The 127,295-nt window shown below is 39.5% G+C and overlaps 8 protein-coding genes across 11 annotated transcripts; 4 read left to right on the top strand and 4 right to left on the bottom strand.

The window, feature by feature from the left end:
* Positions 1–3,677: 3,677 nt before the first annotated feature.
* On the top strand, positions 3,678–12,896 carry LOC122773889. Its single transcript, XM_044032870.1, has 4 exons — positions 3,678–4,016; positions 5,171–5,543; positions 8,720–8,919; positions 10,334–12,896. The coding sequence occupies exons 2-4, from the start codon at positions 5,183–5,185 to the stop codon at positions 10,427–10,429; spliced, it is 657 nt and encodes a 218-aa protein (XP_043888805.1). The 5' UTR covers positions 3,678–4,016; positions 5,171–5,182; the 3' UTR covers positions 10,430–12,896.
* Positions 12,897–15,897: 3,001 nt separating this feature from the next.
* On the bottom strand, positions 15,898–26,406 carry sae1 (SUMO1 activating enzyme subunit 1). The gene is made up of 9 exons (XM_044033036.1): positions 26,188–26,406; positions 25,789–25,900; positions 25,278–25,451; positions 21,910–22,055; positions 21,571–21,670; positions 21,116–21,221; positions 18,187–18,331; positions 17,748–17,817; positions 15,898–16,206 (listed from the first exon to the last, which is right to left on the bottom strand). The coding sequence occupies exons 1-9, from the start codon at positions 26,286–26,288 to the stop codon at positions 16,114–16,116; spliced, it is 1,047 nt and encodes a 348-aa protein (XP_043888971.1). The 5' UTR covers positions 26,289–26,406; the 3' UTR covers positions 15,898–16,113.
* Positions 26,407–27,022: 616 nt separating this feature from the next.
* Positions 27,023–40,622, top strand: zc3h4 (zinc finger CCCH-type containing 4). 2 transcript variants are annotated; one of them, XM_044033035.1, is made up of 14 exons: positions 27,023–27,329; positions 31,111–31,414; positions 31,549–31,656; positions 31,792–31,996; positions 32,412–32,557; positions 32,843–32,939; positions 33,148–33,278; positions 33,402–33,515; positions 33,903–34,014; positions 34,221–34,330; positions 34,809–35,269; positions 35,697–36,007; positions 36,161–36,409; positions 36,640–40,622. In XM_044033035.1, the coding sequence occupies exons 1-14, from the start codon at positions 27,250–27,252 to the stop codon at positions 38,319–38,321; spliced, it is 4,110 nt and encodes a 1,369-aa protein (XP_043888970.1). In that variant the 5' UTR covers positions 27,023–27,249; the 3' UTR covers positions 38,322–40,622. The 2 variants fall into 2 exon arrangements, with proteins under 2 accessions (XP_043888970.1, XP_043888969.1); XM_044033034.1 differs by having other exon boundaries at positions 35,694–36,007.
* An 11,087-nt stretch (positions 40,623–51,709) lies between these two features.
* On the top strand, positions 51,710–59,442 carry zgc:154093 (uncharacterized protein LOC777623 homolog). Of its 2 annotated transcripts, XM_044031973.1 has the most exons (3): positions 51,710–51,879; positions 54,955–55,060; positions 56,897–59,442. In XM_044031973.1, exon 3 carries the CDS (start codon positions 57,411–57,413, stop codon positions 58,335–58,337), a length of 927 nt encoding a protein of 308 aa, XP_043887908.1. In that variant the 5' UTR covers positions 51,710–51,879; positions 54,955–55,060; positions 56,897–57,410; the 3' UTR covers positions 58,338–59,442. The 2 variants fall into 2 exon arrangements, with proteins under 2 accessions (XP_043887908.1, XP_043887909.1); XM_044031974.1 differs by lacking the exon at positions 54,955–55,060.
* A 644-nt stretch (positions 59,443–60,086) lies between these two features.
* ercc2 (excision repair cross-complementation group 2) lies at positions 60,087–71,574 on the top strand. The gene is made up of 24 exons (XM_044031972.1): positions 60,087–60,346; positions 61,512–61,741; positions 62,236–62,335; positions 62,797–62,874; positions 63,025–63,087; positions 63,209–63,322; positions 63,483–63,599; positions 63,862–63,978; positions 64,513–64,636; positions 64,769–64,865; positions 65,183–65,316; positions 65,429–65,597; positions 65,839–65,957; positions 66,167–66,236; positions 66,483–66,552; positions 66,947–67,048; positions 67,240–67,303; positions 67,422–67,543; positions 67,658–67,750; positions 68,133–68,205; positions 68,354–68,424; positions 69,476–69,619; positions 69,822–69,965; positions 70,316–71,574. Exons 2-24 carry the CDS (start codon positions 61,737–61,739, stop codon positions 70,406–70,408), a joined length of 2,283 nt encoding a protein of 760 aa, XP_043887907.1. The 5' UTR covers positions 60,087–60,346; positions 61,512–61,736; the 3' UTR covers positions 70,409–71,574.
* A 1,581-nt stretch (positions 71,575–73,155) lies between these two features.
* Positions 73,156–78,951, bottom strand: LOC122773543 (kinesin light chain 1-like). Its single transcript, XM_044032304.1, has 11 exons — positions 78,937–78,951; positions 78,764–78,839; positions 78,092–78,237; positions 77,842–77,924; positions 77,531–77,618; positions 77,299–77,400; positions 76,192–76,365; positions 75,946–76,045; positions 75,192–75,372; positions 74,819–74,885; positions 73,156–74,434 (listed from the first exon to the last, which is right to left on the bottom strand). The coding sequence occupies exons 1-11, from the start codon at positions 78,949–78,951 to the stop codon at positions 74,351–74,353; spliced, it is 1,116 nt and encodes a 371-aa protein (XP_043888239.1). The 3' UTR covers positions 73,156–74,350.
* A 494-nt stretch (positions 78,952–79,445) lies between these two features.
* sik2b (salt-inducible kinase 2b) lies at positions 79,446–118,163 on the bottom strand. Of its 2 annotated transcripts, XM_044032832.1 has the most exons (11): positions 117,563–118,163; positions 112,358–112,474; positions 106,411–106,474; positions 96,029–96,190; positions 88,413–88,537; positions 87,803–87,926; positions 84,570–84,796; positions 83,414–83,566; positions 82,800–82,958; positions 80,095–80,317; positions 79,447–79,984 (listed from the first exon to the last, which is right to left on the bottom strand). In XM_044032832.1, exons 1-11 carry the CDS (start codon positions 117,698–117,700, stop codon positions 79,644–79,646), a joined length of 1,833 nt encoding a protein of 610 aa, XP_043888767.1. In that variant the 5' UTR covers positions 117,701–118,163; the 3' UTR covers positions 79,447–79,643. The 2 variants fall into 2 exon arrangements, with proteins under 2 accessions (XP_043888768.1, XP_043888767.1); XM_044032833.1 differs by lacking the exons at positions 106,411–106,474; positions 112,358–112,474; positions 117,563–118,163 and adding exons at positions 97,340–97,425; positions 103,730–103,792 and having other exon boundaries at positions 79,446–79,984.
* A 925-nt stretch (positions 118,164–119,088) lies between these two features.
* Positions 119,089–126,755, bottom strand: laynb (layilin b). The gene is made up of 7 exons (XM_044031281.1): positions 126,491–126,755; positions 124,126–124,432; positions 123,731–123,885; positions 123,322–123,366; positions 122,875–122,952; positions 122,610–122,727; positions 119,089–121,303 (listed from the first exon to the last, which is right to left on the bottom strand). The coding sequence occupies exons 1-7, from the start codon at positions 126,561–126,563 to the stop codon at positions 121,009–121,011; spliced, it is 1,071 nt and encodes a 356-aa protein (XP_043887216.1). The 5' UTR covers positions 126,564–126,755; the 3' UTR covers positions 119,089–121,008.
* Between the last annotated feature and the right edge of the window lie 540 nt (positions 126,756–127,295).

Here is a 127,295-nt window from a genome sequence, read left to right as displayed (position 1 = left end):
TTCATTTGTTTTATTTTTGATACATGCAATGAAATTTCCTATAGTGACATTACAGCTCGTATCACAAGGGTAATTGTTTAAAAATTGATTTTGTATCAACAACAAAAATTAAATAATTTCTGCCTTGGGCCATAACCTACAGTACATCCCAGAAAATATTATACAAATCCCAAATTATTACTTGTTGCTCAAAGACAGACAGACAGACAGACAACCAAGGTCAAATACCTTCTTGATGGAGGTAAAAACATTTTTTAATTAAAAATAAAAATCGATTTAAAGAACACAAGCATGAGTGTTTGGTCAAAACACTACACTATTTCTAACATATGTGACAGTCCCACATATACCCTGAATTTGACAGCTGGTCACTGGTTACTGTACATACCACCAACATGACAACTGCTGTACTGATCTACAGTGGGGTTGATGGAGAGGTTGTGAAAAGAAGAGAGAGAGCAAGAGGAGTGACCTGGTTCTGCAACAGAAGCGAGACACAAGTGGGCTGATCTCATTTACATGCTTATCACTGCTGCACAGGTATATATTACCTGTCAGAAAGAGCACTGCATGTGATTGTGTGTGTGTGTGTGCGTGCGTGCGTGGTTGCATGTGCGTGTGTAGCTTTTGGGATCTTTTCTGGCGTAAACACTGATCTTGTCAGGACCAGTAGTAACTAGGCTTCATCTGGTTATGGTTTAGGTTAGTACTGTTTTTCGAAGTCGATGCAGTGTCCTAACAAGATTCAAGTGTGTGTGTGTGGTTATGGTGGAGGTCAGAGCTCTGTGTATACCTTATCTAGTAGCGTCATGTCGTCTCTCTATTGCATGGCTGCACTCAGGTTACAGTGTGTGCAACCCTCCAACACACACAGGTTTGTGCAGCTATTCTTCTGAGATCACAGCAAAAGCAGCCTACACAAAGCACTATCCCTTACCTTAACTATAACCAGTTAATACCTACTTTAACTTAACAATTTAAATCTTCTCCACAACTCAACCAGTTCCACAACTCAACCAGAATCATTAAGACCAGGTTTTGGTCTACTGGTCCTGACAAGGTCAGTGTTCATGACTGAAAGGATCCTAGAGGGGTAACAAATACAAGTACACACACACACACACATATTGCAGGACTGAAAACAATGACGATAATGCAGTGTGGAACCAAATCTCAGGTTGACAGGTGACTTCATCACAGATGGCACTTGCTATGAACTGGCAGCAGGAAGCGTTTTTGGTGCTCAGTGAGTTTAATACCTGAGAGTCTCTTGTGTCTCTGACCCTTTAGGCTGCACATGTTCTACTGTTGCAGGAATCCTCAAAGTCAGGACAGCTTCTGTGTCAGAAAATGCTGATTAAGGGTTTTGAATCACTGTGTGACAATTTTGTGTATATCCCTGTTGATTTGAAATAATACAAAGCTTCAGCCATTAGAGTGTTGCCAATGTTAGTCTTTTCCTTCTTTATGACACTGTTGACTCTCATTATTATTCATTGTCTGCTCTCGACAAACTAATTGCTGACCACATAACGCAGTCTGTTCATTTGTCTGTTTGTCTCAAACCTGGCAAGAGGATGTTCGCCTGGGCATGTACCACAGAGAAGACTGACCCCCTCCTACCTCTTCACCACCAACATCCACTGCCTCCTTCTGCCAAAACAAGGGTGTGTGTGTACAAATCTGCTGCTAGAGAAGGAGGAGGAGCATGGGTGGGGGATCTTGATACAAGCTGCCATTTCCAGCCTCCGACCCTGCAGCTTGGCTGTGCCGCCCCTGTCTCATGTCCTGCAGCTAAAGATTGTGCCCAGAAGACAAAGATCTAAGGGTCAGGGGTCGAGAGCGGGGGAGTCTGAAGTCATTTTGCATGCTAATTTTATGCAGGGTTTTCAGGGTGTGAAAGCATGAACAGCTATGCAGCAGATGGGATTTTGAGCTTTACTGCAGGTTTCTCTAAGTAAAATCTGCAGTAATCTTCCTGACATGTTCCTCACAGACTGGAGATCACATTGATAAGTATCTAAGTGATTTTTTCAGTGAAACTTGCAAGCTATTCATTATGAGGGCCACACATATTATATCAGTTGTCTGTAACAGTCCAGATGTGTTAAATGGCTCCTTAACTGTGATTAAATGATTGGTCATTAACAGATTAAACTGTTGACAAAAACAGTCACTAATCCAGGATAACATTTTCCAATGTATAGGAATTCTGTACCAAAATGCCATCAAAATGAAATCCATTGATTTATCAGATGAGAGTCAAGACATCCAAAATGGTGTTGCATTGCCATTGAAAATAGTTTGTTTATCTACATCATTTGTAATTAATCCAATTAGGGCCAACAAACAAACAAACTCAAGGTCCGGTAGAGCTTTATCTTACCTGGAAAGAAAAAAATTATATTTCTCAGAAAATATGGTCTTGCAGCATGTGTCCCTGTAGTAGCAGTCTCCTCATTAAACAGATTTAGATTTTTTTCATCTCATAAATAATGCAAGATAATCTGCAGGATAATAACCACATAGCACCAGAACATCTGTGCAGCTGCAACAATAGAAAATACTATTATTGTGTATTTCTGTTGTGTATATCGCTGTTTCCTATAAATATTATGCATATTGTCATCATATCTTTACAGTCACAGTGCACTCATCTCAAAAATGGGCAAATCACTTCTTTACTCATCATTCATTACTAATTTAAAATTCATACAACTTCACACTGACTTTGAGGCTTCATTGTGATGTGTTTTTTTATGTTTCTTCATTCAAATGCAAAATTAAATCACACCTGTTAGCTGTGATTACACAAAGTAATGGTTTTGAAACTCACTACTTGCTACATTTACAATGAATGTTTTGTAAACACACAACTCGACTGACTCATTGTGTTCATTCACAGCTGTTGCAGGTGTGTCAGACTGAAAGGGAAATTGAAAGGAAGACCAGTTTGGTGGAGGGTGAGTAAACAGGAAATTAGACAGTTAAATTTGTAGACATCAATTGAGCATGAAAATAAGTTAATACTAAATGTGCATGTTTTTTTTGTTTTGTTAGTGCTGCATAACATCTAAGGCAGGGGTCTGCAACCTAATCTGGTGCCACAAAATCGAATTGACTTTTTTTTTTATATTTGTAGAAAATAAAGTGTCCCACTTTGAAATAAATAAAACAGTGTTCAGATGTTATGTAGTTCATGGTTCAGAAAAGCTGTATGTGTGTAGTATGTGGATGCAAAGATGGACAGGAAACGACAAAAGTTAGAAATGGTTGGTCAAATATATCACATTCCTTGATATCTAATTACGAGGTGTCGACTTTGAAAGAAAAAATAAAAAAATAAAAAAACAAAGATACAGGGAGCCACTGCAGAGGGACTGAAGAGGTTGTAGACCTCTGGTCTAAGATTAAAACAGAGGAGAGTGAAAAGAATAAAAAAAAAACCAGAGAGGCGGAGAAAGGGAAACAGCACCCAGTCAGGGAGCATGTCAGCACATGTTGTTGTGTAGGAGTGTGGTAAAAGGAAGTCATTCTCACCAAACAACACCGTCTTTCTGCCTTCAAAATAAAGGTATGAGAGTGCAGATGCTGTATGGAGACGAACACGTTCTTTCCCTTAACTGGTTTTATTTTGTAAAAGATCCCAACGGATGTCAATTCAGCGTCTTCCAATTTGACGAACGTCGTGTAAAAGCAGAGAGACCGAGCTCAGACCTGAAAAACCCAAACAAGCACAGAAAGAGAGAGAGCAGCACAGTTAACGAGCAGACTTCTTCACCGACATGTTTGTCTCGATGGATCTAAGACTATAAAAACGCGTGGCCTTTGTACAAATCCTAAACGAGAGTCCTGAAATGGAGTGACATATTTACCGCACAAATCCACGAGTGGACTTCAACGTCGTGCGATCGTTCACCTGTCGCCTCACCTACTTGTTCGACTGATGTGCAGCTGTTACCGGCGGTGTCTGACCTGCACACATCATCCTCACCACGGATCAACACGTTCATCAAGTAAGTGCTTTAAAGAGTGAGAATGAAATCATGAAAAACAATCAATTAAAACACTGCAGAAGCTGTTGTATCTAGCAACAGCTGTCAAGAAGCTGAGTCTTAAACTTCGATCGCATGAATAATCTTCTTCATATTATTTTCCTCATGTATCGTTAACTGACTGAATTAAGCGGAATTATGACACACGGGTGTTGAATAATCCACTTTTCTTTATTAATGGCCATTAAGCTGTGCTGTTTTCGTGACAGGTCCCGACATGCCAGCGAAAAAAGCACAGTCATCCGCGGAAACTTCAAATAAATAGATGTAATGTATATATAAAAGAAAATATAAAAATGTCTACATGAATGACTATGGGTGGTTGTTACTAACGTCGTCTTTAAACGGGTGATTTTGATTTTGTTTGCTTCTGTTTTATTATTAGTCAGCGTTTTTTCTCTTGGTCAAACGCAGGTTCGTGTCTCTGTCGTGTGGATTTTATGTAAATATTTGACCAGTTTTACAGTTGTTTTTCAGAGACACCAGACACAACTACCGTCAAGTCGTGAGTTTATCCATGACGAAGATGATCGTTTCGTTTGCGCTTCCCTTCGTTTTACTGCCGTACACGAGGCTCGCGTGACTCGCCGCGACGCACGCGACCTCGAGTCAGTGTTTGATGTGTGTTTGTGTGTGCGCGCGCGCTAGTTTCTCGTGCTCGGGTGGCACGGATTTGTTTACAAACACGAGTCTCGTGGTCCTGAAGCGTGCCCAGCGCTGCCCTCTACCGGCCGAGAAGTGAATGTGGGTTGGTGGGTCAAAGTGAACAGAAAACACAATGGTGTTAAAATTAGACAGGCAGTGTTATTGAATTAAAATATCAATAATTATCTGCACAGTTTCGCTCAATATTCTGATATTTTTCATTATTTTTTCTTCATTTATTTTTTTAGTTCTGTTTTTTCCAGTTCCAGTTTATTTCAACTGTTTTGTCTATGGAAAAGATAAAGCTGATCTGAAAGTAATGGCTTCACAGTTCTTTTTTTAGAGGAGCGAGAGGAGCAGCAATTTAGCTCTTTTGAAAAAGTTGCAATGATGAAAATGACTCATATAATTATTATTTCCGGCTTCACTGTCTAATACACAGTTATGGTTTTGTATTTAAAAAACTATAGGTGACTGCTGATATGGCTCGTGCAGAGACCATCGAGAGTGCCGGGGAAACAGGAGGAGGAGGAGGAAATGGCCCACTTCCACGCCACATCTGCCATATGGAGCTCCCACGCTCCCCCCACACCTGGTCTGGCCTACTCACCACCACCACCACCTCCACTGATTCTGGGGCAATACATCTCCGCCACCACCATCCTCTACATCCTTTGCAGCCACTCCATCTGTTGTATGCGCTTCCTGATGAACCGCAGACTCACCAGCAGTTTCCTGCACTATTGCCACCACTAGCATCTCCTCCAGTGCTGCTGTGCAACCAGAGCGAGGACAGGGATGGAAGAGCAGTACAACCCAGTGCCTTCTCAGGAGAAGAGTCAGGTAAGATAATGGACTTCACTCATGACAAGATAAGTCAGTACTGACTGGATTTTACACAGATTGAACTGAGGGTAGACAAGGGTATAAATCTTACAGAAATAGCAATTGCAAGTGACTTATATAATGGTGCCTTTCCAACCTCATGTACCGGTTCTCATTTTGTTTTTATTGACTGGGGAAGTAGACAACGTAATACCATTATTTCTGAGATCTGTATCGGAACATATTTACCTGCAGAAGAAGCCAGTGTTGATTTATGGACACGGCGGCAGGAACAAGCGGCACGCACTTTCAACTGTAGGTCAGCAGTTGATGCAGTTTCTGATGTGAATGAATGAATGAATGAATGTTAAATGTGACTCACCAAAGTGTCAGTAATTTTTGTGTGCTGTAGCTGATGCTGTCACCATGACAGGAGACATATCGTGCAGTGTTGATGGAGGAATGGCAGAGGGGGAGTACAACATGATTGGATGTTTTACAGCTGTCATAGGGATTTTTACACATGTGACTCCCCTATTATAACTTGCATGTCACTGTGTCAGTGAGTCATGAAGCTGCAGGACTCAGACAGTGAAACTGGTCAGTCTTGTTTTGTTCAGCAGACAGTGAATGTTTGTTTGTTCTGAGTTCATGAGGTGTAAGTTGGGGAAGTTGACAATAATGAATATTACCAAGACGTTTATTTGTGCACCGTGTGAGATTCCCTTCAGCCACAGAGGTGAATTAAGTTTCAGTCTGTGTAAACTGGGCTCTCGTGTTAAGAGTTACGATAAACCAGTGACCTTTGAATCAAGAGAAGAATTTTTTATGGGATAGTTTTTTTTTTAGAAGTCATAGAAAGTAAAATTCCAGTTGTAGCAGTTACAGGAAAGGCAGGTTTACATTTGGCACTGAGCCACTGTTTTTCTGACACATTTGTAATCATGTAAACAGATAAGTCACTCCACTCCTCCTCCTCCTCTCAACCTCCTCCTCCGCCTCCTCTCAGCTGTAGGTCAGCTGTGCATCTCAGGCATGTTCAGACTTGTCCTCTGTCATCTGGCTGCACAAAGAAACAGTGAGCAGCATTTCCTCCTACTCTGAGCAGCTCAGCAAGGCAGCACAAAGCCATGTCCAGCCAAACTTTATTTATATTGTGTTGGAAATTTTCCCCAGAGGGGTTTGTGATCTTTAATCAGGATTAAACCAAGGAAATGTGGCTGAGTAGCACTCTCTCCAGCAGAAAGACAGACATGCAATAGATGTGTGCACAGTGTAGAACATAGTAGTGGAGTATGGACAACTAGAATGAAGAAATTCTGAGTACTGGCAATAAACATTATTGGAAAATATTATCTGGGAAGATGACCAGTAAGTGCCAGGTATCGCCAACAGGTAGGACCTGAATCATATTATCTCTGCCATGAAGACCTCACCGACTGTCTCAATCATTAATCAAGTTTTTTCAGTTTTCCAGACCTATCAGTCTACCAATCACACAGACTGTGTTTTTTAACCAATAAGTTCGATATTCTTTTAGAGTCTCCTGTTAATTAATTCAGCCAGTTTAACCAGACAGAAACCAGAATTATTCATCCGTTAGTATGAATAATTGTTGTCGCCCAGTTAACAGTCACAGCACAAATCCATTAATTAATTGATCAGTTTGTAAGTTTTGTTGTTGTTAAGTCCCTTAATACTATACATCACGGCCAATCCACCCTCTGGTGTTTATCTGGTCAGGGGGTTTCTCTCTGTCAGCCTGTCACACAGACAGGTTCCTCCCCTGCCCTACCCCTGTCCTCCGATCCACCCAATCACAGCCGGGCCCTAGCCCTCTCGGCCAATCACTCTGAGACATATCCAGGAGTGCTGCCGTAGAGTTACCTTGGCAACAAGCCAGGGCTTTCCCATTTGTTTTTTTCTCTACCGCTCTCTCTTTCTGTCTCTCCCTCTTGGTCTAGTCACCTGTATGTGTGATCGGTTGTAATCCCAGCAAAGCAAGTACTGTAGTTGCCAGGAGTCCCTGTTTCTGTGGCAACTAGGGTTGTTGTTGTTGCCATAGGGGATCATCCTCATGCTGGAGTTGGGGGTCTCTACACAGAAAGCTGTAATTCTACAAAGAAAAGAAATCAAACTGGGTACCGAGGGTGTGTTGTAGAAAGATTAGAACGGGGATCTACTTATAAAATCAAGAACATCAAACCTACCCAACGGAATTTCACATGATTTAATTTTGATTCATCACTCCCTGTATGAATCAAATGGATGAAAAATTAAATATGAAAAGAAAGGTTATTAAATATTTATACTATAGGTTTCTTATGAGAGTCATATTAAACCATATATTTCTCACAATGAACTGGTTGAAGAAAAAGAAAAAAAAATAATCATAAGTTATCATAAAAAAATATAATGTAAAAGTGCTTTAGAGTGGACATTAAAGTAACCAAATAGAAGAACAGTAGAAGACAGATTATTCCATTATATATCCTTTAAAAACACATGCAGGCACAAAATCTGTAAAAATAGAACAAACATTAACACGTGCGTGCACACACTCGTGCACCCACCCACACACACACACACACACAGTGCATCTCTCCATACCAGACCTAATAAGCAGATTAAGAGATTACTCTACCAAATTCCATGAAGAGGAAAATAACTAACCGTCACCCCATCAAAAATGTGTGTTTGTGTTTATGTGAATGTTTTTTTTAACATCAAAGATGATGAAGGACATTAAATAATAGGTCTTTTTTAGGTGTTTTTTTTATTAAAAATGTATGTTCTTCTGGACCAATTGGTAAACTTAAAAGCACTATATCAGAGTATAAACATGTTTTAATCCTAATAGTTATTCAATATATTACCTTAAATCATGATGATCAGTATTGGCCTGAAAACCCATGTTAATGAGGATTTCTTTGAAGTCTTTGTATTATATTGTGTGTTTTCTAGGTGTTGATGTGTTAGTTTAATGAATAGATTTATTTTTTGTTAGTGAGTGAGAACAGAATCCACCCCAAACACTTTTGAAAATCTGCATGAGTCTAGGAAATAATGAACACTACTTTAGAATACAATGATTCATGATCAGAGTTTTGTGTCTTCATACATTAATGTTTCTTCATGCAGAGTCAGTATATGAGGAAGAAAAACTCTAAATGTATTTTCCTTTTTTGCTGCAGACTCAGACATAGAGGAGCACCAGGAAGCTTCTAGCCAGCCTCTGCCTGACCTGCTGCCCCAGAATGAGCACTTATCTTGGGTCTCCCCACACCACAGAGCTCCAAGGAGAGAGGCTGTGCAGGAGCTGGATGTCAGGAGAGTAGCCACCCAGCTGAGGACCATTGGAGATCAATTCAATGCCACAGTTCTCCACAGACCGGTAAGGAGGAGCAGGGCATTAAGTGTGTCATTTAGAGGGTGTATAGTTATTAAGCTAATTACTCTGAAGTGTGTCTTTTTCTCAGAGGTCTAATAACTCAGAGGTTAAAAAACTCAGAAAACTGTAGAGAACCTTTCTTATCATTTGACTGATCAACTGTAGTGACGTGTGTACATGTTGTACTGTATTCTGAACATAGCTCAGTCACATGGAGTGTCACGCGACACACGCACACACACACACACCACCTTATCTGACCAGTGTGTACTTGCATGGATAAACATGTGAGTTTGTTTTCATGCATGTTTGTAATTACGTGTGTGACACAGTTGTGAGTACAGATCATGTGTGAGAGTGAATCAATGTCATTTGTTTGCTGTGAGCTGGTTATTCTCTTCTCTCTTTCCTTCATTCATTCCTCACAGTTTTTATTTTCATAAAGTTTTTCCTCTTTCTCTTAAAATTATAGCCCCTTGTGTCCACTGACAGATGTTTTCTTGTTACTGTAATTTTTTTTTAATCACTCACCTTTCTTCCCTCTGAGCTCCAGATCGCGTGAGGAGTTGGCAGCATCACTACCCCCTCACCGCCTCCTACACACACACACACACACACACACCTCCCCACTAAGCTCGCTCCCTCACCATCCTGCCTTAGGCACATAAACAAAGATGACATCACCTACTCTTGCACACTTTATGAGGGTGTAACAGCCCTTTTGTAGACAAGTGTAGCAGGTTACTTTTGTTGCTGCTTCCACTGTCTTCTGTCCTGTCTGTCTGCTGTGTTTGTATGTCTGTCTCTGTGTGTGTGTGTGTGTGTGTATGAGAAAGATACTCAAGGGGAAATTTAGTACATGTGTTATTTACAACCCAGTTATGCAAAAAGCACAGCTAGGCGCTTATTCTAAACAGGCAGATTTGAAACAAAAGAAATGAGGGAGGGAAGGAAGGAGGGAGGAAATGAGAGAAGGAGGGATGGAGATTGTACAGAAAGGAAATAGGGAACAATAAGGATGTGAAGTTCAGTTTAACATCCCAGAGACCACACACTTGTTTGAGCTGTAATGGTGGATCACTTTGATTATTCTTACCCATGCAGTCTACTTCTCTCTTTTCACCTCTCATCCCCAATGACATCATTAGTTTTTGACCAGCTATGTTGCCAATCAGGTTCTCTGTTTTTATGACAAGTTGTAGCTTCAGCTTGTGTTTTTCCCCCTCTTCACTTCAGTCCCTTTGGAATGTGATTGTCATCCTTAGCTGCTGATAATAATATTAGCAGGAACAACAGGGGGAGCACTCACTCTGTCAAAATATGATTTATTCTCTTAAATTGTATGGACGGTTTCTAGGTCATTTTGTTAATAAATTAACTAATAATAAACTAATATCACTGTCTTTCTCTCTCACAGCATGTTGCCCCCTATTGGCAGGACTGGAGGGATGCCTGCCGAGGACTCCTCAACCTTATCACCCAGACACTGAGCACTCTTTACAGGCTTACGTAGAGAAAAATCCCAAGTGGTTGCTGCACTGTTGTGCTTTTGAACCTGGAGGACTGACATGGCAAGAAATCAGACTTTTCTTGGACAAATAATTTTGAGAGAATGAGCTAATGGCATTGCTGCAACCTGTGAACTGAAACAGGATGCTACCTGTGGATACTGGACCATGTCTGTCAGTCAGTCTGCTGGTACAGACTGCAGCTGATGGACAAAAGGCGGTCTCTTTTCTACGTGTATATTTTGTAAAATGAATTTGCTTTCACTGTCTTGTCAGCATCTCGGGGGTCAGCGCTTTATTTATCAGCTGTGACGTAAGTATGTGTGAGTGAGTTGGTGAGTGTGTGTGTGCACGTGTAGCAGATCTGGGTCAATGGCAGTTATACTGCAAAACCACAGCAAAACCTTTTTAGCCATTGTGGTAACCTCAGAGGGCTGAATTTGTAAATGACCTGGTTCTGAGATTCAAGTCTTTATTAGTCATTTACATTTAATATTACTGTCAGCAACCATTTGTCTGGAGGATGTGTCAAATTTGCCCAAACAGACGATTTTTCCTCAGTTCTTCCCTCTGGTAACTCTGGTAATTATCGCAACATAAACGTCTGATTTCACCCATTAAAGAACTGTCACAGATGTGATTTGACCCTCATGTGGGGTGTACTCATCCCTCATCTCTTTATTTTGCTTCTCCTGCCCCCTGTCTTATAAACTGTGAAAGTCGATTCTGTTGTTGGATAGCAGGGTAATGTTGGATGATATTCCATTGAGGAGCCAAGCAGAGTCAACTCTCCCAATCTGAAACTATTTAATTTCATCATACAATGTATGTGCCTTAGCACTCTGTTGAAGCCTAATGTAACACCAGGACAATCAACTACACACAGACAGACACACACACACACACACATACATACACACACACACACAGTTGCCACTGTACTTTCCCCCTCACCATTCATTCTGTCTGTGTTGGGAGCTGTCAGGGTTTCACTCATTCTGTTGACAGTGTTTATAGTTGCTTGACTGATGTAAATATTCTTTCAGGTGATTAATCCAAATAAAATGATTTTTTTTTATGAACTTTAAAATAGTACTTATCTAAGGGAGAGTGTGCTGTGTATGTTGAGAGAACTTGTTGTATTCTTTAATGGCCATTGGAGACAGTAGAGTGAGTCTGAATCTAAATCCAGTGGATTTGAAATAGTATTCCATGAGTTAAGAGAAATATATGATTTGAATCTTTGGATTGTTAAAAAGTATTTGATAATGTTTGTAAAATGCCCCCTTCGGTTGTACGATTATTTTCTTTGTTTGGGAGAAAATGTTAATTACTCAAAAGAGAATAATTTATTTTGGAAAGTAGCATATGTGTAGCTTGGGGGGTGTATCCTTGAAAGAGTTTGGTTTTTCATTTTTTTTATGTAATGTATTATTTATTTTTTCTTACATTCCTGATTATAACTATGAATTAAGCTGTACTTTCGTTGTAACTGTTAAAACAGAGATGGGTGTTAAAGCTAAACCTTCATTTCAAATGTTTTCAAAGTGTCTCAAAAACAACAACAACAAAATTGGCTCAGTCCTTCAAAGGTACTATCAGCATGACAGAATGACAAAAAATGGATGCTAATGTATTGTTGTTCATTGTGTGTATATGTGAAACTCTGCCTTTATACTCTGTAAAGCACAAAGATAAAAATCGGGTGTCAGACTGTTGGCAATAAAAACTGTTTGTTTAATAGCTCAAACAGAGTGAAGTGAAAACTCAACCAGGTATTTATAATTTAAATTTAAATCCACATCTGTGTAGGTGTGTGTCAATTCAGGCAGTAGTATGACTGGTGCTGCATATGCTAATAACAAAATATATACTGTGATGTACCTCGATTTAGAGTGCCCATGTTTTTTTTACCTGTCCAACTTTAAATGCCTCAAAAATTCAACAGGGAATTGATTGATCTTTGGTAAAGTTTTGTCACGTTTTATTTTGCCATATTCAAGACCACCAACCACTCTGACTTGGCCGTAGCTACAATATGTTGTATAAAGTCACACGGACGTCACAGCTTGCAGAGATCACGATCAGGACATACAAAGATCGAACAATGCCAGCACGGTAGACCATGTTTAAATATTGTGTATTCATATTTGTAAAACATTTGCTAGCTGTGATTTTAGCAATATGTGCAGTCATCACATAGTACTGCTAACAGGTTTTATAAAAATAAGTCATTTGATACTACACCTGTAAGTTCTGAACCCAATAAGCCTGCAGGTGACGTTTGCTCCTGTCCTGGTTGTTTTTCTTTGAGAGTACACTTCCTCATTCACCTCCCTCCCTCTAGCAGTACTCAGTGTCAGTCACATGCAGTGTGTATTTGCTGTTTTTCAACTTTTTTTCTATTGTTGACTTTGTACATGAATTTTGTACTTTTTTTCTTTTTTATACAATAAAGATAAGGAGACTTAAGTTTGTTTGGTGTTTCTGTCAAATGTAATGTAAGATGCAGTACAATTTAATTTATATATGTATATATATACACACATATATATATATATATATATTTATATAGACTATAAAATAGACTATAAAGCTGTTTAAAAGTTCAAACGAGGTTTAATCACACGTGTCATTTTTCATCTGGGATGAATTGGTTATTCAGCCTGTGTAGTAATCCACTTGTTAGGTACGCCACCATCTCGCTTTTGGACAAATCTGCTCCGACAAGAACAGCAGCAGTAAACTGAAATGTGTTTTCAGCAGATGTTAACAGATGTTATTGGCTCTGTAGATGGGGGGACAGCCCCCTGGCCAAGCTTGACGGTGGAATGAGACAGATCTGTGATGGTTGTGTGGTTTTTATCACATCTGTAGAGCACTAGGGATTAACAGACATAAGGTCACGACCTTTGCTGCTCACACACTCACACAGATGCACCGTAGGTGTTGACAGCGATGGTCAACATGACAATCTGGTGCAAGATACTGTATTCTCAACATACTTAGAGTAGAGCATATTTTGATGATTTTAACTACTCGTGTTGGTATTGTATTATGTATTCATGTTATTCATAACAAGGCCAAAACTACAGGGACCAGAACGTTTCAGTTTCCCCATCACAATTTCAATAATTGCCATGTTTTAAGTGCCAAATCTTAATTAGCAAAGGAACAAGTAATTAAAATTTAAATAACAAACACAGAGTAGTTAGACAAACTATATTTCCCTTTTAAATGAGTACAAAATGCTTGAGAATTTCTGCAGCTGAAAAATTATATTATCAATAATAAGTTTTGTTTAGAGCTGAATGGATTAGTACGGAGCCCATAAAGGGACATCGAAAAAAAAGAAAAACTAAACGTTTCTGGTGCGCACGTGATACTTTCTCCTAGAATTAGGAGCAGTGGGCTGCCACACTGAGTGGCGCCCGGGGAGCATTGGGGGTTGGGTACCTTGCTCAGGGGTACCCCAGCCCTTTTTGGCCAGGTGGGGATTTGAACCGGCGACCCTCCGGTTACAAGTCAAGTTCCTTTTCCCCTTGGTCACAGGCTGCCAACTCAATATATCACTATATTGTGAAATCTTGGCAACAAAATAATTGATTAATGGATCAAAACAATGAAAGGCACATACATCAGAATATTCTCAACAGAATATGTTGAGAATATGAATTGCTGCCCTACTAATCTATATATGCTCAACAAAGAACAGATTTCCTCCCAGTGAACCCAAACAGACGCAGACACACACTGAGGAGTAGATATCCTCATTTAAACTCTTCTGCAGAATGAGCCAATCAGAAAACTGAGAGCAACGTCTGTGATGTGATTGGTTGCAACAACAGGCATTTGGTGCTTGCTGCTGAGTGCAGGCCTAAACAGAGAGAGTGACCACACAGCGTGGGCACTGGGTTAAGACTGAGATTGGTGGGTGGGGGTTTAATGAGCACAAGAGAGAACATGAAAGAAAGAGAGGACACTAAAGAAAAAAAAAGAAAGGAGAAAAGGAGGACGCAGAGAAAGAGATAGTGTAGTGTACTGGAGTCAGTATGCAGACTTGAGTGTGAGTATGATGGATGTGCGCATTGCCAGATAAGAGTTAAGGTTTAATTAAATGGACAAAATGAGCTTAAAGGGACATTCCTTAATTAATCTCCTTTCCTAATCCCAGAAAAAGAGCAGTGGCATTCTGCGCTGTATAATTCACAGCTCGGCACAACACTAAATGTTTACTCTCTCTCTGTCTGAACTGACAATGAACCCAACTATATAAATGTGCCAGTCTTAGGTGTCTGTCATTTCTGTAGCAGCTCCCAAATTACTCAAGGCCAGAAGTAAAATATCAGTGATATCTCCCTGTAGAGAATTTATGAAATAGAAAACAAATTGACTAACTTTAATTATTATATTACTTAGTAATCATTATTTGATTATAGATTTTATTAATAAGGGAGCAAAGGCTTACACCAGTTGCCTTGTACTCTAGTGTTGCATATTCTTGTGGGCAGTGCTGGAAATAAAAAACCTCATTGCTAAAATTAAAAAAGAAAGTTACACATCAAGTGACTAAAGCCATTTTTAAGTGTTTCATTTAGATTTCTGGTTAACGGCAGAGTAAATCAACACCTGCTGTTGGCAGGAAAACAGTCACCACTTACAAAGGTTAAACAGCGTCAAAAAAAAAAAAATATATATACCATTTTTACTCATTTAAAACCATCTCTGTGGTACAGGTTCCACAAGTTCTACCACTCACCACATGTCACTCCCTCATTTAGGAGGATGCATGAGAAAAGCTTGGTTTTGTCTACAGGCATGTGAACTGTGCTCCTCATGCTTCACACTAACTGAAACAAAATATAGCCATATTTGGTTTGATGAATTACATGCTGGTCAATGGGAGGTTATTACCAAATACAGTCACACATCATATGACTATCTGCTGTCGTTACCCTTTAGATTAGATTCAACACACTGTTCAAAGTTATTGTACTGTACTGATTCTGTTTCATGGCTTCAAGCTTTTCTTTCAGAATTCTCTATAACCCACTATGATGTGTCTGAAACCTATAGAGCCCTTGAACACTATTAGAATGTAAAATGAAGTTCTTGGGTTCTAACTCTGCTTTGTCTGCACAACCTGAGTTTGTAGGTTAATTATTTCTAGCTCAGTGGACAAGTTTATCTTATTCACCGAGTTATTAATACTTGATGATGAGTTGTTTTTTTTTGCCTTCAAGGCTTAGTTTCTTTTTTCTTTTTTTTTCAGAAAATGCTATGCTGATGCAAAATTGTGGCTGATTTCACAATATCCTTATGAGCACACAAATGCAGCATAATAATTAGGGCTAAAGTCTATACAAAGGGACAAACAAGTCAGGCCTCATCATCATTAAATCAGTCATGCAGGCAAATAATAACATTGTTGTAATATAAAATATAAACCCAGAAACCTGAGGCAGAATCATTTTACTAAACAACATTTTATTAGGAAATGTAAAAAAAACAAAAAACAGCAACACTGTGGGCACATGAAAATGTATAATTGAGTGGTTAAATGGATCGAATGATAAAGACGAAGAGATGGATTTTGGGAATTGTCAAGTAATGATATAAATAATCTGACACTGATGGAAACAAGGACATTTGTGTGTAAAACTGTCCTGTGTAAACTTTTGAAGGCTGTTTAGTTCGGTCCAAAGAAGTCAACCATGCCGTTGCCTTTACGTCCATCGAAGAAAAAGAAGTTGCGGTGAGGAGCATCTCTTTGAGAAAGAGCCTGACGTGGAAAACAGGGAGAAAGAGAAGATCTATGAAATCTAATAATACAGTTAGGGCTGCAACGATTATTCAATTAATTGATTGTTGATCGATTACTAAATTAATTGTTGACTATTTTGATAATCAGTTAATTAGTTTCAATGATTTCTTTTCATCATTAAAACAAGCTTTCTGATTTTTCAGCTTGTTAAACTTGAAAATGTTCTGGTTTCTCTGCTCCATATAACAAATACATCATTAACTCGAGTAAATTTGGTTTGTGGACAAAACAAGACATTTGAGACTATCATAAGTTTGGGAAACAACGATCAACATTTTCTGGACCAAAAAAGTACTCAGCTAATCGAGAAATTAATCGATTATGAAAATTATTGTTAGTTCTAGCCCTGAAAAAAATACTTTTTATAATAAGTGGTTTCACCTCATTGAAAGAAAATTATTTAATACCACAAAATATTTACTCAGGTAAAAAGAAGTGAAACCCCATTTTTCTACACTGCTATCGCAAAGGAAGCTGGACCTAATCTACGCAGGCAAAGTTAGAGAGGTGGGGTACACCCTGGACAGGTGGCCAGTTCTCTGAGGATCACTGCACCACTGTGCTGCTCCAAGTGAAAATTCAAAGTGCAAAATCATATGACATAAAAATGATATGAATATTACATTACATTACATTACATGTCATTTAGCAGACACTTTTATCCAAAGCGACTTACAAGGGAATTGAGTACAACCTGCCAGGGGTGGAGTTGAACTTGCGACCATGAAGTCTTTTGCACATAGGGTACACAGGGTACCGATCTTAACCACTGAGCCATTCCCCCCCTGATGAATAGTTTTATACCAGTGCTCCATTTTAGTATATCCTGCAGGGCCAAACAACTCCTGTCATTTCATGTTCTTTAGTGGTTCAGGGATCAGTGTGCATATGTGTGTGTTTGCGCGCATGTAAAATCAGTCAGATTCACCCAGCAAGACATCAGATGGCCAGTTTCGATGGGTTTCATCATAACATAAAGATGGGAGCTCAGTCTTGTGCCAATATAATGCAGTCTGACTCTGAGCTGTTAGTCTCCTCCCTCTCCCTCCCTCCCTCCATACACAAACTCTTTGCCTGACCTGAACTCCACTGTTTACCTCAGTCTGAGGACACCAAGCACCACACTCAGAAAAATTATGCTAATGCACTTAGTATTTCAAGAGAAATCTTATATGGGTCACACACATTTTCTCTGCAGATGGGTGTTGGACTGTTTGCATTAAATAATTGTGATGTTTTGATCTGTGAGAGGAATCTTGTTGATGCTAATATAAGCTATGCTGCTGTTACCATCCTCATACAGTATTAAAGTTTCACACATTCCAAATAACTAGAGCTTTTTGTTGAATTTTAGCATATCAAACTTTTATGGTTTTCATGGTAAAAAAAAAAGATTCAAAGATCAATGCATTCCTCAAGATCTTGTTCAAAAAAACAAGATGACAGGTTAACCAGTAACTGGATTTTCACAAAACTTAAAAAGGATTATTACACCTTACCTTGACTACTTCCTGTCCCAGAACTCCGCCCATGACAGCACACACTGGAGACATCTCAGAGAAGCAGTAGCTGAGGACAGAGAGGAAATGTCCCATTTTGACTTATGTGTTGGTTAGTGTTGAACCAAGGCAGTCTAGTGGCCTACAGCCAACTACTGAAGACAGTGGTTAATATGTTGCGATATTTAGAGACACAATTGGTATTGTGGAAGCAGCTTTGAATTCAGTCAATGTCTTTTCACTGACAAAAGAAACACCAATGTTTGGATTTATCTATGATACACTGATGTGAATATATCATAGAAAATTATACAGAGATAAGGAATAAGTAATATTAACATACAACTTCTGCTTGACTGCCACAGTGTGGATGCCAAAGTGTCTAACTGAGTATCTAACATGTACATTTAACATCACAAAGGATAAGGACATCCTGTACCTGATGAAGTCATCATTCAGGAGGTCACTGCTGACCGCTAAGGCCTCTAGGACATCATCACGGATCTGTCTCAGGAGCGGACTGTCTCCTGCAAAGGATTGTGGGTCTGGGTCACGACCCTTGTCTGTTCGAAACTTCAGCATGACTGTGGGGAAGGAGGGAAGGCAGAAAAGGAGAGCAGCAAAAGACACAAAAATAGAGAGAAAGACAGTTAAGGTGATGAAAACAAATTCCAACTATTTTACGAAAGCAGTATTTTCCATTTAATGTATTGCACTGTTGTGATTTATAATTTCATCACACTTGAAATTACTTCCATCCACGGTGAATTATCACCACGTGGAAATAAATCTCAACTACTGCTCAATCTGAAACAGGATAAGATCAGTATGTGGTTGCACCATCACCAACCATTTCATCCGATTATACTCACATTTCCCCACACACACACGCACGCACACACACACACACACACACGACTGAGAAATTAAACATCAAAATTGTGCACTTTATGTTCTCATGAGCAATATTTCAAACAATAACTGACTTCTCCAACTGCACCACCAAGGCATAAACATCAACACCTCACCCCCATATTTCCTGTTCGCCCATTAACTAAAACCACATGAGGAAGTGAAGTCCTCCCACAACCATTTCCACCAACATCAAGTAGTGGCAGCAAATCATTGTCACATCTCAGCTCTGCCCTTTATCAGAGAAACTTTGCTAGTAGAAAATTCCTCTCAGGTCTGCGGACACGGAATCAAGCAGAATTTCATCACTAGAATAATGTGTTCATGGACTGAGCAGCAAGCGTGGTGTCATAAGTCAAGTCGGCCCTTTATGATGAAAGTGGCCCTTGAAGGTCATAAACAACAAACAAAATTATTGTTCCACATGTTAAATCAACATGAGAAAAATGTCATGTTCATTTAGGAGAGCTGGTTTCTTTCACTTGGTTTCCTATGTGATTTTATTGTATTATTCATTATTACATATTATGATAAACCTCAGTTTCTGTCCAAATGTTGAATTTAGTTATATTACCTTTACTTAAACAAGTTGTCCTTAAGAAAATATCTATGAATAAGAGTTAACTTTTCATTCATTGACCACCGTGTCTAGACAGATTGCCCCAATATTAAAAAAAAAGAACAATATATTTCTGAGTCTCTAATGCAAAGTCTCAAACACATGCGCACGCACACACATGCGGTTCAGATCACCCGACTGTTCCTAGTGAGACAGGAAGCAGTTGTAACAGAGGAAGAGCCACTTCCTCCCGGGTGGCCCAAAACAACAACCGCTAGCTCCAATTTTAGAAACAGTGAAGGAATGAATATAATCCTGCCTACTGTCTCTCAATCACTTAGGAAAAAAAAACAACAACACAAAATCACTGACTTGCAACAGACTGGCTAATACGTAAACAAATGTGCCAGACACCATCCCACAGTCACATATTTTCATGTGGCTGGTGATTAAGAACATCTGTGTAATTATGCACTGTTAAAAATAAATATCATCCATCAGCCAGTCAGTGTATGTCAAATCTGATTTGCATGTTTCAGCAATAAAACCTGCCTGACTTGATGTTAGACTATCCGAGGAGAGTTTATAGAACTTAAGTTGCAAAGAACAAGAAAAACAAACTAAAATAAATGTGTACATCCCATGAAGAATTTAAGTCTGAGGAAAGAATACATTTTATGAAACATCATAAAAATATTTTCTAGGCTTTTGCTATTCTATCTCCTTCAATACTACTACTACTACTTCTACTACTACTACTAATAATAATAATACTATTATTATATTATAATATTAATATTAAATAACTGATGCAGGGTGTTTTTACATTAATTAACTGACCGTTTTAAGTACAGTACATACATAATTTTTTTGTTGGATATACAGTTCTATGCACTACTTTGTGATTCAAGCAAAGTATTACAACTTATATACTATCTTTAAATATCCTGGTAATATTTAGGTTAGGGACTGTTCTGTTCTTAATTTGCAACAATTTAAATCGATCAGATTATTAGAAATTCTACATAATCATCAAATATATAATAAGCAGATAAAGCACTGTTCTGTTTCTCATATTCATCTTTTGTACCCTGCCAAATTTGAATTCAATTTTAATACAACCTTTCAGACGTGTGCACCCAATAACCATTTTTGGTTACTTCCTGTTGTTATGAACTTGGTGTGTGTAGGTGTAGGTGTCGGACTGTAGTCTATGCTCATTGCACATGACTGGCCATGGACAGCCTGTGATGGAAACTAGTGTGCAGCATTTGGGAATGGTGCACGACCAGGTGACAAGAGCCACAATAACAAGTCTTAAGAGAAGGTCGTCAGACACCATAAATAACCTAAAAAACAGGAAGACACTATTAGATACAGTATATATAAAGGGTCAAAAAGAGTCTTTGGGTTGATGTTTCCAGGTCATAAATAATTATTCATGTGCAACTCAGCATATCAAAAATCTTTTTTCCCACCATAGAGTTGACTGAATTTAGTGTTAATAAAACTTAACTTGTTATTTTCAAACAGTGCTAACATCTCTTAGCTAAGACTGACATTTAACTTTTCAGTCTTAGTTTAAGGATGACAACTTCATGGACAATAATTGCCTCACATATGACTTGACACCTCAGTAAATAAATTGAATGCACTAATTGTGCATTTTTATGGTGATTAGGTGTCTCAGTGTGGTGTTCCTAAGTATTTTCATGCTTAAAATACTTCAGTTCTTGAGAAAATATTATGCCTTCTAAGGCAAAAACAAATATTCAAGAACTAAGCAATATCCACCATTGGATTTGTTTTAAAAAAAACAGAAATTCTAATTTCCAGAGTTGCAAATACTGATTATCTTCATTATCAGCCAGCCCATACTTTCTTTAACTTAAATTACCATGAAGTAGGAAGTAGTCCACCGGTGTTCTCTTCAGGCCAGCTTTGGCCTTCTCACTTGTCCAGTCAACCTCCAGAGCCTCCTTCAAGGTGCAGAAGCTAGATGTCTGATTGATTTGAGATTGAACAAAAATGTGAGGACATTTGAAATAGGGGAAACACATATGTATTTGAATCTGAGATTATAAATACCACCTAAACACACAGATGATACTAATTATTATATAGGTGAGTTGAATTAAATTATTTTATTTCTTTCCCAATTAGGAAAAAAACTGTCAGCCTTTCCATAATAAAATTTCCAGTGACGGTTCTCACACCTTGATTTAGTGGATATCATTTAAATCATCACCCATTAAGTCATGGAACATATCTTAATATGCAACAGGTATTTGGATAGTAGGATAAAATAGACATTATTTAAGAGTGAAATATGGTCTTCATCTACTGTACTACCTTTTTCACCATGGTGGTCTCGTTCGGGTCGACTTTGGCTTTCTTTGCCTGTGGTCCATCATTAGAGTCTCCACTCGGTTTCACTATTTTAGGTTTCTCCCTAAAGATTGAGAGTGAGAAGCAAAGACATCGAACATTGTGAGCCAAACACAAATTGATAGAGTTGAAAAACAAAACAAGACTCCCGATCAAGTTTCATGATACAATTTACTGAACTTATTAGATTTAATAATTTTGCAATAATTTCCAAAAATACAGACATCACTGCTTTTGAATGAGTGATAATAAGAACTATACAACTGTTACATGGGCAATTTCATTTTTGCTGTTCACACTCACTCCACATAGTTGTGCTCCTGTCCAAGGTTGCAGAACATGTAACCGTAGTAACCGTAGACATCCCCACAGAAGACCTTGATGTTGTGCTGAGAACAAAGCTGGTCGACCCGCACCATCAGGTCCCTGGAGCAGCCTGTCAGACACACCTAAGCAACAAAAAAAAGTAGTAAGCTGGACGACATTTTTTTTCCTTCATAATAATTGTTATGTGGAGTTTTAAACGCTTTGTGGGGCTAAAAGTTGAAGGTCATGAAACAAAGCTGAATATGGCTGATTATTACAAAAATCTATAATCCTTATTTAAGTGTACATCTGGTTAGGGCTATCAATATATACCGCATCACTATATAAATGAAATAATGAATTCTGTAAGGCTTAAATATGGCTTAAAATAATATCTCGATATATCTTGTATATTAGGATATAGCATAAAAAACAGATTGTTTCACTGGGATAATGACATTTTTTTATTAAGATGTTTGTGCTTCTCAAAGGAGAGTGATAATACACTGTTAAAAGTCTAAAATAAAATATCTTATATATGTTAGTTGAAGGACATTTACATGTGTTAGAAACATTGAAATTTCCTATAAATATGGTCAAATTCTGCTATTACACAAACAATTAGGCTTAAAAAGAATGTAAGTGACTTTTACTAAAAAACAAGTTTGTCAATAACATGTAATATATAATATTATTTGATTTATAATATTTTGTGTATTTCACCAACTATTGCACAGCCATACATCTGTTTTTTATAACTGGGGTACCAATTTTCTTTGCAATATCTGAGTCCTGCCTTGAGTCCTGACCTGACAATTGTCTGTTTCTATAAATAATTTAAATTATTCAGAATATTGCAGAAATGGATGCTCATAAATCTTTTGTTGTCAATAATACGAGTTTGCATTTTTATACCCATCTGCAACTGAAATCTCTAAAAGCTAAATGAATGAAAATGAAATGCCACTGTGCCGTTTAATTTTTGTGATGTTATTCACTAATGTATGTTAATTAAACAATAAAACCACTTACAATAAGAACATATATCAAATCATACTGTTGTACCATCTTCCATTTAATACCTGAGTGAATCACAGACATATTTTACATCTGAAAACTGACTACAATATTTTATTTAAGACAAACTCTTCAGTAACTGTGTGTGTGCTGAATCTCCGCAACATTAAAACAACTGAGCGCTGGCTGGTCAGCTGCCAGAAAGATTGAGACATACCTACAGCAGCAGCTGAATGACCAACTGATGCTTAAGCCAACACAGTAACAGTTTACCATTGCAAAATCAGGGTGGATAGATGTTAACAACAGACCATCTTATGGTCTGACCCAGTCCAGCATACCCAGAAACACCCTCAGCCCACTGATAAGAGTGATGTTGCATCTTCAAGCTTTCAGAGCACAATGGACAGACCAGTGGAAAAGTGTTTCCACATACTTTGAATGGTTTTAACGGTCTCCATAAAATTTGCTTATCTATGACCATCTATTAAGTAGGATCCAACCTTTTTCTGTCCAAGAGATGATAAACAACCGTTATTGACCCAGGAGCAGCATGTGGCTGAAGCAGCCTCAGAAAAACATGAAAGTATTGGAAGGATCACTGGATAATTAGGGGGTCCTTTTTAAAATGCAAATCTTTGGGGTGAAACAGAACCTGCATTTTTATATTTGTTTGGCGTTAAAAGGAAGAATAAACCAACAAGCATTTTTACATTGGTAAAGTTAACAGGCAGAAGGTGACAGTGTCAGCTGTGAGTCCACTCCACTCAGGGTTAGGGTTAACTGAGCAGTGTGTTTTTATATTGTATTTATCATCCAGTAATTGGGCCATTCATATGAAAACTGTAACCACATACTTTATTCTTCCCGCTGAGTCTCACACAAAAGATTAGTGTGATGTGGTCTATACCCAAAAGTGATGTGGTCTATACCCTTCATTAATACTACCCACCATCTTCACCTGTCCTCACTTTACTTTATCATGTACTTCCCCCATCCCTCTCTTCCTCTTCCCTCCTGCCGACCAACACTTCACACCCCCAGAGGGAGGAAGACTGTCGACAATTCAGACAAAACAGGAGTGAAAAAAAATCTGCTATTGCTCTGATGGTGGTGTTGAAGCACATTCTTCCCCTCAGTAGTGATAACAGAGAGATTCAGATTGTGAGCATATTTACCAGTGGAAATAAATGCTGTCAGCTGAAATAGGTTGTTATCTAAAAATAACACAATCAGTCCTTTATTTTTACACTCTTATTTTAATAACAATAATGATAACAATAATAATAATAATGATAATAATAATGATGATAATATTCATTACGATTGAGGACATTCAGACAATATTCAGACCCATTCACGCAATTTACTCTTTGAATTGATACAGCTTTATACTAAAAAATAGTATAAGTATACTAAACAATTAATTTACACTGAACTACATGAAAACTTACTGACAGGGAAAATTTACTCCTGCCAGGGGATTATGCCCAAACTCTGCACAACTGGATTTGGGGATTTAATTGTCAGTCAAGTTTGGATTAGGTTGGATGGAAACATCAATGCAGATTTTTTTTTTTTTAAGATTTTCCAAAGTAATTATATCACAAGACACCAGTATGAAACTTGTCAAAGCCTGAATGGAGCCATTACTATTCCTTGATGTGTGCAGCTATGTGAAAGGCTTCATCAAAACTTCATCAAATTCAGCCTAATGCAGGCGTTCTGGTCCTGTGGCTTGAAAGAGCAAAACAATGACAGCTCTTTTCGTGTATGATGTGTGATACAAGTGACATCTAGTGGCCACATTGAGTAATACAAGACAGGTCCACTTTTATTTGATGCATTTGAAGAATGATTACAAGAAAGTGTGGTTCTGTAACATTTACAGCTGCAACTATCGATTATTTCCATAATCAATTAATCAGTGGATTGTGTTCTGAATTAATGGAGTATTTGTTTGGTCCATAAAATCACAGAAAATTTTGAAAAATGTTGACCGGTGTTTCCCAAACCTCAAAATGAGGATGTTCTTGAAATGTCTTGTTTAGTCCACAAAACAAAATGTTTCAGATTTCATAACTTTAATGATGATGAAACCAGAAAATATTCACATTTAAGAAGCTGCAAAATGTGAAAACTGGTTTAAATTAAAAAACCTGAATAACCAACTATCAAAATAGTTAGATGATTAATCTAGTCCAAATAGCTACATGTTTAAACATCTGATTTTCACAAACAGACATACTATAAAAAACAAAAAACATTTAATTAGAGACATTTTGGTACATTGAACGATTTCAGTACAGTGGGTTTGATGTCTTGATGAAACTTTAATACACACTCACCGCATCAAATTGTAGAAAGAAGTCATCTGATTTATCCTCGATTCTGTCTGTGTCGGCGTGGACTTCCACCATTGGGTTGAGGTTCTGTGCTCGCTCCAGAGAGGCCTGGGCACGATTCTTACCCTGAGCTGATACTGGGACCAGAAATTGAGCTCGACATGACTCCTCTGACACCTAGAGGACACAAATACATCGAACAATTCTCCTCAAAAGCTCCATCTAGATTAAGCTGAAATCAGTGACACTGTGTATGGATATATACGGTATATGTTTCCACTACAGTATGCGTACGTCTATCTGCTTTTAAAAATTATTTTATTATATAATATTTTATTATTTTATTTTATTAGTATTGATTTGCCACATGCATCATTTAATAAACTTATGTAAATCTACAAAGACTTCAGCAGCCTAATCACACCACCCTACCAGTCTATTTTCCTAGAATACAACTGATAAGCTCTGACAGTGACAGGAAAAGGGGCACCAATGTGTCATGTATAGTGTTTACCTGTTCATGATCCAACAAAGTCAGCGCTTTGACTCCAGCCAGGATCAGGTTTTTGGCCACTTCAGCCCCCAGGCCACCCAACCCTGCCAGAAGCACACGAGACCCTCGCAACCTGTAGAAACAACACACACACAATTTTCAAAAAGAAATTCAGATGCCTCCTCCTTGTCACCGGTTTGTCATCGTTAAATAAACGTGGCCCTAAACGAAGTAATTCGACTGTTGCATTCCATCTGAAAGAAGAAATGAAATCGAGATTGTTCAATACGCCAGTACAAGAGCCGATATCGATCTGAATCCACACTGCACAATTTCAATACAAACGGGTAATTTCAAAACGGGTACAGCAGAGTGCGACGAACCTCCCGCTGCACCGATTAGCATGGTAAGCTAACTGACCTCTTCTGTGCATCCAGCCCCCACAATCGGATCTGGCGGTCGTATTGTGCCGCCTCCTCCTCGCTGATGACCGGGTCCTCTTTCTCGATCATATCGATCATTTCAGTTCACTCCAAATTCGGTGATTTCGATGTAAAGTAACTGTATTATGCAGCCACAGACGTAGACGTTTCAAATACCGCGACTGTCCCGCTGAATGGACGCTGAATTATGACGTAGACTGAAAGAAACAAAAGACATATCGCACTCCTAAATTATACTGATTCTTTTTGGCTATTTTATTTCAGATGTATTTTCGGTTTGTTGATCGAAATATTGCGATTTTACACACGGAATTTAATTATTACCAAAATACAGTTTACAGCTGTCCATTATTCCAGTTTGGGTATTTGTGGCTGTGTGCATTGCGATCCATTTTTGAGACTCAACCAAAATATGTGTGCTCATGGGGCCGGGTGCAAACCCAGTAATGTGTGGAGTGAATAATACAATGTAATGTAATTAAAATGTGGAAAAACTCGGTAATCTCATTGAATTTGCCCATTCTACATTTGATGAGCCCATGGACAGACTAACGGAATTGTATTCGGAAAAACTAGCCAATCTGGAACTGATATTACACAAGTATGTTTTGAAATTGTCCAATGCTTAATTTAGCCGTCACTATTCAAACATTTTGCAATAACGTGCAAAAGCACCTGCGAGTCAAACTCAGGGGCTGTTGTTACCCCACATTTTTCACATTCGGCAATTTCCGTCGGACGCGTGTAAACGTCGTTCGTACCGATGGCGCTTTCGGAGAAGCCCTCCCCCTTTCTCAGTGGAGAAGACAGGCGGCCATTTTATGTTCATCAGTCGTCATTTCACAGCGCTACAGTAGGACGGACAACAACAGGATTCAATTTCATCATATTTCCATTACAACTGTTGTGGAGAATTGCCTACTATGAACTGAACCTTTTCCTAAAATCCAAAACAAGTAGATCCTAGTGAAGTGACGCATAAGCCAGTAGATTTCAGCGTCGAGTTGTAATTTTTTGCACCTCAATGTAGCTAGAGGAAATGGCTGTGGAAAGCATGACTGTCCATCCAAACTCCCCAACTACCAACCACGAACACACCAGTCTCCTGACTGACGAAAGGTCGAGTAATTCTACAATCATATTTAAATGAAATTATTTATTTGTCCTGTGCTTTTACACAAAAGCCAGAGGTTTCTTTTTCTTTTTTTTCTGTCAGAGGGATTTTAATTCGCCTTTTCTGGAAAACGAGTGCAGAGGTAAAGAACGCCATGTTGACACGACAACGCCAACTGGGAGGCCAAATAGCACCTGGAATAATGTTATTCCCCGTGTTTTAGCACAACATCACCATCGACTCGAGTCATCTTGTCTGAAGAAAAAAAATGACGACCGACATATTTGATCAGTTATACTTTCCGCCATATTCGCCAACTCGATGGTCACAAAGTATTGCCTAAATACTTGCCCATTCCTTTAACAATTGTTCGGTTAAATGATGCTAACTCAGTTTTATGTGGTGACAATTACAATAAAACCACAGTTTCAACAAATCCAAGCGATCGCATTTTGCTAATTTGCTAACGGTGGGCCTATTTCAGGCTAACGTATCAACTTTAGCCTGTTAGCTAAGATGTCGAACACATTTGGCAAGAGATAAGGATGCTAAGCTAATGGCAATGGCTTTCGTAATGTCATTCTTTTGATACCCGTCGCATTGTCGAATGTACAGTATTACGCATCACAGCAGTAACAGTAACTATAGTGTTTTAACTAAACATTAAAGCCGATTTGATTCGTCGATTTTGACGTAAACTGTGTTCTTGCACAGCGTGTCGCTCCACTAATCTACGCACTTGATATTTTTACAGGAGTCGCGTATGTAATCGTAAACTTTCTGACGCGTTTAGACTCCTGGATTTTTTTTCAGTTATGAAATGTTCTGATGCAATTTCAAAATAATTTGTATGATTTATCGAACCAGACAGATCGCTGGTAAAATAACAAAATATAGCATTTAAAACGTGTTTGGATTGTTTGTTGGTGAAACTGTATAATATATCACTTTTATTTTCAGACGTGCCCATACTGATTCGTCCCAAACATCCACAAAAGTCCCCCAAAATGTGTGAAACGTCTGCAAAGCATTCAAGAAGTGTTTCAAGCCAAACACAAAGTTCCCCTCTTCCAGTCCCCAGTTGGCAAATTTGCTATGTGTAATCCAGTTGACCCCTCTTCCAAGTCCCACAAACGCAGCAGTGTCCCTTAAAAGCTAGGCAAAAAACTTTTCAATGGTTTTGAGTGCAAAATGTGGAGAAAACCTGTCACAGTAAGTATTCCCCATTTTAATAATGGCCCTTTGCATTTAGAGTTTAGTTAGGGAGCATCCGCTTGGTTATTAATGCATGGTAAATCCTCTGATGCAGTCATCTTCAGAGATTATCTTGTGCTCTGTTGAAATTCTCAGTTGCTTGTTAGTGAGATGTGCTTAGATATTTCAGTGTGGTGTAGTTATTGATCTGAAACTTTCCATGGATTATCAATAGAGTGCAGGCCAGTAGTACATTCAATTGTCTAGCATGTTACTTGTCTGGAGTCTAATCAATGACTTGTTAAGGTAATAGTGACTGTTTTTCCTCTGCTGGTCTATTAATTCTACTTTTGTGTTGTTAGATTTCAGTAGTAACTCTTACATGCACAGTTGGCCTCACTTGTTATTTTTGTAGCGTTTTCTCCATGGTTGACTCCAATTGATGTGTGCCAAATGTCATGTCAGGACTGAAGCCATTAGATCCTTCTCATAGTGAACCCCAGCAACTTTATCTTCTCATTACACTATCAGGAGCGAGAAAAAGATATGTTTAGATGGTTCTCTGAGTTGATGTGCTTTGGATTTAAAGCTGATGACTGTTGCTGGGCAAATAACCTGAGAAACCTTATGGTTGTTGGTATGAGTACAGTGTTTTGTATAGAACTTTTTTAAAAAAAAGTGTACATATATATAAAAATACTGATTGTAACTTGCTTACTGTTTTAGGAACAATGGAGCAAACCTTGAATTTGGATTTTTTACAAGGAGCAACTTAAGGCTTTTTATCCCTGTTTTAGGGCTTCAAAAATAAGTTGAATACATTTGTTTAACTAAAAGCTAATTTAGATCTTAACTGTGCAAAGGTGTTTTTGAAACAGATACTTTATAGATTTGGCCTTATTGTCAGAAAAATAATTGAACAGTTTTATTGAACACGTTTTGGCTACTATATAATGATTTTGCAAAGTCTGTATTTTATGAGAAAACGATGTTTACTTTTGTGTATTTCATTTATGACAATAGCATTTACTGATGGCTCTTTTCTGAATTGATCACAGTAGTGTTTACTGCTTCTCTGACAAACATTTAGCTTGTGTCACACTGACAACCCACAGGTCATTAAGACTGATTATTACAAGTTAAGTGCAGCTGAGCTCACATTTCGTCTTAAAAGAGGTCGACTTTGCCAGTCATTTGAGATATATCAGTTCACTGTGTGCACTGTGGGAGACAATTTAACAAAATGTCAGTGAATCATGGTAACAACACTCGAGCTTCACTCCTGGGCTGTTGCAGGTTTGTCAGACATGTTTCATGGGTCTGCTGTAGGCCACTCAAGTAGGGAGCGATAAGTACTTCCTCCGTGTGACCTGTGTTCAAACCTGTAGCATTTATCACATTTTGACCCATGAAAATTAATTCCAAAATAATGGGCAATACAAGAATGTGTAGACACCGAGTGTTTTTTGTGTATATGCCTAGTTAAGCTCTAGCTGGATAGTACTGACATTACAGACCATGCTACTTGGAATGTCATAGAAATTATTAGTTTTAATTTAAACTCTGCAGGAAGAGGTCAGCTTGTGATCCATATCAATTTGGATCTCATGGTTTGGTCTGCATGTGAAGGCTTTGCTCTGTTCAGTGAACAGAATAGACCTATTGAAGGTAGCATAATCAGCTGATATTAGTCTAATGTTTAGGCTAGGCTGAGGCTTTAAAATATGACCACAGTACCATGAAGTCAATGTGTAAGTGCTCTTCAGTTATGCATGACATTTGGTGCAGGCTTTACCTTGCTTACATGAGTGGCTAGTTCTAGGAAACTTTGAGGGATTTTTTGTGCAGTTTTTGAGGCAATGTAAAGATTAAGTGGTGATTTGGGAGTTCATTGTAAAACCACCTGGCAGAATTACAGGCATGGACAAAACTACAGTTGTAAATTTCATGCCTTTTTGGTATGGATCATGGCTCTCAGTTTTTAAATTTACAGAAACATTTGTCCTTTCAAAATTGTGTCAGATGTTTTTAATACACTATCCTGTGGTCTGTTCAGTGTCAGAAATAGCCATGACAGAAAGCAATAAATGTTATTAGGATGTCACTTAAAAAATGTTAAGTAGTCTAAGGCCAATTTTATAAATTTTATCTACAGCACATGATCGAGTCAACCTTTTTGTTACTATTGACCTCACAAGCTATTATTTCACAACATCTTTAAGATAGAATTTTCTACCTGGATTAGTTAATTAATTATGTGTGTGTGTATGTATATATGTTGGACACATAAACTGCTCAACTCATAAAATGTTGGTGAACATTTTTGGGGAAATTATTCTACAGTAAAAAGAAAAGACTGATTTGTGGTTGCTACCAATCCTCTGTACTTGATTTCTGACAAATGAATATGTTGCCACTGGAAACACGCAGTGATTTTATTTTGTAATTGTTTTTATTTTTATTATACATCTACTGCTACTTAAACATTTATATCTTACAAATGTGCTGGCAAATGGCTGGTTAGAAACCGCAACAGCCCACAAGAAGCCAAAATACATAACATTCTTGCATATGTATTTTCTCCACTTCTAGGCCAGAGGATGGAGAACTGGAGGAAGGCGAGTTGGAAGATGATGGAGGAGAAATGGAGGAGGAGGATATCGGTGGGGATGCATCTGCAGCAGGAGGTGCCAAAGAGGGGGGTGATGAAGCATGTGGAGGTGATGAGGCAGGAGGGGAAGGGGCTGGGGAGAGGCCTCCGCGAAGTAAGGAGCGCCATGTCAGCAGCGGTTCTGATGAAGAAAGATCCCACCGTCGGAAGAGGAAGAGGAAGAAAGAAAAGGAGCGAGAAAGGGAGAAGAGGAGAGCCAAGAAAAAACGCAAATCCAAACACAAAGTGAGAATTGTAACAACTGCAGAACTCAAAAGACCCTTTCAGTTATGCACAGTCCCATCTTTATTTAAAAAAAAATTAACAGCTGTCTTTATCTTAAATTTCTCTGTAAATCTGTTTCACTGTATTTCTTCCAGCGTCATGCATCCTCTGATGATGACCACTCTGACTTCAGTGAGGACTCTGACTACAGTCCCAGTGAGAAGAGAAAATACAGAGAGTACAGTCCTCAGTACCCCCCTCCTGTAAGTTAAAACAAGCATTTTTATTCTTGTTTAACTAGATTGGATTTTTCAATAAAGGTATTGTAACATACTTGATTTGTTGATATTAAAATATTCTCAAGTGAAAACCAAAATAATATTTTTAACCATCTCTAGTCACATGGAGGCTACAGTGGGTCAAAGAAAGGCAGCTATATGAAGATGGATAAGCAGAGCTATGGAGGCTATGAAGATTATGAAGAGGAGAATTTCGAGGGAGAGGAAGAAGAGGAAATGGTGGATGAAGACTATGATGACTTCACAAAGGAGCTCAATCAGTATCGCAAGGCGAAGGAGGGAGGAGGTGGCCGGGGCGGACGAGGTGTGTCCTTGACTGTCTGGTTAAAACTGTTAGCTGACTGTTATTAAATTAAAGGTAGTGAATATGACACCTAAACTAGGATATCGCTGGTGGCAGACTGACATTTAAGGCCTGATAAAGTGAAAATCTCTAATTTCTAAAGTTTCTAAAAACATAAGGGTTTTACTTGTACTACTAGTTAACCTTTTAAAAAGTTATTTAGTAGTCTTCATTGACCTTTAGGCTTTTGAAAGTGTGACAAGATGTGTCACTGTGTGCTTTTTCACTTGCAACACAGTTTTATCTGCTCTGTTCTCAGATAATGGAGCTTATTTGTCTAAATTTATCAATCCAAAATTCCATAGATATGCCGCCAATATCCCTTAAATGCCTCTTTACTCTTGTTTCATTTCTCTCTTTGTCTGCATTTCTTTAGGGAGCAGAGGTCGTATGAAATGCCTGAGAGGCCGAGGAGGAATGAGGGGAGGAAGGAGGGGTAGAGGAGGAAGCAGAGGAAGAGGACGAGGTGGAAAGATGGGAGGAGACAATGAAGACGGAGATGGCTATGTAGATGACTTTGAGGTTAGGTTTAGAAATCAGTTTATAGCCAGTGTGTGTTTGCTTTGGCCACACTCCTGGGAATAAGTTGTGCCTCTGTTTTGTTTTGTGCAATTACACAGTTGTAAATAAATGATTTATAAGGAAGCAGAAGTGGACAAACACAGACAATCACTGTTTGCCACTAACAAATCAATACCTTTGATGGTATATTTTCTCATTAATGGAATTATATGTCAAATAGTTAAGGTTATCACCAAACTACTGAAGGAGTCAATTAAGTGACAGCTGTTAAATTTGTCCTTACAGTATGGAGATGAGGACTATGAAAACATGGGAGATGAGGATTACGATGACTACTCAAAAGAACTCACTCATTATAAGAGGTCTAAAGACAGAGGCAGAGGTGAGTTTGAATCTTGTGGTTGTCCAGGTTTGTGTGCCTAGTTTATTTATCTCTCTTGGTGAAATTACTATTGCTCTTTTTGAGGACACATTGGCTGTAATGGTTAGGCACATATTGAATAGCTGGCAACTCTATTGTGTGACAGTCCTGACCTGACCTCTTTGCCTACAAATTCAGTATCGCACTCTGTCTTTACCTTTTGCTCCAGGAATTAAAGGAGGCCGCGGTCGAGGCAGAGGTAAAGGTGGGCGTGGTATGATCAGAGGAGGAAAGGGTCGAAACAGAGGGAGAGGAAGAGGTGATATGGGGAATGACGATGACAATGACATGGACAATGGGGTAAGGCTGGTATGGTTGTTGTTCTGCTTAAATTGTCCGGACTCCGATTTTAAAACACACTACATTCTCCAAGGTATGTTAAATTTGGACGTGTCTGTCTGTCTGTTTTTTTTTGTATTTTAGGATGGTGTTGGAGGTGACGGTCCAGGAATCGGAAGGAGGAATCACAATGAAAAACACCAGGATAAGAAAGGAAAGGCCATCTGCAAGTACTACATTGAAGGGAGATGTACCTGGGTAAGATCACATTATGTTTGGGGTTGATGACTGAGAACCTTTTGTGGTTTTAGTTTGCTGCCTACTTATTTCTTAATTATAATGTTATTATTAATTTTAATATTTTTTTATATATATATATAATATATATTAGTTTTTTGCATCTAATATTTAAAGTATATACAATCTTCTCACAGACGCTGAGCTTTTGCTGAAATGATCAATTATTCAACACGTTTTCAGTTCACCACAAAATATTTGGTTGAAATATTTTGGTAAATAAACAATTTGGTTAGATATGTACTGTACTTACTATATTAAAATAAAAACAGTGTCCACAGGTAATCCAAACTGATCTCTCAAAGTCCTTTGAAATTCCGATTTCATCATGACCTTTTTTACCACCAGGGTGACCACTGCAACTTCAGCCACGATGTAGAGCTGCCAAAGAAGAAAGAGCTTTGCAAGTTCTACATCACTGGATTCTGTGCACGGGCTGACCACTGTCCTTACATGCATGATATCCTTCACTATTAACCACAGAGTGAATATTAAAAGAAGGCAATTCTGAGTAAATTGCTTTTTTATGCAGTTTAATTCAAAGTGTCCCTCTGAATAGAGGTGGTTAAACAAAGGTGACAAAGTATTATTTTTCTTTTTAACTGTAATAATACTGTTTGCATGAGTCCTTTTGCTGTTTTTGTTTCTCCTTGACTCCCATGTTACGTGAATTCCCCTGTAAGCTATTCCATACCACAGGTAACTGTGTCAATGGGGATGAATGTATGTTTTCACATGAACCCCTTAATGATGACACTCAGGAGCTGCTTAACAAGGTAAGGTCCCGGGAAAGTGACCCAATCTTAAAGCCATATTTATACCATGCATATAGTAGTCATCACATACATTGAATTGTCTTTTTAAATCATTGTTACTCAATTTATTTACACAAGTATTACATAAGCTAAATTATAAGGTAATCACAAGATTCCAGAAGTATGTGCTTGGCCAGTTTTCTCTTAGACACTGCAGGTACATAGTTGCACAAATATGTGCAACATACCATGAAAACCTTTGGGAGAACTCGCACCCAACGTGCAGGGGATGATGACTTGATGAATTTTTGGTACACATACCCATGTCAAATATGCTTATGACATGATTTTGTATATCAACTGTCAAATTTAAGAAATTTACCAAAAAACTATTACCATGAACTCTGTAGGTATTTAATATATAATATATAATATAATATATTTATATACTTGATTTAATTTGAATTAATCAAATAAAAAATATTGTTGAAATGTCTAGATGCTGGCTGAGGATGCAGAGGCTGGAGCTGAGGATGAGAAGGAGGTAGAGGAACTGAAAAAGCAGGGAATCAATCCTCTTCCTAAACCACCTCCTGGAGTTGGCCTCCTCCCCACCCCTCCACGGCCCGTTCCTGTTGATGCCAACACAGGGACTGGGGATTTTGGTGGGCCTCCACCAGGTGAATTTGGGGGTCCTCCTGACCAGATTTCCATTGCCAGCAAAGGACCCCCTGGACCAGGTCTGGTTCCTGTGCCTAATCCCTGTGCTGGTCCTCCTGTAATTGGCCCTGATGGAAGTCCCTTCCAAAGCGGGCCACCAAATCCCAATATCCCTCCTCCCCACATGGGCCCCCCACCTCCTTGTTCTGCAGGGGGGGGGGGTGCAGGGAAGAAAATCCCCTCATTGTTTGAGATTAAAGTTCAGCCAACAGGACAGCTGGCTCAGAAACTTGCTGTCAGGTAAGAGATACAAAAATGATCATGACGATTTAATATTTATATTCACATTTATATAAAGCTTACTTGTTTGATAAAATTGGATCAGAGTTGTTTGTAGATTACTAAAGGAATCATTTACCCTTTGCCTTAAAAAGAAGGCTCTGAACATTTTTAGGTTGCTCTGTCACTAAGAATGACAGCTGCTTTGATCATGTCTTCACATCAGTTAAATGATTGCTCTGAAGTCTATAGTTCATTGTTTATTCATTTTAGAGTTTCAGGCATGTATTCCTTTGAATGTAAATTACACATATTTATAGCACTGCTCATTTTTAAATGACAATTCATGGAACACAAAGTCCAATTTGTTTGTTGTTTGTTGATTGTGATTGTTTATTCTGTGATTATGTCACTACCCCATCTCCTATTGTTCCTCTTGTATCAGAAGCCAGACTCCCAATGGTAACCAGGGTCAGACTGCACCTGGACCCCAAGGAGCCTCTGGCACCACCTCAACCCACTTCCCTTCCCCTCCAGGCATGATGTCTCCAGACATGGGCCCCAACCATGGGATGAATCAGGGCCCCCCAAACATGGGCCCTGGTGGACCTCCCATGATGGGAGGATATCCATCTGGTGATGCCCCTCCACATGGAGGCCCTATGCCACCATGTCCACCTCAGGGTGGGGGAAATTTCTACAATAATAACTTCTTCAATCAGCAGGGGGGTATGAATATGGAAGGTGTGGTTCAAGAAGGTGAGTAATTCAAATTGAACACAGTTAATTTTGAATAATTATTTTGATTTTTGTTTTATTTTGATATTTATTGGAATTATTTTGAATAATATTCTTCAGGTGATGGCAGTCACTGTTTTTCTTCTAATAAGTGCAACCACTGTTCTGTCTTAGGTGACAACTATCAAGGTTTTGCTGGCATGGATGAAAGAGGAGGAGCAGGGAAATTTGCTAATCAATCAGGTGGTCAAGAAGGCTCTTCCAATGGAGCCTTAGCCAATCAGGGAGGGATTTCTGTACCTGACTTCCTGCCTCCGGCGCAACGTGTCCTGTTCATGAGAATACAACAGAAGCAGCAGGAAGAAGAGGAAAGAGCTCGCAGAATGGCTGAGGGAGGAGCAGAGAAGAGTAGAGAGGCTGAAGGTAAAAGAAAAGCATGCCTTTGTGTTTAATGTTGATGTCTTAAAATACATTGTTTTAGTTATATTGCTCAGATCCCATCGTCTTCAGGAGAAATTGAAAAATACTGCTCAGTGTGGAATCAATCATGTGTACACTATTAATATACATATAGCCCCAAACCCCAAGTTATTTGAATTATCTGCTGTTGATTTTGTGAATGCAGTTGACCCAAACATGTCGTCCTTTTCTAGGTGATTCAGGGAATTGGTATTCTAGTGAGGATGAAGATGGTGGTGGTAGTGTGACCTCAATCTTAAAGACACTCCGTCAGCAGACCCAGGCTCCTCAAAAACCTGATGGCCCTCCGAGCGACCCACGGCTACAGAAGGCTTCTGCTGCCAATCCTACACCTCGCCCAGCTGACCCCCGCTTGATAAGGGACCCACGCCTGGCACGTACCACTGAGTCAGCCCAAGTCTCGGACTTGTCCACTCCGTCCTCCTCTGGACCACCTGCAGATCCCAGGTTAGCTCGACTAGCTGCTGCTGCCTCAGCTGGATCCACATCCCATTCACCTCCTGCCACGAAGACAGAAACTCCTCTGGTCTACAAACCCCCGCCACTTACAGCCCCAGCAGCAGATGAAGAGGAGACAGAGCGAGTTCTACGGGATAAGCCAGTACCAATTCCTTTGGATCCACTCATGGGCATGGCACTGAGAGACCCACGGTCTCAGCTTCAGCAGTTTAGCCACATTAAGAAGGATATTGTTCTCCACATGCCGGCTTTTGCTAAAACTATCACCTGGTCCCCCGAAGATCTCCTCCCACTCCCTATCCCTAAGCAAGACCTCCTTCCTCTCCCTCCAGGCATCCCTCCTGTTTCTTCTCTAGACCCACGTCTCTCCCGTGCTCAGCAGCAGCACCACACATCACTCCCTCTTTCACCTCCTGTACAGTCTCCTCCCTCCCTGGACCCACCTGCTCCCTCCTCCTCCACTTCCTCTCTCCCAGACTTTGAGCTGCTGTCTCGCATTTTGAAAACTGTTAACTCCAGCCCATCCCAGACCCCCTCCCCTCCTCATTTACCAACATCTACTCCCCCCATGACAATGCTGGGTCCAACTCCCGTCGTGCCTCCTGCCCCTGCAGAAAAGCCAGCTGACCCCCGTGTGGCTCGTAAAGTCCCAACTGACCCCCGTCTCCAGCCACAGAAGTCGGCGCTGAAGCAACCATCAGAGCCTGCACCACCTCCCGTCTCATCTTCAACTCCAGCAACAACATCTAGCTCACCCCCTCATACTACTGCCCCCTATGACCCAAGACTACTTTCTGCAGGTGGGGCAGGACGTGGTGTGGGAGCTGGCACACAAGGGGGAGCCAGTGTGCTGAGCAGCATCAGTCTGTATGACCCTAGGACTAACAAACCAGGCAGTCCTGGTACTAGTGGTGGCTCTAACAATTCCCCCAACTCAACCAGCACAGAGTCTAAAGTCAGTGAACCCACAACAAGTAAACCCAAGTCCAAGGAGCCTCTGTTTGTTCGGAAGTCTGCCCTGGATCAACCAGAGCCAGAGAAAAGTGGAGAACAAGGGACAGATCGATACAACAGTTATAATAGGCCCCGACCCAAACCTGCCCCCTCTCCTAACACAACAGTCCAGGGAGGGCCCAATCCAGCCGGTGTAACTGCAGCTGGAGGTCAGGGTGCTCCTGGAGCAGCTTCAGACCAGGGCCCTGCAGGCGTCCACAACCTACCGGTGTCCTCCTTGTTTGGCGTGGTGAAGCAGGCGACCATACCTGGTGGGACCAGTAGCCCTTTTGGAGGAAACAGCCCAGCACAGCCTGACCAGGTGGCCACAGAGCAGGACAATGCCTCATTGAAGGACGTTTTTAAAGGCTTTGACCCCACAGCCTCACCTTTCTGTCAGTAACCCCCTGACCTTAGAACCCTAACAGCCCATGATGTGGTTGACCATTGGCTTTTTTTTAACATTTTTGAACACTGAACAGATCAGTTTAAAAAAAAAAGAGAGAGAGAAAGGTACACAGAGGCAATGGCCTGCAAAACTGGTTAACAAAGTCTTTGTGAACAAACTGATGATATGCAACATGTTTAATGCTCACACAAACATACTTTACCAGTGTTGCAGATTCAGATTCTATGAAAGACTTGGGGTATGGGAAGAGTTAAAAGAATAATCTCTTAATCTCTATTTTAAACAAAATTATTGATGTACAAATAAAATATATTCTCTTCATCTCAGTGCTTAATGAAAAGATATTCAGACAGCAGCAAAAAACACATTTATATTCATATCTCTTTTCATTATTCCTTTTTTGCTTCAGGTCTTGAGCTTCATTTTCTGTAAATCTTTTAATCTATAAACAGTTTGATGTGCTTGTCTGCATTGTTGGATAATTGAAGTTGGTAGTGCACTTCACAGATAAACAGATGGGTTACTGTTTTTGTCAGATTTTCTCAAAAAAGATGCTCATTTGTGTTTCGTTATTAAAAATGGCACGGAACAGAACTTCTTAAGTCCTGTTGCAGAAACATATTCCTGCTATTTCACGGCCTTTTCACTGTTCTTAATTACTTTAAGAAGCTCAGAAGTTTTGTTTAACAAAGCCTATATTTTGTCCATATGACCCGCTATGTCACATTGTTTGCTGAAACTCTTGCAAATACCTAAACTTAAATCTATTTTCTGCTCAGTTTGTTTTCTAAGTATTTATTTTTCTACTTGCACTGTCAGTTTGTGTCCTGAGGGTTGTATCAATATTTTAATGTCTATAGCTCCTTCAACTGATAATTTACGGTTTCATTTCAGATATTTAGGTCTTTCCTAAAACAGTCACTTTCTCTGTTGTAGAAGGTGACGGTGACCTTTCAGTACTGCTTCTCTACACCACTGTCATGTCCCCCCATCATATACTTGTGTGACTTATACTTTTGTTTTATCAATCTGTGAAATTTGAGAAGGTTCAATTCATAAATAATATCTTCTGTTGCTTGGGGTAGTAAACATGTCAAAGAGACTTTGCTGCTCAAACTCAAGATACAAATCATCAGGTCCTGCTCCAGTGGCACATTTTAGCTGGTAGGTGGTTAGCCATAGCTTCAGCAATATCAGGGACATTTCAAACATTTCTGGAGTTTTTGTCCTCTGCTAAAAAGGTGATGTTGCACGAAGGCTCAGCCTCAAATTGAACAGCTTTGGTCACTCAACATTTAAGTTATTTCACCTTGTTTAAAAGAGGAAACTTTGATTCACCAATTCAAACATCTTGATTTTATTTAAGAATTGAGAGAAATCCTACGAGACATAGGATGGAGAAAAATGAAGACTTGGCATCAATTACGATTTTCAGCTTTCGTCTCTAGTGGTTGGTGACAATCATAGAATAGAATTGGACCTAAAAATTTAATAATGCATAAATCTTGCATTGACCTGTACAGGTGATCCCTCTATCATCGGCCTGAGCACTGAACACAAACAGAATGTTTTTCTCTCTGACATACAGTTGAAGATGTGCACACTTAATAGTGGTAATGTTCATAGTTAAAGATGAGTGTTTATATCTCCAGAACTTCCCAAGTAGTTTATGCCTTATACCAGAAAGAGTTGAATCTGATTTGGGATGAGGATGTTTATTCCCATTTTGCCTGATGGGCCAGATATTTCATTGCCAGGCTTGTTGTTCACTGTAGTGGAGCTTTAAGAAGTTTGATTGTACAACAGCTGTCAGGATCATCGTCAACTGTCTTGTGAATAAATGTTGATTGTTTTAATTTATTTTTTTTATATACTTGGGTAAATATACTTCCTCATTCATCATTTTTGAACTGAATAATTTTATATGTCAGGACTATGAAAGTACCATTCACCTCAGTGGGATGCAGGCAGCCTGCAACAGTGTAATGAGTGGAGAATATTTTTTTAAAATTTGGTTTTGTGTATAAAGACTCAAACTAACAAAAGATTCACTATTTGTTCTTTCTTGCCAGGACATCAGAAATCCTCTTAGATGGCTGTGTGTCAGCTATAGCAAGTGTGAACATGATTGTTGATATGTCCCTTAATGACTTTGTTTTATAAATTTCTCTATGTTCCTTTTTCTTGCCATGTACATTTGACCAGTATCCTGTCTTTGGGGAGTGGAGTTTTCTAACTGTACACTGTAGGTAAGGTTGTCAAAATATTTAAATAAAGTTGATTCGTGATCAACCAGTTATAACTATTTACACACATTTTTTTGTTTGTCTGGAATGGGTAAGGAACCACATGTGGCCTTTCGACTGGCATAAACCTAACCATAAACAAACCAACATTTGTTTTTGATCAAGAAAAATTAGTGAAGGTGTCACCATTGTTTATTCTTGTAAGCACTGTGAGTTGTGAGAGTTACAACTTTTAATTGTGGATATGACTCATTAAGTGTTGATTTTTCCTGTTTCCTAACAGCATGTTGCTAAGAAAACTTGGAAGCTTATTTTAAGCTACTTAGAGATCTATACGGGTGGGGTTTAGTAAATCAGGAGCATTCACTAGGGTTGAGACTGTGGTCACTGAAATTACCTTTCTTGTCTGTAACTACATTTTTCCCCTTTGTTACTGTTTTGCTTCTTCACTTAATCATAAATTATTTTAAAATTCCCTCTGACCCTGAATTCTAAATTCTATAATTCTTCTACTGCTGGTGTGTTGCTGTCAGTTTTTCTGACATCGTTTCTTACTATATTTAGTAACCCAGTGAGTGTAGTTTTGTAGCTCATGGCTTGGCCTCTCTGGATTTGGATCAACATCCCAGCAGCATGCAGCCTGTTTCCTTGTTCGCTACGATCCTGCAGTGAGTCACTACCTGCTCCCCTCCCATCCTGCATCACTGGCTCCAGGAAGCCAAACTATTCATCCAGTACCTCAAAGGTTTCCTATCTCACTCTGTCTCACAGAGATCACACACTTGCACACGCCTTAACGTCTGTATTTTTTTTTGATTGGGGTGCAGGGAAAACTTGTTTAATGCTTTATTTAGTCAAGAATCGAAATATGCCTGCTGGAGTTAAGGTCAGGAGACACTGTAGATAAGGTAACTTAAACTCACAGAGCGCTCAGTTTTGGTGCATCATTCGGTGTATTATTACATATTCAATCTAAATGCGAATGAAGAATTATCACAAGGAGGTTTAGGTAATCAACTAAATAGCTAGAGACAGTCGCCTTAATGGATGTTTCTGGCACTTGAGATACACATGCCAATATATCAAAAACGCACCTTTACCACTTTCAAACCACAGCTAAATTTTGATTTGTGGATACAAAATGTGTTTGATGTGCTCTTTCTATAGGGATAATTTAAAAAAACTGACTCTTGTCAAATGTCTTATCATTTTGGGGTCATATAGACCTAAAAGTAATCCAGAAAGGATTAGAAATTTATTTATTTTTCAGGTCTACTCAACTGTCAGAACTGCTACCAACCACCATGATGGTACATGTTAAAACGTGTTTGATGTGAAGATGCTGATGTGCAGAAACTCTTGTGTGATCTGCAAGTCGTGTCTAAAGATTGATGCAAGCTGAGGCCAGCAGAGCAGTGAGCTGGGAAGCAAGGTTTTCTGAATCATTTCTTTATTCTCATGAACACACATTGTGGTGCCACCTATAATTGAGCTAGGCGGATTCCTGTACTGTTCAACCATGGAAGTGTGTCACATGAGCAATAGTTTCACTGTGATTGTATAGCAGATGGGAGAGTTGTTGGTGGACAACGGTACACTTAATGTTTTGAATATGACTCTCACTTTACAAAACAAACCGCAAGTGGGACCTTGTTGCATCTTATCTACTGTCTTCCCTCACCTCCTGCCCTCCCCTAATGTCAAATAAAGAAATACAGTAGTCTGAAAAAAGGCAAAATGAACATGTGAGAAATGTTACTGTGCTTTTGCACTGCCTCACCTCTATTGTTTTCCTGGAGTTCTGTGAAGTTGTGTGTTCACCCTTTCTTTTATCAGTAATCTGCTTAGCTCCCTGTTCAGCGAAACTAACTGCAGTAAGTGTATATATAGAAGATCTGATCCTCTTAGAGGGCTTTGGATGGGATTTGGATATTGACGGCCTGATAGCTGCAGTGCTGTGTCTGTGCTCGGGAGGGCGCTGTCTGTGAATACCAATGTTGATGGCTGGGCTGAAACTTTTTCATTCATTAGATGTGTTTTGTCTCTCTCTGCTTGTTTGTGTCTGTCTGTCTCATTATTCTGACTCAGTGCTTTATAAATGTCATAATACTGAGATAATTCCCACATGCTGCTCCAAACAGCACATGACAACAGTGGTAAAGAAAGTTAGGGAGAATTATTCCATCTGGTTATTAATATTAAAGCTCAAAATCTCTAAAACAAAGCACTAAAACCATGAAAATGCACTTAACATTTAGCTTATGTCATGATCAGCACCACAGTGAAGCAGACATAATTTATTGTGACAGTTTTCATTTCCTGGTGCCCTCCTGGTCTGTCTCTGTGAGCTGCTTATTGTAACATTTCAGATAACAGCATCTGTTAGATATAAAGTCTTCCTTCTGATTCAATGTGTTGTATAATGTTGGGAGATAGTTGAGCTCAAAAACAGTGAATTTACCTCCAGATAACTGTCAGGCCAAACTTTGGAAACCTTGTGAACACTTGAACTTGTATTTAGGTTGAAATGAATCATTGCTCTATATTTTGACTGTCTTTGCTGTTTTATCATCGTGTTAGGGAGACTAGTAGTTACTGTGTGTGCTGAATGCGACCTTCCAGCAGATAAAACCCTGCCATCACTGTTTTATGACTTGATTGTTGTATCAGAAGGCCTTGTGTGTCACAGAATGTCAACAGCAACATTTCCAAATTGTTCAATAATAAATCAAGGTTTCTTTGTACTTTGAATTATGCCTAAATTAACATAGTTCAGTCAAACAAGAGGCTTCCCTCTATAACCAGAATTACCACCTCAGACAGGGGTTGTTATCTTGAGGTAAAGACGAGCCTTTTGACATGAGCCAGAGACCATGACAATTTTAATTATTGTGTATCTTGAGTGTAAAAGGAAATGCAAACATTTTCAATGTTACATTTACTCATCAGTAAAGTGAGACAGTTTTAGAAGCATCTAGAAAAAGCTTGTCCAAAGCGCACAAAGTAGCATCTAATTTCATCGCAGCTCTTCCTCTTGTTTATTCTAAACTGCCCGTGAGTTTCCTCTTGTCCTGCTGTTCTGTTAGTGTTTAAATTCCTACCAGCTGAAAATTAAGTCTCTACAAATATGCGGAACATACAGTTCGACAAAGGTGTTCATCATATTATACAGTTACACAAACTATTTGTTTAGGGTTTTTTTTGCCATACAGAAGTCTTAGTTTACTGGCCATGAGATGTTCTGATAGAGAAAAGACTCATCAGTGTTCACTGTGGCCTTCAACTGTAGAGTTTCTGATAAATGGATCAGCAGTGTGAGGTTGTGAGATGTACAAACTGACATCACTGTGTTGGTATTTATGTGCGCAACATGTGACAGGGGCCTTTGTGGCAGCCACATGCCTGTATAGTGGCTCTCTTTGTGTGCGTGTATGTGTGTTGCATGTACACAATTAAGTATGTATGACTGACTGTGTGAGTGTTTCTCATTGGCATCAATCTACATCTCAGATCAGTAATTTCACGTCAAACTAGCATTTTGTGAAATTTCACAACATAATACACACATTGTAAAGAAACTCATAATCAATGCGTTAAAGCCCTGCAGTACATCTGCTCAAGTTTAGCTGCAGCAACATGTAAATTTGAGTCACTGACAGACAACACACTATAAAATCAAACATAACAACCTTGTATTTGGGCCAATGCTGTGTGATATTGTATGGCCTATGTCTATAGTGATATGAAGGCTGATGATGCTTCATTAAGTTTGTATGTTTTTATAAGAGTGTGTTATTTATTATGATACCAATATGTATTCCTGCACTGTGTCATGCTAAGAGTGTGGGATTGTAATGACTGTAGTTCCCATGAGGCCATGGCGGACGTGCACATGCACACACACACACAAGCACACACATGTTTGCACAGCATTCATAGACATAATGCATTCCCTCGCGCCTTACCCTATCCCCAACCGAAAACCAAGTCTTGATCCCCCAAAAGCCCTTTAAGCTGTGACAGAACATGAGGACCAGTCAAAATGTCCTCTCTTTCCCAAAATGTCCTCACTCCCTATGGATTATACGTTTTTTCGTCCTCACAAAAATGCCCATACTTTTACTCTGCCCATACTGCATTGACTTCCATTCATTTGGACAGCCAAAACAAAGCAGTATCCTTAACCTTGATTATAACTCGTTACATAACATGTCTAACCATAACCCTAACTTAACCACAATATAAAACCTTAGCCCTAAACTTAACATTGCCTGCCTCATTAGAACCAGGATTTGGTCTCCATTAGGACTACTGGTACTGACAAGGTCAGTGTTAATGTCAGAAAAGACATTAAAGATCTAACATCTTTTCTTTTCTTTTCTTTTCTTTTCTTTTCCTTAACTTTCCTTTTCTTTTCTTTTCTAATCTGTTTGTTTGTGCTGAGGTTACTGTAGTTTACGTTCTTGTGTTTCACTTCTGGCTTGATGGCCATTGACCTTGCATTCATCAAAACAAATTCCCTTCATATCTCCTCCTGTTTTCCTCCTTGTACTCCATATTGGCCAGAGTGGAACAAGCCCATTTCTCCTCCGTGATGGATCACTTCAAGTAAACAATGGTCTGCTTTCCTGTTCAAAGCAAAAGGAACATTATATTCTCAGTCAGGCTGCAGCCGTGCTGTCTGTCTGGTTGCTAAGAAATGTGCACCTCTATTTCCTATGCATAATGATGACAATCCTTGAATTGACAAACATTATTATTGCGGTGTGTTTGTACGTCTCTGATCTGGAAAACCTTGTACATAAAGATGTTGATGAGTGTGAATGCTCTTTTACTGTTTCTGCAACACTTGGTTTTTTGTTATGAAACATCTGGTGGGTTTAATTTCAGAGCTCTTTATTAGTTTGTGGCACTTGTCTTCATGCTGTTCATGCTGCTTAATGCGTACATGTGTATACTTTCACCACATAGTTTATTAGGAACACCTGTGCACCTCCATATTCATTCATTATACAATCAGGCATTCATGGTGACACAGAGCATTGCATACAATCGTGAAAATGCAGGTCAGGAGTATATGGAATGTTTATGGAATTGGGAGCAAATCAAAAGCATTACGTGAGTACAGTGCTGTGGACAGAAACACCACAGATCTGCACTTTGTTGCCACAGAGTGAGACTGGAGTACACACTTGTGTTAAAAGCAAGGGAAGATTTTCAAATGCTGTTGATAGAACATGTCATGTCTGTCCGTCAGGCATCGTCATCCTCTGTTCCCAGAGATGCCAGCATCAATGTCTTAACTTCCTGTTGTGAAGCAGGCTGGCAAGGGTCCAAACACACACACATGCAAACACACGCACAAACACACACTGGAGTAGACATTGGCACCATATTTTAGACTTGCCTCTTTTGTTCGTTGTTTAAGAATGGACACACTTTTTTTAATTATTATTGTCATGCACACATATGGGATCACATAATTACCACCAAATTACAACATACAACTGTTTAATTTGGTGGTCTCTCATAGATTGTATATTTTAAAAAAATATTACAGGTTTTCACACACACACTCACAGGTGCACACACATACACAAATACACTTTCCAGTATCAACAAGTCATGAGTTGAATGTTTGTTTGTCTTACTGTTTAGCCATTATGTTCCCAGGTTTATTATGTCAATCACACATGAATAAACATGTACACTACCTCTATCATCAACACAAAGCTAATTGACCTTGACCTTAAAACACACATGTCAAAAGCAAAATTAAACTTAATTTTTCCCCCCATCTTACTAAGAGTTGGATGAGAAAGGCATCCACCCTGTTGCTTCCCTTCCTCTCTTTCTCTGCTGTTGTCTATTTTGGTGTGTTTGTTCCAGGCAGGCAGAGTCCCTCCGGATGACCCTCAGCCTTGACTGAGAGAGGAGGAGGGGTAAGAGGAGGAAGAAGAAAGGGGAGGGAACACGGGGAGACCCTAGGAGTGGAGGGGAGGGCAGGATTGTGGGAACTGAAGGAGGCCAAAGGAGTATCAGCCCTGGATGAGGAGGGACTGGGTGAAACATATGTGTGTGGTGCATCATGTAGTGTGTATGCTTGAGAAAAAGAGAGACCCCAAACCTTTGTGTAATAGTTATGGTATATTCACTGTATGTTAATACATTTAGACAAAAACACTTTCTATGTGAACTGCTATCAATTGTTCTGTATTTTGATGCTGAAATTGACACATTTACAGTGTCCTGTGTTATTTTGCCCTCAGCCTCTTACATCATTTTATTGTTTTGCTTTCCACTGCCTGCTCACTCTCTGGAAAATGCTGCTGGAAAAACTTTGAGCTGTTATAGCCTGTAAGGCAGCCCTGTAGCATATGAGCCTCTTTAAAGGGACAACAGACAACTAGTGGTTCCTGTTTTATCACTGTCATAAAGATGCAGCCTTTCCTCAGAGCTGGTGTTTTGTTGTGTAACACTCTTGTGGAATGATATTATGTGAAAACTGTTCTCAGTTTGTAGTGTTTGAAAGATTAAATGTACTCGGTTTTTACACCATAATGACGAGTCTAAGCCAAAAGTTCCAGCTTTAACTTGAACTGGAATTTGAGATGTGCTCATAACCTGACAAATAATGGAAATGTTCTTATGTTGTTTCAAAAACAAATCAAAAGTGCTGTTCCTTTTATGGTACATAAATAATGTTTTGAACTTCACACAAAAGACACAAATGGTGGCCCTAGAGAAACCGCTGGGATGGTTAGAAATGTCGTCTCTGAGTCATCCCAAATGTTACTATTAGCTCTCTATCTGTGCAATTCAATCCGTTCTGTTTGAAGAATTTGACTCTTAAATCTCACAAAAGTTCAGTTGTTGAACAGTGGAATTACTGTTGGTTTAAAGTTAACAGAAATATGGTTAGTATTTCCCACATGTAGGAGCACAGATGGAAACCACTTTGCCTTCTCATTCTGAGGTCATTTCTCTCAGCCTTGTTTCTCTGTTAATTGTTTATCACTATGGTCAAACGCAAGCTGTAAACATGACCAACTGACTTGTTAAATCTATTCCTCCTCTTCTTCTTTTATGGATTTGTTCTTGTTTTGCTGTCATCCCTCCTCCTGAATTTTCTTCTTTGCTGTTCTTTTTCTTGTTTCGTTCAGCCTATCGCCCTTGAGGCTCTGCAGTTTGCTTCAATCACAGCTAACTAAATGGAAACACATGGAGGGTCATTTACTGGCAAATTCCCAGAATTCCTGGTTATGAGGTCACTTGATGCCTCTGTTGTATACCAGTCATGACTTTCACTAGTAGGAAATTGAAATATAACCTCATGGTCAACAGGAACGACTGTTGGCTGGTTGTTGGACCATATACATGTATGCCAGGGCTACTGAGATCAAACCAAGTATTTTTTTTAATAACATTTACTTTATAGTTTATCTTGGACAGCTTAGAATAATACTTCAGATAAACACACAGATATATGTTCAGATGGTGACACAACTTTTCCTAAAATAAGTTAAAATACAGTGGACTAAATCATTGTTCCATCAACATTCAGTGGTTTTAAACTTAATATGTAATATGAGGTTAATCTATTTTTGAACAATACCAACATATCTAAAATGATACACAGATCATCTGTCCCGATGTCATCACATTGTATTTTTTCATTGAAGCAAATACAGAATAGTTCATGCTCTCATTTTTTTGTGACAAATAGAAGTACAGAGAGAGAAAATCATATTCTACGTAAGGGAAAATTTAAGGAGGGGAATTAAGTCTGAAACCAGGCTTTGCTCAGTGAGTGAATAAACTTTCTGGGAAGAAGATTGGAAGTGACTCAACATCTTGACTCTTCTATTGTGAAATCGCTCAGACTGTAAGTGTCATGGGAACAGATTCATTCCACCTGGCTGAGTTGCATAATACCTGAAATAAAAGAGGGCAGATTGGGTCTGTCTGTCATCCTGTCTGCCAGCATCAGTTTACAGTAATAGTACTGTCCCCTATAGAATGAGGGTACAAAGATAATCCTTTTTGCAGTGTCCTGTAATTCTCATCCCTCTAATGTTTCTTTCATTTCACAATTTAAGGCAAGGAACTATACCAACTGTTTACTCTATTTTTTATATTCTACCTTTTCTTCTCCAGAATTCTTTTTTTTGTGCATTCAAACACCTTTTAAGAAGCCCCAAAAGACCCCACATTAGTTCAAAGTTGATGGCTGGGGTTAACAGTAACAGACATTCAAACCTCCACCCCCTACCTCATGTCTCAGAGCTGGAGAAATGCCAGTCTCTCTGGGGGTCTGGGGGAGGGGGACACCTGGGGGACTGGAACCTTGCCTGGTGGATTGTTTTTGTGTGTGTGACTGTATTTGTTATTAGTACCCCTTATTTGAGTGTTCCCATAGGGCAGTGGTTCCCAAACTTTTTCTGTTGGGCCCCCCTTTGGAGGAAGACATTTCCCGGGGGCCCCACGACATTTTTGCTTTAGCGATACAAATAACCCCAATATTGCTTTGTAAGAAAGCAATATTGAAATGTGCAATTATAACTATAATAGTGTCATTTTTTAAACAATAAATACATTTGAATAACAAAGAATACTCTACAAATATCAATCATTTGCTGTGCAATAAATTTTTTTGTTTTAACAATACAAATGCTGTCCCCTGCCAATGTTTTGAGACACAACACACAGAGAGGTCTTTGGTGGCATTTTCTGGTCTTGGGTTTTGGTCGGTTGATGTTGGCTAGTTGTTAGTTGCACAGTTTTCTTTTTGCCCCTCAGATACTACTCTATTATCCAAACCTTGTCACCAGTGTAGGTTTTGTTGTGGTACGTCACTTAAATGAGTCCAGCTTGCAGCGAGACCAAAAGTTCCGCCTGCTAAACTTTAGTTAGGACTTAAAAAAAATACCAGACGCCCGGAGAGTCTCCATGCTCCCCCGGGGGGCCCGCCCACCAGTTTGAAAAAGGCTGCCATAGGGGGGCCCAAAACCTGGTCCTAATGAGGCAGAAACTCATTTATGAGGAACTAGTTATGTTTGAGACTAAGATTTGAATTGTAGTAAGCCATTAACTGGTTAGCGGATATACTTTGTGTAGTGTTGGCTGTTGGTCCAGTGTGCTTGTGTGTGTGTGTGTGAAAAGGTGTGGACCAGCTCCACAGAGCCCTGATTCCATCTTGATTCACTTAGCTGATGTCATATCTGGGTAAGTGTGTGTGTGCTGTGTGATGTAACTGCATCTTTCAGATACTTGGTGTAATTTACTGCTTATCTAGTTTACACATTCCACTGGGCTTCAAATGCATACATAGAGTGAGAGCGATTCAGTTAGACAGTGTGACAGTTTAAGAGCTGTGTCTCTTGTCCTCTGCACACTTTGAGATTTGACTTACATATGGAGAAAACTGAACTCCAGTAAAAGCTGGAGTATAAAGAAGTCCTGATGAACCTGTTTCTAAAACTGTAACAGCATCTCCTCTTGTTTGAAAGGTCATCATTATTGTGTGTAGTTTTATTAAGTGGTGCTGCCTCAGCGAAAAAGATGCCCATCTTTCTTTGCAGGCAAGCGCAAATCACACACCAGTGGATGACTGACGAGGGAATGAGTTTAATTTACCTTGCAGCCATTCTGCAGGAGCTATAAACAAGATGTGTCTGCAGTCTGACTGACAAACAGCAAACGTCTGCACTCTCCATTTGTTAGAACCTCATTACCTCTTCTTAATTATGCTCAGTGCCAGCCCTGCTGGGGCCACTGCAATGTGCCTCCACATTTCCCTCTCACCCCTCCCTTCCAAACAAAGCAGTAAAAATCTGAAGGACCATTTAAATGTCTAATTATTCCACAGAATGCAGAGACTTTATTTCTCTGTGGAAACAAAGGCGAATACTGAATTTGACCCTGATAGTGCAACAGTAGCTGTTGGCAGATATATGACATCAGCACACTGGCATTTGTTGCAGTCTCAACACTTACAAGTTAACTTCACAGCATGCTCTTTATCAAATTATGTCATATTGTGTGAAATATTTCCTAACACTGCCGCAGGTGTTGTTCTGTTGCAGACCCACATTTCAGTTTTCTTGTAATGCAAATATAGCAAGTCTGAGCCTGTAGAATGTAAAGGTGACATTTAAATCTTACAACTGAAAACTCCTATGTTATTTTTAAAAATGTTTTAAAGTGGTTCTCAATCTGTCAAGCTGCTGATTATCTTTTAGTTTAGCACAATGAACCAGTAATTCTACTAGTGTTGTCTGTCTGCTGCTAATCAAACCAATGAACAGTGGCTTCGTCTGTCACAGCAAGATGTCCACAATAAGACTTCTCTCCTACTGGCTGCATGAAGCTGACAGGTGACCATGAATTTCTTCTTTATAATGCAGAGAACAAACAGTGACACATTTCTGCACTGAGTATGAGTTTACATTAACAATAAAATCATTTTAAGTAATAAACTTAAGTTGTTGTTAGAGCATAAATCATGGTGAATAAATGATGGACCTGCAAGGAAACATCTGCTGCTCAGGAGGCCCATGTCTTTGCTAAACCAAGATATTTTATGTCTTCCCCTTTGACCTTTTTTGACTTCACACCTGTTAATCAAAGAGACTCCACTCTGTCATTAAAAAAGAACTTGTCTTCTATAGTGAAGTTTATCGATAACTTTATCTTTCTGTTTCAGAACTACTCTGAACGCTTTGTTCAAATATTACAGACTTACATAAAAATGTTGGTTTAGTCATTTGTCTGAAGTGTAATCCGTTCCCGTTACCCCAAATAATACCGGAAGCCAGTGATGGATTCTTATATAATAAAAGCATATTTAACTATCAGAAAAAACATTAAAGATACTCTATTCTCTTTTGTTAGAATGTGTGTGTGATAAAAGAGCACTTCTCAACCTTTTTACCCCTTAATATGAACTTAAAAATGCATCATATAGAGTTGACATATATATAGTCAAAAGTAAGCTTTAAGCAAAGGCTTTGCAGAGGCTGCCATATTTCCATATATATATATACATATATATATGTGGGCCTACTTTTTATTACTTTGAAATTCCTCACCGGATGCACATTGACACCTCCCTTCAGTTGTTGGGGGCAGACGCTGATCACTCCTCACTTTCTCCGCACACAGGCTTCACAGTCAGTCAGTATTAACCCGCCGTTAAGAGGTTTACCTGCCTCGGAGCACATTTATGTGTCTGTCGTTGGACTTTAAAACCATCGTGATTTTGTTTCCCATGAGGACTAACTGATGAGACACGCTTCACGCTGAAGGTAAATGTCACTGAGTCAAATGTGTTAATTAGTTTCGTACTGTAGGTGTAACTGTGGTCTGTCAGTGGTCGGTCGGTGGCCGCTGTTTACTTGTTGAATTGAACTATTGTTTTCCATGTTCATTGTCGATAACAAAAAGAGTAGAAACTGTCCAGTGCAACATTTCATTTGTCAACAGCGTGTGAGTGACACTCCCTTTGATTTCAGTGTGTGTGTGTGTGTGTGTGTTTTCATGGAGCCTAAATATTGTGGAGTGAAAAATCTGAATATACTTTACAGCCTACATATTTTATTCACACATAGTTCACTACGCAAATGTAATCATAAAGTTTTCACAACATTTGATCATGTTTTATTGTGACACATGAGACTCCTGCTCTGATCTGAGATTATTTCACTACACAGTTTATTTTCAGCAGTAAAATCTCACCCACTATGTTTTTGTGTTGATCTTATTTCCAAACTGATTACAGAAGCAGTCAGATGTGGTATGATGATGTTTCTGTGTGTGAAATCCCCATAAAAAGTGGAGAGCTCTTACACAATATTATCACATCCAGTGACTAAGACTGGAAGTTACTGCTACCTGTAGCCACTGATCCAGGAATAAGCTCCTTTCTGTTGCCAGAGACAGAGGTCACGACCTTTTGGTGGGGAGACTGTGTCACTTGATTGTTTTTTCGAAAAGCCTTGGTTTAATGTTTCTTTAAAAAAAAGGATGAAAAAAAGGTAAACCACAAGCTTCTCCAGGTACAAGTTCAGTGATGGGTCAGTCATGACCACAGCTAAATGTATTCATATCATACAGGTTGAAACATAAGTGCTGTGCTGTATCTGTGTTTTTGGATGAGTTTATTTCTGCTGCTCCTCAGTCTTGAGCAGGACAGTGGTGACTTCAGAGGCTGCAGTTACATAACACATGGAGGAAGAGAGAGGGAGTTCACTCCTGTTGTTAAGCTTTTCTCTTCATCTCAGTTGCTTCATGCGTTGATCACTTTTTTTGTTTTCAGATAGTCGCGTATACTCTTCTGCTGCTCTCAATTCTGTTTAGTGAAAATGTTTTCACCACGTGAGAGAGGAATCACTGCTGCAGCTGCACACCACCTCACTAATATGAAAACAAACGTATTCAATACTTACTGATAGTTGATGGTTTTATTGAGAATTTTGGACAAAAGTGAACTGGAGAACCTTAACTTTAACAACTCTGTAAAGAAAAATGTTGTCATCGCTTAAACTTATTCCTAGTAGACTCAAGCTTATGTAGAAAACCCGGGAGGAAAACAGCCATATCAGTGACACAACAAAGGCAGTTTTACTTTTATAGTATAAGCACATTAATTAGCAGATCAGCAAATGGCTTTCCATCCCCTGCTGTGTGCATTTACGCACGAATCAGGAGCCTGGCAGTGACAACAACAATGGAAGGAGCAGAGTCCTCGTGAGTTCAGGCGTGTTCGCTTGTGCGTGTTTGTCCTAAATGATGGCAGGACTCACGAGTGGCTCACTAGTTTTCTGTCCTGCTTTAGTGGAAACAGGCAGCAAATGGAGCCTGAGAGCAGAAACAGATGTCAGATCAGCCTCCACTGCGGCTGATTGCATCATCACCAGTGTCCCAAATTCCTGCTTCCAGGAAAGGTGATGCACGGAGTAAAGAAACGTCAACTCTGATGACTATTTCCTCCCCTAAAGTCATTTATGTTAACTGATTAAAAAGTGTCAACGTTGTGTATATGTGTGTATCAACATATGTAGTTTCTATATTTCAATAATCAGTTGTAAATGACTTATTTCTCTAATTAACAGACTCGGCTCATACTAACAAAACCATATTATTTCAATTGGACTCAGCTCTGATCACGTGACTCTTTTCTCAGTGATGAAATTAACTCTCATTAAACCCAGATGAAGTGTGTGGCTCGTTGTCACCAATTCAGCCTTCACAGATGAATGTCTTAATGTTGTTGAAGCTTCAAAGTAAATTGAAAATGTTTGCCCTGCAGCTCAGAGGGAATGTTTACTGCTTTAGCAGAAACTGGGTTAATGGTTAAAATATGAAACCATTCTGTAGCTGTATATTCATGAAAGACTGGGATGTTTGGAGCTGCAAGTAGATGATCAAGACAGCCTCTAACTAAATAAACGGATTATAAAGACATTTATTTTAATCATTTATTAATTTTTCAGATTCAGAATGCTGTGAAGGCATTTCCAACAAGCACAACAATTATCAGCTGTTCTAATCTCTGATCATACAAAGCAGAGTATTTGTCACACAAAGTTTATACTCGTTTTTATCATACCAGTGTTTTGTGAAATAGAGAAGCGAAAAATACATATAAAGGCAGAAAATCCAAGACCTTCAAAAGCTGAAGGTAGATTATATCAACATTATTTCCATGGTAATTGCTTGAAATATACAGCACAAAAGAAAATAACTTTTGTACATTTTTTGTACACATGATTCAGGGGAAAGCACTTTTTTCATATACATTATTGACACAGAAACCTACAGTAAAGAGATGCAGATGAGATGTGTTACTCAGTTTTCCTTATTTGGACAAACTATACTCTAAAGGAGCAGCTGAGCAGGTCTTTGACCCACATCTCCACCTTTCCTCTGAGTGAAAGACAAAAACTCATCAATCTGAAATAAGTGCTTCAACTGTCACGTCAGCACATAAATATCTCCACCCGTCAGAACCAGTTCTGACTGCTTTAGTTCTACACTGTGTGTTTATGTGTGTTTGTTCTGTTGTGGTTACGCTGCTGTCACATTTCACTGTCTGTCTGTGTTATTTTTTTTGTGGGCTTTAATTGATCCAACAGTGCACGTCCTCCCTTCATTAAACATGAATGTTCGCTAAGATTCATTTAATCCACTTTGTTGCATGCTGCATAAATATAGTTGGTATTGTTTTGCTTTGTGTAAAAATGAGGGCTGACAAAGTCATGTCTTATTTTTTATGACACGGGGGCTTAAGGCTAGACTAGTCCAAATTCGACTAGACTGTGTGAGATCTCCTTTATAAATGTGTGGTTTGGATGAAGAAAATCTCGTTTCTCTCTCATCAGTTCCTGTGGCTTATTGTAAGGGTGAAAGAAAAACACAGACGAAAAGCCAGAGAGGAACATGGTGTGGACATTTTGCCTGAAAGGCATCAAAGATACCTTAAAAAAGGTAAACCTTAAAATTATTTATTACTGTGGCCCAGTGTTGACTCTTAAATTACAACCTCTCTTTGTCATCTGTTCCATTAAATGAGTCTAGAATGAACCAGTAGATTCTTATTTCAGTAAACTACCTTTTTATTGCCAAAGCGTATATCAGTCATATAGCTTGGATGAAAGAAGTCTTAATTTGTTGCATTCATAATGATTTATGTTGTGCTCCTAAATGTTGTGCTTGTGCCCCCAGTGAAAAACATTAGTATGGAGCCTTGAACATATTATTATGTGATGCTTCTATGTTTGTATGTGCAATTTAGACTTAAACACATTTAACTTCAATGTCAGCAATCAGACCGAAGATGTTTAATCTACGTTTGTGTCCTCATAGCAAAATTTAAAAGGGAAAAAGAAAACACAGGAACTAGACACTCCTGAAACTGTGAAGTTCATGCTGAAATTAAAAGTCTCCACCTAAAGTGAAATATTGCTCTGGTTCACCACAACAGCATCTGCTTTTTCCAAAATCTCACACGAACTTCAACTGGTGACGTTTGGTCACAGAACATACTCACACAGGTTTTTGGTTTTTTGATGAGTTGGAGCAGAAGAAGATTAAAATATTAATTAACAGCCATATACTGTATTTTCCCTCAGCCTCACTTGTTCATCTGTGTGAAGCTCCTGTGTGTAGTAATTGAAGTGTGAACCCTGTGTGAACCTTCACAGAATGGTTTCAGATGCCATCATGCTGATGCTGTGATGGAGCATTTTGGCTGAAAACTCTTCGATGATTTTATTATTATTATTATTATTATTTATTATTATTTTAATAGTAATGATGCTGCAAAACTCCTCAACAACCCAACTCAGTGGGAGTGATGAGAATAAATAAGGCTTTTAAATGTATAACATGCTTAGTTTCAGACAATCCACACATTCCTCAGTTCATCTCTTTAGTGACCACTAAGAGGAACCACGAGATCCATAATATACGCTCTGTTTCTCTCCATTTTTAATAGCAGTGACACTTCATCTCCGCAGCAAACATTCATCAAATCACAAGGTCTGAGAAGTAAAAGTAAAACTAATTTCCTTCCTTTTGACTTTTAAAGACAAAGTGCGGCTTTATAAAATATGATTTTTGTTTAAGATTTTTAAGTCCTCATCGTAAAGTCAGCTTTTTATTTTTTTTATCAGTTCTGTCAAAGTAAAGGTTTCCTCCTTAAAATGGTCAAAATCACATTCCGTAACAAAACCCCTTGAGCATAAAACATTGCCCATCTTTATGTTTTAAAGGGGTAAATACCAGAGGCACATTTACAATGGTGATGGGATCACAAGATCACAGAGGCTTCAGGCATAGCCCGCATCTCATCCCATAATTCACAGCATTTGTCTCAAGAAAGAGACTTTAGATATTCTTTTTCAGTGATAACAGGCTGACACATGAGATGAGGACGCAGACTCGTGAGGCCTGAAAGCTTTTAAAACCAACAATTTCTGTGCAGTAATTTGTGTCTCCACTAAATACACTGAGAGGTCTTTGGGAATGTGTGGCCAATGTTTCTGGACTGATTCACTGACTGAGTCAATGTAAAAGCAGCCTCAACACCCACTCCAGTCACATTTTCACACAGTTTGGGGCAGGCAGCCCCCTCTTAGCAAACACTCAGGATTCTTGGAGTGTTTTCCATCATATGTCCTCTGGCTCACTGAAAAAGGGTTGTAAATCTCCTCTTGCCTTCACTCCTCTCCCCTGAGCTTCTTCCTCCTCCCTTCCCCTTTGCCCCGTCCATCTCCCCCTGCTTTTCCTCCATCTCATCAACATTTTTTTTTCTCTTCACAGATGTCCAATGTTTTGATGTCACATTCCTGACGTTTTTTGGAGAATTCAGAAGACGACGGCAGACAGATCACACGCTTTATCCCTTCATCCGTTTTTGTCTGCAGACAACTGGAGAGACTGTGAGGAGGCCCCAGTGTTTGCTTGGATATGGCTTTTCTGTAAGAAAAAGACACAGGTCAGGCCCTTTCTTCTCTCACCCCAGCCCGAGTCACATGTCAGTGTGAGGCATAACCCCCTGGGTTGCTATCACTACACTGACCGACCTAAATACTTGTATACTCACTTGGAGAAGCAAAATAGACTGGATCACTCAGTTGGATGTGAAAAAGAGCTGCACTCTGTGTTTGCTGCTTGTGAAATAACTCCCGCTGGGTTTATTAACCCTGAGAAACTGACAGCTACACAAAACTGCAGAGGTGCAAGTTTAGTTCGGAGTGGACCTGAGAAGCCTGTAAGAGAAGGACACGCTTTTCTCTGGACAGACTGATTTAACTCACAACGTTTCAGGAGCAAAATGCCAGCAAAGGCTCCAATATACTTAAAAACTACGACTCCCAAGAAGGGAAAGAAGCTGAAGCTTCGTGACATCCTTTCAAGTGACATGATCAGCCCACCGCTAGGCGACGTACGTCACAGTGCTCATGTGGGTCCTGAAGGGGAAGGCGACATGTTTGGAGATGTGGGTTTCCTCCAGGGGAAGATGGACATGCTGCCATCCCAGAGCCGGACACAAAATGGCAGTGTACGCTCACACAGTATGGAGACACACCTGGATGACGGCTTCACTGCGAAACTGGACTCACACAACTACGCATACAATGGTTACCACTATCAGCACTCCTCTGCCGGCCTGCTGAAGAACACCATCTCCATGCCTGTATTCATCGCCCACGAACAGGCACCACCCAAACCTCCTCGCCTCCACCTGGACGACCCCCCCCCTCAACAAAACCACCTTCAGCATCATCAGCAGTTGACAGAGACAAGTTACAAACAGACCAACAGCTATGATCACACAGAAAACCACACTGAGCATCACCCCAATCTGTCGCTATGTGAGAATGGCGTGGTGGGTCGTTTGGCATCAGAGCCTTGCCATGACATCTCCCTCTCACCTGCCCTTCGCAGGCTTGTCCCCTCATCTGGCTCCTTCTCAGAGGTTTCCTCTGAGGACTCCATGTCAGAAACCTGTGGGCCCCTGGACGTTCGTCGAGGCCTCAGTCTGGATTCTGACGTCGGCCTTAGCAACGAGGATCTGAGGAGTGAACTCAGTGAGTCTCCCTGTGCTGCCTTTCATCCAGCCGCTCTCACAACATCACCTGGTGTGTCACGGTCAGAATCTATGATGGGGTTGGACCTGGATCTGGGTCCTTCCATCCTGGAGGACGTACTCGGTATCATGGACCGTTACAAGACAATGGACAACCGCTGTGAGCTGTGAAAGGAAAACTTTGTTATGTGATATACAGATATTTTTCTATATATGTTTTAATATATCGTTAATAACTTTGTGTAGAGTTCTAAGAAGGACAAGAAGGTCTGAGGAGGAATTGAAAATGTAGGGTGGAGGAAATGTCTTCTTCCAAAAGAGTGACAGCTGAGTTGTAAGGTAATGAAAGACTTGGAGAGCTGAAAGGAACATGGACATTATTGTTAAGTGCTGGTACGTTTCTGCCCGACATGACAGCGACCAAGGCAACAGGCTGGTCCTCAAGAGCCTTTATCATGATCTCATAAACTGTCAAAGTGTAGGAAAACAATGACTTCAGTTGCCTCTGGGAGCACATTCCCCTTCTCTCTGGACAAAACACCAGCCTCTGTCCACATATGTGTTGTCCATCAATCCGACTTAGAGAATGAGTCGGATGTAAATGTCTCAACTGACCCATGAAATTAGGATAAATCATGAGTGGCGATCAATATTATAGAGCAGCAGGACTCTCTTGTCTGTGGTGAAAACTGCAGCTAATAACAAGTGCATTTTTAAAACTTCAAATTTGTGTTTCTGCAGCAGAACTCATATTACATGTGCTCAGTCATGTTAAGCTGTATTACAAAAATAAATAGATTATGCTGTAAGTCATAGTATGTCTTCATGCATTATTGGCTGCTAAACATTTCTCTCTTGCAACAAAAAGGCTTCAGTTTTACTGTAATCCATCAAGGCCACATATAATGTGAGGAACTACTCATTTCACTGTCTTTGTGGATCAACTGAAGATATCCAATTAAATTTATTTATGAATTACATAAATTCATCAGTAAATCAGTAGTGAAATTAAATATATAAGCTCATAAAAAAGCAGCAAAAAAGGGAAACTGAGAAGGTTTATTCTTTAGTTGAACTAATAAATTGTTTTACGTATAAGAAAAGTGCTGCTTTGTTGGTCAATTTCAGATTTTGGCACTCATCCATGATGTGGCTCACTGTCAGCCTCCCAAGCATTCACTGTCTGCATTATCACAGTAGCCTATTAATCAAATGTCATTTATGCTGTATGTATACATCACTGTACATGTATGAATAAAAGGTTCTTATAAAAATGCTTTGGGTTCATGGACAATTCTTCACACTCAAAAAGTGACAAAACAGAGGAGCTGTGCAATAAATAAAATAAATGTTTTTTTGTTGTGTTTTAATGACGCACGAGGGCGAGGCAAGATAGCCAAACAAATAAAGAAATAGTTTTGGTGTTGAGTGAATGTTGAAGAAAGGAATTAATTTTGCTTTTAAATGTTGTCAACAGAGAAACATTTTGCACATGGTCTGTGTCATACATCAAAGTGTGTCATTGCAATTTATGAACACAGAAATGCACACATCCATGCATCTAAGTATCAAAATGGTTTAGTAAAAAAGTGTTTTAGAAAATAAAGCTTTGCCAAACACCAAAGCACACAGAAGTCATTGTCATTCCTGTCATGGCTCTGTGGGCAGAAATGAGGACTCATATATATATAAGAAATTGTGTATTATTCCCACCCCAATTTACCAAGGGTGCACATGTGGCACAGATCCATGCCATGTGAGCACTAAGGGTTAAAGTATTAAAGTATTGAAAAACAGCACCTAGAGCTTGTAAACATGTTCTGAACTCCTTAGAATGGTGTCAAATGACAACTTGAATGGTTCTCATGAGTATACATTTACAAATGTCCATTGGGTAGACACATTTGTTTTGTTTGCCAAGTCCATTTGTTCTGCTCTCACAATGAGAGAGGCTCTGTGGTGCAATGGACAGCGCTTTGGACTTCTAGCAATAATACGTGATTCAACGGTTGTAGGTTTGGGTTCCACCAGAGTTGTAGTTTATGCCTTGTAAATGAAAAATGTAGGGAGTTTACATTTCCAGACAGTTAAGGGCTTATGTGCCCCTGAACAAGATGCTATCCTGTGCCTGGTTTGTGTGTTCACTACTGATGTCTAAATAGGATGGGTTAAATGCAGAGGTATGTATGCAAATAAAAACTAATTCTAAACAAACTCAAGTTAAAACAGTTTCTTATTGATTTGAATTGTTAAACATGAGCGCCCGAGTCATATACACTCGCCTTTATGATTCTATTGTTTTATTTTTTTGTCAACGTATTTTGTATAAATATGTACCAGAAGTTGAATACTGTCTGCATTACCAGTGTCTTTACTAACTCAATTTGTCGTGAACTTGTGATGGACTGTAGCTGTAATCGATCCTGTTTACTGCCCTCTGGTGGCCACAATGTAAAACTCCAAAATATTGAATTAGTAAAACAAACGTTAAAAATATATTTGTTACTACCGGTTAATCCTTTCAAAATATGTGACTATAGTTGTACTTAACGCAATGTATTGCCTCATTACTACTATTTTACAGTAATCCATCACGGTAGTGCCGAGGCGTCCGACTGGGACAGCATTTTGTCGAGTAAAAAGACAGGAAACTACCAGTTAACAATTTCAAAATGAATTACCGGAAGTTATTTTATAGTGTATTGTCTGCATTTCCGCTGTTTTAACTAACTCATTCTGTATGTTGTATGTCGTGTGTTTTCACTGCTCTCTTGTGGCCATAATATGGGAATGCAAAATGTTCAGTTAGTAAAACTAACCTCAAAGAATACAGAATAATACCGGTCATTCATTTCAAAATAAATAACCGAAGGTTTCACTGTTAGTGTAATATCTTCATTATCGCCAACTTGTTGTGGAGCGCGGTAAGTAGTAACGATAGAGCAGCATAATGTAGAACGGCAGTAGTTTATATTAGTAAAACTAGCGTTAACGAAGACATAGTGCTGCTCTACACTTCCGACATACCCTTTCAAAATATGTATACGAAAGTCGTATTGGATTGTGTATTAACGTAAACTTCACAAATATACTACGTTGTAGTTCTATATTATGACCACTGGATGGCAGTAAACAGTCGAGAAGACCCAATCCACGAGCCACCACATCCGCCCCCTTCCCTCTGTTCCAGTTAATCCTTTCAAAATAACAGTAAAATCGTTCTATTAATTTGACTAGGTAGTGCAGGAGGTTTGTGTGTGTTTTTAATTATTATTGTTTGTACCGGTACCACAATGTGTTCTTATTTTACCTAAACTGTTGTTTGTTTATTCGTTTATCCTTCAGCCTGTGGAGGGCGCTACTTGCCTTTGAGCCTCCATCGACAGTGAAGTAGAAGAAGAACGAGGCGAGAGAGAAGAAGAATTGAAAAGGAAAACGAAGTAAAAGTAGAAGAGGACATGCACATCTTTTCTCTGCTGCTGTTTGTGTGTAGTTTTAACTTAATCACAAGTTGTTGACAATTTCATTGCAAAGTAAGAAGAGGACCTGCTGCTACACACTGTTACCGAAATGAAGTAAGTGTTTCTACTCAACATGTCTTGCTATTTTCCTGCTGAATGAACCGCAATGCTATGGTGGTAGTAGTTAGTTTAACAACAGTCGGTGTTTGTTAACTGAACATTAAAGCTGAAACTAACCGAACCACTTTATTCAGGTCATGAAGTGAGATCGAGAGTCGTAAAGTGATCGTCTGTGTTTTTGTTTAATCGCCTGCAACAGAGCTAGCGTTCACATTAGCGCTAGCATCATTCATATGTGGAGCTAAAGTCTGTAGGTCCAGCTATTTTTTCTTTCTATCTATCTATCTATCTATCTATCTATCTATCTATCTATCTATCTATCTATCTATCTATCTATCTATCTATCTATCTATCTATCTAAATGTTTAATTCTGAAAGTGTCAAAACAGCATGGACAAGAAGCTGATGGAAAAAGCTGGAGCTTGCAGTGGTTTTCTGTGACAGACTGTACTCTAAATCTGCAGCTTACAAGTGTGCTTTTATTTCAGGCTCAACATTGACGGTCTGTTGGTGTATTTTCCATATGACTACATCTATCCTGAGCAGTACTCCTACATGCTGGAGCTAAAAAGGACACTGGATGCTAAGGTTGGTGGTGTTTCATGCCCAGGATAAAGATATAGGTCATATTTAATATGATATCACACACATACTCTCAGCACTCATCACTTTATTTATCAGAAAATCCGAGTACATTATTAACGGGTAAAGGGTTGTTTATTGCAACAACATGTTGTTTTGGTCAATTGCTGGACAGGAAAATGTCATTGTCCTGTGCAAAGTTATTGAAGATTGATTGAATGACTTAATTCCTCCCCCAGGGGGAAACATACATTCACAACATATGTATGCTTGTTGAAAGTCAGTCTTTAGTACACAATTGTGTTTCTGCCATTTGGGACAATAGTATTAAGACAATTAATCAGTTTTTACTCAAAGTGACAAATCAAGGGTGGAGTTAAAATTGGCCTATTTTTGATTTCTGTTTGCATCTTTGGTATAATAGCTACACAATGTTAACTGTCTCACCACCTGCTGTTTATCTGCAGGGACATGGAGTGTTGGAGATGCCATCAGGTACAGGGAAGACCATCTCTCTGCTTTCTCTCATCATTGCCTACCAGCGGGTGAGTGAAGCTTCTCCATCTCTCTAACCTCATTGGCTTTCAGAAACGGGTTTCAGTTTCTCTCAGCTGTCGTCTTCTGTGGCCTCCTACCAATCAGTGCCACACAAACAGTTTTATGAACAAAGTTCCCCCTCTCTCTTTTTATCTCAGGCCTTTCCTTTAGAAGTGACCAAGTTAATTTACTGCTCCAGAACAGTTCCTGAGATCGAGAAGGTGAGTGTCAAACGTAAACTGTCAAAGACATGACAAAAATATTGAGTTCAACATTGGTGAAAAGATGCTGCAGGAATTCCTCACAACTTGTATCATACATTGAAATCATCCCTCTGATTAGGTTGTGGAGGAGCTGAGGAGGCTGATGGAGTTTTATTCTAAGGAAACTGGGGAAAGCAACAACTTCTTGGCTCTGGCCCTTTCCTCCAGGAGAAACCTCTGTATCCACCCTGAGGTACAAACACCTGTGCTTACACACATTCTCAAGGACCTAGAAAGTAGCCTTTTATGTTGTCTTTTAGATGCTTTTTGTGGCTTTTTTTGTTTTTGCTTTATGTTTGAAAGCGTTTTTTGTCCCTCATAACTGTGAACAAGGATCCTCTGCTTATATCCAGGTGAGTGCTCTGCGCTTTGGTAAGGAGGTTGATGGGAAATGCCACAGTCTGACAGCATCGTACATTCGTGCACAGCGTCACAGCGACCCCAACCTGCCTGCCTGTCGTTTCTATGAGGTAAAAGATCACTTGATTACTTGTGATTTAAAGCAGATGATTTTTTTTCCCAAGAGGTGAGTAAAGTAGACAAGGTGTATCTTATTTTCATGTTGTGATGTGGGTGAGACATTAGATTGCACTATAAAGGTGTTGAGGTTATATCATTAGATTAAGACGTTAGGGATCTAAGAATTTAATGTACATAAGACACCACTGACGTTCGCCACAGAAACCCAAAATTGATTGGTCTGCTGCTGTTCTTGTTTGTTTGTTTGTATAGGAGTTTGATGCAGTCGGGCGACAGGTGCCACTGCCCGCTGGCATCTACAACCTTGACGACCTGAAGGACTTTGGCAGGAGGAAAGGCTGGTGCCCTTACTATCTGGCTCGCTACTCGGTACGTAATGTTGCACTACAGTTTATCTACTTACACACTGATCCTTGTGTGAATCTTTTTGTGTTTTATATATAGTATATATACACTGCCTGCCTGGACTCTGGTGGCCAATCCATGTGTGAAAATGATGTCTCATGCTCCCTGAACCACTCTTTCACAATTTGAGCCTGATGAATCCTGTCATTGTCATCTTGGAATATGCCCATGTCATCAGGGAAGAAAAAAATGCATTGATGGAATAATCTGGTCATTCATTATATTCAGGTAGTCAGCTGACCTCATTCTTTGGGCACATAATGTTGCTGAACCTAGACCTGACCAACTGCAGCAACCCCTTACCTATTTGCTTAGTTAAATCCAGGTGGCAACTTTTTTTTTTGGCCAGGCAGTGTATTTTTATATAGTAAGAATTATATTATATAGTATATTGTTAAATCTATTTTTGAATGGATTTGTATTTGGCTAAACTAAAATATTGCAGATTGCTTTCAGTGTTGCAATTTATTCAGAGCCGTTTTGTTTTTTCCCTCCTAGATTCTTCATGCCAACATTGTGGTGTACAGCTACCATTATCTTCTGGACCCCAAAATAGCTGACCTGGTATCCAAAGAGCTGGCCAAAAAATCTGTAGTGGTGTTTGATGAAGCTCATAATATTGGTGAGGACTGAACTGAGTGTAACTGTATGGCTTTATGCAGTAAAATGAATTCATTATCACATCCTTTATATCAGATAAAAAAACATGATTTTGTTTTGATTATTGTGTGAATGATTGTGTTTATTTTCTCAGACAACGTTTGTATCGACTCCATGAGTGTGAACATCACCAGACGAACACTGGACCGGTGCCAGACCAACGTGGACACACTGCAGAACACCATACAGAAGTAAGAGCTGTGCCGCAGTCAGCACAACAAAGACTGAAACACTGACACTCACCCTCACCCAAGTCTTGTGTTGCTTATGTGCAAGGACGGATAGTAGACAAGTTTGTCCCAGAGCACCGTTGGCTACTGTAAATGCTCAATTAATTTTGTGTTATTACTGGAAGTGTGTGAAGAAACAGAGAATTTATTTATTTCACAATTCTATTTGACAGTTCTGTGATTCATGGCATTGGCACATGACCTTACAAAGCCTAAGCTAAAAATAATGCATTGTTTTCTCTTCTTGTCTTTGCTCTCTCCTTGCTGCTTTCTGACAGGATTAAAGAGACAGATGCTGCTAAACTGAAGGAGGAGTACAGGCGACTGGTGGAGGGGTTGAAGGAAGCCAATGTTGCCAGAGAAACAGACGTCTACCTCGCAAATCCAGTGTTGCCAGATGAAATTCTTCAAGGTGCAGCCATCAGCAGGACTAGACATTAAAGCAAAATACTTAATGCTAATGTCTTTCATTTATCTTTTTATTTTTACAACCAAAAAGTTGATACATTGTGTCCTTCTCTCAGAGGCAATCCCTGGTACTATTCGCACAGCCGAGCACTTTGTTGGTTTCTTGAGGCGTTTCCTGGAGTACCTGAAGTCCCGCCTGAGGATCCAACATGTTGTACAGGAGAGCGCCCCACAGTTCCTCAAAGACATTTTTGACAAAGTCTGCATCGACCGCAAGCCTCTCAGGTCAGTCTTGGCAGCATCACATTAATAATGAAATTATAGAGCTCTTCCTTTTTATGCTTGAATATGCTTTGCTCAGCTCTATGATCATCTGCTCTCACTTTCTCAGTGTTTTTTTTTCTCAGTAGTTTCTTTCAGCGACTTCCATCGTACACTGTCACATCTCACACATCCTCATCACTATATCATGTCATTCACATTTTAAATGCCCTCTCTTTTTCTATCAACATCTGTGTCTCTCCAGGTTTTGTGCAGAGAGGTTGCAGTCACTACTGCGAACTCTGGAGATTGTCGACATTGCAGACTTCTCAGCTGTTACTCTCATTTCCAACTTTGCTACCCTGGTCAGCACCTACAGCCAAGGTACTAAAACAAAATGCTGATAAAAAATATCTGGCTGGTGCAGCAAGATGTGTGGTAGAAGTAAAGTTTAGCGTTTGAGATCTCTGATTCATTGTACTTTTTACATAAATAAAAAACATACAAAGGCATAACATTCATTGGTCTGCTTAAACAGATTTTCTGCTGTATGTTTCAAACTTTCTTACAAGTTTCTTTCTTGGTCTCTGAAGGTTTTACCATAATCATCGAGCCCTTTGAAGACAGAACTCCGACAATCGCAAACCCTGTGCTACACTTCAGGTGAGAGAGAGTTGCCTCATAACCTTTAAAAAAAAAATATATATATATTATTTATATAGAGGACCGATTATAGAGACAGCTTTTTACATTACACTCTGCAGTATTTCACATTTTCGGTCTTATTTTATTTAATAGATGCATATCACTGAAAACTATGACACCTAAATATTTTTACACAATGATTATTGAGGTGTTTATATCCATAAACTATTAAAACAAGTGACTTTCTTTCTCCTCTGTTCCCAGTTGCATGGACCCATCTATAGCCATCAAACCTGTTTTTCAGAGATTTCAGTCAGTCATCATCACCTCAGGGGTAAGTTAGATACTGCACTGTCTCTTTGCGCTTTTTTTTTCAGTCCTGTAACAGTCACATTTGAGGTTTTTTTTTGCTGTGTGCAATGTCATGTCAGATTATAATCCATGCAATAAATGGTAAGTGACAATTATTTAATTTAAAGAGAAGTTTTCTCTTATTTCTCTTGTGGTTCTATTGAGGAGTTTAACTACTCCCTCCATTATCGTTCCTCAGTCCTTCCAGAAACTGCACATATCATATTGTGTTTTGTGGTTTCCCTGCTCACAAAAGTATGCATCACAGTAATTAGCTTGTTGACAATTTTTTTTATTAACACTGTTGGCTTCAGACAAAATGATTGTGATGTGCACCAAGAGTGAATGATCATTTTGTTTTCGTTTGTCTTCTTCAGACTCTGTCTCCACTGGACATCTATCCCCGAATCCTGGACTTTCGCCCTGTTACCATCGCATCCTTCACCATGACACTGGCGCGGACCTGTCTCTGTCCTCTGGTGTGTATCTACAGTCAGAAATACAGTCATTGTGGTGCCTCTGGTGGATTTTAAGAGACAAAACTAAAGAAAATGTCACAAAAACAAACATTCTTGACCATCACCAAATTTGTAATCATATAATATCGACATTGAACCTGTAGTACTGTATTTTTGGAACTTTGCCACTTTTATTATCTTCTGTCCTGCAGATTGTTGGAAGAGGAAATGACCAGGTGGCCCTGAGCTCAAGGTTTGAGACCAGAGACGACATTGGTTCGTAGAAACATCTCCAGCATTATTTACTGTATTAGAACATATACATGTCATTACATTTTTGACAATAAAACCTTTCTGAAAACAAAACTTTAAATACAACAACATTGTTTTTCAGCTGTGGTTCGTAACTATGGCAACCTACTACTTGAGATGTCTGCCATTGTCCCTGATGGTATTGTGGCATTTTTCACCAGCTATGTGTACATGGAGAACATAGTGGCGTCTTGGTATGAACAGGTCAGTGTGTCTGTGCATTTGTATACATGGATCTCATTCAATCTTCATAAAGATGATAATGAGACATCTCTTGGTAAATGAGGAGGAAAAAAACTTTTTCATATTTATTTGTAGGGTATTCTGGAAAATATCCAGAGAAATAAGTTGATCTTCATTGAGACTCCGGATGCTGCAGAGACGAGCATGGCCCTGGAAAAATTCCAAGAGGTGAGGAAAGACATCTTATCTTATTGTATCTTATTATTGTTATTCGATAAGTCGGGAATATCTCTACTGAAAGGGGCTGTATGTAAGATTTTTAATGCATTAATGGACTTGCAGCCTCATCCGTTTCCTATAATGGCCTGTTGATTTAATTATGTGTTTCCTGCTAAAATATAAAAGATGTGACATTGTTTATGTGTAGTCCGAGCCCAGAGAACACGAAAAAATAATCATAGCTTTGGTGACATAATGCCTTTCATTGTTCAATTTAGCATTACCACTGTGGGAATAATTGCAGATTCATGGTAATATTTTTTATCTTTTGTTTTTGCTAATGGTCCCAGACTTTTGACCTCTGAGTTTTCTGTCTCACTTTTATCTTTAGGCGTGTGAAAATGGCAGAGGAGCCATTCTTCTGTCTGTGGCCAGAGGAAAAGTGTCTGAAGGAATCGATTTTGGTAAATAACCAGAAAGAAAGGAAACAATACAAGCAATGCAGCACAATGTGAATACACAGCCAACACTTAACCTTATGTTGAGTGTGTTTTTGAATGTTGAGTTCAGTTTTTCAACATATTGACCCTGACTGTTGTGTTTTCTGTTCAGTGCATCATTTTGGCCGAGCAGTCATCATGTTTGGAGTGCCTTATGTCTACACACAGAGCCGCATCCTTAAGGTCAGAACTGTCACAGCGGCTAAACTTTTCTTTACAGTAGAGCTGCAACTAACGATTATTTTCATAATGGATTAATCTGTTGATTGTTTTCTCGATTAATTAATTTAATCGTACGGTCCATAAAATATAAGAAAACCTTAAAAAATGTTGATCTGTGTTCATCAAACATGAAATGATGATGTTCTCAAATGTCTTGTTTTGTCCACAAACCAAAATCATTAACTAACTAATGATTTCTTTGTTATCCAGAGCAAAGAAATGAATAAAATACTAACATCTAAGAAGCTTAAACAATCGGAAATCTTGTTTTAATCATGAAAAAAGCTCAAGCTGATTAATCTATTATCAAAATAGTTGTCAATTAATTTAGTTATCGATTAATAATCGATTCATCGATTAATTGTTTCAGCTCTACTTTACATAATGAACTACATATTATGTTGTTAACTTTCTGCTGTTTTAGCTACATTTCCCAGATTCATTAATCAGGGATAGTATGAAAAGCTTGAGACCATAATTAATTCTTTCATTCCTTTCATGTAGGGCTCTAGAATGAATCGAAATTTTATCGTAATCGCAATACAGCCTACTGCGATTTTCTATTTGCAAGAGGCACAATATTTCTTAAAGCCAAAATGTGTGTCAAACTACCATTTTAGATTAAATATTGTCCTGACCTATAGACGTTATATTCTACAGACGGAAGAAAACCTCTTTGTTTCTCACAGGTCTGCACAAATATCACATCGTAATCACAAAATGTTATTCAAATCAAATGAAAATGAGAATAATTATGTAAAAATAACTATTCCCTCTGATATTGATATACTTGAAGATGTCAACAAACATTAGGTGTTCTAGAAGTGTCTGTAGGAACCTATTATGTGTTATAGATTTTAGTAACAAAATATAGTAAGTAATGTTTTGCAGTGTTGTTTGATATCATGGAGAATGTTTACATCAACATTTATGTCTTTTAAGTGACCCCAAACACTTCTGAAATTGTCTTTATTGAAATAGAAATGTTTTAATATGAATGTTGATGTTTCAGGCTCGTCTGGAGTACCTTCGGGATCAGTTTCAGATCAGGGAAAATGACTTCCTCACATTTGACGCCATGCGTCACGCAGCACAGTGTGTGGGCAGAGCCCTCAGAGGCAAGACCGACTATGGACTCATGATTTTTGCTGATAAGGTGTGTAATATTTTTTATTTAGTCTAAATTTCCATCCTCTGATCTAATCAGTTTTTGTGCTCTATGCCTTTAAGCACATTGTACAAATTCTTAGCATCTGTTAGGTCATTTCTTATGATTTTAGCTTGGTAGTAACTTGGAGCAGTTGGTTCATTGCCTTGAGTAAAGATTATTGAATCTAGTGTAACTTTGTTCTCTACAGCGTTACGCCCGAGCAGACAAACGAGGGAAGCTTCCTCGCTGGATTCAGGAGCACATTAACGACGGCAGTCTGAACCTCACAGTCGACGAGGCTGTCCAGCTCTCCAAGCACTTCTTGCGGCAGATGGCTCAGCCTTTCAGACAGGTACGATTCACACCACATAAAAAACTGTGCTTCATATCATTCGTTTTTCAACTCTGCCTTGGGGTGTTCACTAGTTGTGGCAGTATAATTTCAGTCACAGACTTTGCTCACAGGGGGAAAAGTTGAACACGGAGCTAGACGGATTTCATCCAAGCAGTGCAAAACTTTAAGATTATAATTTTATATCAACTTGTAACAGATTGATTTGTAGCCAGTTAGTTTCTATCCTGCAGGCATATAAGAAACCTGGATGTAGCATACAGCAGTTTCCTGCTTCCTTGTATTTGTATTTTATGTGTGAACTGGGGACGTTACCCTGAGGTTTCTCTCTCTTTCTTGTCTGTCTTCAGGAGGACCAGTTGGGCCTGTCTCTGTTGACTCTCGAGCAGCTGGAGTCGGAGGAGATGCTGCAGAAAATCGCTCAAATCGCTCATCAGACATGAAGGTGACACACTGCTGCATCATCACCAAGACAATGTCCATAATCCAGTGGATTAAATAGCTCTTAGTTTTCCAGGGTTTACCTCATCCAGACCATTCAGATAAAAAATGTAACATTACATTTCTTCTAAGTTGTTATTTTCCTTTTATATTTTAGTCTCTTCTAGTTTGTATAGAGACATTTAAAGATGTCTCAAATCTGGTAAAATCAATGTATTCTATGTGAGAAACTGTCAATATGTCCAAGATTAAATACCATCAGGGTCATGAGGCTCAAAAAGAGCCCCTCAGCAATTCAATATATCATACACGAAGTCTGTAAATGTGTTTGTCCATTTTTATATCAGAGAAAAGTCCATCAAATCTAATACCAATCACCTACCAGAATGTGATAGAATTTCAAAACCAATACTGTTCTTCATTAGGTACATCTTCAGTCCACTGGTCAGCATGTACTTCAGGACCACATACAACTTTTAGCTCATTGTAAAACCCTTAATCTGTGCTAAATGTTGCAACAGAAATTTGAGTAATGCCTGACATAGATATTAGTTATAAACTGACACAGTGCTTTTTATTATTGCACCATTCAGTATTCTTAAACCCATCTTTATTTCTTTCTCCCTGATGCACATAGTGAGCAGCTGTTGTTAGTAAAGGACACCACATGACAAGTAGAGGAAGGAAGGGTTTTGCATGGGCTCAACATTTTGTATGCTCAGTGTATGATATTCAGTATTACACATTGAATTCTTTGAGTTATGCTACACAAACTGTTACTTACTTCCTGTGTTTAAAACCAAACAAACCATGTAGTTTTGTTTTTTTACTTAGTTTGAAACAAACCTGCATAAGTATTGAAAATAATTAAAATCAATAATTCATCAGTGTCAAAACATTGCATTAACAACAGAAATATTATGCCACCTGTGTGTAATATTAATTTAATGTCTGTCATACAGACATGACTGCTGTTTACTACTGCAACTGTACATTTTATAGTGAACATGGATATTTTTGTGTGTTTTTTCACCTGGAGGCTGCAATATACATGTATTAATACCTGATTTTTGTTTGAATTTTGTTGTGAATTCCATCCAAGAAAATCAAGCCTAGGGCAAATATTAGTGGAACAAAAATAAATGACATTCACTTGTCAACTCTGAAACATACTTATTGTAATTTTATTTCAGTTCAAGTTTGCAGGTATAAAATACAATTATATTTATATAGAATAAAAACATAACATCAAATATGGTCCATCTTCTACATATTTTTCCCAGTTTGCATATAACAATCATAAGTGTTTTATATAGCATGTATGTAAAATACAATTTTTATAGTAACTGTGTGGTGTCATTACTTATAAAACATCCCTTCTACGACCACAAATGTATGATCAGTAGTTTGCCACGATGGGAAAAATAGAGTTAAGGGTATATTTGAATGGGCAGAAACAAATGGTAGTGAATAACAGCAGAGGTGACATTGTTTTCAAGGAGCCAAGATATCTGAGCACCATTTATTTGCATTATTATCATACTTTATCATTCCTCGAGTGTTAAATGAGTGAGTTGAAGTAAGAGCATGACATCACAAAGTGATGTAATGATACACAATCTTGCAAGTCTTAAATAACTACTTCAAGAAGTAATTAATTCTATAACAAAAATAAAAGTACAATTGAAATCGACAATATTAAAAGCTATTCTACAATTTGTAATAGTGACTTGATGCTTTTTGGATTTCAGGCATTTGAGTGAATAAGCATGCTTTAGGATAGATGTAAAATTCAAGACATATTCAAAGTGGCTATGATCACTGCCATCACAGTTTTAAGAGCTTCAGCTGTTTCAGCTCATTGTATAGCTGTCCTTTTGTAATGCTCTCATGGTTTTTATTTCAGCCACAGCAGCAATTTTCAAAGCCAATTTAAAAGCCATACTACACTAAAAACCTGCATGGTTACTGATATGAATCTTCTCACTTATGATCTAGGACCACATACTGAAGCGACACAAATTTGAGAATAAAATGGAAACAAATTGCTTCAGCCTGGTGATGTGATAGTCTTAAAGACACTACACAGTTCCAGCACGACTCGACTTTACTCACCTTTCCATTTGCGATAGTACCTGCTACCACTAATGAATCAAACCAAACAATGCCGAACTGTAGATCAGTTAAAAAGACCTGAAAATGTGACTAAAATCTCAATATTTACCAGAGGAGTCTGGTGTATTTAGCGACAGCACAGCTTAAAAGCAGCGATCTGGAGATGAATCACAACCTATTTCAGCTCAGTGACTGTATCGGACGCAGTCTGCCCTCTGGTCATGCTGGAAGTGCTGAACTAATCTTTTTAAGTAACTGATTCTAATGATTCAGTATGTCGAAAACAACTGTGTTTGTGTCGCGTATAAAACAATGTCACGTCAGTTTCATGCAGCTGTGCTACAATGAGTCCGCCCCCGTTGAGGAGGAACTATAGTAATGGAAAACAATACCAAACAAGTAGGATCGTGCCGTGCTGACCTGAGTCATGCTGGAACTATATAGTGCAAAAGTGCCATTAGTGAATACAATCATGTTTCCTCAGGCAATGGTTGACACCAAAAACTGAGCAAATATTAACATTAAATATGTACACAAACAAATTGTTTGCTATCAAGTTCACAATATTAACATGAAATGAATGATATTGAAATGTCTTTTTGCTGCCTGTGTCCAAAAGAAACAGTGACAATGGTTAAAATTACACTTGGGTATGCCTCAGTTGATCTTTATTTGGTTAATGTTAAAGCTTCTTTCATGAGAAAGACAAACTCTAAAATAGTTTGTCTACACCTGGGATTTCCATCTCCGTAATCCAGTAGTTAATCTCCTAACTCCACTTTACCCTTTAGCTGCTAATTGTTTCCTGCTTTTGGCTCTGAGCAGGTAGCATCTGTGTGGTCTGTCTAAGCTTGTGTTGCCGAGACATATTAAACATACTGATGATTACTTTAAGTGAGTTTTTTCACATCAATCTAAACATTTTCTCAGGCACACAGCAATAATTTCAGACACCAATATATCTTAAATTATTTAATATGTAAATTTAGAAAAAAAAATGATCATATAGATCATAGTTTTTTGGACCTCACTAAATATTTTCAGGTATTATTGACAAAAATAGCAAATTTTATGTAGAGCTGGTGGTGTTGTTTTTTTCTTTTCTTTTTAACTTGTCACAAAAATATTTTCATAAAATGGAATGACATAAATGGACTTTGATGCAAACTATATGGAAGTATTAAATTAATTGACCTACACATTTTAAAGACAAAAAACCAAACATTTTTACCTTGAAACCAAACATGGAAACCAAATGTAACCTTTACATTTTCATACATATTTTTGAATATCATGTAAAAAAAAATAATTCTGTGCCAACAAAAATTAATTTACAACATGTTCTTAAAAAGATAATCTGTGCTGTCTATGCCAAATTTTTATTATAAATTATATAATTTTAGTGTTGTTAATAAATGTACCCAAGTGGTATAATAGCACGAGGGACATACATTTTATAATGCATTACTGTTAACTTTAGGTAACCTGTTAATAATAAGGCCTGATTTGTGTTTATATTTAAGTGCTTTTTTCCTTAATGCTAAGATTTTGACAACATTTTCTGGAGATTGAGGTTATGGTCCCATTATTATGGGACCATAATAATGGGGGTACCATAATAATGGCCAATCAGTTTCCCGCAGGGAGAAAGCACTTGGCTCTCTCCAAGTGCTTTCTCGAGTTCAGTTATTCCTAAACCTAGGAGTTATGTGGCCCAATTGGAATTCTGAAAACTTGCACTCAGCTGTTGGAGATCGTGGTGGTGAATTTGTTTTAAGCTCAGGAATGCGTTTCGTAAATCAGTGTCCTCACAGAAACAGAAGTGTGTGTTAGCTTGTACCACCGAGTGAACCTCGTCTCGTCAGGCTCTGTGTGCTGGAGCTCAGGCCACGATTTTCTATCAAACGGCTCGACTGAGGAACAAAAAAAAGGCATGTGATTAGTGTTGAAGTGCAACATTCTTCTTTGACCAGATGCATAACTCTGTAAAATGAAAATGTAGTTTTATAACTGAATGAGGGCATGTACTTGTTGGTCCTAAAATATTGTAACTGGTAATTACAATGAAAGTAAAAGACGTATTTAGTTTATTTCATTAAACTGCTGTTTCTAATATCTAAATTTGATATGCTAAAACTGTGATATACGTAGTACATAATATTTATTTAGTATTTTAACATAATATTGAACATCCTTTAACAAAATGTTTATTACTAGGTTTCCTAAATCTTCATAAATCAAATCAAAGTATACACAGGTCACTGGTTAAAAGGACTTAAAAAAAACAGTCTGCTCACCTGAGTGCCATCTTGACTGTCTCTGGCTTCAACATTCAGGACATTCAGTGAGTTTGCCCTCTTCATTCTAAAAACAAGACATGGAATCATAGTGAACCATTAATCTTTAGAAGAGCATAATGTTACACTGTGTGTAACTTTTAAAAATCTTTAAATGTCTTACTTTCAACCCATTGTTAAATTATTGCACAAAGGGCTTATTAAGCCTCTGTGTTTCTCAGTGTTTAGCTCTTGTGTCGTCCTGATACATTCAGTCTGAGTGTTTTTTTGACCTTTAAACCTCTAGAAAGGACAGCTTTCTTTTCCCTGGTGTGGTTTCGGCTCCAGTTACACTAACAGTGGGAATTTGATCATCTTCATAATCCAATTTTACCCAGCATTCCTTGGGGTCGTTTCCTCCATTTCGACTCCTCTCAGCTTGCGGACCAGTTTCTCACTACTTCGGCGTATCGACTCTCTCAGTTTGGTAAAGGAACCGCTGCGTTTCAGGTTACCGAGTCCGTCCTGTCTGGAACATCCATCATCACCTTCAGACCAACTCGGACGACCGTCACCTGGATGAACATACTGTTATCTTCAACAAGCACGGTGTGTGTTTTTGTCTTTTATGACAAAAAAAATCTGTTAAATTAAAACTGAAAGAATAAATTACCATTAACTGCCAAAAAACTGTCTTATTTGGTTTGATGTCATACTGTTGGTGGATCATACGGTGCGGTGATCAGTTAATGTAAAACTAATGATGCGGTAAAAAGTAAAAGTTGAACCAGAAAATGTATCACTGATCCAATGGTGGTCTCATTTATTACTATTATGACTACATATGTTTTGCTGCTGAAAAATGTTTCATCTCATTGGCTGAAATATCTGTAGACCTTGCAAAACTCCCAGTTTTACTATGAAAAACTATAGTACCAGTGATATGGGAGGGACAGTGCTTTGTCAAGAGGACCAACAGGAAGAGTGCGACTATGTTAAACAAAACATTAAGTTCAGTTGTGAGACATATCGTTTTCATGTCCTGTGTCTCATAAAAAAAATAAGTATCACTTGTATAAAACAAAATTATAAAAAAGTATATATAGCAATATTGTCTACTTAAAATATCCAAGTTAAATGTTTTGTACCTTCTACAGATCCAAACTCCTTTTCATGTGCTCTGGTCAGTATCTCTTTGTAAAGAGCCTCAGCTTGTCTGTATTTCCCCTGCTTCAGGTAGCATGATGCCTGGTAAAGAGAACATGTTTCAGTCGAGAGAAAGTGACAAATGATGTACAGTGACATTTGATGTCATTTCATTAGCATGACATGACAAACACCACTTACATGTTATATAAAAAATAAATCAGACATCATAGTATCTCACATCTCACCAGGTTGTTCTTTGTCTTGGCTACATTAGCATCGTCTGGTCCCAGCTTGCTCTGATAGATGTGCAGAGCGCGTTCATAGTACTGCTCCACCTCCTGGTACTTCCCCTGGTTTTGACACAGCAGAGCCAGGTTGTTGAGCTGCTTGGCCACATCTGGGTGGTCTGTACCCAGGACCTGAGGGTCAACAAATAACACTGAGGATGTAAAAACACTGTTGCAGAGTACCTCAATAGGGCGGTCTGTGTATCTCCACAAGTAGCGGCAGATGATGTTGATGGCCGTGCCGTACGGCGTGTGTAATCCAGGGGGTGTGTGTGACGAAGATGGTAGAATAAGTTTGTTGATAATAACTAATAAGCTCTTGGTGCATACGCTCGTCGTAATTTGTAGGCGACATTGGCGTGACTGTGGTCAGACTTTAAGTAACCAAAAAACAGCCATATTGGCGAGGTAGTGTGTCCTTTTTTCTTTTAACTAATTATCTCCTCGCTTTCAGAGCTCATTCTGGCCTCTGCTCACTCGATGTTCAGATGCTGTTGTTGTGAGTGAGACACGAGGGAGAGGATGCCGCAACCAAACTTGACTGCTCAGTAATTGGCTGTTTGGCTGCCACTCCAGTGGCTCTGACCACACTAAAGGTTGCAAGCACGGTAGCAACTTGATTACAAGTTTGTTTATGCAACAAATGTTGTTTTTTCCTAATGAAGTTGAATTGACACCCTGGACAGTTTGCCCATCCATCGCATATAGAGACAAACAACCATTCACTCTCACTCTCACACCTATGGTCAATTTAGAGTGTCCAATTTACCGAATCCTCATATTGCATGTTTTTGGACTGGGAGGAAGCCAGAGAAAACCCCCCCCCACACACACACACACACACAGGGAGAACGTGCAAACTCCATGCAGAAAGGCCCTTGTTCCAACCAGGGCTCGAACCCGGGTCTTCTTGCTGCAAAGGCAAGAGTGCTAACCACTACACCAACTGTGAGGCCCAGACAGAAATTATGTCTATGAATATTTGCATATAAAGCAAAGAAGAGAGATAGATTTGGGACTGAGGGTCTCCCAACTGCAGTCAAATAAACGTGTGTGTCTTTTTACCTTCTCTCTAATCTCCAGGGCTCTTTTACACAGCGGCTCTGCTTCCTTGTATTTTCCTCTTTTCCCATAAAGCACTGCCAGGTTGTTAAGCGTTGCTGCCACCTGTGTGTTTATATACACAAGCACAAAATATACATCATATACCTGAGTCATTTTGTGTCAGAAGTTATTTAATTGCCTCATCAAAAAGTGTCTGTGACTGCAGCTGCTTCATAAAGAGAAGTGAACTCACAGCTGGATGGTCCATCCCAAGGGTTTTCTCCCGGATTTCCAATGCATCGTTTAACAGGTTGGCTGCTTCTTTGTATTTATTCTGGTCTCTAAAGAAAAAACAAAATGTGTCGCACAAATTAAACTCACAGCATGGTTTGTTTCATTATTAGTGATTTTGACTTGCGTGTATTGTTTACATACAGAATTGTCTTGTCTAAAGTTTTCTCCTACTGATTGTGTAATCCAGGTTTATAAAACCATACAAAATTAGAGGAAGAAGTTAACAGGTGTAAATAAAGATTATCTTCCATCATCAAACACCAACCTCACCTGTACACCAACGCCAGTATATTCAGCATTGTGGCTACATCAGGGTGTGTATGCCCTGAAGACTTCTCCAGATCTTCCAAGGCCTGTTGAGACATGATTTTAAAGAGAAAATAAATAGTAAATTATAATCTCTGGATAAGGCTACATTCACGTGAAAACGTGAAACAAAAACCTCTCATGGCAGTATCCAGAGCTGATACAGGTTTCAGATGTTCAGAAACATGTTATAGGACCCAAACCAAACCCATACCTGTTTGCAAAGAGGCACAGCAACTTCATATCGTCCCTGTGATGCGTACTGGATAACAAGGTTGTGGAGCGTTCGAAGGCGGGCAGGGATCTCGTAGCCACCCTGCTGAGCTGCAGCTGCTGCACTACTGTGGTGAGGCTGTGACACTGTACAGCAATAAACAAATTAAGAATGTTAAGGTCACATGAAAAAAAGTTTAGTATTTTCTTAAGTAAACTGAAAATCTTTGACAAGGTTTTATTATTACATCGCAGCTTTAAAATGTCTTATGTGGCTGTCCACTCATGCAGTTTTCATGTACTGTTTTCAAAATAGAGTTTTATTTATACAACATTAACACTTAATTTTAAAGATGCTTGATGCCTTTGAAGAACAAACTTGCTGAATGAGAATATAAAGATTTTGCTGATGTTCTTGCCTAGAAAATCATTATCACTGCATGTAATGCAGATGCTCAAAATGTGACATCCATGCTACTACATGCTAAACTACTTGCTGTGTGTTAAGAGATGTTATCAAAAGCAGAGTAAATACATATACAGCGAGTTTATCTGTGGATAAAGGACAATAAAACTATTTGACCTGACTTTGTTTAGATAGATGAGCATATATAATCTAAACTGTGAATGATTTTAAACACATTATGATACATTCACCCCAGCAGAAACTTACTCTGTGACTGTTCTTCCTCTGCGGTAGGAAAGAGATCATCCAGAGACCCCTTGTTGGAGGATGTGTCTTTATCATCCTGAAGGGACACACACACACACACACATACACATACACTCAAGAACTGCATATATCATCTCATTATGTGTAAGATTTCAAATGTGCAGGAGCATTACCATATGAGACACCATCATATGTAAATAAATTAAGTGTTAAAAAAGAAACAATCTCAGAAGGACAGGAGTGTAGCATAAACCCTTTCTTTAGGATTTGATAATTTCAAATTGATATTCAGATTGTAAACTCCATGGAGTGGGAGTGGGATACTTAAGTCGTCCAAAATTTGAGAAAAAAGTCACAATTTAGTATGTCGTCCAAAATTTGACAAAAAAGTCATATTTTAGTATGTCGTCCAAATTTTTACTAAAAAGTCATACTTTAGTATGTCGTCCAAAATGTGACAAAAAGTCATAGGTTAGTATGTAGTCCAATTTTACAAAAAGTCATAATTTTAGTATAGCCGCCCCAACCTCTTACAAAGTCGGTATACTTAGTATGCGTCAGTTCAAAATGTGACAAAAGTCATAGGTTAGTATGTCGCCCAAAATGTGACAAAAAAGTCATACTTTAGTCTTCCTCTCGCCTGGAGCTGCGTGGACCCTGAAGCCTGAGACGTATGTGCTATGACACCTCATACATCATACTGGGATTTAATTGACACTTGTGTATGACTGATCAGTGATATCACGGCATCGTCTGTCGTGACTCTTCCGACTTCTGACAGTAAATTTCCATATGTCAAAGAATGTTTTACAGCACTCTCTACAGAGAACTTGTCAAAATGTCACGTGACTGCCTTTGTGTTGGGATTAACTGAGGCTTTTCAGTGAGACCTTTTCCATACTTCGAAATATATATGGTGGTTCAAACCTTGGGTGAGGGAGGTGTCCGAGGCACGGCGTCCTTCTCTGAAGCTGATAGGAGAGCGGTTATGCGTCTCCCGATGCTGGGAAGTCAGGGCGGCCATTGCAGGGTTGGGAGGCCGAGTGTTTAAGAAAGGCGTAGGAGTGACACAAGACGCAGAGCTGTTGGCCTGTACCACTTCACTGAGAGAGGGCGGATCTTCCAGGAGACCAAGGTCACTGTGCATGGAGCCCATGTCATAGCCGATGTCCGAGTCCACACTACCCATGGAGGGGTTGTGGCCTAGAGTGAATAACTTGCCTAATGGACAACATATATTTTCTGTCAATGAAATCACCTTGGTAAGAACGTCAGTTTAGTATTGGCATCTAAATGTCTTAATGTGTGTGTTTGATCAGAGCACATAATACCTTGGTTGGGCTGATTAGTGACCTCAGAGAGGGTGTGTCGCCGCTGGCCAAACCGCGCCGTCTGATAGGCCGAGAGCAAGTGGGCTGGATCATCATCTGTATCAGGCTCCTCAGTCTCGATGCCTTCATCGATGGATGTCTCCATCATGTTGCTAGGTGACGAGGTGGAGGACTTGTGGAGGACAGTGGTGGGAGGCAGGGGGTCCAGCATGCAGCCATTCACCTGGATGTGGGGAGAAATAAAAGGGACAGAGAGATAATAATTACCTATCAGAACATACCGACTGTGTGAGGAGGGAAGCGGCTGCACGCAGAAGAACACGCTGACATTGACACAATCAAAGACAAAGGTTCAGAACAGATATTTATAAAATGCACACAAGGTGCATACAAAAAACAAATGTGCATCAAGTCTATGATTCATAGTAGGCCACTCAGACACAAGAGGGTGGCCATTATTCTCAGAGTTAGGGCTCTTACTCTGCACTCACCACAGTTGGACTGTCTAGACCTGTGGCTCCGCAGGATGCAAGCTTTACTGAAAGTGCTGTCATGAACATACTCACCACCAGAATCACTCAATGCATTTAGGCATGTAGACATTGTCAAGCCAAACTGCTGAAGTTCAAACTGATCATCGGAATGGGGAGGAAAGGTGATTTAAGTGACTTTGACTGATCCAGTTGGGACACAACCATCTCGAGGGTTTACAGAGAATGGTCCGAAAAAGAGAACATATCCATTGAGCAGCAGTTCTCTGGGCAAAAACATGCCTCGTTGATGCCAGATTCAGGGAAGAATAACCAGACTGGTTCAAAACGATGAAATGAAAGGCAAAGTTAACTCAAATAACAACTTACTACATCCACATTTTGCAGAGCACCATCTCTGAATGCACATTGCACCACACATTGAACCTTGAAGCAGATGGGCAAACAAAAGAAGAAGACCACACCAGGAACCACACCTGACCATATATAAGGTGTCCTGTACAACTCGAGTGAGTGTATATAATCACACGCATTCACACAACTAGTTGTCATCTGCATGAGTTGCTGCCGTAACCAGGAAGCCTGGTGTTGGTCTAAATAGAGCAACAGCTTTGCCCAGATCCCCATCTGCTTTCTATAGTGTGCAGGGACAGGAATGCTGTTACTCAACCGACAATGACTCTGACACACACACACACACACACACACACACACACACACACACACACGCTCAAGTTTGCACATCTATTCTTCTTCTTAGGACACTTCATTGACTTCCACTCTTTTGGACAGACTGAACAAAGCCTTACTCTAACATAACCAGTTAATGCCTAACCCTTACCTAACCTAACCACAAACTCAACAAGTTCTTTAGAAATTAGTTTCTCATTAAGACACACACACAAAGACATTCCTTAGCCCCTTACCCTAACCTTAACCACAGCAGCTAAAATGCTTAACTCCAACCCTTACCCTAAACTTAACCTGAAACGAAATCTAACCGCAAACCAAGTCTTAACTGTCAAAAACCGAGATGAAATTGTGATGAAGTTTCTAAAATGTACTCACAAAGATGATTTTGAACAGAAATCTCGTCCTCACAGGGATTAAGTTTTGCTAATGGGCAGGACGTCATGGTGGCGAAATTTCTGGAGTAGTGCAGCAGCTTTCTGACCATGTGTGTTCACTCAGGTCCACATTAGGTCACATCATTATCACAGGACCTCTTGCATAACCATGCTCCATTCATGCAGATAACAGGCACTCTGTCTCTGCTCTGCTCAGCTCAGACACATGCTCACACAAAACAATGTACACATCACTGTTCTGAAGAGAAAGGACGAGGAGAAAAGTGAAGAAATAAACTATCACAAATAAATCTAAATTAATGACGACCACTCTAAGCTGCTTTATGCTGCAGTTTTGCCATTCACTCACACATTCATACAGCACATCCAAGTGCAGTGCTTTTTCTATCACACATCTTTCACCCCTACTCACAGCCGGGGTTGGGGTTAAGTGTCTTGCCTAGGGACATGTCGGTATGTAGACTAGTGGAGCTGGGAATCGAACCCTCGACCTTTGGGTTGAAAGACCACTCACTGAATGCGGTGTCCTAAGAAGAATAACTGCACCAACCGGTGTGTGTGTGTGTGTGGCCCTGGAGGTGTGCCGTCAACTCCGACCACTGATGTCTGTGTTCTGTAACAGTGTCAGCTCAACAACAGGCTGGAGGAAAAAGGTCGCGGGTTAGCACAGATAAACTGAAAAAACGGAAGGGCACAGTGTAGACGTGTGTGTGTGTGTGTGTGTGTGTGTGTGTCATGGGGCACTGCAGAACGGACAGCTGTCCTGTCTGCTGCGAGCGCTGCCCGGGTGCTTACATAAGTGAGTAAGTCAGCTCTAACTGTGGCAGGATGAGGGAGCAAGCTGATGCTCTAAACCCAAGAGTCTGACATGCACATCCACAAGCGTGCAAATCATTGGATTGGGTATACTTTTTAAAGTAAATCATTAATCACCCTTATGGGGATACTGTTTTTAAGGACAGGCTTATGCAAGCTAATAATGAGTTCATCATTTAAACTACAACATCCTTGCTCCAAATCCAGACACGAGTGAGCCACCACGTGAAACCATGGGACAAACACACAAATAATAAAAAAAAAACAACTTCCATGTATTTGAAGCTCCTTTACTTGGTATTGGACTTACTTTGGGTGTGTTAACATCCTCCACCATGAAATTCTGCTCGAGGGGAGAGGCAGTCTGGGGGAAAGTGAAAGCTTCAGAGGAGGCTTGGGGAACAGCGGGGGAGCGCAACAGACGAACACCCTGCGGGAGCAAACCCACCTGGGCTGATCCGCTGGTTGACTGTAGACGGAGACAAAAAACAGAGACTGTGAGATTCTTTGAAATCACATAAAAAAGTTATATAAATCCTTATAGAAAATCATGTCCATTTCATGGCCGTCATTGACGATACTCAATAATCTTTGCGATAATTCACACAGCAAATGACAAAATTGAGCTGCAGTGAATTTGAAATTACAATGATGAAGGCAATGAAAGAGTAATTACACCAAGTACAAAAGAAGAGACATAGGGCCACAAAGAGAGAAAATGATGAATTATGTAACTGAAGGAGATACAAAAAGATCAAGGCTGGGTGGAAAAGATGGTGAGAGAGCAAATAAATTCTGGCTCTGTCTGTCTGTTTGTTCCTGACAGCAGGTGTAAATATTTGAGCTTTGATCAGACATGCATGGATAATAAACTTGGTATATTTTATTCAGCGACTCGTCATCGCCTTGATGCCCTGTGGTCACCTTGACGACAGTCTGCTCAGCGATGGTGCTTGGCCGACGCTGGCGGGCATCGAGTCTCTGTTCAACGGGGAAGCTGCATCGATGGGCCTTGAGTCGCTCCACCAGCAGGTAGTAGATTGCAGCAAAGTGGTTGTAGCTTTTGTTCTGCAGAGACTAAAGGATGACAGGCAACACGAATGTTTGAGGTTACTACTGAAGCACACCTTCTGATTTCAGTGATTTGACTGTGACAGCTATTATGATATGTTCTCCTTAGCGTCTCAAACTGGGTTACTGGAGCAAAGAATAAACAAATATGCAGAAAGTTGTATTTTAACAAAAGTTTGCTCATAGAACATAATGGTAGATGATGCACAGCTACAAAATATCTACATTATTGACACCAAAAGAGAACTACAGTACTGATGACTATATTTATATCTAGATATAACTAGATCTGTAACAGGTATACTTACACCACCTGATAGGAATAGATGATAGATGTTCAAATTTAATCCAATCCATCATGCAATGGCAAAATTGATCATTATTTTTTAAGTTAATTGACAAAAAATTAAATGTATGTAGTGAATGAGATGCATAAGTAGTGATGTGCTGATCCAGATACTGGCCAAAATCTCTGGATCGAATATCTGAAAAAGTAAACTCTGATACAATTGGTAAACTCCAAATATGAGATAAATTAATCACTTATCAAAGGCAACATGCTGTAACGATTACCATTACATCATACACCACCACTATTAACACCATTATGTGACAAGGACATGAGTAAGGTCTGCAAACATCTGCTACACAGTTGGATAATTAAGTGGTTTAAATGGCTGGGTGGTAAATGCATCTGCACAAACGTCTCATACAGACAGAGAAATTGTTTAAAAGAGTTAAAAGGATTGGGTTGCTCAGGGGTACCCCAGCCCTTTTGATCTGGTGACCACAGGCTGGCACTACTTTTAGCAGTGTAAAAGTAAGGTAAGCGTGAGACAAAGGCACAAAAGAGACTTGCTCAGGGCCCCTGCCTGACTATATCCATTTCTATAGCATCTTGTGTCTGTGTGCTGCTCAATTGCACTGCTGGACACTGCAGAACTTTGTTTTCTGCATATCCAGTGTCCACTGACACCATCTTCTCCTGTCCCTCAAGATCAGTCCTCACCTCTATAGTCTTGTGTTGGTCGATGCCGAGGCTGTGCATCAGGCGGAGGACCTGCTCACTGTATTCTCCTACAGCCGCCTGAGCCTCAGCGGGCAGTGGCTGTTGGTACAGGACAGGCCTCTGTACCGGAACATCCAGAGCCATCCACTTGTGCTCCTTAATCTGGGCCACAGACAGACGCTTTGATGGGTCCAGGACCAACATCCTGCGTATCAGGTGCTCACAGTCTGTGAGGGGAGGAAAGAACATTCAAATGTGATGTGCATACATTTGTATATCCTTTCATATTTTAGGTTAATACTTCCTTACAAAAAAAAAAGCAATTGTTGTATGATAATGCTGAACACTTCTTGCATAAGCAACGATGAAGCAAATTAAGCCACAAACCAACACACCCCGTCACAGATGAAGTAGAGCAGAATTAACTCATGATCCACTCACTTCTTCTCTTAGTTTCTGCACTCATCGCTTTCTGAACAGCATGTCTCTTTTCTACTTTCCTCCCCTCCTAATGAGAACTCCACACCTCTAGTCAGTGGCTAGATGAGTTTGACGTCAGACACAGCTGGGTTCTTAACAGGATTACAGTTCTCCTGGCTGTGCTGCTTTGGCCTGCCTTTACCCCTAGCGCCTGCACTGCATTCCTCTCTGCCACACTGCATCCGTACCCATGCCGTACCCTGCTGCTGTCATTTGCTTGCAAAAGATAAGCGATACAGATCAGTACCATGCATTTCCTCAGTTTCATATGCGGTTGAGAGATTTAAGTTGTTCTGTCTTAGAAGTACATTTTAAAACATTATATATAACATATTGTCGTTCTTCCCCAGCATACATATACATATATGCCACCTACAGGCTAAGCAAATAAATCATAATGCTTGGTAAATATGAATACACTCTGAACAAGTTTTCAAAAGACATTTTGTCATGTGAGTGCACACATGAGCAACTTTTCTGCAGGTCACCTTCTCTCAGTTTCCACATATCATGTCAAAAGGACAAGGCTGCCAATGTTACCTCCCTGCTGATCGACTAACGTTTACTTACATTTTTCCTATCTTCAGCCAACCCCCATTATGAGCAAAACCTGTGTGTGCCCCTCACTGCACTTTTACCCTGTCATATTCAGCAGCTTGTGCAGCTGCAACCTGCGATAAGTACAATGCAGTACATTACATGACTGCAATTAGTTGGACCCAGACATTACACAGCCTCTACGTTGCCACAGCTGTGTTTACAGCAACATTCGAAACTGAGCATATTTTTCAAATGCTACTAACCACCAGGGGAAGGCTGGACTATGTGGATGAGAGGGGCCAACAAGTGCATAACAGTCTAGCTGATTGATTGGCACAATGTTCTTAGCCAGTACATTACGCCACCATGACTCAATCGCAGAAACATCCCAGTTAACAATTGTCCCAGAGGTGTAGAGTTGCACCACGTCCCTCAGTGAAGGAGAACAGTATGTATTTGAAAAGCAGAGAGCAGGTACTGAGACCAACTTCATGTTTTATGTTTCACTGATTTCTATCAGACATAAAGACTTAAAAACAACAGGCTATAACACACACACATACACATATATATACATATATATATGTATATATATATATATATATATATATATATATATATATATATATATATATACACACATATATATATGTATATAAAAATATGACCACACTGAGTGACTGTAGACCATGATAAAGCAAAATGGCATCAGATTTCACTTGCTTCACCAGACAAAGCCACATGTACTGTCTTTTTCAGGCAATGAGAGGTAGACCAACGAGCTGGTAATCTGACTAACCACCAGAAAACCGTTTGGTAAAACAGTCAGTCATTATGCCATTTTCTTCCTTTAGCCAATTCAAAACATGACGATTGGTAACTGCAGATCTTTGTCAAAATGAGGAAATTTACACTGACATTTTATAAATCATTTCAGAAAATACTTCTTTATCATACTGACCTGCAGTTTGTATGCAGGTTTAGACAAACCGAAGGAAGCACATAATCTCCATCTCACCTGAGCAGGTACTAAAAATAGTACCTGGTACCAGATACTGTGCTAGTGGAAATGCTACTTAAACTGTGCCGTGGCGAGGCGAGTAGAATCGGTGGAAATTCACAATAGTGTCAGAGAGTTGGTAGTTTGTTGTTTTGCAGAGCATAAACACTGACTAAGTCCAGGCTATTCTGTACTACTATTTACCAAGCCATCGCAAAACATCAGAAAGCCGGGACTTGACCACAACATTCACAGTGCTAAGGTGCTATGGTGAGAGTTTACTGTATGGAGCTAGGCTGCACTGTGTCCAGTGAGATGAGATAGACTGTTCCTGTATAAAGTAATCTGCACACTCTGTTCTCCTTGTTCTGGGAACAGGGGCTGGTCTGGGGGTGGGGAAGCAGGTTTGAGTGTCAGTCTGGCCAAGGAACTGACAATACACTCCTACATTCCCCTTATGTCTTAATTGTTTCAAGGTCCCGAACAGAAAAAAAAGAAAGAAATCTGTTCGACTCTCTAACCACACCCCCTGTGGAGAAAGTGCTATAGGCTTGCAGATGGGATGCAGAGAAAAAGACAGGGCCACAGACGGACAGGAAGATGTCTCACAGACCAAGCATGAGTCAGAGAGACAGACAGACAGGCCTGCAGAGTTCTCTTAGCGAGATAGACAGCCATGCTGCTGAAAGGCTTCAGTGGCTCGTTCCCAGGTGACACAAACAGCTCCAGCTCTGAACTTAATCTGCTGTCAGCAAGCTAGTACAGTTGAAAACAGCAGGGCTGCTTTCAGACAGACTGTGCAGTACACACGCATGCACACACACACACACACACACTGACAAACAACAGAGGAAAATTAGCGTCAACTCTCCGACTGTATCTCTTTCAAATGAGCAAACTGCTGTCTCATTGAAATGACCACTTGACTGGTTACAGCCACAGGAGAGTCTGCCAGTGAACATTCAACGTTGTGGGGATTCAAAGTGTGATCCATTTATCTGAGCAGAACTATCACGCACTGGGATTTCATGACATTTTTTGCCTCCTTTCTATTACATAACATAAGAAAAAAGCCTGGAGGCCATCTCACAAATACACTGCATGTGTGTCCATTTACAGAAATATGAGAAACAAAGCAGAGTAGGAGAAAGTGCCATCTCCTATTGTATTTTGTATTCAATATCCCAGAAAGAATAAGCTTGTCTCCTCTTACCCTCAGTCATGAAGTAGGGGATTCGAAACCTTCCTTCCAGGACTCTCTGTCTGAGCACAGGGAGAGTGGGCCCATCGAAGGGCAACGCACCACACACCAGCACATAGAGCACCACCCCCATACTCTGCGAATATGAAAAGATGCACATAATTTCGAGGTCAGGGCGGGATCGAGGAAAAAAACAGAAGATCAATGAATCAATCCGAGATGTCTAAGAGCATTGTTTGTACTCACAAATGACAAATGTCACATGAATCAATACAATCGCTGGGGAAAAGACAGGTACATCATTTCAAAACATACAGTATATCAATGTTGATTTTATTACGCTGAATCATTTTGGGAAAATCTGCTGAATATTACAATTGCGAGTTCATTTGCAATACAATTAAATACAAGGCAAGGTTCAGTTCAATACTCACTGTGTAATAGCTTTAAAATGTTATTGAGCATGACCACATGACATGAATTAACTACTTAATTAAGAACTTAATTCAACAAATTGTTTCCAACATTTAAGTGGTAAATTGCGGCCTTTGCAATTTACTGCAACCCAAATTACAATTTCAATTGTTTAGTCCTAATATTAATTATACAGTTTTTTTCTTACCCAGATGTCGAGTTGCGGGCCCTCATACTGCTGTCCCTCAAAAACCTCTGGAGCAGCATAAGGTGGGCTGCCGCACCATGTGGCCAGAGGCTCCCCCGGCTGGAAGAAGTTCCCGAATCCAAAATCTACATGAGACAAAACACCAGCGATAAGTTAACTACTGTGAAGTGTGTTGAAACTTTAAAAGGCCCTTCTAAAACCTGGTAACTAACCACACAGTGTAAGTTGTTTAACAAAGAGTTCTTCTTGTGACTGTAAAAATAATACAGTAATACAGTTACAGTAAAGCCCCTGTAGTTCCCATGCTGAAGTGGTCAAACTGTGCAAAAAAAGAAAAAAGAAAACGATGTTCAGTGATTGTAGGTTTCTCTTCTTTTTTCATGCCTCATTTCAGTAGATACAAACGTGAGAGTGTCTCGGATAAAATTGGCTCAGCTAAACTCTCTGCTCGGGGCATTTAGTGCCCATGTGGTGCACAACCTGAGCATTTGGCAAACAGGTCACCCCCATGATAGAGGTCTGTACGGGGCGCACAGGTTTTTGCATAACACAACATGTGAGCCACATATTTTTACTTTGAGGAATTTGGCTTTTGCATGAGGTAACCTCCCTGGAGACTGACATGAGGTCATTAATGCAGTGTTCCGATTGGCTGTCTAGACAAAGGGGTCTAATCAACACACGCGCGCGCGCACACACACACGTACATACACGCGCAGCACTCAGAAGTTCACGTCTGCCTTTCATTAAAATCCAACTAAAAGCTGCAGTAAATATCTGCCAAATCACAGTCGACTTGCGTGCATGCAATCACTCAGCCATCCCCTTTTTTTCTGTGCGTTCATATCATTCTCTCTCGTTCTCATCCCACCTCCCTCTTTTCCAAACCCTTTACCAGTAAATTGTTCTTCGTCTCCGGTCCTTGTTTGGCTTTAGCAAAATTGCTTGTATTTACTTCAAGACAATTATTCAATAACTATTTGGATAACTGATTATGTGAAGTATTTTATCAAGAAATAAGTGTAACATTTGCCAGTTGAAACTTCTCTGATGTGATCTGATGTTATCAACTCATGACATATTCGTTTCCTTGTGACAAACAGCTTGAATGATTAAAAAAAAAATCACTAAGTAATAGCTACGGACAATTCCATGCACATTTCTTTCATTATCAGTGAGAGTTGGATGGAGTCATGAGACCTGAGCAGCAGTCAACCCTGCCCCCACCATTTTTCTGTATTCACAACAATTACATAAACAGAAAAAATGCATTGCAAAACTAATAAATAACACTGATAAAATAAAATCCGCCTTACATAATAGGTCTGAAGGTGATGTCGAATCACACATACACACACACTGTGCGCAGAAGAGGGGCTGAATGAGTAACCAGTTCCGTTTTCTCTGCTCTGTTTTACATCATGATTCGTACAATTAACAGGAAACAATACAGACTGCCTGACACACTCTCAAACATTTTCTTAGACTGCCTTTGGCTTGATTAAGACACACATTTGCCATAGCGTTGTTTTGATAAGCTTATGCAATGTCAAAACATTTATTTCAATCCTGTGTTGCGTTACATTTTCAAGAATGTTAAGACTTCTCCAGCACATACAAAAAACAGTCAGTGGGGTAAGGACTGACCAATCCATGTGTAAAAATTATGTCTCCATTCCTCCATAATTTTAGTCCGATAAATTTTAGATTGTCATCTTGGCATATGCATGAAATCCTGGTTATTCAGAATACTTAGAAAGTCAGCTAACCTCATTTTTTGGGGGCCTTTGCTGAACCATTACCTTATCAACTGAAGCAACCTCAGATCACAACACTATGGTATGATAAGCTCTAAATGGAACACTAGAGTATGTGATGATTTTTTTGGGCCAGGCAGTGTACAACCAGCTTACGACCAGCCAGCTATGTGTGCACAAATGCACACATAGACTCATAATCGCACAGAGCTAGCAGTCAATCTTTAAAAATCAACTGAGTTTACTGTAAAACACATGTAGGATACAGATTTGGGAGATAAATGCAGTGCCAACTCCAGCTGACAAGGAAATAGCAGGTTGGACACCGTGCATTTCATATTCAATCCATTTAATAATGCCAGGTAGCAGCAGGTGTGGCTAAAATAAAGTGGAGGGTGCAGCCATGCACCACAGTGGGGTTTCATCGTACAAGAGTGTGTTTACCGTGCTGCTGTGAGGGAGAAAAGTGAGATGCAGGCAGATCGGAGCCGAGCAGTGCAGTGGGTTTATCGTCAGAAGCTGTGACCCATTTCATGCAGCTGAATACTGAGCAGACTGGCTGACGTCAAACGCTTCAGCACGCTGCAGGCTACCACCAGCACTCACAGCTCAACAGGAAGGGTGGGGTGGGAGGCAAATGTGTGTTGCACACAACAGCGTTGAACATGTCACACTGAATTGCGTGGATATGAGTAAAACAAGCAAAGTCAAAATTGTGTTGTGATCATAACAGCATTAAATGTTAAATGTGTGACATTTTTGCTAGATTTATAGGCAGAGTCGCAACTGAATATCCCTCATCTCACCCTATGTCACCTTCAGTGCATTAAAACTGATATAAATATAAAAGCTTCATTCTGGGGTAACGAACAGCAACAATTTATACAATCCAGTGATTATACATAAAAAAAATCAGGTATAATCATTTGATCTTCAATCTGTGGCAAATAAAAATTAAAAATTATAAAAAATTATACAAACTGGACACGGTTACAGCTGCAGCTGAGAATACACGCACTTACACAAGGGCTACAATGATTAGTTTCATAATTGATTAATCTGACAACTGTTTTATCGAGATTAGTTCCTGAAGCCAGAAAATGCTAAGAAATAATGTTTAATGTTTGCCAAACCCTGAAATGATGATGTTCTCAAATGTTTTGTCCACAGACCCAAATTATTCTATTCACCATTTTCTTTCTTCCTGTCCTTCGTGTATGCTTCAGGTTCCTCTTTCACACTTATTGAAAAGTGGATTACACACTTTAAGATTAGTCTGCATAATTATTGACAGAGGAAATAAATGATCTAAATTTAAAGATTAATTCATAAGCAGTAGAATATGAACCTACTCAGTTCTCTGAGTACACTAAGGGATTTAACTGGTCTCAGCACAATGAGTAGTTCCTGTTGGGAAACTTAAAGAAATCAGACAGGACGTCTCCACAACACGTCTTGTAATCATTTTATAATTTTTTTCTTGCTAATTAAAGTGAAACGGGTTTTGGGAAACAGACACAATCAAGTGATCCGGCGCCGTGTAAAATGTTTTGACTGTACACCATCAACAACACTCCGACTGTGTGACAGCAAAAAAAGAAACAAGAACTTCGAGGTGCAGCGGAAACACAAACCACACAGATTAGCAGGAAATATTTTCCCCGGGTAAATAAGTTCCTGGTAATAAAAGATTCTACACCGTGAAATCATTCTGATCAGCTGATCTGGGGTGGGGTAGCTCAGTGGTTAAGACCGGTACCCTGTGTACAAAAGACATCATGGTCGCAAGTTCGACTCCACCCATGGCAGGTTGTACTCAATTCCCTTGTAAGTCTGCTGTAATGTAATGTAATGTAATGATCAAAGAGCAGCCTCCAAGTACTTATCCATGGATGCCTTTCACATTCAAGTCACAAATGCTTTCCTAGAGTTACTTCTGGGTCAATTTGACATGAACTCAGCACACAAAATTCCTCTAAAGAATAATGTCTCCTAACCCCTTCAAAAGGCACTCTGGTGCAGCACGTCACCAAATGTTTCTCTACCTTCAAAAACCTACAATAGACTCCTCTGAGAGCACCTTATCACCTTTAACACATTGACATATACAAGTCACACTTCTTTGTCACTTCTCCATGTTCTCCATCTTATGGAGCACATGTCGCATGTAATGCTTACTCTGAGGTTTCCCACTGGACTGAGGCTGAAAATGTTTCCCCGACTTGCAGGTTGCAAAATGAAAATATATACCAGAATAGTGTACTGTAAATTTGCCAGTTCGCTGAAATGATTACTCTCCTCCTAACATAATTGCATCCGAAAAATATTCACTCCAGTCTTAAATCAAGTTTGGTTAAAAGAGGACACACAGCACATACACACATGAATCATACACACACACATGAAGCTTCATCTATATATACAAATTAAACTGCTTCATGCCATGTAAAGGTGACATAGCCCGGAAGCTCCAATTAACGCTGCGTTTGTGTGTGTATCTGCGTCATTACCTCGTTTATGAAACCCTAAAGTTTCAGAACAAACAGTTCAGCGGGTTGTATTGTTTTCCTGGGCTCTGCGAAGCGGATCGACACTTCCTTAATTTGATGTCGTCATCAGAAATCCTCACCACCGTAGCGCCTCCCGGTGCGGGCACTAGTCCGGGCACATCCGGTTGCGTACATTCAACCGCAGAAGAAGACGAACTACTGTCGTTGTAGCTGCTGAGATGCAGAGCATCCACCGTGCCAGAGGGGAGCTGTGTATCTGAGAGCTGGCCTATCTATTACGTCACTTCCAGGTACCTGGCCAATCACAGGACAGTGGGAAAGCTCTCGTTGGCTGGCTAACACACTCCACGTTCTGGGGGTGTGATTTTGGTATGAAACAGCGCGGCTGACGAGAGCGTCAGTGAGGAGATAGTTCGATCGGCTCGTTTGCAGCATATATGTGTGATACAAGCATTCGATGTCGCCTTTAATCACATTGTAGCGGCATCCATATAAATCCAAGCTTCTGTCGGATCAACAACACAGAAAATTTCCCTTGATGTTCCGGGTTGTCAATGACATCCATCAACCCAAATATTGTCCATCTATCATAGCTGTCAAAGTTATCAAAGGGTCCATGTGTACCTTTTATCTAACAAACTAGACGTTTTAGAACATCAAAAGGTCCACAAAGCCACATCCCTTTCCTTGCAAGAATATTTACTCAAAGGCTTTTAAGGCCAACTGTTTACAAATTACACTATCAAGTAATCCTGCATTAATCATTTCAACTAACCCTAAACTAAATAAAATTAACTCAATACTGGCTCCTACTCATTCCGCCCCTTTGCAACCCTACTTGGGATATTATCAAAGGCTACTGCAATGGACAGGATGGGTAAACTGCCGTTTCCACGTTAAAGAATGGACTTTGAATCTTAATGGCAAAAGCTTCATTAGGTGAAATTGAATAAATTAAATTAAGTAGATATATGATTTCATGCAACTAAAAAATCAGTCCTACTCTAGGACCTGCAACAGACAACAAAGATCTAATGTAGCTGTCAACGACTAAAGGAATGATGATAATAAGGAAGACATGACTGACGAGTCTTCTTTGTACCAATATTTATGATGCTACAAAGTACAGTGTGTTGTCATAATCTAGTGAATATTCCTTTTTCCCCTCAATAACATTTTGCATCTGCACAGGCGCCCTTGATCTGAAGCTTGTTTGTATTCATCACATAGTTTAATTGACCATGAACACCTTCTTTTGGGTTTGTGACACTTTAAATGACACCACTCTGTGGAGGAGGATTCTCACTATTTCTGCATTCTGTCCCACAATTCCCTTCAATCTGTCAACTTGAATGTAAAGGTTGTGTTTGAAGTGAAAATATGAAAGCTACCCCCTGCTGCCGCCACTCCCGTCCCCTTTGCAGCCACCGTGAGCGTGACCTTTCTTTGACTGACCACTGCCTGGTTGAGCTTCACAGAGACTGACCGGCCTTTAGAAAGCAGGGAGGTGTCAGTGGATAGCAGGAAAAAACAGAAAATATTGGTATGGTAAGCAAGGGAAGAATAAGATAAATATGATTATGATGAAATTAAAATCTTAAATGAGACTGAAAGAGGGATTAAAAAAAAGGTTACTTTAAAACGGTTTTCCTTTAGACCTTTCTTTTTAAGCTTACATTGTCTTTAGATGGTGCTTTTGATAAATCAATTTGCACTTAACCAAATAAAATGAACAATGTAAAAAGAAAAGTACTAAGGAGGAGGATGAGTCAGTAAGCAATTCTGTTGGCAGGACAAGACAATCAACAAAACATTTGCTCAGTCCAATCCATCATTTCTTTATCTAAATTTAGTTTTACGTCTAAAACACACCAACAGATGAACTGATCGTGAAATAACCATTAAATATAGATTGGCCCAGCTGGCATCTGAACACAATCAGAAAAAATCTTTAAACCTCTTGAGGTTTAATTTACAAATTTACAAAAAAAAAATCCTGACTAACACAGATACATGTGCAGTACATATGTAATGTAGGTCCGTCATGTAGGATTTAGAGAGTACATTGTGGGTAAGAAAAGTACAGAATGTACTTTCCCGCTGATGTCCACCCCAGGGATGTTTTGTCTAATCACAAGCCAGGTAATGTTCTGTTCATTGTTTTCCTGCTTCAAATCTAATCTGCCGCGTGGACAATTGGCTGTGAGTCAGACATGTTTGTGAAAATTACTGCTGGGGTAATAACATCTCCAGGTTATCATCTTGGACCCTTCTGAGAAATAGTGGAGAGGATGATACGAGTAATGATGCAGGTGAAACATCCAGTTCTCCATCTGGTGTTGTGCCGTTCTGTCTAATTTGTCCTTATCTGACGTAATCTCCTAAAACAAATAAAAAAACTGGCTGTGACTTAATTGAAGGTTAACTGGGCAGATCATCAGTCATTTTCCCCATGATGGAAAATGACTTTAAGACCAATAAACAACTATGAATTTTATTAGACGTTATGAAGTCAGTGGCCTGAAGTTCTTTGAGGACACAGTTTTCTCGGAGCACACATAAACACACTCAGTTGGTCTGGTATCTATTTACATCCATATTTTTAGCCGAACTCATATGATCAGCTCACTTTAGATGGATGTCAGTATCAGCTCTGAATAAAGCCTAAGATAAACCCCAGCCTCTTTCAAAGTATTGCCACAGCTGCAGCTCTATCACCCTGCACCACTCGGCATCATTTGTCTCTCATTGGTTACCCAGTCTCCTAAACAGTCCATTCCATCAACTTCTACACTCAACCAATTACACCCAAATTATTTTCTCCCACTCCCACCCAGCACCCCCGTCCTTGTCGCTGGGACACAACAGTGGGGTGACATTCTCACTAGCCAGCTCTAAATGCCAGTTGCTTAATAATCACACTTTGAAGCTTGTACTTCAGACATCCAGCTTGGTCTAAAAGCTCTGCCTCTGAGCAAGTTCCTGGTTTTTGGACCTTTTCCTTTGATGTTTCCACATCCAAATTGGTGCCAAGAGCCAATGGGCAGGGATTCCTGATCTCCATTGTTAATCATTTTGAAAAGATGGCACAAGCTTTTGAATTCTTGCTGAGATTTTTAAGACATATGTCATGGCATCTTTCAGCCAGCAGCCATCTTGCAAGCTAACTGCAGGCCTCTTCTCAATGCTGTGCAAACAGTCTGAGCAGATCATCATGACATTTATGAAGAACCCTGGCACTGACATCAGACAGGCAATGCATTAAATCTAAATGATTCCATGCAGACATCCATTAATTCTCAACCTTTGTTAAGCTGATGGATCTTTCTGCAGGTTGTCCCTATTGTACCTGCAATCTTGATGTTCATGTGGCCATCCAGCAGCAGATTCTCTGCCTTCAGATCCCTGTGGACGATGTTGCGGTTGTGACAGTACTCGACTGCCGACAGGATCTGCCAGAACTTCCTCCTGGCCTCCAGCTCACTGAGGCGGCCGTGCTTTGCCAGGTAGTCTACAATCGGAGAGAGGGAGAGAGGAGCAGAGTGCAGACAGGTGAGTGATGTGTCCTTTGAAAAGTTTAGAGATAACTGATGAATGGGTTTTGTGCAACACTTTGTTTGTGTTGAAAAGGTTTGACTTTTGATGAAGTGCAAACCTGGTGAGAACTATATTTACAGCCGCTGGTCTTTACAGCATGTTTTCTCTAAAATGATTCAGTCTTGTCTTTCAGAAACCCTTGTTCTTACCCCATAAGTGTATGTGTGCGTGTGTGTGCACATGTGATCAGGCAATGGTTGGGAGTGGAGAGTAAACTGTGTTGTCATAGCTGGAGGAGGAAAGGGCAGGATGAGATTTCTGAGAACTGTTGTTCCACTACATAATGTCCACATTGGTACAACTTGGAACCGGGTGTGAAGTGTGGGGGTGGGGTTTAAAGCTGCAGAGTGCAACTTTTTAAATAAATGAACAGCCAGTTACATTCAAATTATGATGAAATTCTTCCTATTGGCATTCAAACTGAGAGAGAGTATTAGGATTATTGAAATGCAAGGGGTTATTATTCTTATTTTTCCACCAAAAGAATTGTGTTTTTGAGGCCTTTCCCAGGCCCCAAAACGCACAGATTTCTGTGACCACATCAGACCTGGTGTAAATTTATATCTGAAAGGTTCAGGGAATGTACTTTCTGTTTGAAACTATCCAGGTGAGAAGAAATATTAAATGCAGATGAAAGAACTCAGTGATTAATTGAAATTGTTTAAAACTCTTTTGGGGTTCAAAAAAAGTAAAACAATTAGAGCTTACAATGCGAATTGAAAGTGTTCTCTCTACATTTCAGATTTTCTTAGTTTTTTCCTTGTATTGTACAGGATCTGCAAATATAATTGGTTAATGGTCCATGTGACCGTGTCCGTGTTTCTCAGTATAAGCAGTGTTTTAAATCTCATGTTGCCTGTTAAAAATATTGTAATATACACAGGAAGTGCTTGAAAAAGGAGGAAGCACAAGAGCAATGTAAAGCTAGTGCAGCAAAACTGTTGTAGCAGGTTGGATTATGGAAACCGACCAACATTTCAGAAGAGAATTCTACTGCTGTAAAATACCTGGACGTTCAGTTTGGGAGTAAAAGTACGGGAGCGGTAGAGTGGTGCAAGATCACCTGGGCATACATCATGTGGAGGCACCGGCATTGCTTTGGTTAAGTGCTGGAGCTTGAATGAGGATGCTGTGTTTGTCAGTGTATAACTGCAGTGCACAAACAGATTAGAGTATAAACACACTTGACAATCAGCAGGAAAAATCAAGAAGATGATGTAAATATGAACCCGAGTCCTCACTCAATCAGTAACAAACTGAACAACTGCTAAACATCATACGTACAGTACCTGTCCTCACGAGCTGCGCTTGAAAGCAGTGAGACAGAACATGTTTGTGGCTGTTTAGAAAAGATGCATGAAACCAAAGTCTGTGCCGCCTCTCGAGGGCGGTGGATTCATTCATTTTACTGTCTTCCTTCTCCAAGCATCCAGATCACTGACCTTTCTTTCAATGCCCGATTCTCACACCACTCACTTCAATGACAATGTTACCGTTACAGTAGGGCTGAACAATTGTGAGGAGGCAGCAAGATGGAAGGAAGGGAAGGAGTGTGGAAGTGAGGGTAGGGACTTTAAATATAGGGATGACTATGACTAGCAAAAAGAGAGTTTGCTGATATGATAGAGAGAAGGAAGGTAGATAGATATATTGCACGGAGACACATGGCATTCACTTGAAAAAAAAAAAAATTATTTACTCAGGAAAACTTTGGTTTTTTTTTGTTTGTTTTTTCAAATGAATGCAATGTCCTCATGTAATATTGGCCCTCATTATCAAACTTGCATAAAAAGTGGTGCAGATTAAGGTACAAAAATCACCATATGACAAATCTCAATCCCTGATTAGCCTTTGATAAATGTGGCGGCTGAAAATGATCATAATTTGAAAACCACTCCCCCATATATTCATGGTTCTTGACTTTACTAAGAAGAGAATTATATATGGAATCACAAAGTGCAATTGCCATCAAAATATCAATATACATGTAATGCAAGGATATCTCACCAATTGATTCCAAAATGTATGTATTCAACCTTTGTTTTAATTTGGCATGAACGAGGAATGAAAAAAATCAGACTTCTCAATTTGCTAATTGTGTTGTTAATCATTCAGGTCACAATCTTTTTTCAGGCTGATGAACTTTGAAAAGTGTGGCTTTCGTCGCTGTCGGCAGGGTTCCTCTTCACACCTCTCTGTCCAGATAGCTCGCTAACTCTTCAATTCACACTTTGTGGCAAACAAGATAGGACACCGTTTACTTCCAGCTGGCACGGATACAGACCACAAACCAAACCTCACAACAACACACACACCACAACAGACTCAACCAAGAGAACTTCATATATGAGTGTGTGCATAAATCAGGAAATGTAATAATCTGAAGATCCATTTTGTAATCCCAAAGCAGAAGGGACTTGCAGGCAAAGTTTGCTTGAAATAGGAATTTTTTCTTGGTCTTTGCATTTGTTAGAAATCATTGCTGTTATTTCCCTGGTGTGTGCCCATATGTGTGTGAAGATACAGTTGGATCACTGAGAAGTTTCAAAAAAACGAGGAGATCTCTTTCAAGTTGCACAGAAATGTCACACTAAGCCAATTTCACAGCCCATTAATGTAAAAAATATTGTGCCATCAACCAAACAGGACATTTAAAGTACAGCAATGTACATCTTGAGCCCGGACACTTGCATCACATTGTAATTAGCTCATTTTAATATCTTTGTATTGTCTCTGTTTGGAGTTGACCAAAAGGTCAGCTGTTTTTTAGTTTGGGACAAAGTTTGCACAGTAAAAAGGATTTAAGGCTTCACGAGGCACTACTATAAGGACCAATGTGTCACATTAGTATTAATGTAGGTGTATGTTTGTATAAGTAGATAATCACTTTAAAATGAAATTGGTTGCCTTAAGTTAAGTATTTTGTTGCTTGAGGTAAGGGCCTTGCTTTCCGAGGCCCTCACCTTGCTCCATTGTGCTGTGTGTTTGTAATCCAGGTTTGATGATGATGCTGCTCCATCATAACTGATGTGGGCTAACTTCTGACGGTGTGCAACCGTCATTAGACAGCAGCTGAGAGATTCCACAGTGGAGGCCGTTCAGTGACCCAGGCCAGTTTTCATGCAACGCTGCTAATCAAAAAGCACACTAGGGAGGGGAATGTGTCAAAGAGGTCCAACTATGCACCTGTAAGGAGAACAGGGACTCTAAAGTCATAACTGTACACGCTTCGGGGCTGAGGATGCACTCGCATTGTAACTGCACAGTGGCTTAAACAGCAGGCCATCATTATATTTTATTAATTGTTTATATTATTCACATCCACATACGGAAGTCAGCTGCAGGGTAATTTTGTTCATTTGCACTTAAAATGGTGTATCATACATCAATGTAGTATATACAATAAAATATCTATCTATCTGTCTGTCAGTCCCTGCCACTCATTGCATCTTGTGGATTGGGGCTGAATGATTTTTAATAAATATCTAATTGTGGTTATTTTGAACTGCAATTGCGATATGATTTTACTACTGTGTGCACTACTGTGTGATATTTGTGCAGATCTGTGAGAAACTTTCTCTTCAGTATGTGATGCCCGCAGCTGTTGCTACCGTTAGTTCCATTGTGCAGCACATGAAAGAAAAAGTCATTACTGCTTGAGCAATCAACACTGCACAACTCCCTCTCTCTCTCAGCCTCTGACACACACACACACACACACACACACACACACGACACAAGTTATGTTGCCCCAGTAGAAGGATGAGTAATCCACTGATACAAAGTTGTCGAGGGCAAGGCCCTCAGCACAGTGTGAGGCATGCAGCAATGCATTCTGGGAAAGCAAACAGAAAAAGTATGAATCATGTGGGTATTAGGGAGCAGCTCAACAACCACTGTGTTCCACTTCTGCTGAGAGCTGGTTGAGGAGTTAAGTCTCTCAGCAGCTGCTCAGGTTTAGAGGGGACAAACATCATGGGTACAAACTGGCTTGTTCAACAGATCTTTGGCTTGACTTCAGACAACACCATGGGGCAAGTGTGTGTGTGTGTGTGTGTGTGTGTGTGTGTGTGTGTGTGTCATAAACCTTAGATTAAATTGTTTTGCATTTGCAGGGTTTGTGTTAGTCCTACACATACATGAATGTGAGACGGATGAAAATGTCAATGTGTGTGTACTATTTTCTTTTTACTTCTTTAGGATCTTTTCTGGCATTAACACTGACCTAGTGAGGACAAGAAGTACTCATTGAGACCAAAACCTGGTCCTTCAGGTTAGGCAATAACTGGTTATGGTTAAGGTTTGGGATAACACTTTGTTGATGATGTCCAAATGAAAATAAGTCAGTGCAGTGCCCTAAGAAAAATAGCTGCACAAACCTGTGTGTGTGTGGACGATAAAGGGCAAACACACATTCACAGACACTGGCGACAGATCATACACCGGGAACTGATACCCAAACCACTTGCATACAGCTGCCCCACTCGAGTCAAATCTATGTGCACGTTGATGGATGCTGATACTGATTTAATACTGGCACCTCCGGGGGCTAAAGTGGACTGAAGTCAGCTGGAGCTGAGCATGACATCCAAGTTATGTCCTGCCAAAATTCAGATGCAGCTACTGGTCATGACACTTGGTATTCACTCAGAATAAATACAAAAAACAACAACCACACAACTAGCTAAGCACTGAATCCAGACAAGTGTCTGGATTACCACCAACTCTAATATATTCTTCCTCAGTCCATTACCTACAAATCCCAGAAAATTCAACTCAACATTTGTCCGTTACCTTTTCATTTATGCTGCTTACAATCAGGCAAATGTGGCAGAAACATGGCCTCAGTAGCATCTGCTAACTGTGTGGATATTTTGGCAATAATTAATGATATCCTGTCATTTTATTTAGTTCCGTCTCTGTCGTGTTTAGTTCAATTGCTGAAATCCCTCTTTGTTCTTTGAATTTGTAGCCAAATTATTCAAATATTGTTCTTGACACAGTCAGAATGTGTCGGCCTGCTTCAGAGAACCTTTGGATTTGAAATAATCAGTTGCAAAAAGAAGAACTAACGTATTTTACGGCCACTTTTAGAGGTCAGTTTCATTATTAGGTTAATTCACAAAACTGAGATTAGTGAAGATGATTTAGTAATGAAAACAAACTCACAGCTCATACTATGGGGCTTTCATTTCTTTTTAATTATTGCATTTATGTACATATTTATTTAGTTAATTCATTTAGACAGAGCATCTGCCTGTTTGTGGCTTGGATGTGGACATAGATAGACAAGCATTTTGTCACACTTGGATTAAAATAAGGCTCAGTTTAGTTTAGATATGTTATCATTTTCCCCTCAGGTCTAATTTAAACACTATAATACAACAGTAAGTAAAGTACTGTACTGGCAGAAGCAAACGTTTAAGTAGTTTGAAGGACCAAACACATTTTTAAATCTTGATAATGCTCAACATACGAGATCATGTGGAAGACATAACCCTTGCTGACCATCTCATAGGTGAGTAATGTAATATTTATCACATTTTGTTTTCTGCTTCATACAATATCGTGTGAACGAAAGAGAGTAATAAAGAAATGAAGGGCACATTTTAGCTGATATTTAATTTACCTTAAAAAAATTGTGATTTATCGATATAAACTACAACAGTACACTGCTTTGAAATGTTTTCAAATCACTGAAGGAGACAAACACAAATGACTCCAGCTCAAAAATAACGTCATGTTTATCGCGTTAAAAGGTTTTCCATTTTTAGGTGTCTGACGCTCAAAAGTGTGTGTGAAATTTGCTCCTCTCAAACATGACCAATCCCCTGTTAGACAGTGTCAATGTTAACTTCTCCTCACGATGGTCTGTGCAACCTGTAAAAGCTGCAGCTAAAATCCTTGTCATACCTGTCACTTGTAACTAATGAATATTTAATCTCTTCATAGATTAGTGCCAGATTGCTTTTCTTAAACCACGCAGATACTTAAACTCTGCTCTCCTGGATGTTTATCAGACCAGAGTTCAAACGTGCAGTGATGCTGCGACAGATTTTGTCACAATGTCATAGGCCATAATCTCTGCCGCAGAGGACATCAGGCAATCTGTCAATCCAAACACACAATCCTTGTTTTTTTTTCCCCTTTAATAGTCTTGCGTTTGCATTGTCCTAGTGGTCTCATGATCATTTCTTATCCTTAGGACTTAATTGACGCAAAGCACTTTTGAGAAGCAAAGAAGTCATTTCAATTATTATCATAATTACTACTACTACTATTAGAATGGGCATTATTTTAATTATAGGGAAATCTGAAAACATTTTCTTGATTGCTTTGTCTATAAAATTTATCAAGAAAGCTTGTTAGAAAATATATGTATAACATTTTACAAATCATTTTAGCTCTATATGTAGATATTAAGATTGAATTAAATATTTGTAGTAGCTAACACTGAGGTCAGACAGCCATGTAAGGCCACATAATGACAACATTTTGAATAAATATCTAACTGCGATTATTTTGACAGGAATTTTCCCGACATCAGAGGGAATGGTCATTTTTACATCATTATTCTCATTTTCATCCGAAAAAACACATTTAAAAGGATCCCTGTGTGAGATCTATACACTGTGTGAAAACGTGCATAGATCAAGACTAATAATTCATATTCTGACACACATTACGCTCCAGTCCTGTATAATCTGTACATGGGATGATGTTCTTCAAATCCACTTTGCTTATTGCATGGAGGACAATGCACATTCTTTCCAGCATGTATTGCTTTTTATTTTCAAGTAGCCCTTGTTATATTAGGTTTATGTTTTTCCTCCTCTGGTCATCAAAGTCAAAGCTGCCACAGCCCCATCAGATGATCCATACAGAGCACAGTCATTGTGATACGAAGGTTATTTTATAATGACATGTAAATAAAAAGAAAACGGTCGAGTAACTCCTTTGAAATTAACCAGCCTCGCCGTCTCATTTCCTTTTTATCATCATGAGTGATCCTGCTCACTGGAAGATATAAAAATCCCTCTCTCTCCAGCAGTGCTTCCTTAAATATGCATGCCCTACATTTCTCCAACACCTTCCAAATTCAAATGGATGTCCCCTGCTCTCGCCTCCATTCTCTTCCACCTCCTCTCATCTCCTTCCTATGCTCTACGCAATTCCTCTTTATTTTGTGGTTGACCCAATTTCCAGGTTTGATTCATCCAGCGGTGTAGAAACAGACTGTGGGTGCAGCAGACTGACAAAGGCACACTTTCTTTGTCTTTCCAAATCCAAACTTGTGCACACGCATGTGCATCCACACGCACGCGTCACCCCCTGCTCCACCACAAACACCATGCACTCGTTGGTCTGAACGGAGAATAGGAGTGTGGACTATTTAAATATACACAACACATTCACATCTTCCCTGCTGTGACACATATGTTATGAAGCAAACCTGAGAAATGTATCTCGTCATAAAAGCGGAGGCAACTCTCCGGAGGGCAATAGTGGAGGAAGAGGTTGACTTGGCAGCTTATCCATTTGTCTGCATTCAGTATGGCTGGATGAGTTGATCCACCTCCAGAACAAGTACTTGGAAAGCAGAAATGATTGTTCAATTTTGCAAGATTGAATGCCCTAATACTTGCCTAGTGCTGCAGCAGTGATGAATTGGTGTCTGGCTGAATAAAAGCGGCTGCAGCTGCAGCTGCTAATGACATATGATTGTCTTATGTAACTATATTACGTTGTTCAATTAGGGCAGAGGGGTCTGAGGAATCAGGACACAACTTGTTTTTATAATACTCTGGGACGATCCATGGGAAAAAAAAAATATCTATGGATTATGGAAAAAAACGAGTTTAACCAAATCATGATAGGTTATTTGAAAGGGAGGAGATCAACATTTGGCAAAATACACAAACTCTTTCCAAGGGTTGAACGAGAAAAAGGAAGCCACTCGGCTGTGTGTGTGAAGTAAACACTACAGCTACGAGTCTCTAAGCTTATCTGAGTAAATAACTATTATTTGACATCTTAATCAAGAAATGGCTCAGGTTTCTTGTATTTGATGTATTGGATAACAACAATAATTATATTTAAGCTTTTAAAATATCATTTTGGTTAAAGAGCCCAAAGAACCATTACATTAAAAGAATGATTTTGATTAACCAATGCTGTTAGTTCAGGGCAGCTGTGGCTTTGGTTGGTGGTCTCATAAATGTGTTAAGCACAGTATGCAGTAACACAGAGGAGTCTTGCTACATGTCTGTATTTCCTTTTCTGTTTCAACCACACGGTTTTCTCATTCATTTTTTTTTCTTCCCCTGGTATCTGATTCTCAGCTCTCAGTGGGTCACGGGAGCAGGAGCTGCTGCTACTGCTGCTGCTGAGTCAACATCACAAGTGGAACACTGGCCTAAGAAAGACACATGCACACACACACACACACACACACACCTATTAAGTTTACCATACACTACAGAGTAGAGTAAGCCTCTTAGCTACTACAGTATGTCTGGAAGTAGTAGCTAAGTGCAGACATTCCCAGACAGTGTGATACGTGAGGCCAACAATGAGTGGATCAAGATCTACTTAGTTTAGCCACATCAGACAGGTCTACACTTGAAATATGCAAGTGTACAAATATTTCATGTTCCGAGTTGGAATGGTCCCAAGAATCCCAGTTTTTAGTTCCCCAATATTTCACTGTAACATTTCTGAGTGAATAAAAAAAATGACACACATGCAAAAACAAGCTTCTTCTTTGGGCACATGTCTCGTGTACTGGATGGGAGAGTGAAGTGTGTACACATTGTACAAATTGAGTGTGTGTGTCGTGGTGATAGAGTGCACGTGCTTCCACGGCAGACCCAAGATAATTTGTTATCTTCATGTACTATTCTTGCTGTGTTCTAACGTGTCTGTCTCTTCCTGCACAATTTGCTTTATTTGCACCTAAGATTATTAGAGTATAACATTTCCACTGATGTGCTTTAAAAAAAGAAATCATTAGTGTACACTGTATGTTCAGACTGTCTTCTTGGAAACTTTAATCATTTTAATGGTCCTCCGGCAAATTTAGCCTACTTCCATTTTTGTCTCTAAAATACTGGTGACTGACTGGAAATTACAGTCTACAGCAAAGGAACAAGTTTAATTTCTTTCTGTTCCATATTTTTCTTAATGTTGTGCTGTGCGTTCTGAAAATGAGTCAAAACTTGAGTATCTGGTCTATTTTAGTCATTTAAAAATCATTATGCAAGACCCTTAGGGCAAATCATTGATCTGTGCTGTTTATTTGAGATCATCTCATACTAAAACTGCGTTTGGAGCATTCATCGTTGATACTGTACATTTCAGAACACAGTTTTGTGTGATTTTTGAAAATCAAGCGTAGCACATGTTACATATGTTTTAGAACCGAATATCACTTTTTTTTTTTTATTATTTGAGTTACGGCAGCAGAAGAAGCAACAGACAAACATATAATATAAATGAATAACTACAAGATAAAACAATGCAGTGGAAAAACGTCAGTGTTGGTTGTTTGGAGCACTGTTATATACTGTTTTCTGTGGCGTTTATTAAAAGATTAATCAAGAAGTGTGCTTGAATCGACATGTTTATATCCGGTCTTTTTTTGTTGTTGTCATCAGCTGATTGCAATTGCACCATGATGTACCATGGTCCATTAAAGTGACTGAATAACACCAGCAGGTAGACAATATCCATGGCGCCTTGCATGATCTCAACATCATGTGATCCTGCACCACACAGAGTAATAAACTCTTTTTTTCACTTTGAGGCTGCCTCTTTGTGTTCTTCAAAGGCCTACAGTGATGTAGTGTATACTACAAGAAAACAATGTCAGCACATGAAGCAACACAATTACTAGCAGCTAATGACAAAAAATGCATTGGGACTAATTTTTCCATCTATGACCTTTGAGATTTGGACCAAAATAACTGTAAGGGCCAGAAAACTCAACAAGACTTTGATACTTCCTTGTTTGTCAAAAACACTACCGACACAACACAGCTGATATATGGGGAGTATGTAAATGAAGTGGATGGGGGGGCAACGTGCATAAGGCACAGAAATGACACTGATCTTGTACTTGAAAATATCACTCACCAAAAATCTCCCCATTCTTGGCATACTCCGTGACTAAGTAAAGCATGTTCTTCGTCTCCATCACCTGGGAGGGGGAGAGGACAAAGGAACGGGGGCCAGGGGGAGGGGGAAAAAAGAGTGGGAGAGTCCATGTGAATACACAGAGGAGACCACTTTTCAAGAGCAACATTATCAGACAATTCACAAAAACAATCTCCTGCAACAAGAGAGTATTAGAAAGAAAAAAAAAAGAAAAAGAGAGCCTAAAACAGACACAATTGACCAAAATATAACAGAAACTGCCCACAAGGCTCCCACTCTGTGGTTTAACTGCAGCATCTGGCATCCACAAAGTCATGAGCAACACCCAAATGCATGAATGGTACAGAGTCTAAAAATGGCAACCATGTAAGAGAATGGAGGTGGACAGTTGGTGCTGCAGAGCATATTTGAATGGTACTTAAAACCTTTTAGTCCTCACCCAGTGCCACATTGTGTAGGAGGAAAAGAACCGATTTAGAAACAGAAACACTCGGGTGATGAATAGAATTAAATGCAGAGGGGAGGATGAATCAGACACAGAGAGCCAGACATTCACACTAGAAAGCCCACGCTCATTGTTTATGATCAGTTTTCCATCTGTTACACTGACCGATTCATGGATTTAGGAAATGAAAACCAGTTTGTGTTTTCTCCTTTGGTTGGACTCTGTTGTTTAACAAACACATTCTGTTCTCTCTCTCTATCGTGGAGCTGAAACACAACTAGCTGACGAATCAAGGGCAGCAACAGCAACTAATTTGGGGGATAAACATTTTCTCACAGTGCATATTTTTACTCCTAACAGCAGGAAAAGTAAAGGTGTAACTAATAGTATTGACGCCTGCGGCTCTCTTTTATTTTGCTGTGCCAGTATGACCGGCATGACCTACATATAATAGTGTGACACCTGGCACTGGCATGACTGGATTGCAGCCGTTATCAAAAATCATAAACTCTGCAAAATGTCGGCTGATGTTTTAGAAAGCATTCAACAAAAACACTTAACTTCATTTGTTAAAAAAGGAGAAAACAGCATAATATGACAAGAGCTTTCACCTCCAACAGGTTGACAATATTTGTAGGATTGATGTGATTTCATTGTACCCTACTACAACATATATATTGTTTTCTACTTGACAAGCCAGACGTATTAAATGACAAAGCAATACTTTACTATTCTCTTTTCAAAAAATAAAAAAATCTTTTTGACCACCAAATTGTAATAGTGTGAACGGTGCCTCTTCCATCCCCACTCTGCCCACGAATGACTGCCCTTGCATGTTGTAACTGTGGGGTTCAGGTCCCATCAGTGGGACTTAAATTGATACATACTTTCTGTGTTTCCGATTTGTGAGGGACTATGGAATTCCAGAGACTAATGAATTGTGTTTTGCTGTACATGACATGTTAGGTTAGTACCTAGAATAACATTTTGCATAAATAAAAACAAAAAAAACCCATTACAAGCCAATATGTTGAGTTTTAGAATCCGTTTTTTAAAATAAAATCGTATTATTTGTGTTACAGATAGTAGATAGTGCCTCCATTGATAGTCCATGCTTCAGCTGTATCAAGTGATTATTGATTTCATTTTAAGATAACACATTACACGAGATACACAGACACACAGAACTGTGTGCGTTTCAGAGAAAAAGGGGGGAGGGATATATATGAATACCAATATGTATGATGTTATAAATCTTAATACAAGGGAATGATTCATACGTTGAATTTCAAATGCCACAAAATGCAAACAGCTCTGAGTGTTAAGTTTACTGTCATCGTGTCTCTCGCTTCAGGTGATATTGGACATGTTATACAACACACATTATTACATTACAGATTGTTTAGAAAAAATGGCCAAACTATTCAAACATAAAAAGATATAATTTGGTTATATATCAATAAACTTTTTTAAAAATGGACAGACACTGTGGTGAACCACATGATGGCTGTTTGATATTCTGACTGTAAATTAATAGTTTATCAAAATAAAAATATTTTAAAACTATTAATAATGTGGGGTTTCATTATAGCATAGCAGACATTGACATTGAGTGCATTGATCTATCAAATATCCTTGAATATGTTTATTCAAGGACTTCCAGTAACATCTTTAATTTTTTAGAATGAAGGATCCATTTTATGTTGACACGACTTAAAGTAAATAAAAACAGAGCAGTTTGGTAAGAGCATGTCATGATAACTTCACTGCTTAAAGTCTTTGTACTTGCAGAGACTCACTGATTGACCTGTGCTGATTGGACAGTTGGGCTGTCGGAAACAATGACACATACTAAAATAACACAGCAAACGGCTAGAGTGGAGCCACATGGTTGTGTAACGATAACAGGGGTAAGAAACAGGACCCACGGGCTTATGTAATGCAACAGCATCACTACAATTGTTGAGATATTGGACTGTTTTGTGCCAAACAGAACTGTATCCTTTTGTCTGACTAAAATACCTGTAGCAAGTACCAGAGTATCAAGTGCAACAGCAGAATAAATCATGTGGAATGTCCTTACACGTGGCTTAGGGCTTGAGGGAAATTACATGTCTATATACATATATATATATATATATATACATATATACACACACACACATACATATATATATATATATATATATATACACACACACATATATGCATTATATATATATATATATATATATATATATATATATATATATATATATATATATATATATACATATATATATATATATAATGCTGTACCATTGCCAGTAGTAGTTGTCCAGCTACAATGACAAAGCTGTCTTCTACACTGTATGCTATGATTCTTTTCCATAAAGAAGTCCCATAAAGGCAGTGCACATTAACAGTAAGTAATTTTGAATAATCTACTCAGGCCTAAATTAAACATTATACATACAAGTAATAGAGATAACTGTCATTGAAACATTTTTACATTTTTAACAGTCCAAATACAAACACTCATAAAATCGATTTCTACACAGTATGAATGTGTAGAAAAGACACGGAGACACACAGTGCCGAGTGTCCGTCAGTCATTAACTACCGTATGCTCTCATATCTTAAAACTATCCAGTGGCGGCAGGTTCTGCTAGACATCAGTTGTTTGCTAATGCATTAGAAAATGACCTGGATTGGCCGTGTGTTCAACTCCAACTGCTAAAGTCCCTGGAAGAACGACAAAGGTGAATTCTGCCAGAGGCAGTCGCCGACTCCAGGCCCCCTCAACAGATGTTATACTGAGCCCTCACTGTAATACATGTAACATGAGGAGTCTTTGTGACCAGCTCGCAGTGCCACTTATAATCTATGTAAAACAACCCAAACCAAGTGAGGCTGTCGGAATACAGGGAGGCTTTTAAAACACACACCTTTAAAAAGGTCCAGTGTGAAACATTTAGAGGGTTTGTTGTCACAAACAGAACATACAACCCATTAGTATGATGATGAACATGTGTAACTTTAATTTAAAATAAAAATAATGACATTTTTATAGCCTTAAGCCTTTTAAATGTTCTTTCCACCAGGGACTTGCTGTATAGAGGCTGCCATCTTGCACTGTCATGTTTCTACTAGAGATGGGTCATGTTTATACCAATAATCCAGGGTTCTAGCTTGCACATTTTAGCGCGTCGACCCGTTACGGCATGATTTGTGGTTTCAAAATAGGTTTCCAGTGCAAGTGCTCATTCCACGAAGGCGCAATTATATCACTTCATTTATTATAATAGCTGCTAATTAAAGTGTAAGTTTGAAACATAAAGAGTATGAACTTAACAATCAAAATCTGCGACAAACACAACACACCACACCAAACCATTCATAAGCTAAAATGCATGTGTGTGCGCACACACACACAGACACAAACACAGACAATGACCAATGCTGTTTACGGGGACAATTTGGGGCCAAATGTCTCTCTTTTATGTTCTAAAAGGCAAAAATAGCAATAGCAATAATATTTGTATTTATTATATTAACACATTATCTTCAAACCCTAATACTTTTGTCAGTGTTTTAAGATCATCTGCTAGAAATTAGTCATTTAGAATTTTAAAATATGGTTTTGCATTGCCTCTGCCTGTCTTATTGAAATTAACCACTGGTTGAGAATTTGAAATAAAACATTTTCTGTGTCATGGAACGCAGTTTTTAGATCATTTGAGGCGAGAAATTAGTCCTTTTGAATTTAAAAGTGTGGTTTATGTATCAAGACTTTGAGACAGGAGTGAACAGCTCCGTTTATGCAGACGCTCTGTGGTCATTGTGCCCAGCACAGAGGAGCGTTACCTCAGGCTTTCCTATTGAAATTAACCACTGGCTCAGGAACTGGTTTTCCGACAATTATTCAACTCATTAGATACGATTTTCGAAAAGTGTTTTAGCATGGAACGCCCATCCATCGTTTCTACAGCAGCCCGAAAAGACAAACCAGCCAAAGCATGTGCAATCTGCTTTTTTAATCTGAAGACTACTATGCAAACAAATACGACTGACATCCTTTTTGGTATGTGAAGGCCACCGTAGTTCCCTGCTGTCCTCCATTTGTTACAATCTGCAGTCTCACCATTACATGGCAAATATTCCTATACAGTGGACTGAAGATGGGAATCAGTAAGACTTTGATAATAATGCTACAAATTATTCAGATACTTAATCAATTCCCTAAACAGTTCCTGCTCAGTTTTGTGCATGTACAGTACGACCTACACAGCTTTTCAGAGTCAGCGTCACAGTTGTGCTGTCTCTGTGTCTGTGAGTATTAACTATGCAAATGTTCCACTGTTAAACCGCTGTTGTCACTGAGGTTAAGACTTTCTGAGTCTGCCTGCGTGGCACAAATGTTATTATAACATAGCATGGGATATTTACCCTTGGCAAATACATTCTGCTTGGTTGGAAAGCAGGGGAGCTCATGTGTGAAATGTCAAAAGATATGACATTCCTGGTACTGAAGCTGACATAAAAAGATGTTTCAGCTTTTTCTTAGCATTTCAATCTTTACTTCCAAACATTTTACAGATATAACAAGCTGTCAAAATTACAACTCATACACTTCCTCAAATAATGCTATGCTTTCAATAGTAAACAAAAAATAATATAGAAGTTTATATTAAACCTAGGTTAATTGTACCAGAGCAAGTGTAATAACAATAAAACTTGGATAATGCACCATAAAAAGGCACACGAAACTACAATAAAATGATAAGGTAAAGGCGAAGGCAGGCCGTGTCTGTGAACTGTACTAATCACACAGGAGCCAAAACTGAAAATATATATTTTTTTAAGCTAGCTCATGGCTCACTTAACAGTGATTAATATAATGTTAAAACATATTCTAAAAGTAATGGGCAACAAGTGCAGTGCTGTTAACATTGGAATGAGTTTGATGTCAATGTTTTATAAACATGACAGTATTGACAAATGGAACTCATCAGCTTGGAAAAATACAATTCACATTGTTTGAATGATTTGGAACCGGTTCTGGATTCTGCCTGGACAAATTTTGTTCAAGGATAATGATAATGAAAAACTTCCCTGTCTGTGTCATACTAACTGGATTAAATGGACAAGTACATCGAGTATGGTGGCATTCCTCCATCACTGCATGTAGTTATGATGAGGTGGGTTTAGAGAAAAAGTGTGATCTCAGCAGCAATATGCAAGAAGAAATATCAGTTATGAAAAAGCAAATTAACAACCCAACAGGTTAAACCATTTATCATCACACATCACTGCAACATGGGGAATAACAACTTACAAAGAGATTTCAATCAGAGAGAGACAAAAAGGACACAAGCCCAGCTGAACGAACAGCAGAGAGAGGAAACCAGCGACACCTAAACATTACAACATTATTGCCCAGTTAGCAGTGAATAGGTGTCAGTCTAGTGCAGATAAAAGGCATTAGAGCCAGTAACTCACCTGGTAGAGTTTGATGATGTGGGGGTGGTCAAGCATCTTCATGATCTGAACTTCTCTGTAGATCTTCTCCAGGTTGACAGCATCCAGTTGGGTCTTATCAATGATTTTAATGGCCACCTGCAAAATAGTAATATACAACAGTCAGTATTATTATTAACTAGCACTAACTTACAGTAGAATCATTATTAGGTCTTTTTGCACCCCACACTAGGACTGCACAACATATTGAACCATAAATAATTATTGCTCCTTAAAAGAGGGTTTTTATTACCACATTTATTTACATTGTTTTAGCAATATTTCCTAATATGGCAGCCAAGCACACTTGCATTTCACATTTTTGTTCAGAGTCTGCATAGGTTGCTCACTGTCTGGGTCTGTGTTAGCTGCAAACGCGAGGCAGCCAGACATCAACACAGTTTACTGGAGTATTTGTTTATTTATTGCATGTCATGTCCTCATTGCAATATTCAACAACATTATCCCACAGTGCATGTTTTCCTAATATCGTGCAACCCAATTCCCACACTCACAACAAACTCCAACAACACATACAGCAATTTTTATATTGCCTGCGTAGCACAAGGACAGAGTGTCCTTCTCTGCTGAGAGAGTGGCAAACTTTTTCAGACACAGCATAAACAGTTAAATGCAGCCCGTACTGGAATTTTCATAAACACTTTTCAAAATTTGAGCCGTGATGAAATATCATACTACGGTTCAGCAGAGGCAAACACATGCCTCACGGGATACACACACACACACACACCCACCCACTATGACATGTACGTGTAAATCGCACGCTCACAACCTCAACGCTCTTGGCTCTGAGTAATGATGTCCGGTAGGTAACAAGGCGATATTAACATCTCTCCTTCACATGGTCTTATAAACAACTTTTCACCAGTGTGGTCTGAAGTGTTCTGAGAAAGCTGGAGGCGTAAACAACAGGAGACCTCAACTCCACTGCTCGGTAATCACTGAAAACTAAAAGAACAGGGCTGGGGTTTTTTAGGACCTGTATACTGTATGTTGGTACAAGAACCAGTGACTCTTAAAAGTTGATATGAACATTATCATTTTTCCATCTGCACAAATGTGAGTATATGAACTGACTATATGTCGTGGGAAAGTCGTACAAAACAAACAATCTGAATCAATAAGACAATATTTAGCAGTTAATCATGTGGGTGAAATGTTAAAAATGGATCCGTGAGTGTGAAGGATTATCAAATGTATAAACACCACACAGCGGTTTATAATTGCGCCTCTAATCACACTGATGAGTTTGTTTTACTCTGTTTTGGCAGCCATCAGATGAACAGCAGAACTTCCCTGTTCACACTATACTTTATCAGGAATGCGCAAGTGCATGCATTTGACTGGCATCCATTGTGCGCTGCGCGGTGACGTCACTCCAGATAATGACAAAGGATGAGTCAGGTGCAGCATTATCCACCAGATTATCTGGAATCATTTTTGCATACACATTTCTGCTGTAGCATAGAGCCACATTTGAGAGCTGCATTTTTCCTGCACTGATAAGAACACAAATTAATGTTTTATCCTCTTCCATCTATTTGTAGTTAGCGCTTTAAGATGTGCACTAATTAAAAGTTAAGTAGTATGTTGTTTTAATGTTTATAACTTTTTTTTACAGCACTCAATATACAATTCAGTGCTCTATGGAAATGGCAGGACTACAGGACACACACAAAAAAGGATCTGAGCTAAGTGATTACACTCAACTAGAGAAAGTCATGAGTGCAAAAACCTCCTTCAATGCCACACAATTTTGTGTCAATACACTAAAATAATAATAATAATAATATTTTCTTTCTTGGGTCATTACCTACATCCCCAGAAAATGTCCTCAAAATTCACCTTGGATTTTTTTTTATAGTTATGATGCTCATAAACAACCAGACAGAAAAATGTCTGCAAAAACATGACCTCCTTTGGCAAAGGTAGCAACACATAATACAACACAAGACTTCTAATGAACTCTATTAGCACAAGGTCATTTAAGAGCAATGATTGAGATGCTGTGTGGAGAGGATTAATACATGTATGGTACCACATGGGAGCGAGCTTGCACTACATTGTGAACCAACGAGTTGCAAAATATACATAAATCGGATGAATAGGTTAGTATGACACGCAGGAACCAAGGGATAAAAAAGTGGGTTATGCAAACACCTGCACTTATCTGGGAATATGCACAGTCACCCGTGCAAAGAGACACATCACATCTGATGTTTAATGCGTCATTAAACCTGATTTTCCTCACAGTCTTTTACCAGGCTAACATCTTTTTTGCTCTGGCATGGTTCCAAGGCAGATGGCATCGCATAAAGTTGATAGCCTGCCTTTCCAGCTGACCTTGGCCACTTTAATAAACAGCCTGGCTCTGGCCATGGGTCTGACTGAGCCAAGCATTTGCACTGGCTTTGTGTACCAACCAGTGTTGAGTGAGCTCTACCAAACCAGTTGCCTAAAAACCAGTCAGCCAGTCTAAATACCACGCTGACTCACATGAAAACCTGCACTAGTGCAACTCTTAATTTTAAATGGCTGCAGATTACACTTCTGGACTAATGCTACACTATTTCACAGGCTTTAATAATCATATTATGAAGATTAGAGCCATTTTTCACCGTTTTACTCATTAAGCAGACCACAAGTCTTGGCTGAGATGACGTACATCTTTGCTTGTCTGTGCAGATTACATGCACTTTCGACAACAACAGTTGGAGGCGGTGGAGATCAAAGATCAAAGTGTGCAACTGTGTTTTCACTCATCTCCCAGGATCCAATCTTCTATCACCTCCTCTGTCTCACACAACAGAGACTGGACTCTCTGTACTGTCTCTATCATTGCAGTAAAACGTCACGGCCCTCAGTGGCACAACTCACAAATTGCCTCTCTGCTCAGAGATGAGATAGCACTATAAGCAAACTCGGGCAAATCCAAATCCTGTTCTCTCTGTGCTCACACTGCATCGCCTGAGAGTGTGCAGCCTAATATCAAACCCTCTCCAAACTCTGAGAGGACACCAGAGCAGTGTCAGAGGATTGCTGTCTACGTGCCTGTGTGCAGAATCCTTTGCTTTCCAATTACGGAGCTCTGGCTGGCACATCATGCTCCTCAGAAAGCTCTCTGCACTTTTTTTTTCTTTTTTGGCACAGTACCCACTTAATCACATCATTATTTAAAATTACATAATTAGACCACCGACCCATGCTTGCATTCTCTACATACAGCAACAACAAGCATGTTTACACCAGCCAGACTCTCAAGCTGAGACAACTATTTGAGTAATTACCAAAAGGAGTGCAGGTGTATGATTCTCGTCAGGCGTACAGCACAATGTACTTTTGTACATTGTATGTTGTACCTGTACATTTGTATATTGTTGTTTTATTAATTAACTTGAGCTTTTCGGCTACCTCCCCTTACCATGGACCCAGTTTATTAAGTATAACGCTTTCTGATCATAATTTACTGTCATTTATGTAACAGCAATTAGTATTTGGAAAATGGAAACCAGACATGTCCAAGACATACGGTTGATAAATGAACCACAAATTAATTTTGTGCACGTTTGTGAAGGCTTTTTAATATTGCATTTGACATTGGAAGTCACAAAATATTAAAAACACTTGTATTTATCCCCTTGATCTCTTAGAAACATATTTTTAAACTACTAGGAGCCACTGCAGAGGAGCTGAAGAGCCACATGTGGCTCTAGAGCAGCAGGTTGCAGACCCCTGTCCTAGGTGAAGGGCCATAGAAATTGCAGTTCTGGAGGACTGCTAAAGAAAGTAGAGGCACTGGGGCCATCGCTAAAGCTGGGCCTGGAGAAGAGGCCTGCTGGTGAGTGCCTAACAGCCACGCCCCAAAACACTAGGACATGGGTCTGTCCTCCTGTCCTGTGGGACCCTGAGCTGCAGGAGGGGTCAAATGTGGCTTGTGCATTGTAGGTCAAGCTGTGAACAAACTGCTGCCCCCTCAACCCCGATGAAGACAAGGTGAAACATCAGGCACATTTTCATTGCACTGGGTACCTCACCACACGTGATATATGGTTGATATCACAATATCCGTCTGACTAAGGAAAACTAAAAGGATTTCTCTATTTATCCATAACATAGAGAACAAAGTGCATAAAGTCTTTGTATTGAACGTGCATGGGGCATCTCTTAACATAGCTTTCGCCGCCACTATTCCACTGTAAACGCTCTCTTTTTCGACCAGATTCGACCCAAGATTCCCTCATTCATTTGAGCAGCACTGCTGTGAGGAGACACCAAGTCGAAACGCCCGGGGAGTGAAACTGGCAGTGACTGTTTACTTTAGAGCTCCTTCATTTGTTAATTTAAATATTGATATTTGCCCTGGTGTATCGATTCACATGTTTCACGAGGAAGGAAGACGATATATCACCAAATTGATATCTGGTATATTGAAATATAGATTTCCCATAGCGCAGGTTCAATATAAATGGATATCATTTTGAACGACTCAATGTTTCACATGCCGTTTTCTGCACAAGAATAAGTTTAAACCACAATTCATTCAACTGGCTCTAACTTTGCATCAGGAAGAAAACTCCTATCATTTGAAAACACATGTATCATGAGAGTGCTTTTGCCTTATTACGTCCAGCATCTCTGCTTTTCTGTGTTGCCACACATTTTGCCCCATGTGCTGTCTGTATAATTTGGTCACTTTATTGAACCTATGATGACTTCAAAGCTCTATTACAGGACGCAGCGTGCATGTTGACCGGTGAGTGTTTCCCAGCAGCAGCAGTAGCAGCAGCAGCACTGGTGGTCAGACCTCTTCCTGGCACCGATGATGTTGGCTGAATGAGGGTGAATGTGCACTCAGTCATTGCTCCTGCTCCTGCTCCTGCTGTAAACCTGCAGCACGACTCACGCGCATACACACGCATACACACCAGCTGCTGCTGGCACCGGGGCAGTGAAGCCGAGTGATCCCGTCACCCGATCCACATTTCTATTAGTGCACGATGTGGACAGCATTACGCTATCTGCTGCTGAGAATACCCGGAGTGTCAACTTGAACATAAAAAAAGTTATGTAACTCCCTCTCTGTCTCTCTCTGAACAGTAGCACGGGTTAGCTTTGGGGGCTAACTTACTTACTCACTCACAAACTAACTGACAAACAGTGACTCACCTCGGTCTTGGTAATACGGTGTCGCGCCAGCTTCACCACAGCGAAATTGCCCTTTCCTAACGTGCGCTCGATGTCGTAGAAGCCCACTCGGACGGGACCCCGGATCAGCGGTTTCTGGACACTGTCAGCCATGACCATGCTGGTCTAAATATGACTGTTTGTAGACGAGGAGGAGGCGGCCAGACGAAGCAGAGGGGGACACACTGTGGTGGTGGTGGTGGGGCTAGGGGTGGTGGTGGAGGGGTGCTCACTCTTTCTCGCACACACGCGGGCTTGCTTGGTTGCTTGAGCAGCTATAGATAAGGAGCAAAGTCAAACAAACTGTCCGCCGCCGCTGCTGCTGCCGCTGCCTCCGCCGCTCGAAGCGCGTCCATTAAAGAAAACCGAGACAAAGTTGATATGTGTCGGCCTGAGCGCCACACTCAGTCCGGCGACAAGAAGGAGAAGCAGCAGGCCATTTGTTGACAGGTTCACACACAAACACACTCGGCACGTCCTCCGCTACAATACGGCTCTAATGTTTCAGCTGGAGGTGCCTCTATCAGCCACGGAGCGTACGCGTTGACTCGCAGAGAGGCATCATGTTCTCCGGTTGACGTGTATTGACGTCAAAGCCATAGGGGTATTTGTACAGGGGGCGGGGCCACTGAGCCGCTCCACACTCCAGTGCCAATTGGTTGCCAGGACAACCAGACCCACCTCTTACGTCAACCGGTAAAATTGCTATTCTGAAATCTGTTTGCTCGTCTGCCCTTCTTGATTGCACGCATAGGTAACTTTGAAGTTTCGCCCCGCGGGTGTTTGTTGGGCTTTTGTGACGAAGGCAAAACAAAAAGGCTACAGGAAATAAAAAAAAACAGGAAAAAAGGGCTGAATTATTTATGCAGCATAAGCTGCATCAGAAGCGATGCTCCGTGCAAGTATGAATGGAATAAACATTAAAATTAAAAAAAGAAAGAAAGAAAACATGCAATGATTTCATTTACGACAGAAAAAAAGAAAAACGACTCTCTACATTGCACTATTAGGCATAACATCTGCTATAATACACCATATTATACAGTAAATAATTCTTACATAATGAAATAATGCAGTTCCTCGTTTGAAACCAGACATTTTATCAGCCACAAAGACATTGTCCAGCAGCATAATAGCGCCATCTGTTGGCAGAATTTGAAAATTGAACACACATTTCCTCCATATTGACTGGTATTGGTTTATATGGCTTAAGAGAAGACTGGAGGAATTCTGTTACCCAGTTTATGTGTTCTCCACCCACCTCAACCTAAAACAACCCTTAATCCCAATCCCTAACAAGTACCTGACTGCAGCCTAACCAAAACCTTTACCATTTATATCTGCCAACATTTGAGCATTTTGCTAATGTTTATCATTTTTCTATTTAAACAAAACATTCCCACACATCTGATGTCAATGTCTTACACAGATAGGAAAAAAATATATCAAAATAAAAAGGTACACTTGAATATTCCCATGCTTTTATCAAGCAAAGAATGCAACTACAATCTCTGGCAGGCCAAACTTTATTTGAAAGCCAAAAACACTTGTCACCTTTGAGATGCAGTGCACATTAACACCCTGTGGTTGTTCTTTTAAGCCCCCGCAGTGACAGTCTAACAGAAAACAGTGCATCACTAAAGCAGAGCAGAGCAGCGCTCCAAAGGCCTCTGCTGTCACGCATGGACTTCCTGAATGTAAGAGTTCCAGATGTGCTTTTGGCATTTCCTGTCAAACATTCTCCAAGAACACACTCAGCTTCTCCTTTGTGGGCTTACTACATCTTTCCAAGACACCGACCCTATGGCCCACTCGGTACATACTCAGACCAAACCATTATATCGTATATCCACAGGTATAATATTTTACCAACAAACAATAACGAATAAATCCCTTACAATGTCCAGAACTGGTCACAGCGACTGTCAGCGGAGTGTGTGTGTGGTGGGGAGATGAGTGGGATGGACTGAGTTTGTCACACTGTCAAGTCTTGGGGAAAAGCCCACAACGTTTGAGTTGAGTGGGGTCAGCAGAGTTCTGTCATCAGCGTTTCCGCACGTACTGTCCTGTTCCCTGACATCAGAATCCAAACAGGAAGCCTTGAGCAGGGTTCACTCCACAGTTCAGGTTTAGAGAAGAGATCAGCGTTGTCCCAAAATTGGACGACTCCACAGGAAAAGAGGGACGACATATTTTTATCCCTCTGTTTGTATACAGTAATATGGTTATTGGAAAGTGGTTTGAGTAGTTTGATTTCAGACTGTTTACAGGACGAGTGAAGGCCCATGGTTAGATGTGTTGTCACATAGATTGTCACAAATAATGGGTTCCAGCATTTTCTTTACACTGTCAGTCTTTTTGATGGATTTTCTGATTTACTTTCATGTTACTAGTGGTTCATGTTTGTTGTAAATTAGTAGCTGTAAATAGACGCCTGCAAGGACAGGTCAGTGTTGTAGCGTGTCCTAATAATCATCCTTGTCTGAAAAAACACAATAGATATGAAGTTTTGTTTTGGATACAGAACAACACAGATCCTTGAGTCTTCATTTTCCCCCTGAAAACCACTTTGCAGTGTCAAAGAAAAATAATATATAAACTTGGATGGTGTAATTTTTCAAAAAACGTTGCACATATCTATGACAGGACGTATTATTATGATTCCTCTCACTTTTCATCTATTCCAGGTTTTTTCCTGTAGAATCACTGATACATGGTTTCCTATAGAAGTTTAGAGCGACATATCTTACTGATTTCAAACCGGTGTGTGTTGACAAATTTAGCTTAAGCAGACTTTTTTTTCAATAATACAACATATTGAAACAGCGTGTGAATATTTTAAACTTGTGTTCATATAACAGAGGGGTCAGTGGTGAGCACTGATGTCTCACATCGAGGAGGCCCTTAGGTTAGTTGGAGACTCTAAACTGACCAGTTTTAAACAAGTGTTCTTGTTTAAGTTTTTTACCTCTCAGGGCAGCTGACATAGGGCGATAGGCGGGGTCACCCTGGACATGTCGCCAGTCCATCACAGGGTCACACACAGAGACAAACAACCATGCACGCTCACGGTCAATTTAGAGTTCCCAATTTGCCTAATCCCCAAACCTGCATGTATTTGGAGAACATGCAAACTCCATGCAGAAAGACCCTTGTTCTGACCAGGTCATGAACCCAGGTCTTCTTGCTGCAAAGACAAGAGTGCTAACCACTACACCAACTGTGTGGCCCATATCAGCTATATATCTTTTATGAAACAACACCATATTCAAATTTAAATTGCAGTTTTTTAAACCCTTGAGAAACCCTGTACTATAGGTAATGAAAAAGCTGCATGGTCAGGGAGCGGCATCAGAATACACACAGGAGACAGATCTATGATCAAATGAGGGTTAAGCTTTGCGGAAAACAGATCGGCATAATCAATGTTATCCATAGATCTCATTTTCCACCCAACCAGCCTGACTGTTGCACGTCTCATAGATGTCATTGGTCACAAAACCACTCTCCCTGTTTGTGCACACGACATTCTCATATTCGTCGCACTGGGAGTCCTGGAAGCGAGTGCAGGAGTACTTTGTGATGACGTCCGCTGGTTGCATGTTGCTGTCGAGTTTGGTGATGTCACTCGAGGCATACGGTCCTTGTATGGGGCACGGTGAAGCTGAGGGTAACATCCATGGCTGCAATCTGCTGGAATAGCTTTCTGTTTCAGTCTTCCTCCTGAATGTGAAAGAAATGGCACGGTTTTATCATTTACGCGATGTGTTCTTGAAATGACCACTTTAGAAACTTTGTGAAGTTTCCAAACCATGAGTGAGTTGTTACCAACTGTAGACTGTTACTAATCTATAAAGCCCCTCTTCCACCTATGGTCCCAGCTCGCCTCACGTCAGCACGGCTTAGGTTGGTTTTCCACTACAAAATAGTACCTACTCAGCGTAGGCGGAGTCATCACTGCACGGCTGCATGAAACTGCTATGACTTTGTTTTTACATGCGCAGACACAAACGAGTGACTAGTGACTTTTAAAGCAGTCGTTTTCAGTGTAACTGAATCATTAGAATCAGTTCATTAAAAATACTGGTTCAGTACTTCCTCCAAGACCGGAGCACAGACTCTGTCTGACACAGTCACTGGACTGAAATATAGCGGCAGGGTTTGTGATGCCACTCGCAATCAGCAGTGCTGTCGCTAAATGCACCAGACCCTTCTATTAAATATTGAGATTTTAGACATTTCACTGGTGATTGTTGGAGATTAACCCATATTTTTAGGATTGTAAAGTCTTTTTAACTGATCTGCAGTTCGGCATTGTTCGGCTTGATTCTTGTGTCGGACGTCTCTTCCTGTGACGGCACTCTGACCAATCAGTGGACGGCAGTCTGGCCTTTTATTAGTCACACGAGATCGTAAAAGGTACATAAAATTGCAAAATTTGAATCTAAATTTAAATAAAGACAGAAATAAAAGTAAATTAAATAAAAAGTCAAGTAGATTAGAGTATAGAAAACTGTACCCAAGAATACAAAGAATAAATAAGAACAAAAACAATAAAACTGTACTTAAAGCTGTTCTGTCCTTTCTTATTAGACAGACAACAAGGAACCGTTAAACAGTGCCCGTGTCTTTAATTTATCACTGTGACCGCAACTCCCACACTTTAAATGTCAAGCCGACTTTACACACTGTTAGATTATTGTTTTTGTCAAAGATTATTGCTGGTAACCTGTACTATTTACTGGTGTGCTGCTGACCTCTTGGCCAGGTCACTCTTGGAAAAGAGAAACCCTCAATGGGTTTTTTTGTTTAAATAATATTAATAATTTATTAAGTAATAGAAAGTAATAAAATAACAAAAGAAAACACAGCTGTCATGTGTGTTTCTAACTGCAAACCAAGACCAACAGCTAGAAAAGTTACAGACAGTAGCTAAGGTTCGTCAAAACTGATTAAATACTTGGAGAAGAGCTTGAAAGAGCATCAATGTGCCAGAACATAATGTTACAGATGTGTTTTCGGTATTTACCTCTTAGCATGCTGTTTGTAGCAGAAGAACCCAGCAGCTGCAAACAGCAGCAGCAGGACAGCAGGTATCGTTCCATAAAGGATGTATGAAACATATAAGGTGTTGTCGGAGAGAGATACTGCAAAGTAAAGCACATTACATCACTTCGTTTACACTTTATCCTTAATTATGAGTGGCACGTCGTCAGTCTGCTACCACCTGAAACACTGATTTAAGTTTACTCACACACACAAAACAGAATGTGGGTCAGTTTTTCTTGTCTCACCTGATGACTCAGATTGTACTATTTTTGTCCTCCCATCACTCTGTGTAGTTGAGAATAGATTTGGCCTCAGAGACGGAACTGGAGCAGCCAGAGAAGAGTCGACGATAAAGTTTGTTAAATGACAGTGTTGCTGGAACCATCACAGAGTTATTAAGGGATTTCTAACAAAGTACTTCAGAGAATAATATGCAACGCTATAGTTTTTATGACAAAATCAATGTAATGATGTTGAATCGCATCCATTTTTTGTGAAACGGGACATTTCTCTTGAATAATGTCTATACATAAGGAAGGCTGTATAATGTGCTTTTCTATATTCATAAAAAAAGTAGTGACATAGTGGACTTTTTATGAACTGTATACTGTCACTATACGTAACATAATGCCCACATGAAGAGTGTGTGTGTGTGTGTATGTGTGTGTGGGGTCGTCAGGTGCACACTGTACCTGCATGTGTCATGTTCCTTGTATCAGTAAATACGGGCGCTTTTTCTGCAAAAGACAAGAGAAATAAGTTCACATCATTTTGCGCAGAAAATAACAAACAAACAAAAAAACCAACAACATAAAATGCAATAAAAGGAATCAATAAAATAAAACGAGCCGTGAATAGTAGAGGTAAAAATACTAGTGGAGTAAAATATATGCTTGGGGTTACAACTTTAACAATTGGAGTGACCATAAAGTGTGAACACTTTTTCACAGCTGCAGAGTTTTACAGTGTTGTGCTCGCTCAAAGGTAAATGAGGAAATCCACACACATATAAAACAAAAAAAAAAGGATTTAAGAAGAAGTGCCAAAGAGTCTACTCCACAGCCAGGTACATGTGCACAGTGTCTGCGATTGCCGACTTGCCTTCTGGGTATTTGCAGACAACACTGTTCCTGGAGTTACAGTCGTCGTCATTCCACTGGAACGGGAAATGACCTTCATCAGGTGTCGCAGGCGACTGGTCATACAGCGCAACACACATTTCACCACGGCACGATGACTCATCCCAGTGCCACTTCCTGCAGCAATTAACAAGACCAAGTTTAGACTGTTATGACATTTCATTTATCGTGAAATTCCGCAGTCTCCATTGTCATCTGCGAACAGCTTAGTTTTATATTTGACATTTTTTCCCCCCACACAACAATACTCCAACTTCACATTCCATCGCTCCCACGCAAGCGTCATTTAATCCAATAATCTCCTCTAAAGAACAAGTGAAAACCGGGTTTTTCCACTGAAAATTAAAAGTGAAAGACCTGAACTTGGCCTTGCTTCCATCCAGCCAATAGTACTGTGAGGGGCAACCCGGGCGCGCAGTCTCCGTCCTGTAGCGCTGCGGGCTATGTCGGAGAACGATCCAGAAGTCTCCGTCTCCGGCCTGCAGCTGCTGTATGAACCTCTCTATCAGCCGCTGCTCGCTTTCTGTTTCAATGCTGAGCAACTGGCCTCCATCTGACCTGCAGGCCTGCCTGGCATCGTCAAAGTTGGCCCTCCGTCCGCTGTCCTGAATGTAGGACACCTTGTAGCACGGTCGCTCTCTCCCGCGCCGACAGATCATCTGGCCTGGACACCACAGTCGGCGCAACAAGGAGATAACAGGAGACAATGAGAGCAGGGTTTTTTTCTGGTTTCTAAAGACACTCGGACATTCAAACTCTCAGAATCACAGACAAAGAAGCACAGTTTTTAGGTCACATTGCTTTATGGGAGTCTTTTCACATTTGGTATAGCAAATGTAAGTACTATATAGTTATAAATGACAAAAAAAAGACACTTTTTTGGATTTTAATCACAGCATTTCAAGCTGAGGCTAAAATTGGGTTTTTATTTTCGTAAACAAGTGTCACTACCACTTTTTTGGCAGTGTTGGATTATGGAGATCTTTTGTACACAAATGCTTCTGCTCAATATCTTCACAAGCTTGACTCTGTTTACCGTGCATCGCTGAGGTTTATTATGAATTGTAAAGTCTGGACACACCATTGTGAGTTATACTCTCTCGATGGCCTTCTCTGGCCGCCTGAAGGACTTTCATATATACAGTAAGTCAATACTCAGACTACTGCCTACATACATTTGTACCACTGAGAAGTGCTGATCCGTACACTTTCTGTTTACAAGATCATTTGTTGCTTTCTGTCAGTGGGTAAAATGGCTTTTGTCAATTCTGCACCTTTGAATGAAATAACTGAGTTCATTTCATTGAACACTTTCAAATCCAAACACAGAGTTTCAGGTCCAACTCCACAACATGCACTTGTTTTTTATTTGCTTGTAAATTTAATCTGGATTAGAAATGTGTAGCTGTCAAGGGTTTCCTGCTCGCTGCTGCCTGTCTTGGCCAGGACACCCCTGAAAAAGAGGTTCTTAATCTCAATGGGATTTCCTGGTTAAATAAAGGTTAAATGGATAAAATGAACATTTTCACATTAAGTTAATCTCGTTTGTTTAAAAGCAGTGAGCATGGATGCTGGTGACATGTCAAGGATTCATGACCTTTAGTGTATGTTGAATTTAATACAGAAAGACAAAAACAAATGCACCAACTCTTTTTATTTTTAAATTCTTGTCCTTGAGACTTTTTCATTTCACGTGAGTAAAGGACCTTGAATTGTCTCGCTGCTGTGAAATGTGTTATAATAATGAAATACATTGACCTGGCCATTGACGTCAATAAAAAGACATGTACACAGGTTTGCAAGTGACATTAGAGCTGCAACTAACGATTATTTTCGTGATCGATTAATCTGTCGATTATTTTCTCAATTGATCGAGTAATCGTTTGGTCCATAAAATGTCAGAGAACGTTAAAAAATGTTGATCAGTGTTTGTGTTTTCAAACCTGGAAACATCGATGTTGTCAAATGTCTTATTTTGTCCACAAACCAAAGTGATTTGCTTTTAATGATCTGGAGCAAAGAAATTAAGACAATATTCACTTTGAAGAAGCTGAAAGAATCAGAAATCCTACTTCAATCATGAAAAAAAAATTCACACCGTTTAATGGACAATCAAAATAGTCCACGATTAATTTAGTAATCGATTGATAATCGACTAATTAAGTAATTGTTTCAGCTCTAAGTGACATGCAATGTGCATTTTTACTATTTTCAGGGGGGAAAAGCAAAAATTGCAGAGTATGACATCGTATTAATATTATTATTATGTAAATCTATGCATTGTTAAGATTAATCTCCAAAAACCATATCAATAATCATCACTACGTAGTTTCCTTTAAGAAGTTTAAAACCAACGATTAAATTCTTTAAATAAACTTTCACGCAGGAGCAAAACTTTTGTAGAGTGGTAAATGCAAACTATATATATGAATAATGATATGTATGCATATGTAATCCAGTATCAGTGTTAACATTGCATGCACGAGTGAAGTTGTTGCATTGTGCAGCACATCACGTGTTGCAGTCTGCTGACTGTGCACAGTCTGTTTATCATTATAAAAATGAGCCTGGTGCTTACAAACGCCCCGAAACGACACGAAAGACGAGGAAAAAACACACAAATACGTTCCGCCGCTGTCTTTACAACAAACAGTTCCGGGAAAACGACAACACTCTCAGACTTTCTCAGCACAGATTAGAACGGTACTGTTTGTGTTCCTACCATTTATCTTCGAAGCGGATCCAGAGTGGAACAAAACGGCGACAACAGTTGCAAACAGCTTCATAAAATCCATCTCCACATGTTTGTGTTTCGAGTGTGCTGAACTACGACGATTCTTTTCTTTTCTTTTTTTAAACAGTATATGAATAAGTAAATAAACGCATACAAATGAGCTTCAGATGTGAGAGACAGCCGACAGAGGCAGCAGTGCAGGAGTCTGCTTCACACTGAGAAGTGGGTCGACTGTTGAAAGGCGTGGATGATGTGAGATGAAAAAATCCAGCAGAGTGAGACACAGGCCAAGAGTTTTGCTTTGAAAAAGAGAAACCACTGTTGCTTTTCACTTGCTTACATTTCCCTCTGGATTCTGGACGTGAATTCAAAACAATGACTTATAACATACAGTACAGTAATGTCATTACAGTGGATTCAAAAGAGTTCTTTGTACATACATACATACATATATATATATATATATATATATATATATACACATATATATATATATATATATATATACAGTACACACACACAGAACTATGTATATATCATACTCTCTGTAATATGTTGTAATGTGTGAAAATTGCAGAAATGTTATATTGTTAACGTGTGTGTGTGTGTGTGTGTGTGTGTATCTATATCTATATATACTGTATGTACTGACTAAGGCCACCAAAAGACAAAGTAAGGACACAACTAAGATAAGGGAAAAAAAAACTTAACTGGAGATAAGGAAGAAGAGTGTGAGGGGAGAGAGATAAACTGTTGAAGTTGGTTTTAGGTTGGATATTAAATCATCATTCAC

The sequence above is a fragment of the Solea senegalensis genome, linkage group LG8 (genome assembly GCF_019176455.1).
Source record: "Solea senegalensis isolate Sse05_10M linkage group LG8, IFAPA_SoseM_1, whole genome shotgun sequence".
Taxonomy (NCBI): domain Eukaryota; kingdom Metazoa; phylum Chordata; class Actinopteri; order Pleuronectiformes; family Soleidae; genus Solea; species Solea senegalensis.
This window is presented reverse-complemented; position numbering and strand designations above follow the sequence as displayed.

Bases quoted from the DNA above. Each gene is read 5' to 3' on its own strand.
- LOC122773889 (XM_044032870.1), top strand. From the start codon at position 5,183: ATGGCTCGTGCAGAGACCATCGAGAGTGCCGGGGAAACAGGAGGAGGA. The intron at 5,544-8,719 runs GTAAGATAATGG...TTTTTGCTGCAG, and splicing joins CTTCTCAGGAGAAGAGTCAG to ACTCAGACATAGAGGAGCAC. The intron at 8,920-10,333 runs GTAAGGAGGAGC...TCTCTCTCACAG, and splicing joins CCACAGTTCTCCACAGACCG to CATGTTGCCCCCTATTGGCA.
- sae1 (XM_044033036.1), bottom strand. From the start codon at position 26,288: ATGATCGATATGATCGAGAAAGAGGACCCGGTCATCAGCGAGGAGGAG. The intron at 25,901-26,187 runs GTCAGTTAGCTT...TTGTTTCTACAG, and splicing joins GGGCTGGATGCACAGAAGAG to GTTGCGAGGGTCTCGTGTGC. The intron at 22,056-25,277 runs GTGAGTGTGTAT...TTTGTTGCTTAG, and splicing joins TCTTTCTACAATTTGATGCG to GTGTGTCTGACAGGCTGCTC.
- zc3h4 (XM_044033034.1), top strand. From the start codon at position 27,250: ATGGCTGTGGAAAGCATGACTGTCCATCCAAACTCCCCAACTACCAAC. The intron at 31,415-31,548 runs GTGAGAATTGTA...TATTTCTTCCAG, and splicing joins AACGCAAATCCAAACACAAA to CGTCATGCATCCTCTGATGA. The intron at 36,008-36,160 runs GTGAGTAATTCA...GTTCTGTCTTAG, and splicing joins GGAAGGTGTGGTTCAAGAAG to GTGACAACTATCAAGGTTTT.
- zgc:154093 (XM_044031974.1), top strand. From the start codon at position 57,411: ATGCCAGCAAAGGCTCCAATATACTTAAAAACTACGACTCCCAAGAAG.
- ercc2 (XM_044031972.1), top strand. The intron at 63,600-63,861 runs GTAAAAGATCAC...TTGTTTGTATAG, and splicing joins CTGCCTGTCGTTTCTATGAG to GAGTTTGATGCAGTCGGGCG. The intron at 69,966-70,315 runs GTACGATTCACA...GTCTGTCTTCAG, and splicing joins TGGCTCAGCCTTTCAGACAG to GAGGACCAGTTGGGCCTGTC.
- LOC122773543 (XM_044032304.1), bottom strand. The intron at 77,619-77,841 runs GTGAGGTTGGTG...TTTTTTCTTTAG, and splicing joins ATACTGGCGTTGGTGTACAG to AGACCAGAATAAATACAAAG. The intron at 74,435-74,818 runs GTGAGCAGACTG...TTTGTTCCTCAG, and splicing joins ACAGTCAAGATGGCACTCAG to TCGAGCCGTTTGATAGAAAA.
- sik2b (XM_044032832.1), bottom strand. From the start codon at position 117,700: ATGGTCATGGCTGACAGTGTCCAGAAACCGCTGATCCGGGGTCCCGTC. The intron at 87,927-88,412 runs GTAAGAAAAAAA...TCATATTCGCAG, and splicing joins GCCCGCAACTCGACATCTGG to AGTATGGGGGTGGTGCTCTA. The intron at 84,797-87,802 runs GTAAGAGGAGAC...CTCCCCTCACAG, and splicing joins CCCCTACTTCATGACTGAGG to ACTGTGAGCACCTGATACGC.
- laynb (XM_044031281.1), bottom strand. From the start codon at position 126,563: ATGGATTTTATGAAGCTGTTTGCAACTGTTGTCGCCGTTTTGTTCCAC. The intron at 123,886-124,125 runs GTCTTTCACTTT...TAATTGCTGCAG, and splicing joins GGAAGCAAGGCCAAGTTCAG to GAAGTGGCACTGGGATGAGT. The intron at 122,953-123,321 runs GTACAGTGTGCA...TGGCTGCTCCAG, and splicing joins AAGGAACATGACACATGCAG to TTCCGTCTCTGAGGCCAAAT.